This window comes from Halyomorpha halys, unplaced genomic scaffold (genome assembly GCF_000696795.3).
Source record: "Halyomorpha halys isolate HHAL.00 unplaced genomic scaffold, Hhal_1.1 Scaffold1196.1, whole genome shotgun sequence".
Classification (NCBI taxonomy): domain Eukaryota; kingdom Metazoa; phylum Arthropoda; class Insecta; order Hemiptera; family Pentatomidae; genus Halyomorpha; species Halyomorpha halys.
In genome coordinates this window covers 460,736-563,769 of record NW_027110542.1, presented here as the reverse complement: position 1 = coordinate 563,769, position 103,034 = coordinate 460,736, and the positions used below count along the sequence as shown (strand labels likewise).

The following is a 103,034-nucleotide window of genomic DNA, read 5'->3' as shown; positions in this document are numbered from 1 at the left end:
TAGCATTGAAATATTTTGACAAGGAAATGTAAAAACATTTTTATTAAAATTAAAATTATTTTAATTTTAAAAATGTTGTTTCGGAATTGCACTTTAGTATTAGTGAAAAAATAAAAAATATACGTATTAAAAAAAAATAATTAAAAAAAAAATATGTGTGGAAATACATAGATCAAGCAGACTAACTTTGCGGCTCTCGGAACATCAACGTCTAGAGAAGTGGGGGTAAGCTGCCACTTCCTCAGCCCTAGCAATTACAAATCTCGCGCTTTAATCCTAAATCGTATTTTTCTCTTTACGATCATCCTATGCTACCAAAAATGAATCTGTTTGCGCAGACTTGTTTTATTTGCTTGTGTACAAGTGCCTATAAGCTCACTTTTTTTGATTTACAAATAATAACAAAGATAAATTTTTTAAATCCCAAAATAATTACAACAAAAATTAATGAATCAATTTCAGTAACTTCTATGGGGTTCTAGATGGTAAATCCGTTTACAGATGGGAAATTTATTATTCCGTATTCAAATGAGAAGAAAAGTAAATTTGCCCCGAAAGTGCTGCCATCTCTTGAAAAAAAATCTTACTAAAAATCGGTACATTTAGCCTTAAGTCATACTGTTTTACGAATAAGAAATACCATATTTAATTTATACATATTTTTATTATCTTCTTCGATACTGCTAGTTTTATTAATAATAACAAAAATTATCGAAATAGTCTCACAATCTTTATTAAAACATATTGCATGTCTATTATTATTATTAACATACTATACTATCATTAACTTATCACAACAATATTATTTAATCTACCTCAACAATCAGGTTAGGTATACTATCATTTTATTTTAAAATACATTTCTGTGTATTTGATGAATGGAATATGGTCCGGGTGCGGTAAAAAAAAAAACTCAAATAGTAGAATTACACTATTTTATTGAGCCAACGTTTCGCCCCACGTTGCAGGGCTTCGTCAGGGCTGTTTTGACAGCATTCAAAAATAAAATATTATTATTATTTTATAGTATATAGTATTTAAAATAGTATAGTTATTTTTACCGCACCCGGACCATATTCCATTCATCTATACACACGGTCAATCAACAATCTTCCAGTATTTCTATGTATTGTATTAAAAATAAAATTAGTTCAAATGATTATCTAAAATCCAAATATATTCATCATAATTTTAAACCGCGTCTAACTTAAAATAACTGTACAATTAATGTTTTCTGACATATAAACGGCTAAAAATACTATATAAGTATTTTTCTTTTAAAAGTATTATTTTCCTGTGTAAAATAATTGTGTTATTAAAATCAAAATTATATTTATGTTTATGATGTACCCATGGATATATATATATATATATATATATATATATATATATGATATTACAGAAACTTTTTCACTAAAATCGACTTAACGTAAGTGCTGTTTTATATCGTAGCATATAATTATTTTTTCATTCTTCAAGAAGGGTTTTTATGATTTTTATTAAAATCGTTTTATCAATGTATAATTAATTCGCCTATAATCGGTTAGGTTTTATCATCTGGCAAGATATAAATGCCGAATTTTCAAAACAGTGCTCTCTAAAATATCTTTTATTTTGTTTATTTGTAATAATTAAGCATTATAAATAAAATAGATTAATATAAAAATTAATGAATTTGATAATTAACTGAAGGAGAAATATTTTTACACATTGGAAACAAACTTTCGGAATTATACATGTATAACACACCGTTGGAAAGGCAGAAATTTTAAAAATATTAGTATTTAATTTAACAAGTTGATGAAAAGTGACGGAAAAACCCTTAAATAAATTTAACATATAAATAAACGTATTCATGTTTCTATCATTGTTATGACAATAGTTTTCTTTACTTTTTATCAAAGATATTCCTGTTTTTAAAATACAACTAGTACACATTTTGTTCGGTTAATGATAATATTAGGAATGAAAAAATTATTAAATATATTAATTAATTAATTAAATTATTATTATAAAATTAGAGATTTCAATAGCAATTGTATAATTGTGATTAGAAAAGGTTAATGAAATCCAGACAATAAAAAAAAAAAAAGATTATATGTGTGTAAAATTGTTATGATAGCGACACGTGTGTATGTAGGTTTCACAGTTTTTCCTGCTTCAGGATATTGGTGAGATACTTTGAAAAAACTAAAATGAAATACCACTATAACTCAACCTTTCAGTTTTAGTTTCTGTACTGGACAAGAAAATACCGTTTCTTGACTAACACCCTAGCTAATAGGTGGCATCGACCACCAGGTTTTTCTCAAATCAATGTAGGACCAGGTGCCCACTTTACAGATATCTAGTACCTCTTAGAAGAATAACACGACCACAGATTAGTAGCTCTAGGGTTGATATAATGTATTTAATTTTTTTTTCTTTCCGCAATTGAACCTGAGCCCGGGAAGGACCAATATGCGAAATAAAAAAAGAACATAAAAGAAATAAGGGAAAAAAAAACAGGAACATTAAAACCGAGATCAGGTTATTTACTCGAGACTTCTGAAAAGATTTTATAGCTCGATTATCCTTAGTGATTCATAATGTAGATTAACGGACTACGGATAAAAAACTCTTTGTGGATATACTAATAATTTTTTTTCATTTACAAAAGAAATCGTGCAGGTTCTCTCTACAAAAAGATGCAGTAAAGAAGAAGGAAACCATAATCCGATTTTAAATACCGGATATCGCAGACCACGATTCAAGCAAAGACACTATGTTCTTTCTAAACGAGGCTAGGTGAACACCGCACCCAAATTCTTATTAGCAGAAAGAGGGAACCCAATCGAGTCGTATTTAGTTCTGACAAGAGTAATCGTTATCAAATTACCGTTATCGATTTTGGTTCCGACCATACATTTTATTAGAGCTATCAATGGATCTTAGTTGTTAGCATTGCAATTTAAACGTCTTTAAGCCAGAGGTGGATTTAGCAGGCGGGGGATCTGTATACAAAAGTTACCAAGGAAAACCTAGAGATGACATTAGATAAATCTATCGTATCAGGTAAATTCCATCCCATATTTATTAAGGTGAGTTCACTTAGACGATCTTGTCCACTATGTATTTTAATCCCCTGGCACGCCTATTAGTCCAAGAGCCAAAGAGCAGAAAAAAGTCAGTTATTTCATGCCAATTTTTCATTACTTTAATGAAAACTATGAATAATTAATAGTCAAAATTGATGAGTCTGTCAAGTATAGTTAGGGGGAATAAAAAACGGCAGTTGTCAACATCAAAAAAAGTAATTATACTTAGTTTTCATTGAAGTAGTCAAAAATTCAGTTAAAATGGCTGACTTTTTTCTCCCTTGGGCTCTTGTGCAATGAGGCTTGTAAGACTTAGACTTAGTTTCACAATAACTACGAAACGAAAGAATTAAATACAAATACTAAATTCAAATTTATTACAATTGGGTATGCATAGTTAATAGTTACATGTATTTATAGAAAATGTATTGTGTATTATTACTTTGCAGTTATTTCAGAACCTAATTTGCACCTCCAGGTGACAACCATGCCAAATCCAGTAAAAAAATATGTTTTATGTGATCTCATATTTTTATGTAATTTAGATTCAGCATAGAAACAAACAGGAGATAAATTTTTTTTTTACTTGGGACTTTACAGGTATTGAAGGGTTAATTCATTCTTTCCATGATTCAATATCGAAATAGAACCTTATACACCGCAGTAGGTAATCATTAAACGCACGTAAATTCATACAACTATTTCTACATTTAGGAAGTTTTCAAAGTATAAACCTATCGTGTAACGTTGTTAGATCTTGGTGAAGGCGTTGTGAGGCATGTTCTTGAATTGTCTGTCTCCTTAAAACTGCTTATGAAGCTGACGAAATAATTACAAGGTATGTCGTAAGTGAATTTTATGAAGAGGAGTTAGTACTAAACCTTAGGGTATTCCTAAATCTGTATGTGGTAGCGGGGTGTCTAAGTAGTAAGGTACTAACTCAAGACCCCACCTGGGAATTGGGGAAAAATCTGGCGTTTGAGTATGATTCTGATTAAATCACCACCTGGCACAACCATTGGTCTGGTAACCATACTTCTTTACAAAGTACGGCACCCCTGATCCTTCATGGGTTGTTACGGTAATATAAAACTAATTAAAATATCAAACAGCAAGACCTATTACAAAATTATACAAGGCAAATATTTTCTTCTCAAGACGCGGAACTCTTCATCATTTGCTACTTTTTCTACGTTATTAATCCGGCCCAGCCTAAAATATGTCAGAATAGGAAAGTTGAGAGTAAATCTGTGAATTCGCCATAAGTTAACACCCATAGGTTGGAATCAATTAATTTCTAAAATAATTTATTTTATTCAGGTAATATATCCTCCCCCTCTCGATTATTCTAATTATTATGAAAATCAATGTATATCATTAAACTCTAATAAATGCCTTAAATTTTGGAATGAAACATAAAATCCTGGCTTACGCAGACAACATTGCGGTCCTAGAAATTAATCAACATGACATGGAAAGACTGTATTAAGAGAAGTCTTGCAAGAAAATGAAGACAAAACAAAATATATGACTGTAAGCCAAAAATTCCTCCCCGACATGGTCTGCGTGGACGGCGAATTGTTTTCGAAAGAAGACAGTTGTATATACCTCCGCTCCACAATATCAATAAATGATCAACGGACTGTGAAAGATCAGCGTACAACAAGCGCGAATAGAGACTTATCTCTACCAAGAATACCCAAATCCCGAAAAATCTCTACAAATCTGAAACTTAGTGTGAAAAAAGCCAAGATAAAGCCAGCTCTGATATACAGCTACGAGGCCTGGGCTCTAACTGGTACCCTAAATCAAGAGATTTGAGCGGAAAGTCCTCCGGACAATTACAGGAACGATCTGGGATGGGGGATCACAGCCTTAACACATGGGGGAGAAGAACTAACAGTGAACTGCTTGCAGATACTGGTCATCCAATATCTCGATATGAAGTAAAGGAGGTTAAGATGGACGGGACATGTGGCTCTATCAGTAAGCAATCGATCAGGACACCTCACAACAATGAATATAGTAAGAGACCATACGGAAGGTCAAAAACCAGATGGATAGATAGAATCAATGAATATGCGAAAGAACTGCATGCAGCAAACTAGAAAGCAGTAACCTAAGTTATACAGGAGTGGAGCAAGGTTCGGGCGGTTATAGATCTACAAGGTCTGTAGATCCAACCGAAAAAAAAATGTTTTAAATTGATTATTACAGTATAAATATTAGTAACACGATGATCAATACAAGATAAATATAATAGACTATTTTAATAAAGGATAAACCCAAGGTAAATAATGGTCCGGATATTGAACGAATCAAGGGGCCCTACTAACATCAGGGGGCAACCTGGAACGGAGTTGATGCTTTGCATTTTAATCTCTGTAATGATGAAGCGAATGAGGGGTGCCCACGAGAATAAAAAAATACTATACTGATAACGATCTCTTGTTCATACTGGGTGTGGGTTTGTGGTACTCGGACAATATATAATTTATGAACCTGGAAATAAGAAAGAGAGGTGTGATCAATATCTCAAAAATATAAACCAGTACCATACCCATTAATTTATTAAATAAGATGAATAATCTGGCCAACGAGAGAGAGTGTTAAGGCGTAAGCACATCAAACTCGTGTCTGAAAAGGCGTCTTTTCGAACTGATCTGGGCGGGTTGACTTATTTCTTAGCGAACCCACTCTTGTAAGAATAGGTTGCTAATAAAAAAAACTAACAACAAATGTTTATACATAAATGATGGTGTCAATGATCTAAAGGATATTTGTTCTGAATGGATGAGTGAAGAAATTTGGGTTGATCGTGTTATAGAAGAACTGGAAGCTGCAATCGAATTAGGGCCAGAGTTCGAAGTTAAGTGGGTCTTAATAGGAATGATTAGATCAACGGGAAATGAATTAGGGAAGCCCAACTTACAATGAAGCCCCATAAAAGTTCTTGAAAACTGTCATACTGTAAGGAAATTCAAAGGAAAGTTTAAATTTTTTTAAAAAAAATAATAGTGATAAAAAAGAAAAATTATTCTGGATCTGATTTAGTATTTTTATTTTATCGTTATAATTTATATAAATTTTTTCTATCATGTCTGTAAATACATGCCAATTTTTTTTTACTTTTTTATGAGGAAGCTAAATGGTCCACAATGCCGACTGCGAATCCTTAAAGAACATATCAGTGAGTAATTATTTAATAATAACCACGAAAAGCTTGAATAAGGGTCGTCCGTAGCTCAGACAGTTAGACTTAGGTCTATCGTTTTGAGATCTGCGGGCGGCACCGGTTCGAATCCGGTCTGGGTGCATTGAGTTTTGGTGGGTCCACAAAATGAAGAACTTGACCCCTCACCATGGTTAGAATAGGTTGAACAACTGTAGATAACCAGGCAAACATCACCTTCGCTGGTGATTGCCTTAAAAAAAAAGCCAAAGCAATAGGACTGACAGAACACTCTCCCCTCCCCCCCCCCATCGTCACTTTTGTTAAACCAGTATGTTAAAGAACGTTGAAACATGTGGAGGAGGAAATGTATGAGAATACGACAATATGAGCACCCTACAATTTGCTGATAATCCAGTAATAATAGCAAATTATCACAAAAATCGTTTAGAATGCACAATGTAATGGTAATGTAAGAGTTCTATCCTCAAAGTACTGGGAAATAACAAACGAAGATCATGGTAGGTGGCATAAAGAAGGTGGAAGTTACTACAAAAATCATGAGAGGAAGGAAGACAAATTGCATCTAAAAAAATCGAGGATATGGATAAAAAAAGTTTTCAACGCTTAATGGAATTAGGCTGTCTGCCTATATGCATCAAAAATATGTGTGATTACGAAAGAAAAAAGTTATCAATGGAGAGAGACTTCAAAGGCGACCTTCTAGACTCCAGCATGCGCCAAATACGAACGGGCATTATGTATGGCGAGATGAAACGACCCTCAATGCAGTAGAGAAGCTGACAAAATAATAAAATCAGATAGTACACTATCGCCCAACAGAGAGGCACAAAAGAGGACGACTCAAGAGATTTTTTTTAATGAATATGCAAATTTATCAACATTACCTATTGACCTTGATAGTGACTGATTGCAAAGTTTTTCAAAAATAAACAAGTATATTTCGAGGTTCATTAAGACTTTAAAATTAAATAGTTGTTTAAATACATCACGAGATTTTTTTTTATAATAAAAAGAATATTCAAGGACCAGAAACTCAAGTATTATAATCACAGGCTGGCTACAGAAGAAAATTTATTTTATAACCTATCGGCCCGAAGAACCTCTTGTGTGGTTCTAGACATGGATTCTATAAAGAATGGATACCTGGGTTTGGGGGGAGGGGGAGAGAAAGGCAGTTGAACATTGGTGCTAATCACATAACCTCTACAACTGTTGGTGAAGAAATAGTAAGTACTTCCGTAATCAAGCACAGAACCATGAATCCTCCACGGGTTGTAGTAGTACAGATTTTTATTGTAATTATTTTATTATCTTTAAATTTGCACCAAGTTATCTTTTTTTTTTTTAAAAGTTAGTTTCACTTTAGCAAGTAAATTTTCTCTTTTGTTTCGTTTGACTAGAAATCACCTCCTTGTATGACAGTTGTTAAAAAAAATATTACTTCTTTAGAAAGTACTGAATCCAGACACCTTTTATTATTTATGAGATGAATATATGAGAATAATTAATAATATAACATTATATTGTCATTAAAAGAGACAAAGAATTCTTAAATAATGACTATTTTTATGGATCGTCGTTCTCCATTACTTGACCATCAACAACTTAAGACTACTGTTTAAAATATTTCGATTTAATTTCAATATAGTATTCATTAAATCATGAGATAAAAAACCTACCATTTTTTTCCCTCTCGACATTTTTCAACCAATCCTATCACTTTTATTTACCTATAATATATGGTAAGGTAAGGAATTCCGATCATGCAAAATTTAGAATTCGAGTTTTCGATGGAAATATATGTTTTAAGTCCAAAAAATGTAGTTTCAGAAACTGGTCTGTGTGTCTGAGAACAATCTAGTTAAAAAACTAAAAATCATAAGAAACTGAAATTACATATCTGCCAAGGATGGGATGTGTCAGCAACTTTTTTCTAAAATGATTGTAACAATTTTTATGAAACTCGATAATTCGAGAAAATAAAGAGAAATAGAAAAAGAAAGACATAAAGAGAAATTATGTGCTCTTTAATACCTGATAAGTCTTATCTTCATTGAAATAGTCTAACATGGTTTATGTACGGAATTTTCAAAAACTCTTCCCCTAAAGTAAATTTATTTTTTTAATTGAAATAAATAACCAGTTCTCATTATTAACAGCACTAAATAATGGGAAAATGCAAAATATTAAATCATTTTATAAATAACAAAAGGAGAAAAGCGGAAAAATATAGACAGGTCCGAATCGGGGAAAAACCTAGACCGTCCGATCTCTCCCGATTGCAAGTGTATGTTTACGACTGCGTTATATTTTGTTATACTGTTCTATTCTTGTCAGAAAAGAAGTTAATATTCGTTATCCCCCATTATCCCATTCCCCATTCGTTAATACCCGTTATCCCCATCTTAAGAACCCTAAATATGTATTTTATAGCAAAAAAAATAAAAATGTTGTGTTTAAAATTTTCCCTTTTTTTTTTTTTTTTTTTCGAAAATCACCAAAAACGATTCGAACAAGAGCCCACTAACCTACTAAAAATTTGGCAACGTATGTAAGATGGTAATAGTACAAGATCCCAAGAAGTGAAAAAAGGCAGTATTTCACCCCAATTTTAGATTACTTAATTGAAAACTAGGTATAATTACTAGTAAAAATGGATCTAGAGATATATTTTTTTAAAAATCAACCATTTTATACGAACAACTAGAAATTAACAGTTTGTGAATTTATTTTGTCAAATATCATAAAAACTACTACTACAAAGATAAACGTTATAAACTATTTTATAGTAAATTTAACTAGCTTTAATTTGAGTGCTGACAGACATCTGTAGGTCCTATGGTTTTTGAAATAAAGTTTTTCATAAATCAAACTTATCGTCCGAACAACTCTAAATCAATTTATTTTAGCAAATATCATGAAAACTACTATTCCTACGAAGGTAAATGTCATAAACTACTTTATAGTTCGTTAAACTAGCTTTCGTTTGAGTGCTTATAGAAATCTATACGTCACATAGTTCCTGAGCTATTGATTTCTCAAAATAAATTAACTAACTACTAATCTTTCAGTACATTTTTAAGAAATATTACTTTTTTAAAAGCTATATCTCGAGAACTATTGGACGTAAATAGCTCTTTTAGGGGTAATATTTCAGAAAATGTACTCTTCTTTAGATAATGTTCTTTTAGATTTTCTAGTGTTGTTGGTAGCTTTTTAGCTAAAGAGCTCCGAATGAAAAATTAATGTTTTAGGTTTAGAAACAGCCGACATTTTTTATTCTCCATACCTATACTTGGCAGACTCATCAGTTTTGACTAGTAATAATACATAGTTTTCATTAAAGTAATCAAAAATTGGGGTGAAATAACTGCCTTTTTTTCTTCCCGGTTCTCATACTATAAGTTGTGTGATGCGCGCACTGCAAAAGATTTTCTCAAATCTCTTATAATCGACTTGTTTTTCCTCCCATATTTCACAGATTCCCTCTCCTCCGCTTTTGTGTAGCACCCTCCCGCTCCTTACAGTTTAGTAGAAAGTATTTGAAAAGAGACATCTATTATATGGATGGCATTATTGCTACTGTCACTCCTTTTAGACTGGAAATCACAGATGTATTATATTCCCAAAGCAATCACATTTTTTAAATAAATATTCATTTAATAATTCCACTGAATTAAAAGAATAAATCTGATTCAAAGAGGAAATTATATCTGTTAGATAACGTAGCTTATCTGTTAATCCTCCAGCTAATCAATAAATCGGAAAACAACTTACACCAATAACTGAAACTTCTACGCTCAAACTAAATCATCAACTGATTATTGCCAACTCCTCCATAAAAAAATAAATTTGACAAGAATTTATAGACACAACTTGAGTCTAGATATGAGCAAAAACAAATGGCGACGACGGTAGAGCTGGAATTCGGTATTAATTTCAAACATATTTTAATTTCCTACGAGAGAATTATGTCAGAATTTATTCCTGTCATTTGTAATGAAATTCATAAACTAAATGTTTAACTTATATCTGCGGCACAAATTAAACAGGACCCTACAGGTATGATACACAAAACAGGAAAGGAGTACCAACAACATTCGTTAAAAAATATTTAAAACATTTAGTGAATTTTTTCTTCTAGAAATCCAGTGATCTTAACTGTCATTATGAAATATTTATTGGCATACATCAACCAATACCTTCTAAATCTATAAGCTGAAATATTGCCAATTAAAAACAAAAATAAAGTTTTATCGATGCTATGAAAGAAAATTTACCATGAAATAATTAAGAAATTCCTACTCAATACTGAGCTACGAGATAATGTAACTTTAAAATGTCTCTTCCATACCACAACCCTCGAAGAGTGGTGCCGAAATTGGAGGATACAAATAAATCCCATCAAATCACCTTTAGAACAGATTTGCTACCTTGGACTACATCTGGACATACGACTAACTTGGAATCTGGAAACTGCACGTAGATTTCGACAATTACAGCACACATGACAAACGGTCTAAACTTCCAATTCATTACAAAAGACTTAACTACTTGACAATAATAAGGCCTAACCGGACATATGGAGTTGAGCTTTGGGGGTCCACTAAAACTTCGAATTCCTCTCTTATCAAATCCAAAATCCTTCGTAAAATCCTCAATGCTCCTTACTTTGTCACAAATAAAATCATACATTACCTTTCTACCTCATAACCTACATAACCTTACTTCCTCTTCCATTACTGACAACCCTCCGAGGCGCCTGAAGATGGAACAGGAAAAAAAATAATAATACAAACAAATCAATACCCTACACTCTGGCAGATAGTACTATATATCAATGAGTAAAATTTAAATTAAAAAATACTGTCCAATTAATGTTTTTTTAGTAGTGAATATATTAATCTATAGAATGAGCTATCATGTTGGGGAAAATTTTTAGTTTTCTAGTTATTTAAAATTGATTAACTATTATTTCTTTTTTTTTACCTACTTAAGAAAACAGTTTTTCAAAAACTAGTTTTGTTTCACATCTATAATTCTTCATAAGAAGAATCATCATTAAATATTTTAGCTTTATAGAAATTGTCATAGCCAATTATGATATCCTACCTAACGATGATTGGCCGCAGCACCGTAAGAAGAAAAAACAGTGTTGATGATGGAATACACTGTATATTTGATATTTTAATTTAAATTTATTTTTTGTAATATTTTGAAAGTGTCATTCGCCTGCGGCACCCTTGGTATATGCTAGGGACACCATAGAGTGTTGTGGGCACCCAGTTTGGGGAACCATCGCTATAGGTTGATTAGTGAACGACCAAAGTAATTATTAATAAGTAATATATAATAGTAATTATTAGTAAGTAATATATAATAGTAATTATTAGTATGTAATATATACCCCCTACCTAGCACAAAAAGAATTTTTCAAATAGGGTTTGTAGTTTTCCAAATTAGTGCGTTCAAAGAAACTCTTTATCTTTATACAAGATAAATTATCTGAAAATTAAGAAGATCCAAGCTTCAAAATAACTAGAATAAAAGAGTTAATAAAACATGATGGAATATCTAAAAACGGAGGGAAGAAATTTGTTTGTACAACCTTCTAAATAATGAACTCTAAAATCTGAGAGAACCCTCTTACCCCATACAGAAGACCATTCATTCATAGCCCTAACTTGAAAAGCTAAAGAAATAAAAGCAGGCTCTAATCCTAAAAGGCATATATAGACAAAGCCCTGGGAAAATGCACTGCTATAAAAAAGCAAAAACGTATAATATATATTTTGAAATAGATAACAACAAAAAGGTTTGATACCTACATACCAAAAGGAAATAGGTTAATAAACTTCTATTATTGCTGGAAAACATTATTGAATGTCACAGCGTTTTTGACAGATGAAAATGAAGGTAAAGTAGAAAATATCTTAAACAATAAATATATACACTTCATATTACTATATACAACAAATAATAAAACATGGCCAATTATATTACAACTAAATAGAAAAATAGAATTTTTCTCAAAATATATGAATACAATTGATAATTGTTTTTTTTTCTTTAAGACTAAGTGTGATTACGCTATGAATAAAAATACTTCCTTAATAAATTATTATTAAACTATATTTACATTCTTAAATATAAAAATCTTGAATCGTTGAAAAATAATACACTTTGAGATTTTTACCTCATATTCAGTAATTTCATTAGAAAGCATTATAAATAAAAATTAATCGCACTTTTTTAAACTCAATACTTAATCATATTTGTTCAATTTAATTATTTTTCACGTTAATTGCTCTGCTATCAATAATGCTCGTATTTTTTTCATAAAAATATTATATCGTTGGTAAAATAACTGCTTTTCAATTAAATTTTGCTCAAGAGTGCCTGGCATATGGGAATGCATAACAAAACTGATGGTGCACTAATGCATACAGATGCATACTCACAAATCAAGCTGCACTGTTAATACGCTTTTTTGTGTAATTTATAATGTTTTTAATTAGATTGATGAAGATGAATAGGCCTGGACACGTTAAAAAAAAAGATGTAAACACAAATAAAAGAAATTTAATAAGAAAGTTATATTCATAGCTTTACTTTATGAACAATTGATTAAAAAAAAATCGATATAAAGCGGATAGAAAAATAATATTAGATCGAAATTGATAAATATTTCTAAACTATACTTCGTTGCACAACGTGATATTGCGTCAATTGTACCGGGCAAGAGGGCTGCTTGGGTCAACTGTCAAACCAAGATTTTTTTTTTATTTTAGTTTAATATAAAAATCTCTTATATTATGAAATATACTAATAAATATTCAATAAAAAAAATCCATCTATGAACATTAAAACAAACAACACAGTAGTTCTAGTAACAGATGTCATTTTGTAGATTAAATACGTTTTCTATCAATTATGGGTCATAGTTTCTTTTATTATTTTACAGTAAGTTATATGAAACAATGTATAATGGGACTGAACTTAACAAGAAAAAGTTTTATAAAGAATTATAGGGAAATATTAAAAATAAAACCATATATGAACAAGCGGGCTGTCTTAAAAATAAAATCATGGATGGCGTCAAATTAATTCGTTGTTGCTAGCAATAATACATTCTTTGAATTTAGAAAAATAATAAATATAAAGATATTATTAAACAATGATTGCAAATGAGTATAATGGTAGATTAATAAAATAATTAATATAAAAATAATTAATTACCTTAGTAGCCAGGGACGAGTTGACACATGGAAGAGTAAGTACTCAGCCCTCTCCTACGGGAAACCAAAACCAACTGGGAACAGGATACCAACAGCCTCTGAGATCAATAGTCCCCGGGACCCGGCGCAGGTCTTATGCTCTCCCGCCAAATTCGATTCTTTCTTTTTTTTTCTTTAAATAAATATGAGAGTAATTATTTATCCTCTCATTAAAATTTCAATTTACTAATCACTTAGCCGATCCAAGAGTCGAACGTAAGCAGCTATAAATCTGACTCGATTCGCAGCCCTACTTGTATTGGAATGTATAATTCTTAACAATCCATAAATAATTTAAAACGCTACAAATGATTACACGAAGGTGAATCATTGAAATTGACAATCTCTAATTACTTAAAGAGAACTGTCATAATTAGTTGGAATCTGTTGGAAATTATTTATTAACACATATTTATCCGCATGACGAAAATTCGTCAATTGCATATTACAGAAAATAATTTATTCTTCTTTTAATTCTAAATAAATTAAATTAACTCCACAAATAAATTAAGATAACTCCAATAACGAACTGATTTCAATTTCACTTGCGTCACATAATGGTGCAAAGATAAACAAAAACATTTTAAAAAGAATTTTATTCAAATTAAGGAGAACATGGTTAGGGGATTGCGGTCAAAAGAGAAACAAAAATAGTTAGCAACTATTTATTATTAAACGTTTCGCCCCACTTTGTAGAGCTTCATCAGTTCAAGTAGATAGCTTTAGAGACTTCAAAGTCTCTAAAAAATGTTATTCAAAGTTTAAGCGCTTGGGTATACGGATGTTTATTTCAGTTGTAAGATTGTTAATTTTCTCACGCAATTTTAATCAAAATAAAATAATGAAGTATGTCCATAATGTATAAGAAAAAACAAAATGTGTGTATATTTTTTATCTGATTGTGCGTGTTCTGGTAACTTTGATTTTGGCAACATCCCCTTTAATACTGGAACATGTTTCTAACAGTATTATTCGTTGATAAAATATTAATTATTTATAAAATTAAAGATTCGAAAATAATTTACTTCATCTAATAAAAAAGAGTTAAATAACTTTTTTTCAGAAATTCATTTCAACGTTTGTGTGGATATAATTTTTTTTTTTAACTTCAGAAAGAAAAAAATATTTAAAATTTCGTACCTAAAGAAAAATTTGTTTTATATCATTTTCTAAAATTTCACTTAAAAATGTATTATTTTTAACGAGTTAGGTTGTTTTTACATAGACGATATCAGTTCTACAGATAGCGTCAAAAAATGTCTGCATTTTGTGAAAGGGGGTGCAAAACATTATTGGACGAATATGTTTAAGAAAATATATCGATTTTGTTCTAGACAGCCGCTATAATATTGTCTACAAAATATTCTCTCTTTTTTCTGTTAATTTTATCTTAGCTTTAATACGCACATCAACAAACTAAGATTAATAGCGCGAGTACTCCTAGCTAATTGAAAAAACTCTAGTATTTACCTGAATAGAAATAAATTTTAATTTTATTCCAGTTACTTCTGTAAGCTATGTACATTGAATGAACCTCACGATTTAGTTCACAGCATTTTAATTGGCCCAACTTACACTTCACCGAGAGAAAAATATTAAAACAAACATATATCGTCATTTGACGACGTGAGGCAGCAATTTGGGAAGTAATTCGGTTTTTTATGACTTTCCTTAAAGTAAGAAAACTATTCAACGGAATCATTGACTCACTTTTAAATTTATTTTGAACTTTTTTTTTTATTTGATACATTGGTAACTAACCATTAGTTTAATATTCCAGTATTTTTTAAAATGTTTCCTTCTACATTTGATCCATTAAGAAAATATCATTTTTATTTTTTTGTAATATTTCTTTTTTATTATAAAATATGTTAATATCAGTAATTTATTGATAGTTTATTTTTTGTATTTCTTATGTCCCTTTTAATTTCTACTAAAAGAAAATTTTGTAGATTTAATATTAGTTACTTATACTTTAAATAATTATTATTTTATCACCTTCATCTTTGGATATTTGAAATTTACATCAGTCTCTCTTTTCTTTTCTTTTTTTTCTCTAATTCGTTATATTTTAGCAAGTATGTTTTTCTTTTCTTAAAACTAATGCTTTTTTTATATACTCAGATTTTCCTATTTTTTTTTTGTTCTTAACTAGTAATTATATTTTTTAGTAATTTTATTTTATAGGCCAACCTGTGCTTTTTTTTTCCTACCTCCTATTTTTTTATTTATTAAGACAATTACAATTATATATATATGACTTAAGAAACTAAGAATATTATATATATGTATATATACCTATGTACAATTTATCTTGGTTTGCCTTACGGCATTATAAGATATCTCCAGCCTGTACAGTAAGGCTATAACAGAGGTAAAGAATAAATAATATTATGTCCCATATTAAAAAAAACATTCAACACGACACGCTTTTTGCCAATTCATTTTTTTTTTTTATTGTATGATTAGTCCTATTATTTTGTTCATATATTAAATTAAACAGTTGTATTTGACATTCTATAATTTTAACGCTGAACTTAAGAAAACGATCTTATCACCCTCCATTTGAAAAAAAAGATTCAAAATTCGTCGCTATTCCCACTTTGGTTACTAGGCACAATGAGCAACTTGAGGAGAAAATTGGCTAAAATAACAGATATTTCGCAGGCAGAGTCGAATCCTCCATTTCCTCAAATGATTTAACCGTATGACGCTTATGACATATGATCAAGCGTTGGGAGTTGAATCTATGTATAGAATTCTTGATAATGAAAACTGGCAATGCATTGACATGGGTGCTAAAAATAATTAAAAAATGTAATATTCCTGAAAATGAGGAAAACACCTCTGTTAGAAATGTAAATGTGAGTAAAAGAAATTTATGAAGTTTCATTCGCATATATTATTATGAATATGTACCTAGTTTTTATAAATATATATTATTTAATAATATGAGTGAACGACTATTCATATATTCAAAGCATTGGGATATTTCTTGTGCCAGGTCTTGGAAAAACTGCCTACGACAGCTACATACATTTTATGACAAACTCAAGTGACAGAGAAAAAATGTAACTTAGAGACGTTCAGCCTGAATTAAATATTAGCTCTCTAAATAAACCACGCATTTCGGATTGTTTCCCCTTTCATTTTGGGCCTGTGCTATGAATTCATAGAGAAAGGAAATTTAATATTATGCAGATCATAAATACTAAGTTGATAACAAAGATAATTATGATTAGAGAACGAACTTTTTCAATAGAATTCAATATAAACATGAATCCTAATACAACAGATATACTAAAAAAAATATTTTTTTCCTAAAATTTAAGACTAATAATATTCAAGTTATAAAACGCATTGCTCTTACGTCTTGATTAAAAAATGATGAGTCAATTAAAGGTCACTCATACTCACTCTCTCTGTTTCCGTATATTAATTTACGCTACCCAATACTTTATGTAAACGATGTGGAATGAAACGGAACGTATGGCGTGAATCGACCTTAATCCTCTGAAGTGAGTGACGTGTCTATAGACGCCCACTCCTCAGGGGCTTAGAACCAAATGACGTAGACACACATCCTACACAGTTACAATAATAGATAAATTTTAATGAATATGCACACAATTTTTAAGTTTCAAAACATTCTTTACAATAACAAAAAAAAATAATAAAATAAAATCATGGACGCGATATTTTTTCTATGAGGGTAAGTATAGAATATCTACCACATTAGATATTTACATTCTAGAGATTCATCGAATTAAGCATTAAAAAATATCTCTTTTTTGTGTTTAATTTATTATCTATTTATTAACCATTAAAAAATATTTGTTTTTGGTTTTCTTCACCGACTTCAGTCAGAGCGTAGAGTTCGAAGTTAGCGTCAGTCAAGTTACATTTTGTACTTATCAAAGCATTTCTAATACTTCATTATTAAAGTTAGATCCTATCCGAATAGAAATAGTTTATTAGAGCATAAAGCAGAATTTCAAAAATAGCTTTCACTGAGGTACCTTTATTTTGTTTATTTGAAATAATTAAACATCTCTCATTTTTAGCAGTTATAAAAAAATATATTTATATAAATTATTACAGAACTTGATAATTAACTACAGAAAGAAATTTTTTTTTAAGGTTAATAACAAACCGGAAATAACTGTATATCGTTTGAAAGCAAGATTTTATAAAATTAATATATAAGTTTAAAGTCGTAGAAGGTCGCTATGGTTGTTATGACAATAGTCAGTTTTTACTTTTCCAGAATTAGATATGAAAGCATTAATTCAACACAAAGTAGAGTGATAAATAAAATATTTTTAATGCACGCAACAAACCAGATTTGATTGCATTATGCGCACAACCCCCACTATTGCCAAGTATTGTGTTAGATTGTAATAGATTACAATAAATACAATTTTTTAAAGAATTATCATATTGTTGTTTTAATTAATTCTTGTATCGCCATATTAATAGAATCATTGTACAGCCAAGTCCAGAACGTGCGTTTTTAGCAAAGGATTGTCACATGCAAAAACTGCTCAAATCAGATTTTGGCGAAAATGAGATTTTCTACTAACTGCTCGGGCTTGAACCAAATCTAGACTTCAGGATTGACAAGGTTTGTAAATGATCAATAAATCACAAATAATTCTTGATAATTTCACTATTGTCCTTTCTGAAGCCTATATTTGGCTCAAGCATAAAAAATCTCATCTGTGCAAAAATGTCACGTGATCCCCTTTTGGATACGTCTAGCAAGAGTTTTTGAACAAGCGATACATGTAAATATGTACGTAAACATTATTTCGGAATAAAGTTTTCGAGCTAATTTAACAATAATTAAAATCATAAAAATCTAAATGAATACATCAAACGGTTTAAGAAACTGATTGTTCAGTATTCAACCAGTAACGGATTACAGACTGTTAAATAATTAAATGTGTTAAACTTAAATTTATCATTTCTCCTAATTTTTAAAAACGAGTTTATGGTGCATTTAACAAGCTTCAATTTGAGTCCAATAAGAGTTTTTTTATGATTGATCAATAATTCCCAAGATAAAGTTTTTCCAATTTTTTTTTCTTTAAATAACAAGAAAAAACATTTTGTACATTTCTTATTGCAAATATTATAAAAAGTATTAGTCTTGGTAATATAATTATTATAAACTAATTTATGGTGCATTTAATGAGCTTCGATTTGAGCCCTAATAGTTTTTTTTTTGATAAATCATTCCAGAGATACAGTAATCCATTTTCTTTTTTTTTTATTAAATACCGAGAAAAATAATTTTGTACATTTTTTGTTGCAAATATTATAAAAATTATTAGTCTTGGTAATATAATTATTATAAACTAATTTATGGTGCTTTTAATGAGCTTCAATTTGAGCCCTATTGGAGTACTTAATAGTCAATAATTCCCGAGATACAGTTTTTTCAAAAGTTTTTTTTTTTAATAACGATAAAAATCACTTAGTAAATTTATTTTTTCAAATATTATAAAAAATACTATTCTTAGTAAAATGATTGTTATACACTAATTTAGTTTTATAACGAGTTTTACACTAAGAGTTTCAAATTAAGTCCTAATAGAACTCTTTACGCTAATATTTTCTGAGATACAGTTTCTCAAGCACACACATTATTTTTTCAAAACAATTAGAAATCACCATTTTGTGAATTTAATTTGAATTAGTTCATTTCCCCATCTCCCTCAGAATGAAGAAATTAATGTCCACAAGCAGTATTTAAAGCTGTACTGGCCTGAATTCCTGAGTAACGTTGTCTTATATGTTGTGCGGTCACACATCCAATGATCACACAAGTAATGATCACGCTTGATGTTTAACTTTTGAGAAACTAAAGCAAGCGCATTACCCCGCCTCAGCCTTTATAAACATCGTGAAAATATTAACTCGTAAAGGGAATTATGACTGGCTATAATAACAAAAGTACTGTTCTGTACAGAGTACGAAATTCAGTAGAAAATATCAAATTGGTAAAGCTTTTGACCAGTTGAAGATGAATGAGTAAGAAGAATATACTTTTTCAAAAAAAAAATTGGTCTAAAACAGTTTTTATGTTGATTTTTTTTTTTGTAAAATAAAAGGCTGAGGAGTTAAAAAGGCATGTTTGACAAAAACCGTAAATGAAAAATTATAACCGAAAATTGGATTTTAGATAGCGAATACCTTGAAACATAAATGATATGAAAAAAATATAGATATGCATTCTTAAAGGAATCGTTGGTAATAATATTTATATATTTTTTGTATACTATGCACAGTTCTCGAGATAAAAATAAAAAAGGGACCTTTCCGCCTCCCCTCCCCTAATATTGCGGAAGAAGTAGGGGGCGGAAATTTTTAGTATGTTCACCCTCAATCTACTCACAATAAATTCCCAAAGTCAACTGCTTGTCCCCTCCATACCCTCTACAACCAATTCATTGACTGCGGACATCGAATTTACGAATTGTATTCATTATTTTTATTTTATCTTCATCATCTTATTTATCATTTTTTTGTTCTGGCACTATTAACTTGCTATTTTCTGTTCTGACTTTTCATTTGTTTCCTCAAATTAATCCTTAATTGAAAAAATACGATGGGAATAAAAAACATCTTTTTTTCTTAGAAATCACTAAATAATTCATTATGAATTGAAAGATGAAAATAGTTCCAAATAGAAAAAAAATTAATAAGGACTAATATGAAAAGAAAATTAAGTCGAACATTTTTGGTTAAACGAAAAATGGTAGTTTTACCAAAAAGCTTTGTACATAATTGATTTCATCGATGTAGGGTTTTTTCATTGCGATAGCAAATGCCAACTTCAAAAAAGTTCCTAGAGCATAGAAAGAGAACTGAGGAAATATGATAATACTGCTATCTCTCAGTACGTCAAAGATAAACCATTCCGTTTCATTTTAGCAGTTATATTTTAAACTGAAGTTAATTAATTTAAAACAAAACTTATTTCCATAAACTGAAAACAAAAAATATATTATCTTAATAATTTCATACCACTATAGCGGAAAAAAAAGATAAAGCAAATAAGTAATCTAGATTGACACGAAAAAAAACATATATGATAGTGACGTTTCGTTTTCATGCAAAGAATGATCTCAATAAAAATAATCACTATCAGAAGAAACAAAAGTCTGGAGCGAAGCACGAATCACTCACAACGAAATACTTTTCGGAAAAAGTAATTAATTTTATTTTATTTCACGTTGCAAAATTTTAACATTTTTTTTTTTTGCAGAAGTTTAACAGAAATATGAAAATATAATAGTTAACTAAAATTTGTATTGTGCTCTTAACCATTTATTCAATGGTAAATTGTTATTGAATCGAATGAATGATTGAAAAGGAATGATTCAAAAATATTGAATGAAGAATGATTTTATGGAATTAGTCATTCTGTCAACTAAGAGTCACAGGTATTGGTGATGTGAAATTAAATAAGTAGCTAATTACTAACACTGTCGACATGATAACATTATCTAAGTGTTAAAATAGATCTTTTGTTTATGTGGTTTTCGTATTTCTCCACTACCTTCAACGGCTTTCTATGTCAAATATTATATTTTCTAAAATCTTTCGCTTTCCTATGGTATATAACACGTCTATATTACAACTCTTATTTCTGGAATGTTTGAAAATTGAAAAATATTTTTCCTCCTATCTCCTTGAGTTAATTATCACATCCTTTCAAAATTTATATTTTTCACTGCTAATAAAAATGAAATAAGATTTATTATTTCAAATAAACAAAACTAAAGGTATTTTAGAGAAAGATTTTTAAAATAATCAACTAATACTTGTCAGACTATTTCAATGAAGATAAAACCTAGATGATATTAAAGACCAATTAATTGTACACTAATAAACTGAATTCAATCAAAATGGTTAGTAGTTTTACAGAAAATCGAAAAAATGTGCAAAATCGATTCTATGAAGTGGTATTTCCGGTTGACTAATTTCATCGAAATAGTTGCCGTCACTTCCCAAGCATATACTACTTCTGACAAAAAAAAATTTTTTTTTTGATTATTTATTTATTGTTATTTACAACTGTATACATATATACACATCAAGTAAATTTGCTGTAAGTGATATTATAACATGATACAAACATGTGGAGAATCTACCCATTGATAGAACTTCAAAAACATTTCTAAAGGAAAAGATCTCGAGGCCATCTTCTTTTCAGACGCCTAGGAAGATTATTAGGTAGAGAAGGAGAAGCCAGGTTAGAAACGATTTGGTTTGGGTGGTTGGGAAGTTTATTATGGAAGGATTGGTATCTGGTTCTGGCCAAATCGGCAACATAGGGGACATTGAGGTCCTGATGGATGATTTGATTTGTGACAAAGTAAGGAGCATTAAGGATTTTACGAAGGATTTTGGACTGTAAGGATTGGATTCATGAGGAATTAAATGGTTTAGTGGAGCCCCATAGCTCAATTCCGTATGTCCAGATAGGCCTTATAACAGCCATGTAGATCAGTCTTTTGTAATGGATTGGAAGTTTGGACCGTTTGTCTAGTAAATGTTGTAATAGTTGGAATCGACGAGCAGTTTCCTGTCTTTTCAGTCTTGTATGAGAACACTAATAAAAATGAAAAAAGATTTATTATTTCAAATAACCAAAACTAAAAATATTTTAGCGAAATATTTTTAAAATAGTCATTTAATCCTTGTCAAGCTATTTCAATGAAGATAAAACCTAGATGATATTAAAGACCAATTAATTGTACACTGATAAGCCGAATTCAATCAAAATCGTTAGTAGTTTTACAGAAAATCGAAAAAATGTGAAAAATCGATTCTATGAAGTGGTATTTCCGGTTGACTAATTTTATCGAAATAGTTGCCGTCACTTCTTAAGCATATACTACTTCCAACAAAATCTAGAATTCGAAAATTTTCAATATCTTAATACTTTCTCTCGCTATATACTTCATATATCGCTTAATAAAAAAAAATTGATAAAATATAATTTCATGTATTATATATGTATGATGTACTAATTTATTTTAATGAAGGGTATGAAAAAAAAACAATCTGTTAGGTTATGGAGTCGAATTGTAACGCCAAAATGGACCGAAACACCAATAATTTTCGTTGCACCCACTTCATACACTAGTATCGTGGAGGAAGATGATGAGGAAGATAAGGTACTAAAAATTACTAAATGTTTCATTTTTAAAAATAGGTGAGATGCAATTGGTGGTATACGAAAAAAATTAAATGATAAATACATTACACATCCCTCCTTCAGGGAAGGATATACTCCTAATTGCTACAAGCATAACAATGTTGGGAAAAATGTCATTGCAGTCATAATAACAATTATTTTTCAATTACTGTAATTTAAACATTAAGAAATGAAATTACAATTTTGATTAGTGACTTTAAGTACTTAATGAACCACTGAAATAGTAATAATGGTCCAAAATTACAATTACCACAATTTGAAACAAAGTAATTGCAACCACATTTGACAGTAACTAGTAATTTCAATTGCTTTTGAACATTGAAAACAACCATCTTAATTTAATTTTACCTTCTTTGGAATCAGACTTGTACAGCGTCTAACAACCAAAGCAGGAAAGAATGACATTCACCAAGAAGAGTAATTTAATCCCACAAAAAACTGAAAAGAATTTTATTTCTTGAGTATAACTTTTATGTTCTCAAAAATTGATTTCTCCTCAGTAAATACACTGAGGATGAAGTTAAAAATTAACAAGTAATAATTTTAATACTAAACCCCAAGGGAAGTTAAATTGGAAGCCACCGGGACGTTACTAATCTAAAATTTCCCTACAGTTTTGACTTTATTACACGACTTACCGAGGGACTGCGGAGAATAACTTGAAAATTTTTCTCTTTACCTAAAAATCTTTGGAAAACTTATCTCTCTCCATCTACAGTAGTAATAAGCAATTTTGAGAATAACCTCTTTGTATCTTTTACTATAATTTTCACATATTTAATTATGGACGAAGAAATAAGGTCAAGAGTAAGTTACATGGAGTTTTAAGTAAGTTCTCAAATTTCCCAACACTTCGAGTTTTCAAATTATTGGGTAGATGATCTTCCCTCCAAGCTCATCTGTAACGACGTCCCTGGATAGCCATACCTGAAACCTATCAAATACCGCTTGCCAATTTATACCAACAGCGATTCAGACCCCAACTAGATCAAAGAGAATAGAATAATAAAAAGTAAGAGTAACATAATTTACTAAAATGTATATTAGAACACCACTGGTTTAACAATACGGCTTTGTCAATACTTTAAATGCAGCCGTTTTAATTAAATAAAGAGTAAAATATTTCCAAACGGTTGGTGTTAATAAGAGATCATCAAATATTATAAACATAACTGAGGTGCCGATATGGGAAAGAAAGTAAGTCACAAAAACAAAATTACCAGAGAAGTAAACGATTATAAAGACTCTGAAAAAAAAAATCGTGACTTGTGCAGCTAACATTCTTCTATAGATTCATTTTGTTTTTCTAACACCATTCGCCTAATTGTTAGCCGTTTTGTTCCATGAATAAATAGAAAATAGATATCCTCAATTACTCTCCCGCATGTATGCGCCTTCATTGTACCATTTTATGATCGCTTGGAAATACCATTTAAATAGATTAAGTAAAACAATCTCTATTAGTCTCTATTAAAAATCAACGAATAATTATTAGTTCTCCATTACTGAACACCATTTTACCAAATAAGATTATTAGGCGAAACTGACTTACATGATTATCCAAAATCACAGTTCTAATCAGCCCGTTTTGCTCCAAAATATCCACTATCGTACAAGGGCTTCAGTGTGCTCTGTATCACTTCGTTATTATACTTCTAAATAACAATTACCTCCAAAAAAAATAACAAAACGGACACTAACGAAATATAAAAATCAGACCGAGGCTATAATACTGACGTCACAAGCAGTAAAGCGGGATACTAAAAATCTAGATTGAGATAACCGTGGATACTTAATTTCGTATATATTTATGCTCATTATGCAGGAAACATTATTCTAAACCATTGAATACTTTCTATTTTAAATAATTCAAATAATTTAGGAAGTTATACCTGCATAAACGAAAAAATGGATTCTATCGAACCAATTACCTAAAACAGTACCAACTATCAATAAAATCCGAAGTCTGTTCCAACAACCACTTATGACTGTCCAGAACTGTACGGAGCATGCGCAGTATTAGTTTTTCTTTTTCAAAACCTGTATAGTTCTGGACAGTCAAACTTGTTTAACAGATCTGACAGTTTTCACTATCACTTTCACCATCACTAATCCACACACATGGGCATACCTGGGGGGGGTGGCAGGAGGGGACTGCTGCCCTCCCTAGAAGTGAAAAAATTATTAATTTAATATTTTTTTTTCAAGCAAATACTAATTGTAATAACTAATAAAGCACTGCGACAATTATATATAGTTTTCTTAAAATTTTAGTTCTATTCGCCTTTTCCATGCTGAAATCTCACAAGCTGGTTGTGACTTGCCTCCCCTAGTTTTGATCCTGAGTATGTACTTGTCCACACAGATTATACACTAACCGAAAATTTTATCTTTTCAATAAAAGTAATCAATATATTTTTGACATTTAATCTTAATCAAAGTAATTATTTTGTTCAAATGGGAAAAAAATTGTAAAAAGCATTCTTATTTTTTATTTCCACTAATTATGAATAGAGAGGCACAAAGATTTATTTATAATGTTTGATAAAAATAAAACATAAATATATATCAAAACTTTAACATAGCAATTGTATTAAAAACTTTTATTAAAGTTAAAATCACAGATTAACCGTTAAGTTGCAACTATTTTATTTTCTACAATTTTATTGAAGAAACTTAAATATTACTAATGTAGGTGACAAATCAACCAGAAAGTGATTTAATCTAAAGGACAATTATTCATAATCTATTAACATTTAGTTAAATTACATTTTTATGTTTCGAAAATGTACACATATTCTTAAAAAAATATAATGATATGGATTAACAGTTTCTTAATTGGATGGACTAGTTTTTACAATTCTCCATTTTGTTTTCATATAATGTTTTCTTGTTTCTTACTGAATCCTGTCATAGATATGTCCAGACTATAATCCTGAAAAGAATTTAATATTAAGAATAAAAAATAAATAAATAAAATATGTAGAAGTAACCGATAGAATATTTCAGTTGCGAATGTTTTCTACATTATTAACAAACTTATCACCTCATTAACACTGAATTTATTCATTTCCTATGTTAGATGAATATTTCAAAACAACACAAATATACAATTTCATTAGAGTGGTTCAAAAACACAAAGAAGTACCATAAGGATATTGTGTTTATTATTTTGACTATTAATTTATGTCCTCTGTGCCATTCAAAGTAGAACAATCACTTAGTGTAGATTTTAAAGCTGTATTTTCCACAAAAAATTTAAATTAATATCAAGCTATTAAATTATTTGGGGGCGGAACCAGGAATTTTCCCACGGGGCACGCACCTGTATACCAGGTGAATTCTATATACCTAATCAAAAATGTCAATACAAATAAATATAGTTTAAATAACATAAATTTTGAAGTACAATTTATTTTCCAAGACATAATAAGACCTATTCTATTTTTTTTAATTATATGGATTGTAAATACTATTTAATGGGTTGTATAGTTACCTGAAAACGTGGTGATCTCTCTTCCATGTCTGGTGAAATCATGTGCATAGGCGATTTTAACAGTTTTGATTTGATAGTTTCAATTTCCTCATTGTTACCTACTTCATCAACATAAATTTGTAGAGTAAAAAAAAAAAGTTTTTAATTTTAATTAAAATTTCTTTTGAAAAATATTTTATTCATACCATGTTTAATTGAACTATCTTCAAGTATATTTTCAGGTACATCTTTTATTGTACCATTCTTATTAACTTTATTTAAAGAACTTATGCTGAAAAATAAGGAATAAATTTGCACAATTTAAGTGAATTAAAGTATGAACTTAAGTTAGCTTATCGAAACACAATAACCAACCGTTTGTTAGGTGTAGATGATTGTGCAGGACAACTGTTAGAAACCTTTTCCTTTGCTTTAGCAGCAATATTTTCAATTTCTGTCAGCATATTGACGATGCTGCAAGTACTTTCTATTTTATTTTCTGAATCTATGACTCCGACCAAATCCTTTAAATTACTTCTCATTTTAGAAAGGTAATTCCCATAATCCTGTAAACAATTATTAAATATTTGTTTAAAAAGATTATTGCAATGTAGATAAAAGCAAACAATGAAACCTATTATATCTAGAAAAATAAAATAAAAGTTATTGAAGTAGACGATTACTAACTTACTTTATTGTCATCATTCAACTCCTCCATTGAAAGAATATGTCTTTTTATACTCAGCATAATATGATACATTTCACCAATAAACTTTCTTTCTCCAAAAACAAGAGTAGGAAGTTGTCCAAACTCTAAGGAGACAGCTCCAGACCATTTTTTTTCTTTTAAGCAACCAACATCAGTGCCAGTAATTACTCCTAAATGAACGACAAAGAATTTTAAATTTTATTATAAGCGTATATCAGTTTATGTCATGATTCTTATAAATACTATTTTATTTTTTTAAATAAAATTTTGAAAGCAAGAAGAATCCACATCTCGAACAGAAAATTTATTTGAGCTGATGACAAAATATAGTAAAGAGTTAAATACATTTACTGAGTTTGTTGATAAGGTAGTAATAATAATGTCAGGAATTAAAGTAGTCTTAAATTATTTATTTCATAGTGTACATTGAGGATTATTATATAATGATTATCTCTTAACTATTTCAAATTGTCATAAAATTTAAAACTGGAATAAATAAAGAGAGAGTTCAATTTATTTTATTAAAATAACTTGACATTATGAATTCTAAGAAAAAATAAATTATAGGACTTAAACACACGCACACTAAGGTGAATAACAGCTGCTTTTTTTTTTTAAATAACATCATACCTAAAATTCAACCAAAAAATGATACAGCTCATCAACATACAAAACTGTATGGTTTGTATTTTGAAGAATTAAACTTATACACTGAAAGTTCTGTTTTTCATTGCTTTACTAGCCCAAACATGTATCCTTTGTTTCATTTACAATATCAGAAGGAGAACAAAGGGTTCGTAAAAACAAGGTAAGATGATGAAAACATGATATATCCAAACGTAATGAAAAAAATAACAGACTACTTTGCATATATGAGTAGATCATTAGTTGATGAGTAGGTTATAAAACAGGAAAAAACAGGGTTCTAAGCAAAGTTGCCAAGTTAAACACAAAAAGTTAAGAACCCACCTGCGGAGTCCCTAAAACAGCACAATGTTGTAATATTAGACACCATCACCATGGAAGGGTATTGAGCCAGGCTGTCAAGAAACACCCCAACCTCTTAAGAGGTTCTTCCTTTTCTTCAGTAGTTCCTATATAGGCGGAAGGAAGTGATGGGCCCTATTATTTTATCTTCAACCCCAACATGATACCCCACTGCAGCCAAAAATCTCATATGCCAATAATGGAAAGTAGATAGGAAAAAACAGTAGGTAATACAACATAGGTATAACAACAAATATATTCTGAAGGCACCTCTAATAAGGCTAAATCTATGGAATCAAAACTTACTCTTATTGTTCTCATCAAATTTGTAACAAGGTGGATTCACTTGAGTCTTCCAACCAAAACCAGAATTATATAATATATATATAGTTTCTTCTGTTTTGCAAAATAGGAGAGTATTTTCTTTTTCAGGCCCGGTGTGGATTACAAGCCATTCAATCACATTTTCTAGAAAGTAAAGAAGTTCAAAAGGAAATTGGTAAGACAGTTGGTACTTGTAAGAAGAAACATCAAGTTACTTTTTATTTTTTTAAATAATTAATAATAAAACCAATAATTTGCATTGAGCCACAAACATAATACCTATTAATTATTTTTTCAGATATTAATGTAAATTGTAATTTTTTTTTTTGTGAAACAATAACATGAGAAAAAAAAAAGAAAAAGAAAAAATTATATTAAATATCAAGCTAATCAAAAATATTGCCTCTCAAATCGAGGGTTTAGAGACACATGAGCGTAATTACATTTTTTCCATTATTGGATATAACTATTGGAATACAACCTATTTAATGCCACAAGGATGCATGTCGACAAATTATTTATTTCAAGTTTCAGAGAAATGTATTTATCTTAAAAAAAAAAAATAGTTTCAGCCACAAAAGTATAACAGAAGAAACATCTTTGCAATCCCTAGACATTCATTAATAGTAGTAATGTTCTTATGTCCCTGAGCCCTCGAAATAATCTTAAAGAAAAAAATTGTTAAAAAGATTCTGAATACTTTCAACATAATTGACTTAATTTAAAGAAAATTCATCAAATAATTGAAATGTATGCAATGTAAAGTTCAATACAAAATGAGGAAATAAATAATTTATTTAATTTATAGCTGTGATACATTTATAAAAAATCTGCTTTATATCAATCTTTTAAAATCTAGACAATGAAACAATTCAATTTAACTATATTTATTTAATTGCAAATTTAATAAAGCTGGCACTAAATAAAAAAGTATTAATTACCAATTTGTACTTCTTGAACAAATTTTTCTGATGCATCTACTCTCAAGATACCTCCTACCTTCCCCGCTACTGCTAAATATTCTCTGCCATTAGAATGAAAAGGTAATGCATCAGTAATTCCTAAATTTTCAAAAGAAGTCTGTTTAATAAATTCCCCGATCCAAGATTCAGGGCAAAAACGTATATATCGGTACACTGCTAACGTTCCATTTTGTACTACATACATGTATGGTTCAGGAAATAAGATGGAAACTGATATTCTTGACGTTTTTTCTGAAAAATTTATCACCTCTAATTCTCTAGAAAGGAAATAAAAACAGAATATTATTAATAACATAATTATGTTACTGCTTGTCTTCTACTACTTTTGCAATGTGATTTTTTTTTAATCAAATATCATTCTTAATTAATTAATAATCATTATTATTATTTTTGAAGTAATGCTACATTCTCCTAAGAAAGCACAAAAGATCATACCCGTGAGTTTAGCATTTCTGAACATACCATAGGTACATGAGTTCAATTTCTTTGGCTACTTAGATGTTTTTCTTTTTAAGAAGTTATAGATATAATTTGAATCACTATTACTTGTGAGTATTGCCCTGTGTGGCTATTGAAATAGTAAATATTAACATAACTCCATAAACCAAAATATAATACTGAATGAAGTTTAGCTAACCCCCAGTGTTGGTTTATACTAGGCCAAAAACCATCATATAGATAACATTTGATTTATTTTTATGCCATTATAAAAAATAAAATCAGGAGTACTTAAAAAAAAAATCAAATTACATAAATAAATGGTATCATAATTATAAAATTACTTTTATATAATATTCTACAATACCTTATATGAACAGAGTTTTTATCAATAGTAAACTTATAAAGGTAGCCAGTAATACCATCTGAATCTAAAAGGAGCAATCTATCTTCTCTCATTACTGTGAACTGAAGGAGTGACTGTATTTTAGCATATCGTTTCCAAATCCAAAACTTAACCTAATAAATTATGGCAAAATTACTCAGCAGAAATCACATCAGAAAAAAAAAATTGTAAAATAGTATTAATTTTTGATTTTTAAGATATTTTGGTAAAAGAATGCATTGCCAAGCCGGAATCTCTTCTAAAAACCTTTTTAAGCATTTACACTCCAAAGTTGCAACTCTTTAACCATTAATAATAATAGATTCTCACATCAACAGCCATGCAATTTTACAATTTCAGCTGTAGTTGTCCAATAATCTTTGCCAACAGTATTTGCTTTATGATATTATGGTCATGCATAACCTATTGAACTCATCACAACTTCATTAACTGTTCAAATTTATGTCTGATCTTATTGGAATAAATTAATAGAATGAATAGACCTCTCACAAATACTTAAATACTCAAAAAGACAAAACTGAAGCAAAGGGCAAAGAAAGCCTTATTCTAGTCTCACCTCCAGTTCTTGCTCCCAGTTACTGCCAGGGATTCCTTGACGGAAAATTGAAGTATTTGGAAGAAAATTACTCCATTTAACAACTAGGTGATGACAGGATAAAACTTAAATCTTTAGAAAATACAATTTTATAATAAAGTAATCATACAGTATTCTATGACACGGTGGTAAAGAATATAAGAAATACAGAACTTGCAGATTGAAGCAATCCAAAACAACGATTACTGTCATGGTTCCCAACTAAGACTACGTGGGATGGAAAAAACAGATAAATAAAACAAATCACAAGCTGCAAATCAGAAACCATTAACCCAAGAATATTAATATTAATATGTCATTCTAAAAAATAAGTGATTAACTCGACAGGGGTGTCCAATCCCTAAGAGGTGTCTAGTGAGCATTTATCTCATGGTAGACAATTTGTACTACTTTTTTATATGATTGAATGTTATGATGACAAAAATCTTTACAATTACTTTCAATGCGATTTGAAATTGACATTGTAAATAGTAGTTCTTTTATTCAAGGGCTGAACAATCGTAAAAGAACTAAAATCTTCTTGCCTTGGCTCATGATTTAAAATAAGAAACACAGGAGGGATCTAGGAGAGAAAAATGCTCATATGAGGAAAAAAAAAGATGTCACATTAAGAGTGTACTGGTGAAAGATGCTCAGTCTAACCATTGCAATGTGGCAAGAGCAAAACTGAATTGAGTACAGGTGGGGAGGTAAAAGAGGGAGTATCATAGCAGCAAGCAGCAATAACAACATCAAAGGAAGACAAAAGTATAAACAAAACAGAAGAAATACTAGGAAAATATAAACATTAATTTCCCAATACTACTCCTCTCCGGAGTTTTGTTAATTAAAAAAACAATGAAATAATATTAAACATAAAGCTCAGTACTAACCAATTTAAAATTCTGTATTTTGTATAAGATGATTTCATTTTTTGCTGAATCTGTTGATATAATAACCAGATCTTCCATTTTCTGCAGCTCATAATTGAAAGTTTTGAATGCAATGGTTGATGTAATCTTATCTCCAATATCTATTTTACATAAATTTGAATTTTAATAAATTAAAGTTAAAATAAAAAATACAGATAGATTTAATGATCAAGGAAACTGATAAATTATTTAAAAATGCTAATTGGCTAAATCAGAGAATATTATTCAAGGACTGTACGAGACAACAATAAAAAACCTGATGTTGAGTATTGTTTTATTTATTTTACCAGTTTTCGACCAAAGACCACATTTAACTTTTCTAACTTTAATTTTTTTTTTTGGCTTATATTAGATTTTTTAAATTTTATAAATATGAAAAAGTTATAAAAATGAATACCTTTTTGTTCTTCAACAGCTTGGTAGAAAGGGGTACTGATTTTTTTTGTAATTGTTATGAGGCTAAGACCTGTTTCTTTTATTCCAATGAGATAGAGTACTGATATGGAAGGCAGCTTTAACCAATGTTTGACATCTTTACCACCAGAAAAATACTTGTCCTCTTCCACTGAATCAACTTTCAGCTCTATTGAAAAATAAATAAATAACAACTTAATTTATTTATGAAGCAAATTCAGAATGAAAGGAGGAAACCTCAAAATTGTAATTCCAGAAGTTTTTTTTAAGCTAAATACTTGTCATTCAAGTGAGCAAATCTTAAATATTATACTAAAACAATAGACACATCAATCTATCCTGCTTCTATGTAGGCTACGCAAACTAAAACAAGCTTTTTTTATTTGTTCTTAATACATTTTGGATGCATAATCTGCACAATATCTAACAATTTTACATACAACTTTACTTTTATACCTCCAGAATATATAACATGTATAGAATATTATATATAAATAATATGCAGGTCTTCGATAGTTGCATTAGCCCAGTGGTCACTTAAGGATACCAAGAGTGGTCACTGACAATAGTTCAGGAGGGGAAATTACAGGTGTGGGAAAATAATATTGGAAGAAGCATTGTGAATATGAAGAAAAGAGATCGAATAAAAAATACTTGGATCCGGAAAGAAACAGGACTCACTGACACACTGAAGATGACAAAATTGAGCAAATGGAAACGGGCAAGGCCTCCATCTCCTTCGGTACAAAGATGACGAATGGTCAAAAATTGCCACAGAATGGACTCCATACGACCTTCAAAGAAGAAGAGAATGACTAAAGAAAAGATGGAGTGATATGTTCAAGAGGATGGCAGGACCCCTCTGGTGGAGAGCTGCTAGGGACAGGGATGTCTGGAAGGAAAAATGGAAAGAACTCGCCTCCCAATGGGGGTGGTCACCCTGGGAAGTACTGACTATTACTCCCGAAAGGGAAGGCCTATGGAGGAAAGGATACAGAAAGATGGAAAGAAAATTGATAGAAGTTAATGTTTTGTTAACTATTATATATATATTTTTATATATATTATAGCACACTGTTTATTTCAAAAGAATCAAAAGATATATTTCTGAGTTGGTAAGCAAAATGACAATTTTTAAATTAAATAAATTTTATCACAACTTATATCTTGATATATGGTTTCTTGAATTTAAATCAGAAAATTAAAACACAACTATTTGTCTAAGCTTTATTTCATATAAAACAAAGTAAATCAGATTCACTTCATTAATAACTGAGCGGTTCATTCGTAAAACCTGGTAACTCACAAAATGAAAACTTTTACTATGTCAAAATGTTTGACCTTCAACCTGCAGTCATTTGGCATACATTAATCTCGACAATATTCTCTTAAGAAAATAAATTTCCTGAAAGTTCTATCAACAATTTATGAAATCAGCCTTAAAAACCCAGTGATGGCAAAAGCTTTAATTCATAAAAAAAATTCAGCTACCATGTTTTACCACTAAAGCCTCAATTGAAAAAACATATTACAATAGGGTTACCTTCACTTAAGCCCAACACATGGTTCCTCATGTAATAAATATTTGTGTAGTTCCTTTGACAAACAATCTAAAAAGCAAATTGAATTTTTTGATAAATTTAAAAATTCAAAATTTGTATCATACATGTTCTTAAAGGAATTTTACTAACACAATATGTTATATTCAGTATTATAAAAAACTGAGAAAGAATTTTTTTGGATATCATTGTAGAAGAAATATTTGTTTATAGTATTTGATATCATACTTTGGCTATTAGATGGTTATTTATTTTGTTACAGAGGATAATAATTTCAATAGGATTGTTTACTACACATAATACCCTCCGTTTGTATTAAACCTATAATTTAACAGGATATAAAATAATTTAGTATTTTTATATTAGAAATATTACCTAGCAATAGCACAGATATTGTAATCCATGCCTTATTATTGATGCACAAAGACAAATTTTCAAAAAGAAATCATTCAGTTTTAGTAGTTTTATTTAATTTTTTATTCTAAAAATCAAAATTAGTATTTTTTTTTTATTTCTTCTTAAACACCAAACATTTTAATTAAAATAATTAAATTTAGTGATTAAAATACAAAAATTATATTTAAACAAAAAAAAAAACTGATGATAAAAATAACTTAAAATCATGATAGTAAAAGTTAGTTTGTATTACTTACATAATTAACAGCTAAATTTAATATCATTAATTTAATTTTGTTAAATACATTATTTTTTATAATTTATTTAAATTTTCAAAAACACAAAAATTATGTTCTGTGAGAAAATTTTATAGACATATGTACATATTTCTAAGTTTTCAATATAAATTTTATTATATACAATTTTAATATTTTTTATATTCCTGCTTTAATAAGAATTGCCTCATTTTTTTTTCAAATTAGTGCAAGCATTTTTGAAAAAAAAAGTACAACAAAAGTGAACATTTTTGTCATAAGCAGTTAAATTATTAACTTTTAAAAATATTATAATAGTTATTATAACATTTCCTTATTTTTTAAAATCATATAAAATTCATCACAAACATCAGATTTTGGATAGTTCCCTTTTTAAGTTCTTTCTTTCAACCAGAGATCAGATTTTCAAGCTGTAGAAAAATATAGAAATATAGAAAAATAACCAGCTAGCAGTGTTAAAATATGTAGGGAAATATTTCAAATACATAACAATTTATTAATTTATAGGCACTACACTGCCTAAAGTAACGGGGGTCTCTCTTATAATCTACCACTCTCTTCTGTCCCAGGTAAGCATCCGCCATCTTCTAATGCTCATCTTTTTCAAAGTTTCATTCTCTTCATCCAGCCACCTCAAACAAGATCTTCCTTTAACATACCTTGCACCAGATTGGTCTTTGAGTAAGTGTTAGGGGACTGATTCCCTGGGCATACAACATGGTCCAGCCATCTGATTTGCCTCCCTCCCACAATTGACACCAAATCCAATTTTACGTATATCTGACACAACTCCTTGTTAGTATGGATTTTCCATTATCCATGTTCATATGCTAAGTCAAAAACATTTCTACCATGCCAAAACTTGTTATCCAAAGATATCAGCCAAATCTTAGAACCATAGCAGATGACAGGTCTCATGACTCTCAGATACTATAATCTTGATCCTATGAGATCTATAATTCAGATTTTTTCTCATAGCAAAGTAGCATCTATTTTGTGATGATTCAATATGATAGTTAGTATAACCTTCTAATCCTTACTCTTATATCTTTAAGAAAATCCTCCCTATTAGGAGTACGTAATTACAAGTATTAGATGACTAATTTTAATTGAATTATTAAATAAAAACTTTTTAGCCGGTGCAGTATGAAAAAAATGTAGACACAAGCTTTTTTTTTTTTTTTTTTCGGCCAAGACTACCATTGAAGTCCTATACTGCCTAACCATGGTTGGGGATCAAAGTTTCTCATTTTGAGGGACCACCACTCAATGAAAAAAGTCAACACCCCAGGCCGGATCCGAAGCATATAATAACAATACTAAATTTAGAAACATATTACAAAAAAAAACTGTTTTGAAAAAGTCTTTTATTAAAATTAATTATGAAGCATGAAACAATATTCAATTTACTATCAATAAAAACTTATTAGTTTTGTCAATAGAAACATACTAAAGTTGGTAAAATATCATAATGTGTATGCACTAAAGCAATACAGGTTTAGTTTATGTTAAAACAAGTTTTAACATAAACTAAACCTGTATGCACTAAAGCAATACAGGTTTAGTTTATGTTAAAACTTGTTTTAGAAAATTCTTTCTATCAAAATTTTATTAATTCACCGAAAACATTTATTTCTAAATTGACTTTTAGTCAATTTAGATGAATGAATTTGATTGAAATAGACCTTTTTCCAAATCCACTAAATGAATTGGTTGAATTTGTAACAGTGTTCTCTTGATATATAATTTAAAGTGGTTTCCTCAACTTTGCCCAGTTACATCACAAGTAAATCCTAAATACATAAATTTTTGCAGTTTATAAAAGTTTATATGATAAGGACATTTTTTCTTAAGGTAGAAGCTGCTCTTCTTTTATATCCTTAAATTTCAAAGTATATCTATAAAAAAAATTATGATATAGTGTATAATAAATTTGTATGACAAATTTTACTAGATACATTTTTGCTGTTTAAAAAAAATGTAAAAAATTTTACATATCAAAGTTGTAGTAAATTACTACTGTACTCCGTAAGTTTTATAAAAAAATATAAATATAAAGATATAATCATAAAATTGAAAAACATTGCGGAATGGTTGAGCTGTTTGCACATCATAGTAGTAATTGAGATTTTTTGTTTTTATATAGACCCAATATATTAAACATAAAATAAAATTATAGTTAAGCAGGGGGCTTCACTAAGATTGCTCTGACTAAGTAAAATAGTAAATAATATATAGAACCTACTACCCACTACACTGGCCTGCTCCAGGCTTTCTCTAATCTACTATATGGTTTATTATATATTAAAAAGTAGGTCCCGTGTAATATACGACTATTTGCAAGATAACCCCTAATTTTCGTCCTCTATTTCTTGGACTATAATAGGACTATGACATAAAGAATCATAAAAATAAAATATCTTTATTGTTTACCAGAGTCAAATTTTATAGACATTTAAATATGATAAAATGGGGCCATACATTATCATACAAACATGATATAAAAAATAAAAATACAACTTTTATTTTTAACTTCTATAAGGCACTATAGGAATTGACAAACCCTAAAAAATATATCACTTCCATTGCAGAACTAAACTAATTATAATGGAAAGATTTATGAAGATATGTAAAAATTTATGGTAATTAAAATTAAATTTTAATCATACTGGATATTTCTGTAGAAAATAGATTTAAAATATAACAAACTCAGATTTAAAATGGATGATATGTAAAAAAAAAAAGTCCTGTAGAGTGGACTACAGTAATAAAATATCTATGTAACAATTTGAAAATATCTTTAAATGCTATCATCAAATGTCTACAATCTAATTATAAAAATGAATCTGGTAACTTATTAATAATCATTTGATAATTATAATTACAATGATAGGAACCAAATTAAACAAAGAGGTAGATAAAATAACATTCATGTAACAGCAATGATATTCATAATCCATCCATTATCAAGTTCATAGTATCTAATGATAATAGCATAAACAATTTAATAAATTAACCTTTATGAACATATGCAAATGAAATGAATAAAAGGCACAAACAATAGTAATATATGATGATAACCAGTAGGAATATTAAATACATATTACTAATAATTATTACATGAATTGTAAATTTCTGACTAAAAATAAACAATATTAATGAATGCAATCTCTCAAGTGACAAATCTCATATCAACTTAATTTACTAACAATCACAGCTTAATTCAATAGATGAGAAAAATAAGGTTCGAAAAAATAAGATATGGTTAAAAAAATTTAAAAGTTAAGGAAATTTTTAAAAAGTTATATTTGTTTAGTTTTTCTTCAAAACTGTAACAATGATGCTTCAGCATAAAAAGTACTTTGACAGTATTTTTTAGAAAGTTTAAAGAAAACTAGCATTGAAATATACAATCATTTTTTTTTTCTTTATTGGTTGGATGAAAATCAAATAAAAAGAGTCATTAAAAACTCTTTCTAATCATATATGAAAAACAATATTCATTCCCAAATTTTTGAAAAGAAATACTCTTTTTTTTTTTAAAAAAAAGTTTATTTTAATCCAATCATAAGCAACATAATTACATATAAAAACAAATATTAACATACAACCAAACATCACAGGAATGGAAGATATAAAATAAACTTATACACTAGCTAAACAATTATGTACAGTTATCAACAAGCATATCACTTGGAATCTTATACTTTTTAATGATATCATCAGTCAAGATAAATGTAGAACATAAGTATTTTAATATTGGTTGTCTATGATAAGCTGCGACAGAATCATAAATCCATTCATAGTTAATGGCTACTACATGATTTTTGCTGCAACTATCTGAAAATAAAAAATCAGAATTTAGCTTACTATGCAAACGCAACAACAATTTTGATGTTTATGTATAGTAGGAGTCAAAATTAACTCTTCTAACCCTCTGTTAGCAGGGATGAACTGTTCTAACCCTCTGTAAGCAAGGATGAACTCTTCCAAGATTTTGGTTTAACCATTTCTACAGAATCCTTCCCCATGAGATACCAGTATGTTTGACAGTTTAAATTTTGAGAAACAGAAACCAACTAAGAGGCTGAACCTAATAACCTATCATTAAACTGCTATTAGAAATGGAACGTTGGTGGGTTCGTTATTTCAATTGGAACACAGTGAAAAAAATAATGTTTTTATGCTAATTTTTAACTGAAATACCAAACCCAGCAGCCTACCATTATAGTTTCATAAGCAAATTCAATCAAATTCCAGAGGCAAAATTCATATACATATGTGACTGTCACAAAAACTATTACTACTAAGATATGCGCCATAAACTACTTTATAGTATGTTAAACTAGATTTGTTCTATTTATTACTAATGCTTACTGAGACATAGTCTTTTATAATTCCAAAAATTATGTCTGAACTACTAAAATTCAACATTTTGGGAATTACATTGGGACAAAATACCAATATCATGAAAACTATTATTCCTACAAAGATAAATGTTATAAACTACTTAATAGTACATTTAATTTAAATGCTGGCAGGCAACTGTACATCTAATGATTCCTGAGATATATTTTGTCATAAATCAAATTTTTGTACTAACAATTAGAAATGAACATTTTGCAAATTTATTTTGTCAAATATCATGAAAATACTACTCCTAAGAAGGTAAATGTCATAAACTACTTTATAGCACATTAAACAAGCTTTAATATGGGTGCTAATAGAGATCTGTACATCAACTTGTTCCAGAGAATTAGATTTCCCTAAATGAATTCACTAACTACTGACTTTTCATTTTTTATAAATATTGCTTTTTTTAAAAACTATACACATAAATATTTCTATTAGGGCTCATATTATAGTAAATTTACTCTTCTTTAAATTATGTTCTATTAGGTTTAATTCTATTATACTTAGTTTTAAAAATGTGTAGCTCCAAATAAAAAATTAATTTTTTTTAACATTTTGAAACAGCCACCATATTTTATTCCACCTAACTATATTTGGCAGACTCATATTTTGACTAGTAATTATACATAGTTTTCATTAAAGTTATAAAAAAAAATGGTTCAAAATAACTGACTTTTTTCCCCTCTTGGGCTCTTGTACTATTACTAATACCGGTTTAATGGTGGGTTTCTGGGTATCTGCCTCTCGGTTGGAAAAAAATATATAAAAGAAACAAAACAAATCCAGCACTTTATGAAGAACAGAACAGTAGGAACTGTAAAACAAAAATCGTGGAATGATTCATCTCTACACATGAGTGAAAAGCCAACATAATAAAACAAACTGAAAGGGTCAGTGTAAATAATATACTTATAAATATTTAAAATATATTTGTGTATAATTAAATGGATAAGTTCATTATAAACATGGTTCACGGATATGTTCACCTTACTAATCAAAGATTATTTTACCAAGTAAGCACCGATAAAATCAAAAGAGGTTCTTTTTAAACTAAAAAAACAGTGATTTGATTTTTACATATACAAGATTAACAAAACAAAAATAAATACATAGGGCTTCTACACACTTTTCTTTCTTGTTGAATTTGAAGTCATTTGACATTCATTAAAAATTTTGATTTTACTTTTTAAAATATATTTATTATTAAATAAATTCACAAACCAGGATGTAAGTAAATTATTGTAACCTCTTTGGAATCCAAAAAAACTGATATCAACACCTACTCCAATGACATCAGCTAATATGATAAAATAATACCTTTAGAAAAATATATCCTAAATAAAGCAAATTGACGAATCAATTTAATTTAACAAAAATACTTACTTAATATTTGGGAAGTCATTTGATGTTCATCTTCAAAGAGACAAAACCTTGGAAAAGGCCAGTCTTGGGGTGAATTGTATTGTTCTATATCTTCGACAACATGAGCCCCGCACAGTTTACTAAGAGCCTATAACAAAATTATTAATCATGTAGTAACCATACCTATACGCTATGACTTTCTTCAATACACTAACTTTTTTTTTACTGATATTTAAAAGAAATGTTAAAGAAATTTAAAATGTGAATTGTTTTTATCCAAAATATTTTTTTATTGCATACAGTGTGGTTTAGATTTTGTCTGGATGGATTAACATCTATTTTGAGGCAGAACCATCTTGAAATATCTTGGCACTACTCTTGTTTTTACTATCTTATTAATATTTCTGTTGGAGAGATTTCTTTTTCAGATGAACTACTGGACCAATTAATAAAAGGAAGGTACCATTTGAAAGAGCCTTATACATTTATTAGGTTGACTTTAGAAAACGTTTATTAAAGGAGATGGATCAAATCAAGTCATATTTATTTTTTAAATGGGATTATTAAAATAAAAATTTTATTAATTTTTGATACAATTTATTGGTTTATTTGCATTTTAGGGAGTAAATAACATCACAAAGTGAGGGTATTACTGTTTGTATTGTAAATTTGTTTAGTTATGTTTGTGTAGCTGTTATTTACTGCAATCTGTTTCCCATCTTTTTTGTATTATAACAAAGTGGAATAAATAAATAAATGCTATATTTTTAACTTTATTTTATGTATCTGTGCGATTAAACACATCCTCAAAAAACCTATTAATGAACCTGTGCCTGAAAACCTTCTGAATCATATATGTAGTTACCAAACAGAAAACTAAAAATATAGTGAACCCAAAAGCACTTTGATAAACAGAAGTAAAACACTAACACTTTCTCTCCTTCAATAGTGGTAAATCATACCAATTATATTATCACATTAAATTAAATACAACAAAGACAAGGTCAACAGCTAGTTATTTTTTATTTCTGTTTTCACACTTTATTTTTATGATAATCTTGCTTAATTTAGAATTAGTATTTTGGCAATAAATAACTCATATTGAAAAAATTATACAAATTTACAAATAAAGTAAATACCTCCATCGCTCTAACTCCCGGATAGTTTGTCAACAGTTGTACACATATTGTGAGACCTGAAAATGGTAAGTCAACATTCATTCGACACCTCATTGGTCCGGGCTGATTAGTTGGAACATATTTATCCTGAAAAACAATCAAAGTGTACCAAAAATAATTATATTAATGCTAGATCTTAAAAATATTAGTTTCTTAATACACTGTAAATTGAAATATATCAGTCCTACAACACTAACAAAACTATTTAATTTAATTTTCGAAATGAAAATTTTTTTAAATGATTACTAATAGTTCAATATCGTAACTATATAGAGTTTACTCGTCTCATTAGTGTTAGATTCAACTGCTCTTTCCCTACATCAGATCAGAACCACTCAGTCATATCAACAACCTTCTTTTCATGACTCACCACTCACTCAGTCGCCATTCTTTTTCTACAAATTATCAATCACTTTATTCAGTGAAAAGAGTTAGCTCTTTGAACCAGTTCATGAGCAGATCACCCATCCCTATCCCTACCTTTCCACATCATCACTAACTTGAAGTCTCTAGTTACCATTCCTTCCTCCACAACTAGTGGCCACCTCTTCATTCGTCTTTCTCCTTCTTAAATATCTACCAGAAGCACCCTAGAAATAATTTTATATTCTGCTTGGAATTCTAATCAAAATAACATGCCATTTTGATTCAATTGACTATACCAATCTAATAAATTTATATTATGCTGTGGACCACTTTTCTTTCTTGAGCCACCAATTTCTCTCAATTAGAATTGTAAGATATCTGTGCAAACTATTTATCATTTGATCATGTACTTTCAACAAGCACTGAATTATATTACAAGATTAATATTTCTTAAAGAATATTAATTAATTTCTCATTTATTAAATGAGATTAATTATTTTCTTTATAAATTATGAGGAAGATGGTCAGGGAAGCGGTCAGAAGAGAACAAAAATAGTTAACAACTATTTACTTACCGACAATTTGCCCCACTTTGTAGAGCTTCATCAGGGCTGTTCAAGTTGAGAGCTTTCAAGACTTTTGGAAAGTCGCAAAGTTCTCAAAAACAGTAAAGTCTTGAAAGCTCTCAACTTGAACACCCCTGATGAATCTAGTGAGTGGGGCGAAACGTCGGAATATAAATAGTTGTTAACTATTTTTGTTTTCTTTTGACTGCACCCCTGACCATCTTCTTCATTATTATAAATTATAAGGTTAATTATTTATATATATAATATTTTCTATTTAAATTTTTCATTCTTATTACAAACATAGTCTTCTCAGGAGATAAAAAACTGAAGAGAATCTATTTCAATCATGAACAAGATTAATTTGACCTTATAATGTATAAATAACTTAATAATAAAGATAATTAAAACCAATTAAACTTACAACTGGTAAGACTTCTTTTCTTAGTAACGAATCTTTTACCCAATCAATGGAAACGATACACGCTTTGGAAGCAATCGCTATTAAGTACTTAAATGTTTTATGAGAATCATTAGTCAGTCTCGGAGAAACAACAAGGTGAGTAGTTTTATTGTTAAAATATTCACTATATTCCATACCAAAACACTTAGTGAATTTTTGTACACATAATTTATCAACATTTGTTAGATCTGAGCACGAAACAATTTCCTGAAAAAAAAAGAAAAAGTTTTTAATCATATTTAAGCTGTAAAAACAATGACTAGCAATAATGTTTAATGAAATAGACAAAACAGGACACTATGAGAAAGCATGTTGGGGTTATAGTTTCACGAGGAAGCCATGGTATGAATTTAAACAAGAAAATTTAAGATTTAAGAAACTCTTACTGGAATACATTGTAAAAGGGGAAGAATTCAGAATAACTAACCAGGATTAATCTAAAGTAATAAGAGAATGGACTCATAAGAATATTAAGAAAAAAAAAATTACTAATTATTCTTATTAACAACTTGATGATATTTTTAATAGTTTTAGTTAATGAACTAGTGGGAGAGCAAGGAGCTCAGTGAGTAAGAAACTGTGCGACTAATACCAAGGACCTGAGATTGAATTGGGCTGTGGCAGACAATTATTCTGTTACTGCAGCCATGTGTCAATCCTTTGGGTTGCAGAGCCCTTCAGAGGCACACTCAGCCACTAAAAAGTGGTTACCCTTAATTAGGAAAAAATCTGGTGGTTGAGCTTGATTATGAACTAATCACATCCTTGCACCACTGTTATTTAAACATTAACAGTACTTCCATATTAAGTACTGAACTCTATGAACCCTAGACCCTTTATAGGTAGGGATACAGATTTTAAAGTAATAGTATCAAATTTCAACTTATTCAGGTAATTAGAAGTTAGATAAAATTAGATTAAAATATTATTGCGGTAAAACTAAATAAAAGCGTTTAAAAATAAACAATAACATAATAAAATCTGAAGTAATAGCATTTGAAAAATTATTGTAATGATTTAATTTTTTTTTAAATAAACAATTACAGCTTTATTAAAAGAAATAGTTGATTCTTACATCTCTTGCTGCTGTAGACTCTTCCCAATCAAAATTAGGGGCCTTTATAGATGATAGATTAAGACTGTAAAAAAATGAATAAATTTATCAATAATTAAATAAATGCTTATATAAATACAAATACATATACATAATAAAAAAACAATTTTAAACTTCCACTAACTATCCAAAAATTTCCATAAACAGTTATGTGAGATTGATTATCATAATCAACCCCTATTAAATCTCTAACAATTCTTAACGCCCCAGAAAGCAAAATCGGAAATAAACCCGGCAGCATGCAGTGACCTGAAAGGTCTGATAAGGACTTGAATTCTATTTTGTTTTGCCCTTTATTTCTTTATTTTTGGAGGAGTTTTAGTCAATAACTTTATTTATTCTTTTTTATGGAGGCAAAACATTGACTCATATTAAATAGTTTAATTTAATTAATTACTATTTGAGTATTTTTTTTTTTTTTTTCATCGCACACAGACCACCTTCCTTTTATATATTACACACGGTCAATCAACAATCTTCAAAAATTTTATATTCTTGAAAATTATTGCCATGAACAAATTCAGTTCTGATTATACAAATATTTTATTAATAAAATGTAATACAGAATGAATTTTGATATACAGTTTAACAATTCGAAAATCTTATAATTGAAAATACTATTCCCACATTTAAAGTAAAAAAAAAAGAAGTTAAAACCAGATGTTTGCTACCTTGTACATACTAAATTAATAAAACTTAGATTTATAGAGAACAATGATCATTTAAACACATAAAAAATAAATTCTTTCATACTGTTACCTTGTTATAGACATATTGTTAACTTTGACAGGAGTCCCTTCAATAATGTCCTCGTCTTCATTATCAGAATATTCCCTAACATCAGCAGTGACCTTCAGGAATTTAAAAATATAAATAAAAATAATTAAATTCAGACAACTATGTCTTGACTAAATATTTAAAATTGAGACAGATACCTTTTTTGTTATTTCAGAAGAGTAGGGTCGAACCATATCAGAAGATGAATGGAGATTCACATTAGAATAAGGCATGTCAGAACTGAAAAAGTAAAATGCATGTTATTAAAATTTTCATTTACCCATATATGAAACATATAAAAAGGGAAAGTATTTATAAGTGAAAGTTTCGAATTCGAGCTTTCAATGGAAAATACATGTTTTGAGGTTTCCGAGTTCAACCATCCGAGTCTCACAAAATGGTCTATGTGTCTGTGAACAGTCTCGCCCAAAAACAAAAGGATGTAAGAAACTGAAATTACATATTTATGGCAGGTATATGCTTGGGATGTGACAGCAACTTTTTTTATAAAATCAACAGACCTGAAGCACCACTTCATGGCATTCTCATGAACGATTAACTGATCTTTAATACCAGGTAGATCTTATCCCCATTGAAATCATTTAACAGGGCTTAAATTCCGAATTTTGAAAAAATATTTCCCTAAAGTACATTTGATTTTATTCATTTAAAAAAATTAACAGTTCCCATTCTAAGCAATGCACAAATATAGAATATTACAGAATTTTATAAATAACTAGATGAGAAAAAAAAAAACTAGAAACCTCCGATTCGAATGGGAATAGCAGAGACCACCTGATCGTATGACGGCTTCATTATCTTTTGTTAAACTGTTATATTCTTTAAAATGTAAAATTTATATTAGTTATAATCTCCTCGGGAATCCCTCAAATATGAATTTTTATAGCATAAAAATAAAAAATTTAATGTATGTTCATAATTTTCACCTTTCCTTGTCTATACATTTTTTTTTTCTTCAAAAACCACAAAAAGTGGCATTAACTTTGAAATGAGCCCACCAATCAACACAAAGCATGGGGACGTAAGCAGGTTAATGAGGAAAAGTTGTGTGGTGCGTGCACTGCATCACATTTTTAGTCTGTATTGTACCTTGATGAAATATAAATAGCATTTGATAGCCTAAAGGTTGCTGAGTACTACAAATGTATAGATAATAGATTGTAACATAAACTATAAATCCCACTATTATAACCTTGAACTCTAAATATTATTACTCATCAGTAGGGATAATCACAGAGTATTTTTATTTTAAATAACATAGCCATAATATTTATCGATCTGCTACCTGCAGACAAAAATCCATAGGGGGAATTTCTTTATATCTTGACAGAGAGGAAATTTGTCAGCTACATGTAGCTATTATAAAATGTGCGTATTGTTGTTGTTTTTGGACTATTACAGTGTTTGTTTATTTTAATAGCTTTAGGAACATCTCAGCCTCACTACATGTATAAATAAACCTCAGGCAAGGTCAGAGTCCCTGTGAATGGAAGGACAAATGAGACAGCTTAACTATATTGCAGAACATATTACTGATATTTGACATATGAAGGGTGAAGGTAACGTGGTAGCAGACTCATTACCTCTGTAGCCATGAAATTGCAGAAGCTTATTCCGATAAAGCATTGATTTTAGCTTTTGAAAAGCTAAATCACAACCCAAGCCTAAAAATCATACCGACCGCAATTCTCGAATTACTTAACCTTTTATTTTGCGGTACTTCAACAGGAAAGATACTTCATTATTGCTTTGTGAGGAAGTCCAATTATTTATTCATTACAATCATATTTATTAATAATTATTATATTTTTATTTTAAAAGTGTTGAATTTATTGATCTAACGGATACATATACCCATTTTTTTTTTTTTGATCATTCAAAAATGAGACTGTTGATAATCCAAAAACTAAAATATTTTATGATAAAAAAGACAGTATGGACAATACATAAATACATGATATTTAACAAAAATCTGTTTTTAACAAAAAATCACACAACTCCTTCAGATCAATTTGATCCTTGTACATTCCAAAAGAGTAATATCTATATATTTCAGGAGGATAATGTTCTTATTATATATCTTATATTATTATTAAATATATATAGTGAAAGTAAAATCGGAATATTGTAATAGGTACCATGGAAAAATAATTTATGGAAATGGCAAAGAATGCATATGCCGAGTTCTGCGAAAAACAAAAAAACAGGTAGCTGGCCACAATTTTTGTTCTAAAATTATAAAAAAATTACAGTTCTAGGAACTAAACCGTTCAAGATAGGAACTTCCAGTAGTTACCATAACTGGTTACCAATTAACATTGGCACTGGTTTGTTCATATTTATCCTGTCAAAATTTAATTTTTCGTATTTCTGGCACTTACAGTCTTTTCCATTTCCATGTCTCAATTATCAAATTCTTTCATATTTTTTATTCATACATTGTTTATTACTTTTAATAATAATAGATGTTTAATTTTTTTCAAATAATTATACAATATTAAAAGTACTTAAATTTTCATGAAAATTTGTATTTAAGAATTTATTTCTTGAAATCTGAAAAGGGATAATTAACTTTGTTACTTATTAACCTACCTAGAATACAGCAGTTCAACATAAGATAACAAATCCATGTCCTGTAGGATGAGATCAAAAGTGATCGGGCACTTGGTTATTTCTGATTTCCTAGTCTGTTTCAGGTGGTTGCATAAAAATCATTTTCTTCTTTAATTAATAATCAAATCTTTCCATAATTTATATTTATCCATTTTTTACAAGTAGTAAAAAGGTTAAATCGCTAATAATTTCAAAAAAACATAGAAAATTCGGAAAAAATAGTCTTGTCAAACTATTTCAATAAATATAAGTTGTAGCTGAAATCAAAGACAACTTAATTTTACGGTTAGAGCTGTTTTTGAAAAAATACTAAAAAAATGTTAACTCAATTATATAAAGTGGCACTTCCGATTGGTTGATTATAACAGGATGTTGCTGTAACATCCCAGGCATACACCTGCTCTAAATATGTATTTTCAGTTTCATATAAATTTTAAGTCAGACCTTTCACTGACATACAGACAATTTTGCGAGACAGTTATTTGGACTCAGGACCTCAAAAACTTGTATTTCCATCGAAAACTCTGATTAGAACTTTTTCAAAATTGCAAAACTTTCCTATCTATACTATATATATTTCATATACAGGTAAAGTACAAGAAAGTGAAAGTGAAATCTAAAAAAATCAGGTTATGTTACAAAAGCATAAAATTCTTTCAAGAGAGAATAATATGAGATTCACTTTTCAATTAACAATCATATATATATTTTATTGATTTGATAGCTTACTTTTTATCAGAGGCTTTTTTATCGAGCAGGTCAGTTTGAACTGCAACAACATTACAATTCCTGGACCTACAAAAAACATTTGACATAAGCAAAAGCAAGAAAAACGTTTGAAGCATGAAATTACTATAACTAATATTGTTTGTTTTCATGATTAATATTTAATTATATATTAAGTGTTAGCATTGTCAAAACAATAGTTAAAATGATTATTAGTCAAAGCAAACATTTTGCAAATAACTAATCATTAGATCTAATTAATATTTATATCTGACCAAAATGGATGAGATTAATATAACGTTTACAATGAATTACAATTTTTCGAGAGAAAATAAGGAACTATGGTTTCATTAAGAAGCCTTTGTAGAAAACTGGCTTCAACATTACTCAAAGGCTACAAAGTAACAAGGCTGGCGAGCCTCACATCTCATTATCACCCATCAGATAACATCATAATTTATTCACAACAGACGAGTCAGCAAGTGTAAAACAGTGGAAGGATATATGACAAGACCCGAGGAAGAAGAATAATGCAAAATTAAAAAGAATAATGACAATAAAATAAAATATTTTCTTATCTGCCATATATTTTATGACAGACAAGAAACTTGTGGAAACATGAATAAAAGATGATAACCAACTACATTCTTAAGGGCTTAAATCTATTAATGTCTATAGGGTCTAAAAGAAAAGATGATTCACTAAAAACAAAATTTATGTGGTCTGATGCCACACAAACCAAACATGAGGAAACAATTATGCATAAGAAATATTTAACAGAGCAGATGATGTATTTAGTTACTATATTATATTAAATAATTTGAATACTTACCATAAGTCACATGAAGAATTATTAACTGAATCCGTTTGAACCCCACAACATCTAAAATCCATGGTACTAAAAATAAAAATGTTTTGAACAATTATTTATTAATGCTCGTGGTTTATTTAAATTAAATTAACTGATAAATTTTTAAAAACAAATTAATTAATATTTAAGGTGAATAGCTAGTTAATTTAACTTGATACAATTAATGCTTTTACACTCTTACCAAACTAAGAATGTTATACAAATTTTTACCAGAGAAGAGAAACTTGATACGGGAAAGAAAACAAAACTAATGAATACAATTTTTCAAATCCAAAACATAGTATTGAAGCTAGATTATAAATAAGATAAATATAAAAAGCTAAAATAATTTAACAACTGCATGAATTAATAAAACTGTTCAATATAACTGATTAAAACTAAAAAAATACCCGGCCATATACGCAATTATTAAGGTGTCAGGATGATAAATTTCGATTAATTTCACCAAACATATAAAATAAAATAAACTAAAAAAAAAATAACGAATGTATAAATAAAAAAAATAACTGTAATCTAATGTTTATACAAGGGAATTCATTCCTTACAAACATAAACACTTGACAGACATTTGATTGCCGTAGTAGTGGCCCCACTCCTACCAACTGAAGATACTACACTTATCTCTCAATTACTACTGATTCATTTTATATCTCAAGGCATCAAATGCCCCAATTCCCCAATTCTTGATAATGGAATTTCAAACATTTTGAATATATAATTTAAGCCCTCCTCTAAATTTGAAAATTTATATTACAAGATATCAAGAATCCAAACGTAAGTACAACCGTATTACACTAGAGTTTCCCATTTACCTAGAATATACAAATAAATAATACACTTTATTTTAATTTTAATAAAAAACTAAATTGACTATTTATTTCTTGTAAAATATAATTTCCGAAAAATTGTAACAGCTAAACTGAGTAAACACGTAAAATATATTAGGACTAATAATCGCGACAGTCCCTACAGAGAAACTAAACATTTATTTTTCTAACCCAATTTAAGTTTATTACAGGTTATATTAGGAAAACTCACATACCTACTTTAATAGTATTAAATTAAAATTTACGACTTGGTATGGCACCTAATATAATCGGCTAACACTCGCAAGTCCATCCATTGTGTAAGACAAGGTCACTCCATTCACAGCAAGTTCACATACTCAGTTATTTATGTTTACAAATCTATTTTAATTGCAATTGACTATCAATGAAAATTGATTTTCAATCACATCTTTTAAAGTGAAACTTCGACGTTCTACACTTCTAAAACTTAAGAAAAATAAAATTAGACGGGAGTAAATTGATTTTGTTACGCGAGATGAAGCGGAAGTGGTGTTGGGGGGGGGAGAGGGATAACGCTGGTCAATTCTAACAGCAAAATTTTTATATTATAATAGGAGAGTAGTTGTAAGCCGACCTTAACAATCCCGCCAGTGCCGATCCGATTCAGTGAGCTATCATCTCAAACTCTCCTATTAGAATTTAAAAATTCCGGGTGAGAAATGACTTGGGAAATGGTTGTTCTATTCTAATTATTATTATTATTGAACTTCTACTTTAAACTATGATGATTATTAAAATTGATTAAATTAGGATACATTATTTCATTTTTGTTATCTTTGGTACCAATAAACTGAACAGGTGGAAGTAGGCCCTTAGGTATACAATTGGAACTATATACATAAATTATAATTCAGAAAATAATATTAATTAGTCAAATTTGGAAGGTGACCATAAAATTGTGGATTGTCAACAATTTCCAATAGATTGTGGTTCAGAAAAAGAATTTGGGATAAATGTCTTTGAGTAATTGTGAGATAATGACAAATAGGAAAAGGCAAACATGTGACAAGATGAGTCTATGGCCTTTTTGGAAAGAGTGGGAGGATCAGAGGAAGAAAAGGGACTGTAATGACTGACTCAGTGACCGTGTACACTTTGACAACACAGCTAGCTTGAACAAGTTCACTCCAAAAAGATCTTTTCATTATATTCACTTCTGACCGACATAACTCTACTTCCTATGCAAAAATAAATTTTGACATCACATTAAATTCGGGCATGTTCACGTCAAAGACAAGGTATTTTCAATATGTTCACTCCTGACTGACACACCTCAACCATACATAGAAATGTGCGATTCTCTGTCAGATTTTAACAATACCCCATCCTAGCTGAATATTGACTTTCGTTATTTCATTCAATAGTTATAATTATTGATATCAATTATTCACACAAGTTTGTTTTAATGTTAATAGCCTTCTCCCAGATACTGGAGTCCCTAATATTTCCGTTCATTAATAAATTAAATTTATTCACGCATTTTTTGTCACACTCTATTTCCTTCTAAAACTTTATATATTAGATATTAATTTTCCCAAAATCTTTGGCTTTCCAATGGTATAGAACACATCTTTATTGAAAATTAAAATAAGGACCTCTATAACCCATGCAAGATCAGAGGTTCAATACTTTGTAAAGGAAGTATTGTTTTTTGAACAAGGTGAGTGTTTAAGATTACCCATAATCGCCAGAAGAGTATAGCTGGAACCACAGAATAACAAATCTCAGGGTATTTAAAAAATTCATTATATCCACGTTTGGATGGCTAAAATTCGCTATGTTAAAGTTCAGGTACTTATTTACTGTCTTATTTATAATACATTATATAAACGTGTTAAAACAATTATTATGTATGGTATGAGAAATAATGAAAACATTGTAATTAAAATATTCACCTAACCACCTAAAATATACTGAATATCAATGTACATTAGGTTACAAACTGAAATTAAAAGCAACTCATGTTTATATAAAGGAACTTAAGTAACATGATACGTTGCCTCAATGGTTAATGAACACTATTTCCATTTGTCAACCATCAATACTAGACAACATGTATAACACACTTCAATTATACACAAATCTTATTCAATTAAGTCATACAATAGAGGATACTGATTTAATACAACTGGGAAGAAGCAGAAGGGAGATCGCAAAAGGGCTTGTAAAGATTCATTTAGTGTTCGTTTTACCAAAGTGAATACATAGACAATATGTCAAACAGAGGTTATTTCTGCTACACAGAGCTTAACATAAAAATCCATTGCACAAAGGTAATTTTTTCTGAGGGTGTATGGAGGTGTATCAAAGGGCTGGTGTACAATCGGCTGGTTCAAAGGGATTTAAAAAAAAACTGTTATATTGAGGTTCCACATTATCAAAATTCATTCAGAGATATATACCTACAATATTACAATGAAATAACTAGTAACCACTACTAACTTATCCTGCACTGATTGCATGATTTTTATTTATCTATAAAGATAGAATGGGGATGATGTGATAGGAAAATTTATTCTAATGACTCACTTAAGATGTAACTATAACCTTCCATTACAACAAATTATCCACCATTTTGTGATTCATTATTCTCTAGCTAACTGATAAGTTTTTTCAGGTTCAAAATACAAACACTAATAACAATACATAGTATATACATATATTAAAATAGTATATTCAGCAATCATTATTAAGATATTTTGGAATGGTGTTGCTATTCAGAAGCTTACTGGCCTCGAACACTGTGGCACAATTTAGTCACAAAGAGTCATAAAAATGAATAAAATCCGCCATTGAGATTCAGATGGTTAATGGTACAAGGTTAAATACATGTAAGCCAGTAGGAAACTTCCCCCCAAACCAGCTGATTATTAAATGTAATTAATTCATTCCACCAGGTTCCCTGCAACCCTTGATTGGCATTGGAATCCCTGGGTATTTAGTTAACTATTATGAATTATTTAGAGCTTCCAGTTTGGTCAATTCCCTTGTTCAGTTTAGACCATCTTCATCAAACCAGGGATTATTTTCTATTTTCCAAGATGCAAAAAATCAACCTTTTTAATACTAAACCTGATCCCTACGTAAAACTTGTTAATATCATCCTCATCCCCCTCCAGGATTTTAAGACATCAAACTTAATCTAGACTTCTAGTTCAAATTTATTCCATAATAAAGGATCATACAATGTCAAATCACTTGATAAAAAACTTATTTCCCCTCAGATTTAAATGAAAATTGGCACACCATTTTTAACATAACACCTTTCTTCAATTGTGTCTTCATTTATAAATTTACACTAAAACAAAAATATATGACATCTTACCTGGTACAGGAATCTCGAACTAGGTAATTATCTGTTTGTGAAACTTTTGATATTTTGCCTTCATGCCTAAAATATAAACTTGGTATCAATATAAATTGTAAAGATACACAAAAGAGCAAATGCCATAAAAATTAATTTCTTGGTTATCATATTCATGACAACAAACTAAACACTGTATTCCATCAGTAAAACCCCTACTACTTTAGAACATTATTCTTTTTATTCTACAGAAAACTTGAAGTTTCTATACTTTGAAATTATAAAACTATTATAGCTGATTCTATTTTAATCAGACCCTTTTTGATAAAAATTAATACCTGATAAGATTAATATACAAAGAGAAATCTAAAAGATCCAGTGCTATATGCCGTACAACTTTCACTTATTACTGTATTTTAAATTTAAATTAATCTTCACTCGTTTCAGAACAGATATTTATAAATTATTCACTAAGGTAATACATTCCAGTATGATTTCCAAAATGAACCATTCGATTGATAGATTGCGTAACATAATTTAACAGTTTAAAGAAAAGTACTTATAATAAAATTTCTGATTCCAAAATATTAACATTTTTCTTTTGCAAAAGGCAGATGTAAACAAATAAGGCAGTTAAATGAAATTTATATTTATGCTAAAAGTTATTAAATTAATATTGAAAATACTAAGAATGATTTCATGGAGTTAATCATTATGTCAACAGAAAGGCTCAAATACAGATTAAGTGAAATTAATAAGTAATTATTTAATAACTACATCAACATGACAACAGTAATCAGGCTGGAACATGTTTCGCCCAGTTTAACGTCAAACTTGTTTTAGTTATGGATTTTACACCATTTTCCATTATCTTCTATGACATATGTGGGCAACCCCTGGCTCACTGTAAGATTTGATCCATTTTGGGGAGACATTTTGAAAAACCCAATTAAAAAAAATATTACAATACTTACTAATACCCACAGAATTAAGTTAGCGAGCAAGCCGAGTAGTGGTGATCATCAAAGAGCCTTTGATGTTTGCCGCCTCACTGGCGACCCAACAAAAGATTATTGCTTCTCAATTGTTTTACAATAGACGATTCTAGATCATTCCTTCAATTTGCCTATATAAGCCAGTGGATAGCCCGACCTTTAGTTCAGTTCTATTCGAGCTACCGAGGTGATAACTTCGACAAGCGATATCCTAGCGAACTGCTAGTGCTGTTGATTTGCTTTGTGCCTTTGTGTGCATCTTGAGTGCTAACCAATTATATTTTGTAATTAAGTTTATCTAACGAAAAGTAAATGAAAATGATGTCTGGTGGAAAGAAACGAAAAGTAGATGCAGAGGATTGCCAGTTTCAAGAAAAATGGACTGAAGAATTCTTTTTTATCTTGCACAATGGTAAGCCTATTTGTTTGCTGTGTAATGAATCCATTTCAGTGATGAAAAAATACTCAACTAAGCATCCTATGCTGCACTCAGTGACAGGACAAATAAGAAAAGACAAAATCCAGAAGCTTACTACAAATTTGGAAAAACAGCAGATGTTTCATAAACAAAGAACACAACATGATAATGTTGTGAAAGCTAGTTTTATAGTTAGTTCAAAATTGGTAAAGTCAATAAAACCATTTGCCAAAAGAGAATTTATCAAGGTTTGTATGTTAGAAGTTTGCAGTGTTTTGTGTCCTGAAAAGAAAAATGAATTTGGAAAAATTAGTTTGGCAAGACAAACTGTAGTCCAACCTAAAGAAATGATGGCTAATAATATAAAAACATTGACTGACCATATGGCTGGTTTTGGATCATTTTCCATAGCATTAGACGAGAGCACTGATTTGTCCGAAACAGCGCAAATATTTGCTGTGTTGACTATATTTATTCGAGGTGTTGATAAAGATTTCACTGTTACTGAGAGGAATAGCTCGGTTTACAGCTGCTAAAAAAAAAAAACACTACAGGAGAGGACATTTTTAATGAAGTTCAAAAGGTATTCACAATTTTTGGCTTGCCATGGTCAAAATTAGTTAGTGTACGCACAGATGGTGCACCTTCTATGGTCGGCTTACATAAAGGTTTAATTGGAATTTTGAATGAAAAAGCAACTGAATTAAATGTGCAAAAAGATGATTTGATAGTCCTTCATTGCATTATCCACAACAGAACTTGTGTTCTAAGTCCATTCGACTCCAGAATGTTATGAATGTGGAAGGAAAAACCATCAATTTTATTCGATCCCGAGGGCTCAATCAAGGCGTTTTTGGATGAAATATCAGCCGAATATGACGACGTAAGATATTATTGTGAAGTCAGATGGTTAAGCAAAGGAAAAATGCTGATACGGTTTTATGAGTTTAGAAATGAGATAGCAGATTTTATCCAAATAAAAGATAAACCACTATCTGAATTGAGTGACCCAAAATGGATTTGTGACTTAGCATTTCTGGTCGACCTTACAGGCTAAGGCTATTTGAATGATTTAAATTTGAAACTTCAAAAACAAGGACAGTTAGTAAATGATTTGTACAGCCATTTGAAAGCATTTCAGAACAAAATCTGCTTGTGGGAGGCACAGATGCTGTCTGGTAACAGTTACCATTTCACCGCGCTCTCTGTGTATGAAAATATTGCTTATGCTCAATATGCTGAAGAACTCAAGTTACTGTCGGAGCAATTTTCGAACAGATTTAACGATTTCAAAACCATGGAAGACTGTTTCAATTTATTTGCAACTCCAACTAAAAGTAAAGTACAAAATGCTCCAATACATTTGCAAATGGAGTTGATCGAGATTGAAGAAAACTAACTTCTAAAATCTAATTTTAAAAACCTGGAGTTGTGAAAAAAATACATAGAAGAAGACCATTTTCCACAGCTTGGATCATTCGCAAGAAGATTGATTTGTGCATTTGACAGTACTTCTAATGCAAACAGTTCTTTTCAATGGTGAAATTTCTTTATGTCTTTGTGTCAGTGGAATTGATCCAAACATCGATGGATTAGTTTCCCGAATACAAGTTCAGGTGTATCATTGATTTTGGTGTCGCTATTTAACTTTCGTACTTTGTTATAATTCCAAATTTCATGATTTAATTATAATGTACTTATTTTTTTCATTTCATTTTGTTATTTTAATAAATTCTATTATAATAACAATGCTGTATTATTTCATATCTGATATCTATTGTTAAAAATTATGGACACTACTTTTAAACGCAACCCACTAGCATATTTGCACATTAAAGTTTGGCCCACAATATGTCAAAGGTTGCCCATACCTGTTCTATAACTTTATGTTAAATATCATTTTTTCTAAAATCTTTAGTTTTTCAATGGTATGTAATAAGTTTATAAATTCATCTTATCTCCTTAAGTTAATTATCAAATCCTACATAGTTTATATTTTTCCATTTCTCATAAGTTAAAATGTGAAATGATTAATTATTTGAAATAAACAAAATTAAAAGAGATATATTATATATAAAAATGATTGACCATAACTGAATATGAAGGAGATGGTCAGGTGAGCAGTCAAAAAGGAAAAAATAGTTGAAAATTATTTTTTGTTCCTTTTTGATCGCTAACTAACTACCTAAATCTTCTTCACATAAAGGAGATATGGATTAGATATCAAAATTAGAGGAATATTTTTTTTAAAAAGATGCATTAAAAGTTTGTCAGACTATTTCAATAAGAAGACAGCTTTGCAGATATTAAAGATTTCTGAATAATACATTGACACACTGAGATTAATTAAAGTAGTAATTTTTAAGAAAATTGGAAAAATATGAAAAATTGATTCTATAAAGTGGTACTTCCGATCAGTCGATTTTATCGAAAAAGTTACAGTCACATCCTAGGTACATACCTATCTTAAATATGTAATTTCAGTTCCATATGCCTTTTCATTTTTTTGGGGAGAGCAGTAATCCTCTGTAAAAGTCCTTTAGTAAAAGCAATAGAGACAATTATGATAAGCACAACAGATTTTCTGGCCGGGATGAAGGTAACTCATGTGTAAGACTGATCAACAAATCTATTATTATAGTATGATTGACTTTTAAGATACTACCAGTAATTATAGTTAATTAAAAAATGAACCGACATTGTTTATAAATAGTCCTAATGATTTATTGTTGTTCAATAGTGAAGCAGCCTAATTTGCTTAAGCAGTCCCAATTAAGTTAGTATAAAATAATCTTTGTGCTCCAGATGACTGACTAATCATTTAAAATTGTTGTTTTATTTAAAGCAATAAAACATTGAGGTCTGAAAGGATATTATTGATTTCAAATTCTCACATTAGAAAAATGAATAAATATTTATAATACTAAAATAAATAAAACAATGATTCATTATACTATTCTGTAAATCGCATCATCATCTGAGTTTTAAACAGTCATAAAAAAATAAAGGCAACACAAATGCCATTTGAGCTAAAGCATTTTTCCATTGCGTTGACAAAGGCATCAGTTTTCATAATGTCAATCTAGTTGTCCCATATCAACCCTGATGGGAGTTATTTACAATTGACCTTTCATATTTATTGTAATAATAATTTCTGGTTATTATTTCATTTAAATAAGTGAAGAAGTACTTCTGTTATCACTGCTGTATTACCACTAGGAAAGGAAAACAGGAAGATATGGATTCACACAACTGGAGAAAGAAAAGAAAAACAATATTTGAATAATTTGTTCTTTGAGAGCTAAGTAATGATGAGCAATTTTTTAATTTTATGCGGATGTCACAGAAACTTTTAAAGAAATATGTGTAGAATAAGAATATAATATAATAATAAAAGTATTGGGTTATAAAATAAGTTTGTAGCATTTTTTATTGGTGATTCCAATAAAAACTTCAGATTCTTGTAAATATTTTTAATCAATTATATGTGATCCATTTTGATCTATTACATGTTGCCACCTTTCAGATAATTTTTTAATTCCGTCCTCCCAGTACTTCTCAGATTTTTGCGCAATGAACTCTGTTTCCTGTTAAGAGGGTTTTGAAGGGAATAAGTAAAAATCTGTTGGGGCAAGGTCTGGTGAATAGGGTGTGGGATCACAACCTAGCCAAATTCCAATAATGTCTCCCGGGTCTTCAAAGACACATGAGGATGGGCGTTATCGTGATGGAAAACTATGCATTTGCGATTAGCCAATGGCGGATGCTTTAGCTCAACCACTGCCTTTAATTGTTCCAACTGGGCACAGTTCTGCGATATTCCATGTCGTAGAGTGAGGTTTGTCTGTAACCAATGCTTGAATTTGGTCATCATCAACAATTGAAGGACAACCCAAGCGCTTTGCGTCTTCCAAGTCAAAATTTCCAGTTGTGAACCGAGCAAACCATTTACAGACAGTGCTTTCTCCTAAGGCACCATTGCCATACACACTGCAAATTATGTTAACTGTCTGTGCAGCGGATTTTCTTTTTCAGAAATAAAAAATCATTTTCGTCATTTAATGATTTTTATTTCCATTTTGAGTAAGCATAATACCACTTAAAGAAAAGGAATCTTGGTTGAAACTGATGCATAAAAGCACCTAAACTAATCCTTTTTTAGAATATGTAAACATTATTGACCAAGTAAACATGATTTTATAAACACATAGAGGATTAAATTGAAATATTAAAAATTGCTATGAACTTGTTTTACAACCCAATACTATAGAATATCACAACCAAGAAATATCATGTTCTTCTGTTCCACAGAACAGAACATTTCTCTACCTTGCCAATTAATTCTTAGGCACCTATTTTTTGGTTTATAGTAAAATAATTAATTAATAATTGGCTTATAGTAAAATAATTCGAAAAAAAAACAATAAAAATATTTAAACAGTTACACAACTGACAAAAAAAAAAATTGACTAATTCTTGAATTGGACGCATTCCAAAGATAGTATCATAGACTAGAGTTAATTTTTCTTTTACTTTACAGATTACTTAATCTGAGAGGTAATATTGTAAACTGTATCACTCAAAGATCTTGAAAAAAATATATAAAAGATAACCATAGCAATGTGTAACTCTTTGCTCTCTTCCTTGCTCAGATCACTCGGAATGAAAGTGAAGAATTTATCAAGGAAGCACCATTAGAAGAAATGAATATTAAAATTCTGCCAGTCACATCAAAGAGGGTTCAAAATACAATCAAATGCATCAATACAAAGAAAGCATCTGGATATAATCTTATCACAAAACAAGTTTTAAAGAACTATCATAAATGGCCACAATCAAAATAACTAAAATAATAAATACTATATTCCATTTGTGGAAGGTTGCATAAGTCATCATCATTCCAAAACCAGGATATCCACTGCATGAGTTGACATTGTACTATCCTATATTATTGCTGCCGGTATTGTCAACAATTTTCAAGAAGTTGCTGCAGAGATTAATCTCTCTAAACAAAGAAAGAAACCTAATACCTGATTATCAATTTGGAATTCGACAGAAACACTCAACCATTGATCTGGTATATAGAATCATTGATCAAATTAAGAAAGTAATTGAAGAAGGAAAAATATGCTCGGCAGTCTTCTTGGACATAACACATGAGTTAGTTGGCACCAAGGACTTTCTATAAGCTTTATAAAACTCTCTCTAGAAAATAAGTCAAGAGTATTATTTATATAACAGATACTTCAGAATAAGACAAGAAGATATATATTCCAGGATATGAAATATGTCCCGGTGTTCTGCAGGGAAGTGTACTAGGCCCAATCAATCCTCTTTATGCTCTGTATCGCTGATATCCTGGAGGTTGAGAAAGACGTTATGGACCAATTGTAAGTTTACAGAAATAGATCTCAAAATGGATAACAAAACTTAATGAATCAATCAATATGCATATTAATTTCACTAATAAGATCAAATCAAATATCCCTCAATTTAAATACCTACAGTACAAAAACCAATGAAATAAATATCACCTAGACACATCAAGGGCACTCAAATGCTAAGACCATTCATCTTCACCTTAATTTTATAGTAAGAAGATTAAAACGATGGAAACCCTATGAGCTTGGGTGGTAATGTGATTGTTTGAAGCCAAGTCGTAAAAAATTAAAAGAATATTACATATATTTGTTTTAATTTTTATTTTTTAAATCAGTGTTCTAGAATTACTCATAACCCCATAATGAGCTCGATTGTAATAGCAATGAATAAATTCTTAAAAAATTCTATATTAAAAAAAAATCATGTTAACTTTTAATTTCTATAAATAAACCAAGCAACTGATTTTGTAATAAATAGTATCTAATCCAGAATAATAATATCTTATGATAATTTGAAAAAAAAATAAAGTTCATGGATTAACACAGTTGTAAAAATATTAACTAACAAACTACTTAATACATAGGGACAGGTAAGTTAAAAAGTTAAATTAGGGTCACTCTGAAGGAAGGAAAAAATTATATTAAAAGACGATCATAATTTTTTAACCATATAACATTATTTAAAACCTACATTAGCTTAATTTTAGAATTTGAAAACAGTGAAATCCCACAATAAGATATAACAAATAAAAATATTAAATAAAATTAAAGGTTTCTCTATTGTGTAAATATAATTAAATAATAATTTAAACACATGAAGGTAATCTTACCTTCCGTTAAAGGAAATAAAATAAAATTTTCCCAACATCTCATCAATATACAACATATAGAAGAATTCTTTTAGTACCAAAATTCCTAGAATCTCAGGATATATCAAATTTGAATATCAAGCCCATATGAAAACAGTAAAAAAGGAATTCATCAAGACTGAAGCAGCATCATGTTTTGGTACCGAGATTATTAGTGATAAGAATATCAATTTGCAATTGATAAATAAGATACAGATAACAGAACGGCTTCTCTGAATAAGAGAGATAATCAGCTAAAGGGAAGGGAATGTGAAATCTAGGGAATTTATGAGGTGATAATATCAAAACCACAGTATTGACGTCACGGGGACGGGGTCAATAATTGAGAATAATAAGCACAGCTACATCAGTTCCGAATGTATTTTCATTTTTTTTATTTTTTATGGGTCCAGGGACATACCTAAATATATGTATTATAATTAATGAACAAAATTCACCTATCACACTCTTTTCTCTACAAAAAATTAAAGAAACAATGAAATGCCATTAATTTATATGAATAAAAAAAAAATTAAAATTAAAAATAAATAAAATAAAAATATGTATCTAAAAATTGAACAATTATATCAATGCGTTTTAAATAAAATAAATAACTATTTTTTTTTTCCAGCCAAGACTCCCATTGGAGTCCTATACTGCCTAACCATGGTTGGTTTTTCAATTTTTTCATTTTGTGGGACAGCCACTCAATGAAAAAAGTCCGGATTCGAACCGGTACCGCCAATAGATGTCAAATTGTTAAGACTGTGTCTTAACCACTGAGCTACGGGCGGCCCAATAAATAACTATATTATGCAATTTAAATTTCTAATGATGCATTAGTTGTCGACAGCAGATAATATACAAGATGGTATTGGAGGTGCAGTCAATAAAGACCACAAATAAGCTAATAAAAATACATATCAAAATTATAAAATACGCAAATGATTAGAAAATAATTGACAATTGATAATGTATAAGATGAGAAGATAGTTGACAGTGGATAATTTATAAGAAGAGAAGATGGTTGCGGGTTCACTCAGAAAAAAACACAAATAAGTTTCAAAAAACTTAAATAGTGCCAACGTTTTAGCCAGAATTTTCAGCCTTCATCAGGGCTACTTAAAGCAGATCAGGAATCTAAGTCAAACTTAGGTTTTCAATTGACTTAGATTCCAGATGAAGGCTGCAAATTCTGGCCGAAAGGTTGGCACTATTTAAGTTTCTTGAAACTTATTTGTGTTATTTTATGAGTGCACCCACTACCATCTTCAAATATATATATTGTAATATGCTCTTTTATGAGTAAATCGTTATTTTTAATATAATATCCTCTTTTATGAGTAAAGAGTTATTTTTTATAAATATAAATGATTATTAGTAGGTTTTATGTGATTTGTCATTTCAACATGTTTATTTGTAGTATTAAACCTAAAAGCAAGCTAACCAATTTTGTTAAGTAAAATATGCAGTTACAAAAGATATCGTTCAAATTCAAGATGGCGGTTTGTGTCTTGCAAAAATCCAAAACTGTTGTATGATAATCAATGTTTACATGGAACATTGAGACAGGTTTTGATTTTTGGCATTCATTCGTTGCTTAGGCGCGGGCGGGGAATGATGTTTCCTGGATGAGAATAATATTTCCTCATCATCTCTTGTCCATCTCAAGGGTGGACATCTTGAAAAAAAGAGATATCAGAGAGTCACCCACGAATAAAAAAGGATTCTTCGTTTGGATCGCCAAACAACACACTTCAGTGGATGAGAAGTGAGTTGAAGAACCAAGGTTTTGTTTCATTAGTGTTTGTTTGCTGAAAGATTGTTCACAGCAAGTGTTGGTTTGTTGAATAAGAAGACAAAGAAAATCATCAAAAGAAGATCCTATAAAATTGGTTAGTTTTGTGCCTAAATTTAAATACAATTGTAAGAAGAGATATTAATTAAGTTTAAGTGTTATTAGTAGTAAAGTGTCTGTTTCTGATTGCCTAGAAACCCACCCTGAGAAAAGAGTCTATTATATTATAAAATTTAAATAAAATTCTCCTATCTGTTAAATATTAAAGCTTTTCATTTGAACCCAGCTATCTTTAAGATATTGAGAAGTAAGTCAAAAAATATCAAATTTCAATTTATTTTACTTTAATAATTTTTAATTATTACAATATACATATATTAAATCAATATTTTATGTAATTTAAATTTCTAATAATGCTGTGATTAATTGTTAATTGAATATTATTTGAGAAGATGGTTTTGGTAGAGGACATCTGAATTTACTTAAAATATCTTTATTAAAAAATTAGACCTTTAAGCTGTGAACCAGTCAAAATAGAAATATGTGTTCGTATATTTCACTTTATAGCCAGAACCAATACAACTCAGACTACAGGTCTTAGTATGTGGAAGTGGCCTCAAGTTTCCAACAGTACACTATGAAGGTTCTACTTCACACTGTATGGTACTAAACCACACTACACTAACTTTATTTTTTTAACTTTATAGAATATTTATTAAAGGAAAAGGATAAAGAATTTATAATCAAACCATTTTATGATTATAATGATATAATGATCAAATATATTTTATGATTAGGATTATTAAAAAAAAAAAAAATGAAACAAGTAAAATAATATAATCCAAATTTAATGCAGGTATAACTGATGGGCACACTTAGTATAAAATAATGGATTATGATAACTTTATAATACACCATAACTGTATGAAATAATAAAAATAATCTAAATAGAAAAATACATTTGTTCAAAATAAACTAGATAATTTCTGATTCTGGGGATAAAAACTTTATCATTTCATTTTATTTCCTCCATGAATAAAAAGCTTCCCTCCAACCTCTAAGAGTGAGGAAGCAAAAATAACTGTTCCAACAAATGAAAATCTATAGATTTATGAGGAAATAACTATACCTGAACCGCAAGTAATTGCGAAGAGTCAAGGGGTCAGTACTTTGTAAGGAAGTAGTGTTTCTAGATAAACGGTTGTGCAAGATGGTGATTTAATTAGGATCATGCTCAATCACCAGATTTTTCTTCCAATTAAAGAACCTATCCTGACCATAAGGTTGGTCCACAGTTGATGTAATAGATAAAATAATAACTGCCACAGCCAATATCGAACACAGGAGGACAGTTTGGAAATAATTATAAAACAAATAAACTGAAAAACTTACCCTACACAGGCATCCACCACTTGGTAACTATCAGTTTGAATGAAACTAGTTTTTTCACCATTTCGGCTGCAAATCAAAATTTGAAATTTGTGAATGATAATAAAGATTGAAAAGAAGAGTATTATAAAAAAATTACATCAAGTTTAAAAAATAAAATAAAATTAATAATAATAATAAAAACTGATGATTGAGTTCAGTAATTACTTTTGTAATGTAAATGTATGTTAACTATATAGCAAAGTATTATTGAAACAACAAAGAATTAAATTATTTCTCTGTAACTGAAATTTATTAATAGATTAATGTAAAAATAATTGTAGAATTAATAAATTAAAAACCTTACCCCACACATGCATCCACCATTTGGTAACTATCAGTTTGAACGAAACCAGTTTTTTCACCATCTCGGCTGTAAACCAGTAGTTAAAATTTATTAATAATGATAAAATCACAAAAAAGTACTTTAAAACGTTTATATTGTTTTTAAGAAAAATAAAACAAAATTGATGAGTGGATTTAGCAGTTACAATTGAAATCCTTTGAAGTCTAAATGTATTTATTTGAATAACAAAGGAAGGCTACGCATGTGAGATCAAAGATTTCTATGAAACTGTTTTTGGTGATACTAGGTCAAAAAATATTAGATAGGTGTCCAAGGGTTCTTGCCAATGTCCCTAAGAACCAAGAATTTTTTTTTAAAAATAATTTCAGAAATTTTTCCTATTTTCATTTGCTGCCTTTGCTTGGGAAAAAAAAAATTTACCTGTCCACTTCGCAATATCAGTCGGTCTGAATTGTTAAATAATGTAACCAGATTTCTGCTAAATATATTTTGTTTTAATCTATCAGGTAAAATATTTTTTGTTTTTTAGAAAATTTGTATTTGAAGGTTTTTGAGGATGCTAAAAATGAATATGAATAGCTTTTTATGAAAAACATTTTTTTTTGGCCTACTATATAAGCAAGAGATTTTTGGTTTTTGTTATTACTCATTTCATACAATTAACAATATTTTTTGTTATTCTACATCCGAAAACAAATTTAAAGGTATATTATTACCCATAATACCAAAATAAGAGCACAGTATTAAACAAATTTAACCTACCTACCTAGCCATATAGGAAAAGTTTTATGGAGAAATAAAATTGATATTCATTTTTCGCACTTCATAAAACTCTTGAGTACAAATTTTAATAGTAATAGTAAAATAAAATTGTTCACCTTACTGGGGCCTTCAATATTTTTTTCATATGAAAAACATTGCGATATATATATATATATATATATATATATATATCACAAAAATTGAAATAAAATAACCTCAAGATGATGCAACTGATCTGCATGAAACTTAAGAGAGGCTTAGAACCATCAAAACTGCACGAAATGGTACAAACTGCACCTCTGTAAACAAACTAGAACCGGAGATATAAAATAAAAAGTCAGAGAAATTTTTCTTTATTTGAAACTGCTTTTTCTCACATATAAAGGCATAAAATCTAAAAGAAATTAATATGGGTCAGAAAAACGGGAATTCAGCATTCTAACAGTTGTAGTTATATTGAAATTGGACGACACTGAGAGAGGTTATTATTTTATTTTGTGAGCACAGGACATTGGCAGAAAATGAAAGTATACTCATATTGATCAAATCAATTGATTATTTGTTCAATTTTTATTTAAAATAATGTACATAGGTAATAAAATATAATATATAAAAAAAAAAAAATTGAAATTTCCACTAGTCACAACAAAACTTGACAACAGAATAAAGGGCTAGAGGTGGGCTGGGATCCAAGTTTAAAACAATAAGACAGAACAAACGTATTCTAGTGAGACTTATTCATAGTTACCCAAAACATACTCCAGATGTGTCTGATACGAGAAATTTAGTTGAAGTATTAAATGTCATGTAACAAAAATAAAAATTTATACCAAAAAGAGTAAAACATGCAATTTTGTGCAGAAAAAAACTCAAAATGTGCAAATTTTTGGAGTAACCCCAAAACATGCACATTTGTAGAATAACCCCAAAACATGTAATTTAGTGCAATATAAGATTAGCATTATTTGAATGTTTTTTCCATGATTCGAATTTCTGTGAAGGTTTGGCAGAATTTGAAGCTAGGAAACAAAAGATACAATTGCACAAAAACCCGGTAATTATAACCAATTTAATGTTCACCATCAAATATCATAAAATAAGTAATTAGCAATCATATAAAAAAAATAATAAATTGGTGATTAAAATAAAAAAATATCATTGTAAGCTACTGTGAGCGACGATATATTATTGAAAAACATTGTTATATCAATATATTGCTTCAATTTCACAACTCCAAACACAATCCGCACAAATGCGGCTAGAGAAGTAGGAACAAGGAATTCATTGCCCTTATATAAGTGGCTGGAGTGGTTAAATAGTTAGCAAAAAATAATTTAATTTCAGGTGAACTTAATTAAATTATAAACTTATAAATAGAATCATAAGAAAATACCAATATAATCAACAAATTGAAAAAAAAAAAACTTACCCCACACATGCGTCCAATACTTGGTACCTATCAGTTTGTACAAAACAAGTTTTTTCACCATCTCGGCTGTAAACAAGTAGTTTGAATTTATTAATAAAAATAAAAAACAAAAGATTGAATTTAGCAGTTACAAGTGAAATCTAAATGTATTCATATGGCAAAATATTATTTAACAAAGAAAGGATCAAATGATTTCTTTTCAGGTGAACTTTATTAAGCAATAAATTAATTAATAGATTCATGTAGAAATAACTGCTTAGTGAATAATTAAAAAAAAAAACTTACCCCACGCATGCATCCATCAATTGGCAACTATCAGTTTGAACGAAACCAATTTTTTTTCCATCTTGGCTGTAAGCAGTTTAAATTTTTTAATAATAATAAAAATACAGAAAATCTACTTCAAAAAAATGATATTGTTCTTAAGAAAAAAAACTAATGATTGGATTAAGCAGTTACAAGTGAAACCTCATGAAATCTGCATATATTTATTTGGCCAATAATTATTTAACCTAGAAAGAATCAAATGATCTATTTTTAGGTGAACTTTACTAAGCAATAAATTTATTATTAGATTCATGCAGAAATAACTGTATAATGAATAATTTATATAAAAAATAAAAGAACTTACCCCACACCAATATCCATCGATTGGTAACTATCAGTTTCAATAAAACAAGTTTCTTCTGCATCTTGGCTGTAAACCAGTAGTTAAAATTATTTAACAATAAAAAATCAATCTATCAATGTGTATTGATTTAAAAATAATGATATAAACTTATATATTAAGATGAAGATTGGCAACTAATAGAGAAATACCATTCAGTATTTTGCAATGGGAATGTAAATGTATATATATATATGGCCAAGTACCATTAAACCAGCATAGAATTGAATACTTTTTCTTCCAATGCATTTATCTCATCATGAAATCCAATACACAATAATCATAGTTTTGGGAGTTAGGAACTAGTAATGACCAAGCAGTTTTTATTTATGAACCCAGGAAATGAAAAATTTCTAGGTAACTGGATAGATCTATTGAGTTTAAAAGGCAACAATATTTCCTAAAGACCGAGATTGTCAAGCTCACAATTTCGAGCCTTGGCTTAGCTGGATGATTAGGTGAGAAAACATGACCGTTAATGATCCCAACCAGAAAAATGCATTTCTCAGAACTTTGCACCTCAGTTCATGGGAATTAAAGCATTGGCTAACTATCAGACTGGAGCAATGGTAGCAGACCTATTCTTTTGAGTGGAAATAATTTCAATTATTGTCTTAAGAATCCGTTACCAACACACACTACCCAACTTCGGCTCAATTTCTTCAGAGCCAAGGTACAAAGCTCTGAAATGTGTGATGGTAATAGTCATCATTCCTCATCTGAATCTGTTATCTGCTAGGCCAATGTGTAAAATGCCGAGAATGACATTCTAGGTCAGGGGTGATCAACAAGTCAATCGACCGGTCGATCGCGAGGCCAATTTTGGTCAATTGTCAATCACTCGCAATGTCTGGAGTAGAATTTTGTGTACCATGGACTATAAAGCAATTGTAAAAGATAAATTTTTTACGAATCAAAAATTAAACAAAATCATAACTAACCCAACACAGGCATCAGCTGTACCACAATCATCAGTCTGCGTAATTCCAATGGATTCTGCTCTAAAAAACAAAATAAAATTATTCATATACTAGCATCATTGAGGTATAATCCGATGTGAATCACCAAACATAAACTAAGGTATCTTTATTAATTAAAAAAATATATAATTCTAACATTTAAAAATCAGAAATCTTAAATTAGTAGGATCATATAAGCTTATTTCAAAAGAAAAAATAAACTTACCTCATCTGTGGTTCCGTCTGAACAAAATTATTTACAGAAGTTTTAAAGCTGAAAAAGAAAAATGAGTATCAGTAATAATGAAAAGCTTAGCTCCTAGCTATTTAGAAATATTTTGAGATAATGTAGTTTATTATTTTTATTTTTTCAAACCAGTTTATTTAAGTAGTATTTAAGAATAAATAAAGATCGTAGTCCAGTTAAAATGATATGTCTTACTTAACCTCATTCCTACCTCCTTGTATTTCTCAGACTGAAAGTTTTTGAAATAACATCCAAAAATTACTACATAAGAATGAATCAACAAAATATACTCTACTGACTTGAATACGCTTCATGCAGAATACTAGAAATATACTTAAGAAGGAACGACAAGCACCAAGTTAGTTTAGATCACTGTTTCCAACAGGGCTCTGAGAGCCTTGGAGGGTCTGATACTATTTTTTTAAATTATCTTTCCTGATCTTTAATTGTTAGCTGAAAATTTTTAACAAATAAATGTGAAAGCACTTTTGAGCTAGCTAATTTCCAAAAATTTTCTGAGGGAAATGGCCCTTTTTGGGGTGGGTTGGTTCAATTTCGAGCTTAGTTATCCACAGACTTCTCTGGGTTAGGTAGATAACAGATTTGTTCCCATTTCAATCAGTTGATATAGTAATTAACGCTCTGCCTGAAATGTCAATCTTATTTCTTACATTAACTTTGACAAACCATACAAATTACCGCTATCACATTATGAGTTAATATTTAATTTACTGTTAAGGCCGTTAAGTCATCTTTATATTTTATTAATTTCATTGTAAATTAATTAAATTACATTTAAAACAAAGCCTATTTTTATTTTTTTTATTGTAAAGTTATAAGTGGAATTGAAGAATGGGAACTATTTTTACTGTTAAAGTAAAACAGGGAAACATCAGCATTAGCAGGTCGGGTGAACTTTGATTGTTTTCGCCTGTCTTTGTTATGTTTCTCCTATACTTACACGGGAGTCAGTAGCTTCGCATCAACAGTGCTAGGACGTCCATGCCTCTCATATTTTTGGCTATCCATTTTCTACAGAAATGAAATTACCTGTTTCGAACCTCAGACCACTTAAGTGAGGGCCAACGGCCTAAGCAGTCCCTTCAAGCTTTGAAAGAAAAGTGCTAATAAGGGTAATTACCTTCAAAAATTTGTTTTCATTTTGAGAAGATGCTTGTAATTAGACATTATTTTTTTTTTCAAATTAAAATCAATCCCAATTATTTCATTAAAAATAAATTACAAAGAATCAATTAACTTGTTCAAAAAGTACAAGTTTTCAAAATGTTACATGAACTGAGACGATCCACTTTACACTGCATTATATTGTGACTGCATAATTTTTACAGAAAAATTGTTTGACACTGGATAATTGCCAAAACAGAATAAAATTTCAAGAATTATGTTAGCCTTTAAAAGACAGTATGAAAATTCTCACAGTAGTAAAAATTAGGTGCTATGCGCGCATCACACAATCTAAAGACCAGTGAAAATTATGAACAATTTTTTTTTTTGTGGCTATAAAAATTCATATTTTAGTGTTTCGAGGTGTGTATAACGAATATTTTAATTTTTGTACCTTCTAAAAATACAACAGTTTAACTAAAGATAACAAAGCTGTAATGGAATCCGGAAAGATCGAACAATACTGTTTGAATCGGAAGTCTCTATTTTTCATATTTTTTCTTCTTTAGTTATTCATAAAATTCTTTAATATTTTGGAAGATTATTGATTGACCATGTGTAAAGATGAAAGGAATATGGTCCAGGTGCGGTCAAATAAACTCAAATAGTATAATTCTACTATTTGAGTTTATTTGACCGCACCCGGACCATATTCCTTTCATCTTTAATATTTTGTATTTACACATTGTTTAATATTTCTAATAATTAGCACTGTATATTTTTTAAAACAAACAAAATTAAAGGTACTTCAAAGGAAGATGTTATGAAAAATTCACATTTATGCCCTGTCTAAACTATTTTTATGAGGAAAAGACCAATCCGACATTAGACCTGTCAGATCCCAGGCATGTACTCGCCTTAAATATGTAATTTCAGTTTCGTACTGCTTTTTGTTTTTGAGCTAAGCCTACCACGAGTATTTCTTTTGAGAACTTGAATTAAAAATTTTACACAATCGCAATACTTTTTCAACTATATATTCCATATATAGGTAAGTTAAAGTAAACATACTTCAAAATCTTAATTTTGAACCAACAATACATGAACTTTCAAATTAGAAGAAACAACAATTTTTATTTAATTCATAGACGGTATAGCAATCTGCTATTAAAATATTTTTTGAAGAGAAAATTAATACTGATATTTTTTATCTACCTTATTCAATTTTAATAGCAAAATCTAAATGTGAGACTACAGATGTATGTATATGTGAAACAATGAATCAGTAGTTTCATCAAAAATTGTTAAAATGCTATAACCAAAATGTTCGAAAAACACAACTATTTCAAACAATTTAATTTAAAGATATAAGAGTTTAAGGAATTACTTACGGTTTGAGGATATAATGATACACATTGTCATTAGATTCAGCATCAAACTTATCTGTTCTGAAATAAAACCAATATTTAAAATAATTATTAATTGATCTATGAGGTTCATAGTTAAAAATTACATATAGCAATTATTGGCCAAGTTCTTTATATTTCATTTAATGAAGATTAAATAAAAATATATAATTAAAAGAGAAGAGGAAAACAATAATAAAATAATAATTAATTCCTCAAAAAAAAATTCTAATAATTAAAGAAATATAAGTTAAATAAATACATTAAAGTTTTAAAAAGAAATTCAGAAATCAAAATGATAATGGAAATAAGTGGTTGCCTGTTTCGAACACATGATGAGTACATTACAAAGATATTTGATTAACTGAATAATATCTGAAATTTTTGTGGAATAACAAAAAGATGAATAACTAAAAAAGAAAAAAAAAATGATTTCATAAAAAGGGTCTTCAGTTTGATGACTTTATATTAAAGTTATATAAATAAAGTTGTAATGAACAGGGTATATTTTAAACTTGTAAGAAAAACTTACATTACTATAGCATAAATATTTTTAGTTCCTTTCTCTGTTATAAGTATATATGTACTTGTTTTCTCAGTAACCTGATCTAGATAAAGTAACATATAGTTATCAGTGGAAAATCTTTTCTTAAGCCTAAAACAATATTCTCATTTACAATGACTGAAAACAATACCTTAATGGAAAGGTGTCTAAATTGCCTACTTTGTAACACTGATTGACATTTACTGTTACTACTCCTGGACTGGTAAATCCTGAAATAACTTCAAAACTTTTAAACTTTATGAGGAGAAGATGGTTGAGGGGTGCGGTCAATAAAAACTTATTTGTGTTCTTATTATTAACGTATTTCTTCACTAACCACACCCCCGATCATCCCCTTCTCATGTATAACCAACGGTCAGATGTGATGGTAACGAGCCTGTCTGCCAACCCAAAGGTTATGAGTTTGAGTCCCCAGCCTTATCTGAGATTTTTTCAAGCATATAATTATACAATACTTACTCACAGCCTCCCCCCAGAAATTTGTGAGGCCAGTTAGCCAATGGGTGGCACTCAGAAAAATAGGCATGGGAGTGACAAACTCACCCTATGAAAACGTCATGAAACGCATGATGTATTTCCTAAGTACATCGTGCGAGGCCTTGGACCTCCACGGTCTGTCGCGCCAATAATAATAATAATAACCAATGGTCAACTATTAAATCATTATTTAAAGGTTTATATATTACAACATATTAAATTATAAAACAACAACTGAGGTCTTTGAAAGAATACAACTGCATATACAAATTATTTATTTGTTTCTGACTATTCAAGAATTAGGTAAAAAATTCTGTTTTTCAGCCTAAAATTTTAGATGGGGAAAAATCTGTAATATAAGATAATTTTAAGTAAAACAAATAAAGAAAAAAAATTAAAAAGCCTAACAACATAAAAAAAAAGTCATATTTATATTAACAGAGGGAAGATAGTCTGGGTGGTAATCAAAAACTTAGAATTAGAAATAGCACAAAAAAACTATTTATTTTTGACAGCTACTTTTCGACTCAAGTTGCAGGTTGTCTTCAACAGGACTAAGCCACTACGGGTAGGCAATAAACTCAGTTTAAGTTTCTAACAAATAGTTTGTTCTGCTACTTTTGAGTAACTTTTTTTACCATCTTCCTTCAATTGCATACCATCAACTAATAATCTTACAGTTTATATTAACACTATTAACCAAGGGAAAACAAATGACTTTGATAAGCTTCAAGAATCATAAGACATTAACATTAGGATCTTATTCGTCAAGGTTGTTATATTGTTTAATCTCTGGCATCACAGCTATTAACCTTGGAGACATGATTTCAAATCCCAGGATTCTTATGAATTTTTTTAAAAGGAATTAAGGCTTGGAATAGTGTCCCCTATAGAAAAACTGAGAAGCCACAAGATTAAATATGTAGCTGATCAATCTAAGAAACCTAAATTAAGGTTACGAAAAATCGTTTAAAATAAACAGACCTCCTCGAGTACAAATGCCAACATTATATCTTTTAAGCCATGTACCATCAAGGGCTTATTATTATTATTTTATAATAAATAAGATTATCTATTGCCAAAATTAATTTTTTTAATAAACCTCCAACACTTATAAAACATCTAGAAACATATTAAGGAGTGTTAGTAGCTGAAATAAAAAATGACTAGTTTTATAGCAGTTAAAAAAATACTAAGCATGTAAATATACTAATTGATAATTCATGAAAATTAAAATAAAAGACAAAAACCTAGTTTAAAAACGAAAAAAAAAAAACACTACTACTTACAAATGAATAATAAATGTTTTTCCTTTGTAATGAATGGGTAACATCTTTTCATCACTTTTATTAAATGGCATCGTCAAGTTATAAAGCATGTAATTTAATACACTGCCATTGATATCATATTGTTCAAAGCCATCAAAATCTTTTTCATTACAATTTAATGTATCATTATCTCTATACTTCTTTTCCTTATCAGTTTTATTCCTGTGACGCTTAGATTCTTTATTATTCTTGATAGAGCTTCTATGCTTTTTTAAACTATTTGAGTAGACCTTCGGTTTTAAATCTTCTTGTTTTATGACTTGGTTTATACCATTAATATCGTTTACCAGGTCAGATTTAGTGATTTCATTATCATCTAGCTTGCAAGGAGAGCACATTTTAAGCCCATTTATATTCTCCTCCAAACTGTTGTTTTCAAAGGCTCTGTCAATACTATTTGCACACAGTTTGAATTGTGATGAAATATTGTCATCTAACATATTTAGAACCGGACTTGCTGCATTTTTGATGTTTTTCTTCTCATTGAATTCATGGAAACAGCTTGAATTATTTTCTGTATCAAAATTATTTTTAACATGAGTTTTATCCTCCAGAAATAAAATATTTTCCTGAACTGTCAGACAAGATTCAGGAACAGGTGATGAAACTCTATTTTGGGATGAACTGGAAACACCTAAAGATATACCTGCCGGTACAGAATGTCTATTTTTTCTGTTTTTACTTTTCCTGACAGGGGTTTGCCTCTCAGAATTGACAGATTCGGAATCAGAACCAATCGTTGAAAAAATACTGCTATTTCGACTTTTATTACTGAACTTAATTTTCTTGGCAATTTTTTTCTTGCTGACTGAACTACAATCTGACAATCTTTTTGATAAAGTCGATTCACTTTTATTAAAGCTTTCATCATCTTCTGAATCACTTAGATATAGCTTTCTTTTGAGAGTATAGCTTATTCTTGGAGAAACTATAACAAATTAACAAATATAGGTAGGAATCTAATATGAAAATCAAAAAACAAAATACATACATTAAAATAACTTACTAGACTCCCTCTTAATACTGCTAATACTGTTTCTGGGCTTTTCATTTCTGGAGCAATTATCATCAAATAATTGAGAAAATGATAGTTCACTGTTAACGGTTTCATCGACCATAAGATCATCAAGATCTAAATAAAAAAAATTAAGAAATATAAATAAAATAGTGAAAATGAGTCATCAAAATTAAATATAGTGAAATCTATGGCTTATTTAAGTCTGGAAGTGAACTTTATAAAACAACAAAAAATGAATCCAAACATAATATAAATTATTGATATTTAATAACACTTCTAACAAGTCTTACGTGACATAGAATTTCAAATCTTTTCAATTTTTTTTTTCTTCTAACAGTTTTCGCACTAAATTATCATGTGGTGAAAGGACTTCTTTTCAAACTAGTTAAATCATAGAAGATCTAATAGAATAATAAAAATCACAAAATGGATTTGGCTGGTTTTGGAATAGTATACCTCATACTTAAAAGGAATAATCCGTAAAGCCAGATAATATAAAACAAACAGATTCATAATACAAAAGTAATTATCAATATTATTGTTTCATAAAAAAAAAACATTGAACATTATTTTTACTTCCTTAAAGTAATCGTAAGCTTGATTGAAAACAATAATTAGAATTTTATTTTTAAAATCAGATCCTTTTAAAGAGAATATATTTATTTTTTATTACTCTATTGAATTTAATCTAACTTATCAAATCTTTAAATAATTAAAGAAATCAATAATGGTTCATTATTTTCATTTTAGTATTAACTTCACATAGTACATTCACTTGGTTTACTTTGTAAGGTTAGTATTAATTTGAATATATTAGTCAATAATTTAAAAATACATGATAAACAAAATAATTTTTTTATGTTTGATAAATTATAATAATAAAGAAGTAAAAAAAAAATAGGATAATTGTAGATGGAAATAAAAAGCACTACTTAAAGTTGAATGGATGGGCGGTATTGTAAATACAATAGTAGTTATTTTTCTCTAAAATTACTATGGGTAAATAATGGTATACTGTATAGGTTTGGTAATGATATATTGTATAGGTTTGGTAATGGTATATTGTACAGGTTTGGTAAAACTAATTTGTTTTGTAAGAATAAAGAAACCTTTATTACAGCACTTCAGGGTGATCACTTTTTTAATTTGCAATATTTATGCTTGTCCCTCCACTCCGTGCTCTACTCCATTCTCCAGTCCAAATATTCTCAGAGACATTATATCGCACTTTTCTTTGAAATGTAGGTAAGTGTATATTTAAAAAAATAAGTTAATTTACAACTACTTTAATTATTACTAAAAACAAACGTCTGCCAAACACATAAAGTCACTATCGTTTCATTTTTTTTTCCCCTATAGCCCTTTATTTTATTTTCTAAAAATTGCGTTTAATGTATATTATCTTTCCGCTGGAAATGAAAAGTCTATATTTCAAGATCAACTATCATCTTAGAAAAAATTTAAAGGACAAGCCATTTTTAGGAAATTACTTTTTCACATAGATATGCAAAAGTAGGACATAAAATTGGATTAAACTTATATTAGACCATGTTTATACTACTTCTCAACTTTCCTCCAAATTTCAGCTAAATCAAAAGAACCATTTCAGAAATATACAAGGCATGTCCAGAAAGTAAGAGTTTTTTTAAAAATTGTAGTTAGAAATAGATCATAAATTCTAACTTGATTGTTTCTCTTAAGGAATTAATCGAAAATAAATAATTTAATTATAGACAATTTTTGAAACCACAGTAGAGTAGAAAGAGAGCTTAATTCTAGCACACAATATTCCTCAAGAATAACAACATACATAATATAATGTCCGAAGAAACAGCAATACTACAGTGCATTTTGTATCAATAATACACAAAAAAATCTATAAATAATATGTAAATAGATAACAATTATTATACTAAACATTTTTTCCCATACTACTTTTGACCATAAATTATTTTTAATCTTCTTGTTGTACTTTTTTTTATTCATTATGTCAGTTATCTTGTTTTGTACTTAGTCCCGATGAAGGTCATACACTCTGACTGAAATGTTGGCACTAATAAGTTTTATTTATTTGGATTCTCCACTGACCATCTTTTCCTCAAGTAAATAAATGACATATTCAAATTGTTCGAATACAATTGGAAGACTCCAATCAAAAGTTTTATTTCTCTAATATCCAGTAAACAATTCACTAGTCTTTGTGTTTGGAATATTCCAATTGTATAGAAACAATTAATCTACTTCTCTTATTGACTGTTGACTCTTTTATATTAATAACATCTTCTAATAAACAAAAAATATAATTTTACACATAATAATAATAATCTTTATTTATTCCGGGATTGATCCCTTTAGAATAATTTACAGGCGTCAAAATTAGGCTTTAGAGCCTTAGAGTAAATTACAAAATAGAGATGAAATTACAAGATGTCATAAAATAAAATAATACAGTGAATTTAAAAATATACAATTAAACAACCATAATTAACAAAATATATAAAATAATGATAAAACAAATAAAATGAAACCACTTGTCACATCATAAAACATAAGAAGACTTCTGATAATAAATTTTTTAAAAAAATGATAAAAAATCAAATACAATTAAACTAAAAAGTAATAAATGAAAAGATATAATTTCTGCAGGTGTACATATTTACAATTATAAATGAAGATCTAAGACAGAAAATATATAAAGCTTTTTTGAAGCTTTCAATTATTATTCTTCTGGAATTGGGTGGACAGAAGGTAGTTGAAGATACGGGATTTGAAGATTGGAAGGGTGTAAGAACTACGAACGAATAAAGGAGGGAATAGAATTCGATAGGGAAGAGGAACAGATGAGGAAAGATCTACCAAAGGATGCGGTTCAATGGGCAGTTACATATAAGTCTGAGGGCCGTGAGTGGGTATTGTGGGAATGCACTGAGGACTTAAATTGAAGGATATCTGAGAAGTACGATGGACGGCAGGATTGGATAACTTGATAGAGAAAGGAAGCAAGGAAATATTTGCGACGGAAGGAGGGGTAAAGCCACTTTAACTCTTCATAAAATCGGGTGACAGAGGCGTCCCTGGGGACCCCAAAAATGAATTGTACAAAGCAATTATTTAACCGTTTGCTTCGAGCGTTTTGCTTCGAGATACCCAGAGACACCCCTGTAAACCACACAGCAATAGTCAAAGTGGGGGAATAATAAGGAAGTAACCAGGAGCCTGCGGGTTTCAAAAGGAAGTAGGTGACGAAGATAATTTAAACGCTTCAGGGTGGAATAGGTACGACGGGAAATATCGAAGACATGGTTTTTCCAGGAGAGAGTTTGGTCTATAGTGACACCAAGGTTTTTAACGTATGGATGGAATTGTATTGGATTGTTGTTTCGGAATAAGGTTGGAATAAGAGGAATAGTTTTCAGGAGGTGATTGGATCCTATTACGATTGCTTTAGTCTTCTCTGTATTCAACTTAAGCTTGTTTTCTTGTGCCTACTGACTAATTCTATTCAAGTCTTCTTGGATCTTCTTTGTAGCAACTAATAGGTGAGAAGGTGGGAAGGAAAGGTAAATTTGGAAATCATCTGCGTACAAATGGTATTGAGAATGTTGGATACATAGTGCATAGTATTTTATATTATTCTGAATCAATCATCTCATTAAATGAAAAATATATAAATAAAAATAATAATTTTTTAAGCAATATTTTCAAACATACCAGGTAAAGAGGTTGAACAAGAACTTTCTAGCAAACCCTTTTTCTCTTTATCTGTAATAAAAAGTAACAATTAATAAACACTCACTTAATATAAAAAAATTAATGGTATTTCAATTTAAATATACGTAGTTAGGTTCTAAAGGGGCAGTCATTTTTAATTCATCAAGTCCTTAATTTTGCCTAATTAGGCCAGGAGCAGTTGAAAATTCTTTTGTATCTCACTTACCTAATCTACGACAATGCATTTCATGTCCTGTCTGCACAGAGCAACTGAGCCCTAAGCTACGTAACTACCCTCATATGCTCACCCTTCAGTACAGTTCTATGCCAATCATCTAGCAAAATCTTACAGTGTGTACCCACTTAACATGAAACTAAGTCAGTATCTCATCATTAAAGTATCTATATATCACATTTAAACTATAGTTCATGTTATGAACAATATTGTTGATTTCACCACTTAAAATCTAAACAATATGTCAACCACACAGAAACGATATGAAGCATATACCTGAGAAAATGTTATGGTTTAGGTACCTCACAGAAACTGCCAATTCCTTGGACGATTTCCTTCCAAGCAAATAACTTTAGGTTGAAGGTAATCCGCAGCAGTAATAATATTTATAAAATTATGGCTAAGATATTACTTTGTCAAACCAAACAAACATGCATGCTTGATGATGTTGATCAGATGATCTTGGATCTTGTAAATATCAATTAAATTTTAGGTATTAGTGTATTAAATAAGCTGCTGGGGCAGGAATTCAAAACCCTTTTATAAAAAATACAAAAAGTTGATATAGGTCCAACCTCCCTCGATAAGGATCCAAATGGGAGGTTTATTCATCTTGATCTCAAAATGAGAGCAAGTTGACGGCTGTGATACAATTAAAACAGTAACAGTAAGTAGGAATTTCAATTTTTGAAAAATAAAAGCTCTCTGAAGTGAGTAAATTTCTACTATCTGACATCTAGCAAATACAAATTTTAATTGTCTAAAAATGAATCAGAAAATTACAAAAATATTCCTTAATTCACAAATCACTAAATATAGATTCATCCATCATCAAGTATACACTCATTCATTGAATATAAATAATTCAGTAAGTGATTATAAACGTTTCAAGTTATCACGTATGAAAGAAATTGTAAAATAATCATTTTATCAATGGAAAAATAAAAGTTTTCTAAAGTAAGTGAATTTCTTGTATCTGAAATCTTAAAGGCCAAAGATTTCATTTAGAGATATTACAATATACATTGATTACCCTTAGAGTTACTCATATCTTTTCCATAACTCGAAATTGTTATGATAACATTTAGTTTTATTACCTTTTTCAGACGGGTTTGTTGACATTAATGCAGAAAGTTGATTAATAAAACTAATTGATTTGTTGTCTTCATAGCTGTCAAATTTGACAGCCTGGTGATGGAATTTACAGCTGTGTTTCTCATTACAGTATATACACAATATAACACTACATCCACACTGCAGAAAGGGACTGTTAATAATTTTTCCATCACTAAAACATTGATTTCGAATTAAGAGTGAAATTTAAATCTGATAGCATAATCCAAATCAAATTTAGCAACAAGGAGCAACTACCATATACTACAAAGGGTATATTTCTTGATTATATTTTCGAAAGGGCTGGGCTTAAATGTTTTGGCCATTAAGATTTACTCCATTTGAAAATATAAGGCCAATACAACTTTGGGTCTATCACAACGAACTGCTGAGCTCAGCAAGTATTTTACGAATCACAAGAGTGTAACAACAATAAATAAGTGTAGCAACAATAAATAAAACAATAATTTGAGATAATTAACTGATTATTTATTTATTATTAAGTAAAATCTTTGAAACTTAAAGTAATAAAACCACAATACACTTTATAGTAATTACCGCACTTTTTAAACTTGAATACTACAATAGGTAGAACTGATTTAGGTATCGATATAATCGAAATAAAGAGGGGTAATACTTTTTTAACAGATTCTGATAGAAAATAAATTTTGAGTTGAATTCATCCTGAAAATGTTATGATCCGATTAATCCTGAAGCTGTAAATTGCTAAAAAACAACAAACAATTTTTGATAATTTGTGTGTGAACGGTGCGGAAAATTGAAAAACCTCAAAGAGCTTCATTGTTTATAATACAATTTCCTGTAAGAATCCATCATTGAAATTGAGGCATAAAAAGCATGACAGCCCATTGGTCTTATCGGGTGGTCAAGAAATCTCAAAGTAAAGCACCGTACCTTCTTGCAAAGGAACAGTGGAAGGGGTGGGACACGCCCTTGGAGCTAATATTTGCGTTGGGGTCAATTGGAATGTCCGCCATTGTAATTTAAACTGAAACAGAAGGCAGCCACCGTTTGGCTGACACAAAAACGATAAATCGTCACAAAAGCGTGATGCCTTTCAGCGGCCCATCCCAGAATTCTCGCGCGCTACGACACAGTGGGCCAAATGGGCAATCTAGCGTGATTTAATTATTGGACAAAATTAAGGGGCCATGAGTTAACTTTATGACCTGTTTTAGCTTAATTACACTAGCGATTCAAAAAATTAAACCATATCCATTCTCTCGAAACGACTGAAAAATCTTCGAGCAGTGTTTATAGCATTACTAGAACCACTTCTTTGTTTTGGTATCTAGCTCCACGATTAAATCTAGCTGCAGCCTGAATCATTATTGAATTTTGGTTTTACTCATCTTTATCGGTTCTCTTTCATTTTTTCCAACCAAAGTTCTGATTCATTCATGAAGCGTGGATATACTAAAGCAACATTCTTCGTTTATCTTCTTACTGACCGGTATTCTTAAATCTCCTGAATTACTATTTTAAGATGAGACTTCACAAATGTAACATCTTTGTAAGGAAGCAGTATTACTCAAAGTGTTTCACATTTTCTCGTCAACCATGGATCAAGGGCGTACACAAGGCGAAAACTACAGAGGAGGCAAGCCATGGTCATTCATGTTATTACATTTCAGGGCGGAAAAGGAGATAGAAACCAAAATTTAAAGCAAATTATATGTAATCATAAGAGTGCTTTCTTAGTTATTAAAATTACTTGCTAGAAAAAAATTTAATTTTTTTCCATTTCTAGAGACGTGGGCAGCTTCATGTAGTTAGGATAATAAATACAATATAGGATACAATAACAATGATTGTAAAAGAAATTAATAAAGAATATTAAATAAAAAGGTGTAAAAATAAAATACAAAATAATTAGACAATGATAACAATTGTTGTTGTTTTTTACCTTTTTGCCACCCCTATATCTAACTCTGCCAAACTCATCCCCCAAATTATTAATGACCTGGAATATATATGTATATATATATACAGACAACCTATTTTACATCACTGAGGAAGAGAGAGAACTATCCCGCATCCGGATTAGCAATATAACCAGCCACCTGCAACATCTCACATCCCAACCCTCCTTTCTCCCCCCCTTATTTTTCAAAGACTTATCCCACACCAAATCCTTTTTCAAATTTAATGACCACCTTATTGTTGCAATAGCTGACAAAGGAAATATGACTGCCATCTTAGATATAACGGAAATAATGAAAAAATCTCTCAAATCCTCTCTTACCAATCCACCTATCTACCTTCAACCCGTTATCCCACCCGCTCACTTATGAATACATTTAATCAACATATTAAAAACCTTCTTCAAAACAAATTAAGTAACCGTCCAACCTACTACAAGCTAATTTCTTACAATTCTTTACCTCCTTGACTGTACGGACTTCCTAAAATCCAAAAACCTGGCAACCCCCTTCGCCCCATCATATTTAACATTAATAATCTATCTTCTAAACTTCGCCAATTCCTTCTTCCATCTCTTTAATTCCTTAGCCATGACAACCCTTATGACATCCATAACTCTTTATAACTATGAGAACAATTAATATCCCTTTGAATTACCGCTAACTTCATTCTTACTTCATTTAACGCTGAAAACCTCTTCACCAACATCCCCATCCATAAAGCACTCCAAATTGTGGGGAAAAACTGGACAACAATAGAACCACATACCACTCTTAACTTATCCTTATATTTTGAATCGCTTGAACTATGTTGCAAATCCGGGTACCTCACTTTTCAGGAAAACTTCATTCACCAAACATCAGGTCTCGCCACGGGAAACTCTCTTCCCCCCGATCTCTCTAACATTGTACTTAATGACATCCTTGATTCCGTCATCCCTTTATTCCATAAGTAAATTTTATTTATCAAAAAATATGTAGACGACCTTTTTCTTATTCTTAATCCTGATAAAATCTCTCATATCCTGTCTTCTTTTAACTCTTACCACCCACGCCTTCATTTCACTGTCGAAACCGAAACAAAGTCTTCCCTACCCTTTCTCGACCTCCTTATAATAAAGAATAATGACGGCTCCTTGTCCACAGACAGGTCTCAAAATAAACTATCTTACTTTTTTACAAATAATAAGGAGTCTATTCCTCTCCAATTAGAGATGCGACATCGATTAAAAAAACATCGATGTTCAATACTAAAACATCGATGTTGTTTAACATTTTATATTAACATGTTTTTCAACACCGATGTTTGTTTTTTTTAACCATTTCAGTAACATAAAGAATGTTCTAAAGACTACGCATGCTCCGGCCAGTCAGAAGTGCTTTTCCAATCAACCAATAGGACATGGACTCCAAAAAACATCAATGATTTAAAATATCGTTGCTTACAATACATTACCCAAAAACATCGATGTTTTTGAACAACTATTTTAGAAACATAAGGTCTGTTCCAACGATCAAGCATTTTACGGCCTGTCAGAAGTGGTTTTTGAAACTAAGAATCCTATATCGACTACAAAAAACATCGATGTTTTAGAATATCGTTTCTTACAATACATTACCCAAAATTCATCGATGTTTTTGAACAACTATTTCAGAAACATAAGGTCTGTTCCAACGATCAAGGATTTTACGGCCTATCAGAAGTGGTTTTTGAAACTAAAAATCCTATATCGACAACAAAAAACATCGATGTTTTAAAATATCGTTTCTTACAATACATTACCCAAAATACATCGATGTTTTAAAATATCGTTGGTTACAATACATTACCCAAAAAACATCGATGTTTTTTGTAGTGGATGTCGGATTCTTAGTTTCAAAAACTACTTCTGACTGGCCGTAGAATGCGTGATCGTTGGAACAGACCTTATGTTACTCAAATGGATGTTCAAAAACATCGATGTATTTTGGTTAATGTATTGTAAGCAACGATATTTTAAAACATCGATTTATTTTGGGTAATGGATTGTAAGTAACGATATTTTAAAACATCAATCTTTTTTGTAGTCGATATAAGATTCTTAGTTTCAAAAACCACTTCTGACAGGCTGTAGACTGCGTGATCGTTGGAACAGACCTTATGTTACTCAAATGGATGTTCAAAAACATCGATGTATTTTGGGTAATGTATTGTAAGCAACGATATTTTAAAAACATCGATGTTTTTTGTAGTCGATGTCCTATTCTTTGATACAAAAAGCACTTCTGACGCCGTAGAATGCGTGATCGTTGGAACAGATCTTAAGTTCCTGAAATTCTTGTTCAAAAACATCGATGTATTTTGGGTGATGTATTGTAAGCAACGATATTTTAATATTGAGCATTGAAATTTTAAACAACGATGTTTTTTGTAGTCGGTGTCGGATTCTTTGCCAAATATCACTTCTGACAGGCCGTAGAATGCGTGATCGTAGGAACAGATCTTTTGTTAGTCAAATGGATGTTCAAAAACATCGATGTATTTTGGGTAATGTATTGTAAGCAACGATATTTTAAACACATCGATGTTTTTTGTAGTCGATGTCCTATTCTTTGATACAAAAATCAATTCTGACAGGCCGTAGAATGCGTGATCGTAAGAACAGACCTTATGTTTCTGAAATTGTTGTTCAAAAACATCGATATTAAAAAAACATTGGCTTAAAAACATCGACATCGATGTCGCATTCCTATCTCCAATACTTCTGTAATGTTGTCTACCGGATTCCTTGTTCTTCCCCCAACTGTTCTTCATTCTTCATATATAGGCAAAACTAAGAACCACTTCAAATCATGTATCTGTCAATACAAATTAACCATAACTTCCCACATCATAGCGGCTTTCAAAATTTCAGAGCATGTCCTTACACTTAATCACTCTTTTGATTTTGACTATACCCCTATTTTAGCCACTGTTTCTAATCACCAAAGTAGACTCATCTCAGAATCCATTTATATACATCTTGAACCCCTTCTAGTAAACCACAAAATCGATAAAAACTGTATCTCACATACCTACAGCCATATATTAAACATAATTAAGACTCAATAATTTTACACTCATTTTATTATCACCACCAAATATTTCTATTATACTTCTGTTTTTCATCTGTTTGTTATCTCTCTATCTATTATATTATCTATCGCTACATTCACTTATATTTAATTATCTAATGTTTCATTTCCTTTACATATTACCTTTCACATTTACTTTGTTTTTGTAAACTTTTACTTCACATGTTTCTATTAACTTATTTCACTTATCATTACCATCACCTATATTGTTAACATTCTATCACACTTTTTTTTACTCATTTCTATACTTTATTACTTATTTTTAATATTTTTATGTACTTTATTTACATTTTACATCTTACCTTGTACTTATATATATATATATGAATTTAAATTTTGTACATCTGATTTTTTATTAATGGCTTGATTCTTATGTTTTTCTATTGTGATCATTTCTTTTAAATTTTGCTTGAAATTGTTTTTTTCTCGATGTATGATTTTTGGTGAATCAAATTTAATTTTATTTCCTGTTTGTCTAAAATGTGTAGTGAGAGCTGTTTGGTCAGGTTTGTTTCTTATAGAGGTACATACTATATTTGTGTTGATACAACCTTCTTTTTAGATACTGTTCTGAAGTTCCAAAACAGGATTTCCCGCCATTTTCTTCACAGGGAATTTCATACACTGTATTAGATTGTAATTCTATTTTATCCTTCGTATAGGTGTAAAGTTTGGATAAAGTGGCCGTGTTTTTGTATGTAATTGTGTAATCGTTCTTGTCTTTGTTAATCTTTAGAGTTTTTGATATTTTCTCTGAAATTATTTATTGTCTGTAATTATTGTTATGTTCTTGTGGTTCAAAGACAAACAGAAGTGAAGTGCTGCTGCTATTGCGTATAGTTCGGCAGTGAATATGTTGCATAGTTTGTGGAGTTTAATTTTGAACGTTGAGTTATTTGTTACAAAGGATTATGCTGCTGATTGGTCTGATTTTGATCCGTCTGTATAGATTATAAAGGATTCGGGTATGTTTTGAATTAGACGAGAAAAGTGGGTTTTATATTCAAACTGGTTCGTGTGGGTATATATTGTGTAGATAGGGATTCTGTTGTATCTTTTGCTTTAGGTTTCCTGGAGTTGTGGTTACGTCAATGTTTGTGTTTGCTTTAGTTATTGACAGACTAGTTTATGTGGGCACCCATTTGATTGGAAGATATCTACAACTTTGTTTTCTATTGTTTTTTGGTATTTAGGGGATGTTACTTTTGTCGCCCGGTTTATTAAATTTTTAGCTGTGTTAATTTTGTATCTTCAGTTCAGTATCAACAGCCATGCTGTTAGAATCTGTTATATGTGCTACAATAGGATAAACAGATAAGATTTTTATTTAAATTTAACAATTTTATAAGTTGAGTTAGTTTATTAAATACGAAAGGGGAGTTAATATTTTTAGTTTTATTTCGTTTTGATTTGTCGTATTCCTTTATTATGTAAGTTGTATAGAACTTTATTTATTTATCTTTTTTCTTGTTTAAATTTCAGTTACTAGTGATGGAAGGGGGAAAGTCCCTCCAGATATAGAAATAAATCATGATCAAATAACTAATGTAAAAGAACATAATGCAGATAAAATAGTTGAAGAAATACATAGTGATCCAGAACTTAATTCGAGAAAAATAAATAGTCAAATGAATACAAAATTAGGGGGAAAAAATATTAAAACAGAATGATTTTATGAACGATCAGATTTAGGACCTTACTTTGTATTTATTGAAAATAATTCCTCAGAAGGAGAAGGAATTGGACGATTATGGGTATAATGACACTGGGTAGTGTCAATCGGAAAATTAGTACATAAATCGTGCCCAGAAATATACAATAATATTTTAAGTATTACCAAAATAGGGAGAAACCGAGTTAATGTAGAAACCCGACAAAAAGAACAAGCTTACGTTTTAGTAATGTCCAAAAACTTTTTTTAAAAAAATTAACGTTTATATACTTAGTTTTACTTCAGGAAAAAGGGAGTTATGTTGACTTAGAACTAACAACCTGAAATACTTGATAATTTAATAAAATTATATTCTGACACTCAAAAAATTATTAATGTAAGACGTTTTATTAAAACAATTATAAATAAAGAAAACAATACTGTTGAGTTTAAACCTACTTTATCGGTATTAAATACGTTCAGAGGTCAGCTAATGCCTCGATACATTACGATACACCATGTGAGGTGCGAAGTCCAATCATACATAACGTCTGTATCTCGGAAACTTGGTTTAAACCGGGTAAATATGTCAATTTCCCAGGTTATAATATCGTTAGATCTGATAGAAGTGACGGTTATGGAGGTGTAGCGATTTTAATTAAATCTAATCTAATATTTATACAGTTGCTGCAAACATATCCATACACAAAAATTACGGATTAAATGTTTAATCCTTCCACGCAAAGCCGGGATATAAAGCGACAAAAGATGATTGGGAAAATCTTTTCAATAGTTTTTAACATCCAATAATTATAGGTGAGGATGCAAATGCTCACCATTATCAATGATTAACAATTGTATAATTGGTTCCTTAGTTGTTTACTTTTTGCTATATTCTCAGCAGATTTAAGAAATTATATACCGAGAGAAGTAGAGATATTACAATTCGCTGACGACGCGAGAGCGTAATATGTATTAATTACGTATGAGAATATGTATTAACTGTTGCCTCGAGTTGTTAGAGGAGAGAGTGAGGGGGCTCAAAAGATGGCATCTTAAGACTTGTATGAATATCTAGGTCGCTAAATCTATAGTTTGTCCCTTCAGTAGAGAACATGCATTTCCTCCAGGAGATCAAGTAGTACTAGCAGGGATTACATTCCCATGTGTAACCTCAGTTCGTTTTCTAATACTACATTTTGATCGTAAATTAAATACACAAAACGTATATTCGAAAGAGGGCTGAAAAATTATTGAGGACAATAAAACTGATTAGTTGAAAAAATAAGTGGGGGTTAGATCCCAATATGTTACTATCAGGTATTTCTATAAAATAATAATTTTATAGAAATACCTAATAGTACCTCAAAGAAATTAGATGTAATACACAACAGGTGTTTAAGATTATGTTTAGGACTTCCATTATCTATTCCAATAGACGTACTATACAATGAGGCAGGTGAAACATATTTAAAGTTCAGAAGACAATAACTAGCTGATAGAATGTTCTTTAAAGTTAAAGCTAGGAATTATAAAATCTATAATAAAATAGTATCAATGTGTATTCTTATCCTAACCTCGACTTATTGGAAAAAGAAAAAATATGTTCTACTTATATACGATAGTTTTTTAAAATATCAACAGCTAACAGATAATTTATTTTCCACTACTAAATTACATTTATACACACTCGACTATGATATGTTATTTCAAATAATTAATATCATAATGAACAATAAAATCAATTCGTTACCATCCATTATGATTAACGCCTATACAAAAACTTTAATTACAGAAAATTGGCCTCATCCTATTAATATTTACACAGAGGGATCAAAAAGAAGAGATAATGCTGACTCTGCAGTTTATATACCAAAGTACAAATACGTACAATATAAACTTCCAAACATCACGTACATTTATAACACTGAATTTTATGCAATATTGCAAGCTATAAAGTTCATAAAAAGGACAAGTGAAAATAAATTCATAATAATAACTGATAGCATGAGTTCATTATTAGCAATTACAAATAATAGCAATTTAGATAAAAATAACATTCTAGTTAATGTACTTCAAGAATACTTTTACACAATAAAAAATAAAAAACTAATAATATTTATGTGGCTCAGATGGGAATTACGGGAAATGAGGTAGATAGCCTAGCTAAGACTTCTGTTAATCTACCTCATGTTACAGGCATAAAACTGTCATATACGGATTTTTTTTTTTACGACGATTAGAAAATACGTTAGATAAATGGTCCCAGCATTATCAAAAGTCTCATACAGGTAGATTTTATGAGTGGAATGTGCCGCGAATTCTGACCAAACCCTGTTTTTTCGAATTGAATCTATCGAAGGATATAGTAAAAAAAATGTCTAGACTTATAACAAACCACGGATTATGTAAAGTACACCTTCAACGAATTGAAGTAAAAAATTCTGCGAAATGTGATAAATGTAACCAAAAAGAAACCCTACAACATATCGTTTTGGAATGTCCTGCTTATCAAAATCAAAGGAAAAAATTTCTAAATCCGTATATTAATGACCATATATATAAGAAGTTGTTAACATCTAACAATCCTGAAGAAATAGGCAATGTCACGCAGTAATTATACTCAATAAATAAATATATTTAGTTAGGAAACGATAAGTAATGGAAATATAAATAGATAAATTTAAAACTGATTGTATGGAAAATTCCAATGCTATCAAATATAAAAAAAAATGTTTGTACCTTCTTGGACATTGGCTGGTATAGTGTATGTACCTTCCAGAGTGAATAGGTTTTTGCCATGGTCGTAGGCAGAGGGGTATAGAGTTTTGGGACCCGGGAAAAAAAATTAAGAAAATAGTGAACTTATTGGATAGATGATTACTTTCTGGAAACATGATATAATTAGTAAGGTAACATTGTCAACAGAAGTACAAAGAACCTCTTTTATATTTTATTCTTCCTATTATAACTTACAGTTCGCCATTTTAAAAATCTCAGGATATTTGTTGAAAATGAATCAAAGAAGGCAACCGTCTTAGAAAAGGTTAATATTTCTGTCAAAAGTTTAATGCCCTAATAGAAAACCTCTTCTCATTAATGAGTGATGGTCATATTGTGGAAGCAGATATTTTACCTTATAGTACAAGAGCCCAAGAGGAGAAAAAAGGCAGTTATCTCACCCCAATTTCTAATTACTTTAATGAAAACTATGTATAATTAATAGATGTCAGCTAAGTATAGGTAAGGGGAATAAAAAATGGCGGCTGTTTCAAAGCGATAAAAAAAACTAATTTTTCATTCGGAGCTCTATATCTTAAAAAGTAGGAACAACACGAGAAAACCTAAGAGAACGTCATTTAAAGAAGAGTAAATTTGCTAAAATGTGAGCCCTAATTGAGTTCTTTACGTTAAATAGTTTTCGGGATATAGCTTTTTAAAAAGCAACATTTCATAAAAATGTTGTGTGGGACGTACTAAAAGATCAGTAGTCAGTGAATTTATTTTGAAAAATTTCTTTTTTTTTTTAGTGTTGGCAGACATATGTGTGTCTTATGGATCTAGAGAGATATTTTTTCAAATATCCGACATTTTATACGAACAACTAGAAATTAACATTTTGTGAGTTTATTTTGTCAAACATCATAAAAACTACTACTCCTACAAAGATAAAAATTATTAACTATTTTGTAGTGAATTTAACTAGCATTAATTAGAGCGCTGGCAGACATCAGTACGTCCAATGGTTCCTGAAATAAAGTTTTTCATAAATCAAATTTATTGTCCGAACGACTATAAATCAATTTATTTTAGCAAATATCATGAAAACTACTATTCCCACGAAGGTAAAGGTCATAAACTTCTTTATTGTCCATTAAACTAGCTTTAATTTCAGTGCTAACAGACATATGTACGTCACATAGTTCCTGAGATATAGATTTCTCAAAATAAATTAACTAACTACTAATCTTTCAGTAGATTTTTAAGAAATTTTGCTTTTTAAAAATGTGTATCTTGAGAACTATTGGACGTAAATAGCTCTTTTAGGGCTAATATTTCAGAAAATTTACTCTTCTTTAAATAATGTACTCTTAGATTTTCTAGTGGTGTTGGTAGTTTTTAAGATATAGAGCTCCGAATGAAAAATTAATGTTTTTTAAGGTTTTGAAACAGCCGCCATTTTTAATCCCCCTACCTATACTTGGCAGACTCATCAATTTTGAGTAGTAATTATACATAGTTTTTATTGAAGTAATCAAAAATTTGGGTGAGATAACTGCCTTTTTTCTCTTCCTGGCTCTTGTACTATTAAGAGGAAGAAAAAAATCCATATGACCCTTAGTCCAATTCTCAACGGTATGGAATACAATTTTTTTTTTTTAGATGTTATTCGTAATTTTTCTCAGAAAAACTCAAATAAATCCATTTTAAGGCTCCCTTGAAAAAAATTAAGTAATGGCAAATTAAAGATGAAAACATTTCCAATAAGTATATGGGTTGGATCTGCCAAAAAATAAAATAAGTTTTCCGTGATGTTAAGTTCAAAATTAAACTTTAATATTTGGATATTTGAAGCAGACATTACTCTTTATTGGCTAAGTTGTAAATATACCGGATCTCAAAAAAATTTTTTGATTTATTAAGGTTTAGTATGGTCCAAAACAACTTTACCATCCCTAGTCAATCAAGGACACGAAGTTAACAAACTAACGTATGGTCAATTATTAATCTTCCGATAATTCAAGTACCTCAATAACGAATAAATCAGAAATGTTGAAATAAAAACTATCCAATTGTACGATATTAATGTCTAAATTTTAAAAAATTTTAAAAAAAAATAACCAATCAACTAATGATAAAAAATAAAAAAAAGGAAAGAAAATGTATAAATCGATATAGCACTGCGTGAGAATTATAATTACTACTAATATTCATGTAATTAGACCAAGAATACACTAAAGTTAATTTTATATCTTGTGCTATCTTAAAGCCTGTAAGATATAAAATCAAATTTAATGTATTCTTGGTGAAATTCTCATTCATTGCTGTATCGATTTATTTATTTTATTTTTTTATTTATTATTATTTGTTCATCAGCTCCACAATTTTCATATAGGTATATATATATATCTGTACTGATAATAAAAAAAGATTTAAGTCCAAAAAATGTCGATAGCTAAGTACTTAGTCAGGCTCAGAAAAAAAATTCTCTATCGATTGGTATAAAGCATTTAATTTGTCTATATTCTGGTTAGAACTATATTGAACCGATAAGTTTTTGTACAGAATTTTTTGAACTTTATTTTTCGTTTCCTTAAAAATCAAGAACATGGACTTAAATCCTTTATTCTTATCAAGATAAACAATGTAATAGCTATGTTATTAAGTTAGGTATTAAGCAGGTACAGAGTGCAGAGCTAGACTTTCTCATCACTAACATTCATTTCTTGCGTTGGAGGCCCTGAGTGAAGACATATAGCAGCTGTAAGTACATGATCATACCTCCACCATTACAAACAAGCCAATCACTTATTTAATTTTATTTTTAAACCTCAATTCTTTACTTTTCTTTCATATACAGTTTTCTTTTACAGTCATTATTCTAATTATACATTTTCATTCATTCTTTTTTTTTTTTTTCATTCATAAATAATTATTTCTTCACATTTCAGTTAGTTTAAGGTATTATGCCTAGTATAGATTTTCATTTCCTCATACTCATTATGTTTTTATATTCGTTAAAGGATTATGTTTTATTTTGATGCTTTTGCAGTATATATTTTAATTTTTCTTCACTCAAATTCAATTATATTTAGATGTATTACTAAGCAAAGTTATACTTGCGCTTCATAAATATATCAATATATTCATAAATAATTAAGTTAAAGGTAATTTAGCCAGTCCATGGAAGGCAGTCGGAGGTAAGTTCAATTTTAATTCCCCACTGTCCCCTAGATGTAAATGTTATTCAATTAGCCATCGTCATTTTATTCAATTTAGCCATCGTCATTTTATTAAATTTAGCCAATTGTAGAAACTCATAGAAGTTATATATATATATACTACTTTTGCACTTTGATCTCAATACAGTCATTGGTTACTGAGCAACATATTTAATAAAGTATTAAGATATTGCTGAATGAATTAGCTGTAGCATTTCAAAACAACTCAAGTCCATATTTCAATTTTTATAATGAGAGGCACTCATTCATAAAGCATGCTATCTGATATATTTTTAAATTGAAGTTTTTGGTAATTTCTGATTCCTAAAAGCTGATTTCACATTGTTGAAAAAGAATGTGTTGGAAATTTCTTTTTTATAATATTATAATATTGGTATTAAGTTATGGCTTGTAATAGCTGCTTGGAGGTAAAATGTGATAATTGACAAAGATAGCTGCTCCATGTGGTCTGTTTCTTGATGATAAGAAAATTAAATCCAACATTTTCAATGTAACAGTTCTCATAGTACAAGAGCTGTTTAGGTGATGGTAATCCTGAAGACCCCAACTATATGAGTGAAATCTGATCGGGTTCAAGTAACTCCTCTCTGTACCTCTGGCCCTTTCTGAAGTAAAACATGTTATGTACATGATACCATGTTTTACAGCCTTTTTGTTACTTAACATACATAACAAAATTGGATAACCGGACTTGGTATAACATATACACTGTTTATAATTTGGAATCAACTTACAAATGTTTCGTTATATTCCACAGGATGCAAATTTGTGTCAAAGTAGACATCTAGTGGAATTAGCTTGCTTTAAACCCACCAGGTCTTGCCTGATTCTTGACAGTAAGTGCTGAGAGAAACCTTAAAGCCACACTAAATATCGTATTACAAGAGTAGGAGAGAAAAAAAAAAAGATATATTTATAGCTCTACATAAATTAGCTTCAATTTGAGTGCTAATAGGCAACTGTGCATTAAATAGTTTTTGAGATATAGATTTCTCAAAATAATTTCACTAACTACTGATTTTTCAGTACATTTTTTATGAAATGTTCCTTTTTTTTTTTTTTTTTTTTTTTTTATTGAAAATTTACTCTACTTTTTATGTTGTCCTAGGTTTTCTAATGTTTTTGGTAGTTTTATAAATATAGAGCTTCTAATGAAAAATTATTTTTTTTTTTAACTTTTTGAAACAGCAGCTATTTTTTATTCCCCTATCTATACATGCCAGACTCATCAATAATACATATTTTTCATTAAAGTAATAAAAAATTGGGGTGAAATAACTGCCTTTTTCTGTTCTTAGGCTCTGATGATATCAGATACCATGTTTTACGACAGAGTGCTTGAAATATTGTAAAACATACGATCTGATTCATAACAAGGTAACTGAAACTTGTACCTTGTATCTGGATGTTCTCCTCATCTATTATTTGTTCTTATATCCGCAAAAACAAAAAAAAAAAAAAAAAAAAAATGTGAGCAGAAGTTAGTTTTTTTTTGTTTTTAATGCTCTCAAAATAATTGGGTATTTTAATGTTGTGACTTTTGTTGCTATGTAGCAAATATTATTCTCAAAACTTAATAATCGATTTCTCACATGTTCTCATTTTGTCAGTTACCATGTTTTATAACTGTGATTTAACTCATTTTGGGAGAGATCCTGTTACCTCAAGATATTCTAGTACAAAACTATATGAAATAAAAAATGTCTGCCAAGTATCAGGTGAGGGTAGTTTTCCTCACAATTTATATGTAATTACCTATATTTAAAAGATAGCGATTTATTTTAATTACCTTAAGATTTTCTTAATGTGACGGCTTTAAAGTAATTTCAAATATTTTCCATTTAAGAATTATAAGTAACATTAGAAGTAACTAATTCCACCAAGTTTGTCCCAGTCCATTTAATTATTTTATCTTTTTTGGGATGTATAATCCATTTCCATATAAATAAACAAATGCGTTACATTGAACGTGTGATTTGATATGAATAGAAGAAAAATGTCACATGAAAATTAACACTTATCACATTTCCTATTAATAAATAGTATTAATATTAAATATAATAAATAATAGTAAATACTAGTACCATGAAATTCAACCCAAAAATGCTTCATTTTTGAGATTTATTTATACAATTATTAAAAGCACTAGAAATGGTTTCATTTTGTTTTCGTCAAAAAAGTTTAAAATGGAAATAATTAAATACTAAATTTAACACATAATATGACAGAGTTCAATAACATAACAGTGATCATAAATGAATGAATTCCATGTCTTTTCCTTACCAGCTGTATCGTATATGTCCCAAGGAATTCTGTCCTTCTCTTCTACCCACACATAATGGCCTAGGGGAGATTCCCCACGAATCATTGAGATAATAATTGGTGGAAATGTAGAGTCAGAAACAAAAATTACTTTACTAATTGTATAAAAGAATTGAATTAAATACTGAGAAAACTAATACTGGTGCTATCACTGACCAAGTACAATAGACGGGTAAAGGATATTTCAGTTAGTATATATTGGAGACAGAACTAGGAAGTTGGGTTTATTTGGCATGCTGAGATCTATCAACATTATCACGCCTTAGTATCTTTGTTGCCTTTTTTGGGCATCAATAGTAGAATTGTTTGGTTATAGTGAAATCTAATTAGGATAGTTTGGCAGCTGAGGTTTGAAGAACCGGCTGAAATGTTTACTATATCGGGAAAGATTATTGATTAATAGAGGTGCTGACCGTTTGTTTAAGCCGTCTATTCAAAAAAGATAAAAAATTACTTTCTTACATATATTATATAAATGGTTTCTTCACATCTCCCTGCATAAAAAGCGAAGACCCTTGAGCGTTAAATATTATTTTTTTTTTTTATAGACAGTTTGATAGGCTTTAGCCCTAGAATCAATCTCTACAGGATACATCAGTATTGATAGGAGAGGTTCCATAGGAATGGGAACTTGGAACCTTTGTCTAGCTTTACAATAGTTACTTATGCTATCATTGTAAATAAAAAATATTTTACAAATAGTTCTTTATTAAATACAATATAACACCAATAAGCATTTACAGTAATACAACACCTCAATATAATCCTCCAATAAATCTAAACTACATTTGTATTTCCTTTTGATCTAATAATAGTATTAATGATAGTAAATTCTTATTTATTCTGAGAAGAATCCCTTTCAAATAATATTTCAAAAATATTCAATGTACTTTTTGACCAATTGAGCATGAGAGAAATAACAAAATATATTATAGAATAATATAAATGAAAAAAAATAATAAATAACAACAAAGAGTAAATGGTTGCTGAGGTGAGATTGGTGAACAGAGAAGATGAGAGAGACACAGAGCGCATAGGTGGTGCAGTGGAAGACGAACTTTCTGGACTTGATTCTGAAGGTGCAGTTGGCAAAAGAAACGACATGTGAGAAGGACTGCCACGTGAGCGCACATTTACAGAATGTAGCCAGGATATGATGGACACAAGCACCTGGGAAGAGGAGGTGGAAGAAAGGGGGTGGAATAGAGTAACGTATTCCCGCCCGAGAAACAATTCAACTCCTTGGAGGAGAAGGGACTACAGAAATGTCAGCTTGTAAAGAGGATTAGGCGACAGAAGAATGAACCAGACCAAGCCAAGGAATAATGGTTGGAGGGAAGAGCTGAGATGCCATGGATGCAGAAAAACAGGGCATCTGGTGGCCCAGTGTCCTTGTACCAGATGCTTTGAATGTGGGAATGAGGGCCACATAGCGTAATGATGCCCCTATATGTACTAGAGGAAAGAGGTGGACCCAGGGGAGCCCATGGAGGTTAATGTGCAGAGAGTGAGGCGAAGAAGAGGGCCACATAGACCAGGCACAGATGTGGAGGTGGAGAAGATCCACTGACGCTACAGAGCGGGGCAGTCGCACGATGGTGAGTTGCAACATGGGAAGCGAGAGCAGCGGCCTGCCTATCATCGAAGGGTGAGGAGTAAAGTGCTTGGTCGATACAGGATGCTCCAACGCCATCGTATGTTGAGAGGTGTTGAGGAAGCTGAGAAACGGAGAGAGGACACCCCAGCCCAATGTTCAGGTATGTCATTGTAAATTAATCACCCTGGGTGGACCCTGTAGCATGGAAGGGGAACTCATTTTATACCTGGGCGAATAGGGGGGTTGGCGGAGGTAAATTTATAATGCATATAGTGGGGAATATGCCACACGAGTATTAGATTATTATCGGATGCAACTTATTGGCGAAGATGGGGGCGTGAACAAGGAATGTGGAGAATCGATGGGATATTCGGCTGGGACAGGAAAAATTCAGTTGTCAATGACTTGTGAGGGGAGGGACACCGCGAGTAGGGATGGTTAACAAGACGAGTAATTGGAGGGAGGTAATAATGGGGGAGTACTCAGATATATTCTTCAAGAAGGAAAATAGGTTGGGGAAGACAGGTAAGACAGTCCATGAAATCCCTTTAAAGCGAGACATGGTTACATACGTGAAAGAAAGGAGATATCCACAGGCAATCCGACAACACATTTGGGAAGAATTAGAGAGTTTAAAGGCACAAGGCATAATATTGGATAGTATCTCGCCATACAATAGTCCTTTGTGGGCTGTGAAGAAGAAAGGTCTACCAGGAGAAACTTCTGAGAAATATCGAGTCGTAATAGACTATAGAAAGCTCAACGATAACACAGTAGACAAAAAATATTCAATCCTGAGAGTAGAGGACATTATAAATAGATAAGGAGGAGCAATCATATTCAGCACTCTTGACCTTAAAGCAGAATATCACCAAATCGCAATGCACCCCAGGGACCAACACAAAACGGCCTTCACTATTGAGAGGGGTCATTATGAATTCACCCATGTGCCGTTTGGGTTGAAAAACACACCAATCACTTTCCAGCGCTTGATGGACGAATTTCTACGAGGCTTGGATGCATCTTTGTGTCAGGTCTACATGGACAATCTTCACATGTTTAGCAAGTTGGAAGAGGAGCATATAAGGCAGAAGAGAATGTCTTTCAGATAATTCGACAATTTCGGTTGAAATTGTCCCAGGAAAAATCGGTGCTAGGCCGGGGAGATGAACCATAGAGGGGTGAAAGAGATGATTCATGCCCTGAAACGTAGGTACTTTTGGTGGGGTATGAAGAAAACATTACAGAAGGTCATAGGTACCTTTGACGTGTGTCTTAGCACAAAATATGCCCGGCACCCATCAAAAGCAATACAGGAAGAAATGCCCACTGCTGACACACCTCTTGCAGACCTCCAAATGGATACCTTCTCCTGGAAGGGTAATAAACGGATAATGGCCATGGATCTCTTCAGTAAAGTGGCTATGTCCCATCTAGTTAAGGACAAATCAGCAGATGTGGTACTGGGAGCATTGAGACAGTGGTTCCAGTTCTATGGCATTCCTGACAGGATTCCATCAGATGCAGGAAGGGAATTTGACAATAGTGCAATCCGGGATGAAATGAGAGCGCTAGGTGTGGAATAGCATCTAAACACGCTGATTCACCCCAAAGGAAGAGGAGGAATTGAGAGGCTGCACAGCACCCTTGGTGATCATTTAAGGGTTTATCAGTTAGATAAAGGTTTAGATCCTGACGAAGAGATGAAATAAGCATTGGCGGCCTATAATCATTCAATACACGCGATAATGGGATTTTCCCCCTTCAAAATTCTTTTTGGGCTCAGGGGGCACTAACGGGATTATAGGGCCACAGCTGGTGGTGGGAGTGAGGTCGTAAATAACGGTATAGCACTAACCAAAGTATGGCAAAAAGTCAAGGAGAGTATAGTGCGAGAAAAAAACAAACAGGTAGCTCGCCATAATTTATATCTTAGAGACATTAGTGGGAAGATTAAAATCGGGACAATTGTTTACCGCCGGGTGGGGAAAAATTGCTGTAAGGAGTTACATCGATATGAGGGTCTATTCCGGGTAATTGTCATTAGAGAACACTATGTGGTTACAATAGAGAGTGTTAATGAACCCAAAAAGAGAAGAAATGTCCACATTGAACAATTGAAGTTCCTCACATTGAGAACACTGTAGAACGCTGGAGTATCCTCATCTCCGCGCACGAGTAAAGATTGTATTTTTTATGTTGCTATGTCGGATATTTTTTTTTTGTTTTGTTCTGTATGTGCAAAGAACAGGAGTGCTTTTGATAAGTGTATACATTTTGTTTTCTACTAATTTATTTTAATTCATAGTTGTAAGGGACAGGAGTGCATTAGGAAAGTATGTATATAGTTTTTGTAATCCTTTTATTTTATTGTATGTGTAGAGAACAGGAGTGTGTTGCCATGGGGGACTCATTGTGAGTTAGAATTGTTGTTTTTTTGGAGAGTAATATTTGTAAATAGTCGTAGAAAGTATTGCGGTTATTATGTTTTTTGAAAGCTATATATATATTTTTTTTAGTTATGTATTTCATGTTTTAATTTGTGAGTTTATGAGTCTGTTCATAAACTGGTAGGGGGAGTTACGGGATGACCAGGCACAGTATCAGCCGTAATCCTAACTCCCCTTGTAAACAAACAAGTAAAATGTATATAAGGGAGATTAAAAGGAGAACTAAAACAATGTTATTCCAGCAAATTAGTGAGTCATATCAGTGCCCCTTTTTCCTTTTTTTTTTATTATTTTCACCCGACTACACATAAGTTATATATATATTCTCTCTTTTTTCCAAATTATTTATATTTTGTTTGTAATTAAAGGTTAGTTAATTACTTCAATTTATTTTTTTAAAGGCATCATTCGAGATAACAGTGAAGCGCTCAGTTTAGTAATCTAGATAGATTTTCTGTTGTTTTACGATCAATGAAGTCAAATAATGACAGGTTTGAAGCTGCATTTTTCATCACAAGTATGCTTTCTAAGAATGTCGAGCTTAGAGGTATTTTTCATTTTATTATATATATTTTTTTTTACTATTAATTTCAACTGCTTTTAAATTATTGTGTTTCTAATATTAGAGAATTATTGCCTTGATAATACTGTATCGTTCTTAAGTTGATACAAGTAACTAATCTGGTAATTTTTGGATATGGTGTGGGTTATATTGGTTTTTAATACATCCAAATTGAATATTTTTACTATGAGAGAAATAGTCTAAAAAATCTATTGACATTAACCTATATTGAGCCCCATTCATATATAATCCAATTCAAAAAGATTCTTTTACTTTTTATATTCCTAAACAATATTATCTATTCGTACTTCTTTATGATTTATAGATGATCTTGTGAGGAAAGGATTTGTTGAAAAATTGATAAGGCTATTGAAGTCACTGCATGGGACTCCTTCTTCTCTTGTATGGTTGTTTCAAAATAATGATGAAGCTCAAGATATTTGCAAGAGACCAGAGTACCATTTTGAAATGATTTTTGGTCAACTAATTAATGAATATGGAAATTTTCAGGGAATCTGCGGTTTGGTAACTAGTTGGTCTCATATCAAGTTTATCAGATTATTTCTACTGACACTTACTATGCAAACATATTTTCCTCTGTACACCTATATTTCGAAAATGGATCATCCTATTTATTCGGTCCAATTTGGAGGAATGTTTGTTTTACATTACGGAAGGCTGCTGGGGTGAAAAAAGTTTGGGAATGGCTGCACTAAACATCCTTTATGCCTTGTGTATTTTTAGAAATATTTCTGTCTTTCTCAAACATAAATTGTAGATGGTTCACAAGTATAACATAGCTTGTTATTTCTACAGAATATCTTCATTTTTATCAATTTATGTTGTAATACTTAGTTTTCCCATCATATTTAATGTTTTTCTACTACTCATCTCTCTAACCCCAGGTGCTTCAGATCCATCTGATCTATGGGCTATAATTAAAGGAATGTAATTTGAAGACATATGTGCTTATATGATTTACACATCTTGCTTATTTTCCCACATTTGAAATATAAATAATTATATTCTGGCAGGTGTGTTGTTAATTGATTAATTCATTTTATTGTTTCAGATTTCAAGACATCAACATGTCCTTGAACCTAGTCCTATGTGGCAGAAGACGCTGCCTGTAAGGAGAAAACCCATTTTGTCAAGGACATGAATGAATGAATGATGAATTTTCTTCCTCTTCTTTACTTTCTATTCTAATTACCTATTGATAATTAAATACCCCTATAGTACCATTTTGAAATGATTGTTCTTGACAAGATGGTACTTATAGGGGTATTAAAAAAAAAAAATAAAATAAAAAAATAAAAAAAAAAAAAAAAAATTCTATTTCTAAAAAACTTTGTCTTTTAAAATTTATCCCATTTTGAATTTTTTTGTAATTCCTTCATACTGTTTCTGAGTCAGGTCCTGTATGGTGGATGCTGTTCTCTCAACAGCCCATTTTGTCAGGACCAGGCTTTTACTATGAATTTTCTTCCTCATCTTTTAAATATAGCTGAACATGATTCTGAATTCGTGTAAGTCTTCTTTATTTTATATTTTCATTTCAATTATCTATATTATGATTAGAATGAATTTATTTCAAAATAAACAAAAGTAGGGAGATTCATTAATGAAAATGTTCTATAATTAATAAAAATTTATAGTAAAAAAAAGTATTTAAAAAACAATTGAAGTTGGACCAACAAAAGCATGAGTGGTTTCAAACTAAATATGAATGTTCATATTTAATACTGATTACTTCTTTATCCTGATGTAGGAATACCGATGTGTGAATTTCTAAAGTAAATTTGCCTAGATTAATGCAAATTAGAACTGACTCTTTCCAATTTTTTGTTTTTGTCTTTTTAATATCCCATTCAAAAAACTTGGTCTAGTGGAGAACTGTCCTTTTAACATTTAACAATTCAAATGAGTTAATTACTTCAATTTTATTTTTTCAAAGGTATCGTTCAAGATGAGAATGAAGCTCTTACACTGTTTAGTAATCTAGATGGATTTTCTGTTGTTTTACAATTAATAAAATCAAGTAATTACAGTTGAAACTTCCATTGTCTATCACAAGTTTTCTCAAGGTATGTATCAGAGATATTTTTCATTTTATTATATATATATTTTTTTTTTACTATTAATTTCAACTGGTTTTAAATTATTGTGTTTCTAATATTATAGAATTATTCATCAAATAATTGAAGTCACTGCATGAAATTCCCCTTTTAGAGCGGTGGTGAGTAAAAAAGTTTTGATAATAATAATTAACATTTAACTTTTTTTTTTTTTAAATTTACAATTAAGTAAAGATCTTCAAAACATTATGTAAAATCTAATTATTGATATTTTTATAAAACAATATAGTAGTAAGTCTGTCTAAAGCATAAAGACCTTATTACCAACCAGTAGCTCTGATTTGGTGCTAATATACAACGTAATCTCCAAATACTCAAAAACAAAACGTTTTTATTAAAGTTCCTTGTTGGTAACAGAATATTCTTCTTCCTACAACAAAACATTTATCCAATATTTATGCTCTTGCAGAGCACGCATTTTGAGTCCCCAAAACAAAAATCTATCCCTGATTGATTTTCTCTGATAAAATTGATCAAGAACCTGTTAAAATGATTATATAACATATATGGCAAGAGTTCAGAAGCACTATTCCAACATGATGGGTGGGTGTGTATTCACACTTCTACACAATGCCCTATTGTTCTGAGTATCCTGCTATTTTATAGTAGCATGCTTGGAAACTATTACCAAATATACTTATGGGTTATATTCATGCTGCCAAACCCTCAAATCAATAGATAAAATTCAACACCATTCCATGTTGTCTTTAAATTCTTACAATGATAGAATGGACAATTTCAATAAGCCAAGCTATTAAATTAGTAATATTAACAATGTGACATACAGTACTTATAAACTTTATATTCATAAAGTGTGTCTTAATAATTTTGGACTCTTCATCAATATAAAGCATCAAAACAAGTACAAAATAAAAGGTTAAACACAAAACGAAAGCTAAATAAGTTAAAAGTGACAATTTTTATCAGGTTATCAGTGATAATTCAAAATAGAAAAATCACTCATGTTTTCAAGAGTATATTCCAGAAATATAATAATTGAATAAATGAAGATCACTTAACTGTTTCAATAAAATAAAACTGTTTTAAAGATATAAAAACAGAGGTTTAGATAAAATGAGTTGAGGACCCTTTATCTCTTATGATAAAGAAAACCCTCAGAACAAATCTTATGGGTTACCTCCGGATCCATATAACCAACATCATTATTATTGGAAGTCAAATTGTATCCAGTTTCAACAGAATACCTCAAAAGGTCTAACAAATTCGTAAGAGATCTGGGATTAGCAACTGTTGGAACATTAACAAGAGCATTATTTGAGGCGACCATTTCCTAAGGGTTCCTCGTCCACTAATTTGACAATTTGATGTTTTGGTAGCAATTACTTCGTCTGTGCGCTCTCTACGAAATATATTATGCCTTACACTTCCAAAACCTGTCTAAAACACTATCAACATTGTACCATGCTTGATTGAACATTGAAACTCAATATTGTGTCATTCTTATCTTTGCAATGGGACAAGGGACCTCTTGTACATTATTACATTCGCCATATTGGATTCGTTACATTGGACAAGGACCACTTTGGAATTGCATGTATTTCAATGCGTTTTTGACAGGTTTTGGATCTTTTTGGAAGTGTAAGACATAATGCATTTTGTAGAGACCATACAGACAAAGCCATTGCTACCAAAACATCGAATTTTAAAATTAGTGGACAAGGGACCCTTTGGAAATGGTCGCCTCAAATCGCCTCTTTGACAACTCCTTTTTATTTGTAATCTTTATTTTTATAACATTTAACTTATCTTACAACATAAATTGATAAAATGAAGATATTGCATAGCAATAACAAGCTATGTTATACTTGTGAACTATCTACAAATTGTGTTTGAGAAAGACAGAACTATTTCTACAGAAGGCACAATGGATGTCTAGTGCAGCCTTTCCCAAACCTTTTTCGTTATAGCAGCCTTCCGCAATGTAAAACAAACATTCCTCTAAATTGGACCGAATAGTATGATCCATTTTTGATATACAGGTGTACAGAGGAAAATATGTTTACATAGTAAGTGTCAGTAAAAATAATCTGATAAACTTGATATGAGACCAACTAGTTACCAAACCGCAAAATCCCTGAAAATTACATTAAAATTGGATTTAAGGTTCGATTATAACAGGTGCATGTCCCTGGCCCGGCACTTTTCGAATTTTGAGTTGAAACTTATACACGAATTAGTAC

At 29.9% G+C, this 103,034-nt stretch overlaps 2 protein-coding genes and 1 long non-coding RNA gene across 5 annotated transcripts; 1 reads left to right on the top strand and 2 right to left on the bottom strand.

The window, feature by feature from the left end:
* Positions 1-25,322: 25,322 nt before the first annotated feature.
* Positions 25,323-33,810, bottom strand: LOC106688753 (uncharacterized). 2 transcript variants are annotated; one of them, XM_067048733.1, is made up of 12 exons: positions 33,716-33,810; positions 33,568-33,634; positions 32,008-32,193; positions 31,572-31,711; positions 30,066-30,217; positions 29,219-29,517; positions 28,260-28,421; positions 26,949-27,136; positions 26,633-26,823; positions 26,464-26,549; positions 26,279-26,379; positions 25,323-25,717 (listed from the first exon to the last, which is right to left on the bottom strand). In XM_067048733.1, the coding sequence occupies exons 1-12, from the start codon at positions 33,770-33,772 to the stop codon at positions 25,658-25,660; spliced, it is 1,689 nt and encodes a 562-aa protein (XP_066904834.1). In that variant the 5' UTR covers positions 33,773-33,810; the 3' UTR covers positions 25,323-25,657. The 2 variants fall into 2 exon arrangements, with proteins under 2 accessions (XP_066904834.1, XP_014288838.2); XM_014433352.2 differs by having other exon boundaries at positions 25,324-25,717; positions 26,279-26,376.
* Positions 33,811-36,724: 2,914 nt separating this feature from the next.
* Positions 36,725-79,936, bottom strand: LOC106688764 (uncharacterized). 2 transcript variants are annotated; one of them, XM_014433383.2, is made up of 23 exons: positions 79,352-79,936; positions 79,078-79,268; positions 77,746-77,796; positions 74,023-74,148; positions 72,978-73,944; positions 70,632-70,688; positions 68,095-68,142; positions 67,851-67,910; positions 66,874-66,939; positions 66,528-66,593; positions 66,243-66,308; positions 64,052-64,117; positions 63,709-63,774; positions 52,898-52,963; positions 48,686-48,751; positions 47,857-47,922; positions 44,652-44,733; positions 44,476-44,567; positions 43,678-43,741; positions 42,564-42,809; positions 41,169-41,294; positions 40,051-40,177; positions 36,725-38,094 (listed from the first exon to the last, which is right to left on the bottom strand). In XM_014433383.2, exons 1-23 carry the CDS (start codon positions 79,417-79,419, stop codon positions 37,919-37,921), a joined length of 3,009 nt encoding a protein of 1,002 aa, XP_014288869.2. In that variant the 5' UTR covers positions 79,420-79,936; the 3' UTR covers positions 36,725-37,918. The 2 variants fall into 2 exon arrangements, with proteins under 2 accessions (XP_014288869.2, XP_014288871.2); XM_014433385.2 differs by lacking the exon at positions 66,528-66,593.
* An 11,334-nt stretch (positions 79,937-91,270) lies between these two features.
* On the top strand, positions 91,271-101,037 carry LOC106688757 (uncharacterized). The gene is made up of 5 exons (XR_010843779.1): positions 91,271-91,285; positions 98,535-98,680; positions 99,021-100,224; positions 100,653-100,782; positions 100,880-101,037. It is a non-coding gene; the product is annotated as an uncharacterized lncRNA (long non-coding RNA).
* Positions 101,038-103,034: the final 1,997 nt, after the last annotated feature.

Bases quoted from the DNA above. Each gene is read 5' to 3' on its own strand.
- LOC106688753 (XM_067048733.1), bottom strand. From the start codon at position 33,772: ATGATATCCAAAAAAATTCTTTCTCAGTTTTTTATAATACTGAATATA. The intron at 32,194-33,567 runs GTAACCCTATTG...ATTTTTCAATAG, and splicing joins TGTGTTGGGCTTAAGTGAAG to AGCTGAAAGTTGATTCAGTG. The intron at 26,824-26,948 runs GTAAGTTAGTAA...AATTGTTTACAG, and splicing joins AGTTGAATGATGACAATAAA to GATTATGGGAATTACCTTTC.
- LOC106688764 (XM_014433383.2), bottom strand. From the start codon at position 79,419: ATGGCCAAAACATTTAAGCCCAGCCCTTTCGAAAATATAATCAAGAAA. The intron at 77,797-79,077 runs GTAATAAAACTA...TTTTTATTACAG, and splicing joins AACAAACCCGTCTGAAAAAG to ATAAAGAGAAAAAGGGTTTG. The intron at 52,964-63,708 runs GTAAGTTTTTCA...TTTATATTTTAG, and splicing joins GTGGTGGATGCCTGTGTAGG to GCATGAAGGCAAAATATCAA.